General features: G+C 45.1%; 4 protein-coding genes across 5 annotated transcripts; 1 reads left to right on the forward strand and 3 right to left on the reverse strand.

Moving 5' to 3' along the window:
- Positions 1–3,153: 3,153 nt before the first annotated feature.
- LOC129380273 (uncharacterized) lies at positions 3,154–22,021 on the reverse strand. Its single transcript, XM_055061069.2, has 6 exons — positions 21,665–22,021; positions 14,421–14,595; positions 12,909–13,155; positions 10,824–10,979; positions 7,518–7,812; positions 3,154–3,583 (listed from the first exon to the last, which is right to left on the reverse strand). The coding sequence occupies exons 1-6, from the start codon at positions 21,842–21,844 to the stop codon at positions 3,185–3,187; spliced, it is 1,452 nt and encodes a 483-aa protein (XP_054917044.1). The 5' UTR covers positions 21,845–22,021; the 3' UTR covers positions 3,154–3,184.
- Positions 22,022–25,067: 3,046 nt separating this feature from the next.
- On the reverse strand, positions 25,068–31,414 carry LOC126543550 (phosphate-regulating neutral endopeptidase PHEX-like). The gene is made up of 3 exons (XM_050190661.2): positions 31,286–31,414; positions 29,069–29,342; positions 25,068–26,902 (listed from the first exon to the last, which is right to left on the reverse strand). Exons 1-3 carry the CDS (start codon positions 31,412–31,414, stop codon positions 25,068–25,070), a joined length of 2,238 nt encoding a protein of 745 aa, XP_050046618.2.
- An 8,447-nt stretch (positions 31,415–39,861) lies between these two features.
- Positions 39,862–106,138, forward strand: LOC126544408 (gamma-tubulin complex component 2-like). Of its 2 annotated transcripts, XM_055062555.1 has the most exons (24): positions 39,862–39,960; positions 40,824–40,864; positions 46,114–46,344; positions 47,190–47,298; positions 49,133–49,227; positions 49,722–49,796; positions 52,435–52,516; positions 56,335–56,412; positions 57,743–57,951; positions 60,652–60,713; positions 63,861–63,903; positions 64,206–64,277; positions 65,563–65,624; positions 68,817–68,929; positions 73,513–73,666; positions 74,979–75,158; positions 77,440–77,501; positions 78,538–78,579; positions 78,723–78,817; positions 80,840–80,910; positions 86,544–86,709; positions 87,508–87,651; positions 90,965–91,116; positions 103,560–106,138. In XM_055062555.1, exons 2-24 carry the CDS (start codon positions 40,829–40,831, stop codon positions 103,597–103,599), a joined length of 2,373 nt encoding a protein of 790 aa, XP_054918530.1. In that variant the 5' UTR covers positions 39,862–39,960; positions 40,824–40,828; the 3' UTR covers positions 103,600–106,138. The 2 variants fall into 2 exon arrangements, with proteins under 2 accessions (XP_054918530.1, XP_050047679.1); XM_050191722.2 differs by lacking the exon at positions 78,538–78,579.
- A 10,849-nt stretch (positions 106,139–116,987) lies between these two features.
- LOC126544409 (uncharacterized) lies at positions 116,988–137,911 on the reverse strand. Its single transcript, XM_050191723.3, has 7 exons — positions 137,705–137,911; positions 134,531–134,613; positions 132,377–132,597; positions 128,497–128,790; positions 123,280–124,542; positions 119,838–120,866; positions 116,988–117,422 (listed from the first exon to the last, which is right to left on the reverse strand). Exons 1-7 carry the CDS (start codon positions 137,780–137,782, stop codon positions 117,085–117,087), a joined length of 3,306 nt encoding a protein of 1,101 aa, XP_050047680.2. The 5' UTR covers positions 137,783–137,911; the 3' UTR covers positions 116,988–117,084.
- Positions 137,912–144,179: the final 6,268 nt, after the last annotated feature.

Below are 144,179 nucleotides of genomic sequence, written 5' to 3' on the forward strand. Positions count from 1 at the left end.
GCACGAATGTCACTTCGCTCGCAGTTGCTGCGGCGCTTCCTTACTCCAGCGTCTTGTCACAGAGTGTACGTGGTCATCGGATGAGATGTGTTCATGTTTGCTTGTGCGCGCGTGACGATACGCTTCTTAAGTTAAATAGTAAGCTAATCATTACAAGTGTATACGGCCATGCAATAAAACTAGTGTCCCTATTTCGTATAGTTGCCTACTATTCTGCTACCGCAATCCATGCTTCGCTTTTCAGGCGAAACTGACTTTTTATCTCCACTGCTAAGACGAAGGCTTCTCCCATTGATCTCGAATTACCTTTCTCATGTGCGATCCGACACTATACTACGCATGCAAATTTTCTAAAGGTCAAGTTGAAGCTGGGCTACTCCTGTTTGCTTTCCAATCCGTGACCCGGTCTTCGTGTCTCTTGAGGTTTCGTTCCATTGCTCGTTGTGCGAGCCTTGACGTTTAAATGCCAAGCATTTCATGATTATCATGACATGTGTGTCATGTAGGTCATGAAACAGCCGCCTACGTCGTGGTGCTGTCATGTTCGTTTTGTTAACTTGGTATGTACCACAGCTGGCATAGTAGTGTATGATGAACATAGATGATGGGTCTTGACATAAATGTCACGACAGGCGTGTTATGTTGGTCATCTCATGGTCCTTTCGTTTTCTTGGGTAGGCTTCCAGCACACTGCTTCGCATAACGTCGATTCCTACCGTGCGTGAGATCGGTCAGCTTTCTTTCTCAAGTTTCTTCGTTATACCGACCGATTCCTCCGGTATAAGTACCGATATAATGTAATGATTGAACGTCTTTAAAGGGTAGCCGTGAGCTGCCAGTACATGATTCCAATAACTATAATTGCAATGCTCGATTGACCGCCATACTTACCGCTCCCGCAAACGCCAGCGTCAAAGTTCTCTCTCGTAATTTATGCAGGAATATATGCATCTTTCAACAACGCACCACGCGCTATTATCTCTATAGTCATGCGCTTGGCTTCGCCACCTGCGTAAGGGTTTCTACAAAACTTATGAAAGGGAACATTAACGCTGCAATCTAAAAACTATATTGTACAATCTTACGGGACAAAATCACGATAATATTATTAGGCACGACGTTGTACGGGGGCTCCCAAGTAATTTGGCCAAATAGATTCTCCAACGTGCCCTCAATACACGTTACATGGGAGTTTTTTGCATTTCTCGCCTACTGGCCGCAATTCGATTCCGTACCCTCGGGCTTAGCTGCGCAATGCAAAAGCCACTACGCTAATACGGCGGCTGGTGCGGCGATTGTAAACCTGCCACGGTAGTTGTAGGATGTGCAGTCACGCGCAATATGACCTGTAACACCGGTGCCCGTGGTGGAAGGGGCTGTATGGGTGCGCAGACACAGGGTAAGTTCCAGACCTAAACACAGCTTCGATTAGTAGTATTTACCAAACCGTTATTTCGCATGTCAGAGCCGCCGCGCAGCCCTGGAGCCCCTTCGACCCCGAACAAGGGTGTTGCAAGTCACATTGCACGTGACTGTACATGGATTGGTCTACCCTTCATGCTTGAGGCTTATGACGTTTTTATGTCGTCATTCAGGCGTTCAATGAAGAGCGGCACACACCTACTGGCGCATTCGCTGTGAACCAAGCTGGCATCAAAGAGGTTCATGAAAGAGCAGCACAGACAGAGTGGCACCTACACCTTGCTCCTAGACACAGTTAGAGATGCATTCAAGGGTGGTACATACCTAGTTCCGTGTACCCTGCGGCCCACGTTGGCGTCAAGGAGATTCGTTGAAGAGCTCTTCGGTACACAGTGCCACACACCCAGTAACCCCAGTGGGTCTAACGGTTGGTTCTACCCTGTTCTCTCAGCACAGCGGCCCGACACGCAACACATTTTGCCAGAAACTACCCAGAGACCCAGGCTTCTGGGAAAACGAGAGGTTGATAGACAGGTCGATATAAAAGCAGTTAGCCCCGCAAAGAGTCTTAAATACCCAAAAAATGCGAATCGCATTAAAATCGGGAGACAACTCAGTGTATCCTAATTTATTGCGAAGGTACTTGCCCAGGGAGACCTTTAGGTAACATTCACCTTCCAGAAGCGCAGGGATTTAAAGCGGAGGGAAGCATCAACCGACCAGCAGTCGAGATAAGCAAGCAATGTTTAAAGTATTGGCAGAAAAAAAAAGGAAGGAAATCGAAAGGTCCAGATCTCTTGTAGGCATAGGTAAATTTAGATATTTCAACAAGGAAAAAAAGATTAGCTAGGAGTAGCATGTTGTATTGGAATGGCGCAGTTTGTCTCCCTGGGGCAAAAACGTGGCTTTTTTTGCAGTGATGGCCTGGGTGCCAAAGCACTCCGATATACTGCAGCGTCATCATTCGCTGCAGCCTGAAGTTATTGCTGGAAGGTGGAGCCACAATGAGGCAACAAAGGGGCCTCCGGGATCAGCAGTTATGGTTGTCGAACTTTAACTTTGATAACAAAACACCTGCGTTCTTACCCAACGGAACCAGCAGATGATCGCGTGTTTGTCTTCTGCAACTCATTTCACAGGGGTTTTGACAGTGTTTTAGTTTATAAATGCAGGAAGTTCTGCACAACATATATTTCGAGTGCAAGCACACCAGTCAATCGCAACGCCTGTCCGGTGGCATCATAGCAGGAGCGTCGCCAGTTCTGTTTTGCGATATGCACGACACACTGCCCCATTGCAGTACATCATAGCAGTAAGCAGAACGCTGCACGGATAAGCATGCACAAACTACCGGGTTAGCTCAAGCAGGCTACGCGACCACGTAGCCTGCTTTAGCGAAAACGGTTTAAACGAGGATGCCAATAAATCACCGTCGTCATTATTGAGTCAAGGTGGAATCTTGAGTGGAGGAGCTTTCTAGAATACGGGGCTTAGTGGCGGTGGCATCCATGCCTACACGCCTCAGTGTGGATGATCCCAATTTAGGCACAACACCGCTCAGGTATTAAAATGTTTGCGTTGTGCCAGGCATTGTAGCATAAAATTCAATTCGCCACTTTCGCTGTGTGTCAGAAATCGTTTCATAAGGTTGCACGTTGCGTACAGTAAAAATAAACACCATCAAGTGCTGTTAAAGCTTCGCTCCCCACAGATTCAAACATATACGTTGGATGTATGAAGCCTTTCTATTAGATGTAATGTTTTAAGGACTTAGTGAGAAATCCACGACACAATACTTACGTTCATGCTCTATGAACATTCCTCGCGCTTTCTCGCGGGTCGACTCTGCAGTGGCCTGCTTGGGAAATGTGCCGCCGAGGTGGCGCAGGGTGTAGGATCCCGGCTGCACCTGGACAACCTCAACGCCGTAAGGGGCAATTGATCGATTCAGGTTAACCTGGTAAGCCAGGAGCCAGCAATACGCTCGCTTGCTTTGAGTGCACAAGGCGTCCAGCACTTCCTCCGGTTCGTCGCAGATGGTGCGACGCACGTCGAGCACAGAGCGTGCGAAGCTCTCAACTTGTGGAAAAATAGCCGGCTGCTGCAGGTGCAGAAACTTGGACAAGGAGGCCAGGTAAGGCGAACAGTAAGCCTCTTCTTCCTGCGTTTCGAACAAGATTTATACTGTCACAGCAGCGAGAATAGTATCAGTTGCAGTATCAGTTGCAGGTGAGACACATCCGCAATGTTTTAACGCGGGCTAACCGAAAAACAGCACAAAAATTCGCAGCCGTTCCACTCTGTGAAGGCAGGCTACCAGCGTAGCTGTAAAGAAAGAGAAAGCCTATGAATTTACACGGAGTAAATTTTGCTTATTTAGGGGCTTTTCCTTTCCGCATCTGTAGAATACTCTGCGAACACGTACACTCGCTACAAATAGCGGCTGAACCTCTCGAGATGTCCAAATTAAAACGCGCCAAGCGCCTCAAGACGCTGGCTTGCCCGCAAGAAATTCATCAGGGCATTCTATGCCACTTGTCCAAGCATGCGTCCTTGGCGCAGTGGTTTCAATGTAGGGCCTCTGTGCTAGAGGTGCATTGTTCGAATCCTGCTGCCGGATGATCCTAATAATGGTTAGTTAATTCTTTATTACACCGTACTTGGCTGAAAATGACGAATTTACGCAGTCGAAGAGACGTTTAAGGCCAGAAGGGCAAAGCTTAGGCAAATCCATGTACTTCCGATGCTGGCTGCTATTGCTGGCTGAACCACCCCGATTGCAGCTCCCGTAGACGCTAGTGCCAGAGTTCCCTCTAGTAATTATTGCATGAAACAATGTATTGGGTGGCTTCTTAGCTTTCCTGTTGCTACGCCAGCTGTCTGCACATGCCTTACTGATTCGCCTTGCTTCCTCATAAGGACGTGGGAGCCTAGAGGCACGGCCATTAAAAGATGTACAAAAATGTAGACATATACAGCTCCGCTGTAGAAATGAAGCTGAAGGGGAAACTAATAGCAAATTCGGCAGATCGCAACGAGGCGTCACAATGCGCCGTTTCATCCAATCTCGTCGCCCCAATGTGCTCCGGTGTGCCGGTGCGATGTGCCGAATTCACCATAAGTCTGCAAAAGTAATTCACATATTGACTTACTTCATTGCCCATTCAAATGCACTTGCACAATCATATACGAATGTGTAAGTGGGTAATGCATTTGACTGAGCGTGGATGAAACAAATTCATGAACCTTACTGTGCATGACAAAATAAGGCACTAGGTTATAACCATTAGCAATTATACAGCCGGGCAAAGGTTGTATAATACGAAAGCATAGGTTCCAATTGATTTCTCCTCCTATGCCTTTTCAGTCGCACCTCGCACCAGCTAATGTAAATAGCAGAGAAATTCAATGGAAATTTTCTCTGCTTTCGTTTACTAAAAAAAAAATTCCATTCGAATTTTATGCCATCAGTGGTTGTAAAATTGTGATTGGGAGTAGTCATATCGTATTATTTTGTATTTTTACGCGAACTAAGTATTAAGCACTGAACACTATTTGCAATATGCGGTAACCCATGAACTTGACGAGCAAGCCATTTCCTTTAGTGCGCATGTGCGCAGTCTTTCCGTCACACTCCCCTTGCATTTTCTTTCTATTTCCGAGCGTGAATAAACGCAGCGTTCTTCGGCTGGTACGACTGTCTCGTTCACTACGGGAGGGGCGTTGCCTCCGCCCGTCAACCTTCGTAACACAATGTATAATTATAAAATATCTGCAGATCCCACGCACTGTGGGAATCGATTTGATCAAAACCTCTCTATGCTGTTAGCTTTGATTGACGATGTAGCGCGCTACTACTTGACAGAGTGGTCCGGTCACAAAAGACGACGACAACGCCCCCAGCACGCCTACGGCGCGCAAGCAGCGGAATCTGCTGAATCAGGCTTCCGTCTCATTGAGCGGGATCGGCTAAAATATAATTTGTGGACACCAGTCACCAGCGTCTGTCTGGCTTTTTTTCTTCTCCCACAATTTGGTGACCCGGACACAATAGTGGTGACCCACCAGATAGCCCGAAGCGATGCCTCTCCTGGACATAACAGCGGAGTCGATAGCTCGAGCACTCGTCACACTTTGGATTAGCCGCCACCGTGTCCCTTTCACCATTACGACTAACCGTGGTTGTCAATTCGGCTCAGCCTTGATCGCCGATATACCTTGGCTACTCGACATCAATCACATCAAGACAACCTCTTACCGCTCGATATCTAATGGGATCATCCAACGTTTTCACCGCCAACTGAAGGCTTCACTCATGGCTTCGACTTTTCCTTCATCACGGATCTTCCGGTATGCCTGGCATCCGCACCACTCTTCGCAGTGACTCTTCCACCAGCACTGCCGAGCTTAGGTATGGCACCACTCTACGAGTCCTTCGCGAATTCTTCGGTGACTCGGCCACCTTACCTGCTGACGTTTAATACTACGCCTAACGTCCACGCAATTCTATGCGTACTGTCGTCTCCCCCCCCCCCCCTTTCATTTTCTAAAGCAAAAGCTGTACTAACCTAGCCGAGCCGAGTTTCGCCGCCGCCGCGAATTTGACCATTTGACCGCAGCTGCGCCGTAGCCTTGGCAACGCATCACGTGACTCGCCGCGCCGAGCTCCGTCGCCGCCGCGTGCGCTAGCCGCCGCCTGACCACCTGACTCGCCGCGCGCCTGGCTGAGAGGAGCGCCGCACTCGCCTATTCAGTGCAAGCTTGGCTATAAATGACGGCGAGGCCGGGCGTCTTCTCCTGCGGGCCTTCGTCGCCAAGCGGTGTATGACCACCCCGCGGATATCGCCCACGGAGCTGCTTCACTGGAGAAGGTCCGCAATGGAACAGGCGTCGCACCATCGAGATCAATGTAGCGACCGCGTTTGCGCCGTGTCCGTTTGGGCTTCGACGGTGTTCGCGGCGTCTCTATGCACGTCTAGCACTTGCGCTTTCCCTGTGGCACAACAGACATCGCACCTTCGAACGATGCGTGTCTAACCAAGCATAACCACATTCATGTCTAACCACCGACCTAAGCAGAGCCATCATACCCGGCTTAACGATAATTGTGTACCCAAGTATAATATTTACAGCTAAATCAAAAGTTAACCAAGTGACACCAAGACTTAACCAGGCTAACCCAAGCTTTCGCTTTGCATGTCTAGGGTTAGCTGAGCTAAGCCGCAGCCAATTTTTTTTCCGGTAAGACGTTTCTTGAGTGGCTTCTTTAATGCTGCAGTGGAACTTCCACTCCTGTGCCGTAACTTTATTATTCTCCAGAGTGCTAACTAACCCTCTACAGGACAGGTGGGCGCTCTTAACTAGGGTATGCTTCGGCTAGCCGGGACATTCCTCAATGTACTCTAATTCTAGTCATTGAAACTTCAAAAATTTTGCTTCTCGTTTCATGTTGCTTACTTATTGTTGGTATGCTAGCGTTACGTGTGTGAAACATTTTGATCCTCTTGAACTCTCATCTCACTGCAAAAGAGCTTAGTTATAGCTTTTCATAAGGTACATCATTTCAATCCCACCTTAAGCGAACAACTTTCAACACGTCCACCCTGCATGTCCTCCCGTTTCGATCACAGCCGAAATGTTGGTGTGCCGTCTTGTCGAACAAAAATTGTACTAGAATTCCTTTATGCAAAAGACAAGTCTGGATTTCAACCATCTGCCTGCTCCCATCGCCCCTGTTTCGGACAATGCAAGGTTCAAATGAGCTATGAACAAAAAAGCTATAGTAAACTGTAGGACCTCGCATGTACTTTTTTGTTATTATGTACATACCGCTCCTTTCTGTAAAGGCTTCAGGCCTGAAAGGTGTTCAATTGAAGCAACGAGCAGGCACACGGAACTGTGAATTCTGCAAGTATGTTTTTCGAAGGTTTAGAGGTCTAAAGTTTTCATTTAACGCAAAAAAAAAAGAAAATGGAACGCTAAACATGTCATGTTTGTACCCTCTAAATCGATAATTTTGATGCATGGTCTTTCGCTAAATCGATATTTGACGGCATTTCCCTTTGACGTCTCCTTTAGAGCAGTCGCGAGCTCACCGAAGACCACTGACTGTCATGACTTTCTGTCTCATCTGAAGAATCCGTTGCACTCGTAGCGATTTCAGCGAGCTCGCCCGCCGCCGCCGTCGCATTGCGGCGCTGCAGCAGCCCACCAGAAACCGGGTAGGGGCGCTTGAACTCCTCGTCAAACGATGTGGGAGGAACCGTGTGCTCCTCCACGGGTCCCTGAGGCTTGGAGTCTGGTTCCCGGGGTTGGCGAGGCGTGTCACGTGCCGAAGATTCTGAAGCAGCTCTCGCATGCCATCGTCCCATATGCCACCACGGCCACTGCCTACAAGTACGCGAGAAATACAGAAAAACCTCGGCATGATTCGAGAAACAACAGAACCTAGAGGAAAGAAACATCGAGCTCTTTAATCAATTTGGAAGTGGTTTGCCTTGCAGCATGTCTAGCATCCTATATTCCGCATGCATACGATGAAAAAAAATGACACACAATGCACGTCACAAGCGCACAACGCACACAAAACGAACTGCGATTCCACACTCAGCAAACTGCATTACCTTACAGGAAGAAGTCAGAGAAAGGTTAAATGCACCTTAGTTACACAAGATGCACACGCAACGAGGGAACATATAGCCAAGTACATGTCGCAGCTGAAGGCATGACAGTATTGCAGACATTAGGGCAGTTTAGTCCGACATGAATCAGCTGCAAGCGCATATTAGGGGGACTATGTCTTCCAGTAGTACGTTGCATGCAGCCGTATCATCCGTTTAATTTTGAATAAAGAGCATTCAGTATTTGCAACGTTTCGCCAAATGAGGAGTAAACATGCTCGATCGCACCTGTGTTGATTCTGCACGGCATTCGAAGCTCGCACATTGGATAATAAGTGCGTATAAGCCTGTAGAGATGTTTTGAGTCAGCACAGATAGCACAAACCTGTAGTGGGCTGCTCAAGAAGAAGAAGAGACACAAAAGGGAAGGAGAGACAGGGAGGTTAGCCAGTGTAAATACCGGCTGGCTACCCTGTGCTAGGGAAAGGGCTAAAGGGCTCAAGCGAACAAAGTCATTAGTGCAATCTAAAGCAGTGGTAACCCATTCGACAATGACAGAATAGCGGTTTGATCGATCAATTTAGGAGTGGGGGAGAGCACAACACACCAACTTTATTTTACCGCCACCGCGACAATTTAACAATTGTCTTTACTCCCAGTGTGAACGTAATAAATGTACCTTGTATTTCGGCGTAAAATGGCGCATAAATTTGATCTGAATGCGTTCTTACTGCATATTTAAAAGCAAGATGTTATAACGGAATGTATATATGCGCATACAAGTAAGCCGTTGGCATCGTTTATACACTGCGATTTAACCGTGCACACAACGATATGTCTTCTTTAAAGTGCAGCACTGTGCGGACAAGGTCTCTTTAGCTGACTTTAGATGGGGCTCCACTATCGGGGATCTCGGTATCTTTTAACCACTTTCAGAAGCGCTTCGATTTGAAATCCATGGTAGCATCAACCGGCCAGCCGCTTCAATAAGCACGAGACGTTTGCAAAAGTCAGGGAAGAAATAGATAGGACCGGATCCATTACTGGCGTAGCAAACGCTACAAGATAGATATAGAAGTTTCGTTGAAGGGAAAAAAAAAAAAGATTAGGAGATGCATACAAAAATGTCTCAGTTACGCCCGAGAGTCGAAGCATCGACTGCGATAGCTAATTAGTTGAGAGCTATAGCAAGTACGGGTAGTAGTTTTATCGGCCATATAAACTTGGAAACATTCGCTTACTGACTGAATTAACAAGTATGGTGTCAGCGCGCACAAGGAAACATGAACACATGACACTCGCTGTCAAAACGCTGGTGCGAGCAAGCGCGGCGGCAGCAGCAAGCGAAATCACCTTCGTGGTGTCTATCGCTTGAACGCAAGAGCCACGAGAACACAGCGCGCACAAAGGTATGAGCCGTCTGCATATCCCTTTCAAGATACAACGCGCGCGCGACCGGCGACCGCGCGCCGCGTCGCAGAACGCGCACTGGTTGGCGGAGTCGAAGCCGCCCCCCCTCCCTCCCGCGCAGCCTCGCGCTTTCCTCCCTATCACGCGCGAGATCGAGCCGCGATCGTCACTTCCCCTTGCGCACGGTCGCACAACGCAGCACCGCCGCCACACCCCCTCCCTATCTATGTATCCATCTATCTATCTATCTATCTATCTATCTATCTATCTATCTATCTATCTATCTATCTATCTATCTATCTATCTATCTATCTATCTATCTATCTATCTATATCTATCTATCTCCCTCCCTCCCTCCCATCCCTCAAAACAGCCAACGGCCTTTCGTGCGACGGAAGACGGCTTGTTTGCTCGCCGCTTTCCTCTTTCGCGAGCGCCAGATTGAGCCGCGATTGACGGCTTCCCTCGCGCACTTTCACTCAAACGTACAGCATACAACGCGCGGCGATGGCGTTATCGCCTTTCCGCTTTATGCGGAACATCACGGCGACGGCAAAATGCCCCTGTAGTTTCCACGTCGTTGCTATCGCAATAAAACACTACAATGAAAAGCATCTATAGCATACCTGATTAAGTCAAGCAGTTTGGGTGACTATTACTGACCGCCATGTTTCAAAGGGGATGCCAAGAAATCATCATGCTGCTGTTGTAGATATCTTCTATGTTCTATTACGCGAAATGCAATGGGTGCACGTGTAAGTTCTAACTTATGTTCTACAGTCGACGACTACCTAGAAACGAAGCGGCAAGCACACCGCTTTCAGAGCAACAGAATTTTACACATGCGCCAGGAAATTGCGGTCAGCGACGTTCAGCGATTTCCGTGGCGTCAGGAGAATTTCTTTCAATGTCAGCGTTTCTCTATAACCGTGTTTTGCAGCGCAAATGCTCAAATGGAACTGGGAGTGCTGTTTTGAGAGCCCAGAGCTCGTACACAATTATTTGGTGGTAATAAGATACAAATTTTTCGCTGGAAACACAGATGCGCACTCCCAAGTGAAATTTTATGGAGAGCAGACACCTCCCTGCATGCAAGCCACAGCCAGTTGGTTACCTTGCTTTGTCCTTCCCACTGGGATGTTTAGGCAGTGATTTCACATCGCGAAATCACGTGACCATGACTTGCACAAAATAATTCGCGTCTCCATTTATTGAATTTGTTCGTGGATAGCGCGCGCTTGTGTGTCCGGTATATTACGTTGGCCCGTGTTTTCGTGCGGGATTTAAAGTCATACATCGTAGGTTGTCACCGGCTATACAATTTTCGATGCCCACAAGCAAGTCGGCCCTTAACACGGCCCTCTACTATACCTATAGGCGATGATGGCGGGCAGGGGTATCGGGCGCCTGGTAGTGGCAAACCGAGCACCAATGTCGTCCAGAATCTGCTGTGCAGCACGCCATCGGGTGCGAAAATGCTGAAGGCGCTCGTTCAGCGCGTCGTCCAGCACGCTTGGTTCGCCGGAACTGTAAAAAAAAAAAAGGCAATCACAGCTTCGTTTATTGTATTGAAAACTTGATTAAAACGAAGCTTGTTTTTGCGTATTCTCCTGGGTTTTGGTGTGGATGCTGATGCTGGTGTGTGTCGGCCGATTATATATATACATATATGCAGGAAAGAGATGAAGAACCTTCTGGAAGACGTATTAACGTTCTCGGCTGGTGGACCAGCCCTCGTCAGAGTACTTTGACGAAGGCCGTTCCACCAGCCGAAAACGTTAATACGTCTTCCAAAACGTTCGTTGTCTCTACCCTGCATATGTTACGTCGGGCCCTGTGAGCTGAACTTTGAAGAAACCCCTGTATATATATATATATATATATATATATATATATATATATATATATATATATATATATATATATATATATATATATATATATATATATATATATATATATATATATATATATATATATATATATATATATATATATATATATATATATATATATAGGTTATATGTGTGCTGAATACAATTACAAAAAAAACGGCCTTGTGCAGCCGCTGACTGCTGACCGACAAAGCAGTATCGCTAAGGGCACCTCCGTTCGGCGTATTAAATAAATTCCTGCTTGAAACCTGAACGAATCACGTCGGCTCATAGGTATCGCTAAATCGCATCGAATTCTTGATCAAATAGCGCATTATGGTTGTATGATTCTCCGACATCGTATATTTTCTTTCTCGTAGCCGTCCGTTACGTAACACTGCAGGGGTGTGTGCTCATTATAGGCCAATCCTCCACAACGGACATGAGCCACTGCGACGCGAAAGGTCTGAGACCGTACTTCTCTGTGCACACGTATGTCACCCCCATTCTAACCCCAGCAAAAAGCATCATTCATAGCCTTCATCCTCGCGACATTGCTGCGATATAGACGCTCCACAATGTGCATCCGCATTGATTAAGGTGTTGGCATTCGCCATATTTCGTCAGCGGGGCAGCGTATCAACACCAAGTTAGCGTAAAATTAAAGTTGTGGCCTTTGTGGGTGAATAAGCAAAAGACAATGCATGAGATTGCAGGCTGTGCATACAGAATGACGCTAAAAACAGTTGCGCGCTTCACCGTTAGTAGCGTAGGATCAATACACACCGCTTGAGCAACACTTCCTTTTACTCAGATAAAAAAATTAGATTACGGGGTCTTAAGTGCCGAAACCTCAATCTGATCGGGGCACGCCGCAGTGAGGGATTCCGATTACTTTCACGACCAGTTTTTTTTTTTTTTTTGCGCTTTTTTACGTGCCACTTAAATTCCAACATCTGCGTCGGATCCGCCTAACTTTCAAGAAAAAAAAATGTTCACGACGACACGTATAAGAGAATTAAACACACTAAACAAGAACTAGTTGAGCGGATCAGTAGATTACACCTAATGAATGCCGAACAGTCTAGCATTACCGCGACAGGAAGATTGGCGAGTCACAAACAGTACGAATACAAGATAATCATGGCGACGACACGTTATGTTTAAGTGACGTCGAGATCCACGCTACGTCATTGATGTCGAAAATGTCAGCTCGGTACCAGCTAATGCTTACCTCACAAAGGAGACTTACACTGTGTTCAAAGTAGGCGAATAACCAATCTTTTAATGTTCGGGAACTTTCCATGCACTAACATATAGCAGAAATATATCAAAAGTACGAAAAAGCCATGTACGGCTTCTTCGTACTCGGCGGGAAGTCGACATGTACTCAACGTCCAGAAGGCAGGCCAGTTGACTTAGCCCTGATAACGCGATTTAAGACGACGAACGCGTAGCTCTTGTCGGGGTAAAAGGCATATTTAAGTGACTACATTCACTGTGAAATGAACTTTTTTTAAGTTTATTTAACATTGCTTGTTGCACAGGCGGATTGAAAGAATTCGTTGAGCAAAGCGTGTACCTTTTGAACACAGGACAATCTTGTTCAACGGAAGTGGGTCTGGTGGCTTCTTGCACCGGAACCTGCGCCTTCGACGTGGCTTCGGAAGAGGGAGTTCTAACCACCCTACCAGCATTGTCATGGACGGAAGATTGGCGCGTATATTGAACTCCGCTTTTGGGTGCACGCCTTGCAAACTTAATAACAGTGGGTCGCATTGCGGGGCCATCAGCCACTGTTTGCTTCTCAAATGACATTCGTGTACCAGCTGAAAAAAAAATATTATGAATCAACTACAAGTACGAACCAGTCGCTCGAAAATAAGTACAGCAGCTCCTCAATCTAACACAGTCGATTTATTTGAGACATCGCTTTTTTTTTCGAACGATTTCGCAGTCCTAGACTGCCGTGCACAGATTTTAAAACCACATTGCTCTAAGTCAAATGGCGCCCTACTATGGTTACTACGAAGTGCGAAGTGGCAGAAAGTTTGTACGAAACTGCTCGACGCTGCATGCACGATGGCCTTTAAGTGCGTTATTTTTTTTTTTGTAACAACATAAAAAAGAAAACAACGCTAAGAAGACGCTTCCACCAGGTGGCGGCAGCTCCCTGCACCTAACTGTTTGTCGTGACAAAAGCAGACAGACGAGAAAGCGGTAGAATTTCCCCACTGGGATGTCACCAGTATCAAGAGCTCAGTTGTTTCAATGCGAGTTTTACGAGCTCCTGCACTGTTGAAGTGCACAACCAGCGTTACTTTCGCTCATTCAAAGCATCTATGCTTTCAAAGAAGTACCCCTTACTGCGAAGTCCATTTCCTATACCGACGATTTCGTTATAACGAGGGTTTACTATATTATTCGGCGCCTTTCTCAGACTGTCACTAAGTCTCCAACAATTCCCGTTCTGCATTTGCCAACTCAACTGCCACACCCTCAGTTGACTTTCTCATCAAACGGCCTAACAGAAGCGTTTTCTCAATGGCAAAGAGAGTGAACATTGCTATAAAAATCATGCATAAACGCGGCACATCTAGGTAAGCTAACCTTACTGCCACAGCCATTCAGTTTACAGAATCTGCGTATATTCAGCGTGGCACCAGAAATTAGCCTAACGCCTAAACCTTGGTCGCCTTTGATGCCGATACACCACACGCAGAAATAAACAGAAAAGGTCTGCTACAATATGAAAGAAAATACCTTCATTATTTTATTTTCTGGGGGGGGGGGGGGGGATAGAGAGGGAGGCTGCAATGTTGTTTGCTCTTAACCGTATAGAGGTTTATTGTTTTTCTTTTTTGAGGGGGTGCTTTATTATTCTTAAATTGTTTTCAAAAGGTCAAACACCCTTCTTTTAATGCCGTAATGCTTTTGCCAACCAAGCAGCGCCATCGCTAAAGTTAGGCTTTGTAACGCCGACGCCCTTTTTTTTACCACTCCATCGGCAATCACTCACTCGAAGATGAAAGTGATAACAGCCACCCGCTTATCAAACTAAGGTTCTCACACTGCGAAACATTATGTCACTTACCGTGAGTGCTTGCATAATCCCCTTCGTTATCAGTCTCGCTGATGCTTGAGCTCGGCCAAGAATTATGTCTGCGGCGACCAAGGGTCGTCGTGGCACTTGCCTTGCGTGCGGACGCACTGCGATTGGCATAGCCTTGATTTCCAAGACCACTAGCACCCTCCCGTGGCAGCTCCTCCTAAAACATGGTTTGCTATTTCAATAGGGGATAGTGAAAATATATTGTTATCTGCCAACACTGGCTGCGTCCGCCATCTTCCTCGAGGCGTAGTTGCGAAGCACCCCTATGTTGCGCGGCCTAGTGCGGCTGGGCAATTTTCGCCGCGTGGCCATTTAGGACTATAAAATGCCACAGTCGCCATTGTCGCCCATCATTTATTGATGGACCGACTTCATTTTGCACTCATGAATAAGCCAAATACGCACTAAGCCACGCCCACTCTCGTTTTTTTCATCTGTGGACATGTCCGTTGTGACGATATTCTCAAGAGATGTACTGCTTCGAAATCGAAACTTTAGCCGAACTTAATTTTTCGGTGACGTGCACCTTCAAATCTAAGCATCGTACACAATTGCCCCTACGCTCTCGAATCGTCGACTGAAGCGTCCAAAGCAACCTTGGATCAGTGAGGTTACAGCCATACATTGGATCGAAATTAAAAAAAAAAAAAGCTATGGCCTCCATTCCCGGCTTCAGTAATCGGCGTTTTTTCGCTATACGCATAAAAGTACACCTTTAGAAGGATGATCCACACGTTCAAACTAATTTGGTACTGCCATTTCTTGTCTATATAAAGTGCTATCTCTCCGAGACCTGCCTGCACAGTCAGGTTGTTCCCATCTTCTGCTGATCATTTTCTCATCGACTTGAAGAAGCGCCAAATTTAAACCATGAAGCGATTTATTACAGCTAGAGTTTGAACAGTAATTCCAGAGGGTGTGTCAGTCAGTCTGTTTTCACGTGCATGTTTTTGTGAGGCAGCAGGGAACGAGAGGGAGTGTATATGAGTGTGTACGCCTTGAGTGTGCGCCCGTATTTACTTGCATTTGCGCATGTTCGTGTGTTTGTGACTCCGTATTTGAACCTGCGCGCGCATGAGTGCGTGTACGCGCGTGCGAGCATACGCGCGTTTTGTGTGCGCGCGCATTTCTGTATGCATACGTCTTTGTGCGTGTGTCCATGCGTCTGTGCGTGTAAGTGCGTGTAAATGCGTATATGCGGATGAACATGCGTCATATCTATCTCTGTGCGTGATTGTGTGCGTGCTTGCTTGCCTGTGTATAGGCGAGTGAGTGCGAGAGAGTATTTCCTTGCTTACGCCCCCTCTCAGGGACGAATGGGATATAGAATTTATTTAAACCCATATTTAAGTATACGAGAAAAGAACGAATGACACTGCATTTATAGCAATATCTCTTTCTCAAAGCGAAGTCAGGGCAAAAAAAAAATGAAAACGCCTGAGCCGTCAATATCGCCGCTCCAGATTTCTTCACGATGGCACCGTCACCATTGGCACAAATCCTTGAGCGGCTACCTAGCTGTTCACCTTTCATTACCTTTCTTGCCTCAGCGGCAACGCATCCACTCCATGCTGTGGCGACGCGCTAAATCTGCACCATCATTGCGTCATTTATCGCTTCCGCGACCAAGCAAGCTTTCCGTGGCACACGGTCACTGCTATATCGACAAAAAGCTTTAAACTGCATGCCTTCGAAAATACGAATAAAAAATTGAAAGTGGACTGGCCGCAAAGAACGTGCTCACCGAAGCAATACTATCGATCACAACATCACAAAAGGCTAAGTGCAGTCAGGCTGGCCTTACAGACGTGCCTTTTCTGCGTCAGTTATGCTTTCAGAGAGCGTTTCACTGCAAAATATTTGTTCGGGTAGCTCTTACAGAAGCATGTCTAATCAAAATTTCTTCGCTCGACATGATAATCTCGAGGACGAGCTCCAAACTACTCCTTTGCTTCAACCACCTAATATCAACTACTGAGAAGTGAATTAACCTAGTTTCGTTAATTACGCACACAACTTCTCAACTTACTACGTGCCTAGAGGTTACCAATCTGAACAGTGGATTGATAAAATGATGTCACCATTATTTGTATTGGCTTAATAGTTTTGTTTGGTGCAGTTAAATGAGGCCGGCATATTAATGGTGTAGTAGGCTTCTTATAAAGCAAGTGTAAAAGCTTGGACAGGTTTTCTTGGTGCAAATCAAGTTCATGAACATAAACGCATGTGCCCGACCATGTACTTCCGCCTTTACAATTGATTCTCATACATTTAATAAGAAGCACCTCAGCGCTACGGTATATCACGCAAGGTGTGCGAGAACACTGTGCACGCTCCCGATAAGATTTCTGAGCGTTGCTGGCATCAGGCTCGGTTTCCTGGCGTGAGTAGGAATAAAAGCAGCTGCCCGTGGGAAAGCATTGGATACATTTTCAGTACTTTGTAACACATGGAGCCGCGCGGACATGTACACTCGCCCACAAAATATTGCGGGGTGCGCGAGCACGTGGCGAAACGACTCTCCTCCCGTGCTAGCGGGGAACCCCTGATGTCGAGACCGACGCCTGCACGCATGCGGAAATCAAGAGTTCATTTTCGTCTTGCCTGTCTCCTTCTACAGAGGAGCCTTTTCTACCACTCTCTCCTGCGGGAGAACGCCCCGTTCGTAAAAAAGAAAGAAACAACGAAGATTGGCAACGAAAAGGTGCAGCGCAAGAAAAAATTACTTGTATTCGGCACCAGGCCCTATACGTCAGCGCTCGTGACTCGACAAAAAGCGGCCGCAGCGGCGCGCGCAAGCTCAGGCTGCCACACCTCAGACGCCACAGCGCCAATCGCAAGAGGGACAGCTCGCGGCTACATTCGGATATCGGATATCGCTTACGCGCAAGGAGGAAGCGCGGATACATGCACGCATGCAGTCTCGGAGGGACGCTCGGTCTCGACACCAGGGGTTCCCCGCTAGCGGGGGAGGAGGGTCGTTTCGCCACGCGCTCGCGCACCTCGCAATATTTTGTGGGTGAGTGTACGTTAGAACAAAAAGTAGTGATGTGCTAGGATGACAGTTTTGCTGCGTATATTTTGGCTGTGCAATGTTAAGGCCTACAGAAGAAAATACTGTGATTTTGTGACATTTAATGCTGACTTACGTACAGTCAAGTGAAATATTAGCTCCGACACAGTGCCCGTTGTGGAACTGACCCCTGAACTACAGGGCTACATTGAACCACGAAATTCTGGTTTGATAACAGTAATCGGAAAGGGCTTAGCTCTTGAATCTTTGGTATCTCGGCCCCTCTCTGCAGTCTTGGGAGCCCTTTTCACCACTAGCACTATGTTGCAACTAATATTTGGAGCAGCCGTGCATTATCTTTTTTTTTTTCCTTTTGGGGGGGGAGCTTTCATTAGCGTCTAACCCCTGTTTCCATTAAACTGAAGACGCGCCTTCATGTAATATCCTGAATGTTGTCACAGATTCAATAACAAAATAAAGTTATCTAATCAAATTGCGCACGTGAAGCGAATACTGGCGTACATTCTCGATCATATTTAAGCGCCCGAGATTGCGCGGCAATGTACGAGCATTCCAATCTGATGAACCGATACCTTGATCCGTAGATCAGATTCAGAGGAAGCACTACTTTCTGCGCAGCCATCATCGTGCTTTGAGTGCTTTTTTTTTTCGAGCTCAAGCTGGCCTTATAAAGAGTTATATTCGTGACTCACTCTTTTGGAACTTCCTTGTTCTTCACATCACTACAACGTGACAGTTTAAGCGTGCTACATTTTCATTGAGTGGATACTGGTAAATGGACTACGACTTTTTTGCGTGTGCGTTTACACATTTAACGCAATTATTTAATATTCATATCTTACTTCTTAATTTAGGAGGTTGTAAAAGAGTAACATTATATTGCCAGGAGGTCGTCAGAATACAAAAAAATAATTAAATGCTTATTAGTCAGCTTTCACCTCATGGTAGAGACGGAAATTTCAATAAAGATATCCTCATGATAATGAAAACCTGTCCGCTTGAAAAGGTTTCATCTGAGTTCATATTTTGCGGGCTAATGCCGACTCGAAGGTGGTTCGTAGCGTGGGCCCTTGACCTATGTCCAACCGTCGAACAGAGTTATTCCTAATGTTTCATTTAGGGAATGTGTGTTACCTTCCTGTCTTTCACACCTCTTCACAACCACGCATAAGACGGAAGTGCTGCGTAAAGAGGGTCATTAGCACGAGGTCGCGGGATCAAATCCCGGCCACGGCGGCCGCGTTTCCATGGGACAAAATGCGAAAGCACCCGCGTGCTTAGATTTAGGTGCACGTTAAAGAACCCCATGTGGTCCAAATTTCCGGAGTACGCCACTACAGCGTGCCTCATAATATGATTGTCGTTTTGGCACGTACAGCCCCATAATTCTGCCAACATTTCTGCCGCGATGCGATGTGTCATGTAAGGCAATGGCAATGCTCAACCTCCTCACATATGTTATAAACAATTGCGCACAACAACGTCTCAAGCAAACGCGTCACCCTGTATGTTCTCAGTACTACGCAAACAAGAGTGGTACATGCAAGGTAACATTTACTATCAACTCACTACTCTCATATTGCACTAAACGCTGAAGAAATGAAACATTCGCGGTTAGCATCACAGTCGTCAATCATAAGCAAACAGCACAGAGAGCTTCGGTTACGTCGATTTCCACAGTGCGTGGGATGTCATAATTTTCTAGGCTTAGGTCATCTGCTTAAGCATCAAGCTGCATAATGGAATAGTTATATTCGAAGAGGAATAAAAGGCGGCGGTCGTGTCCACGGTAAATTTGATTTAAACGGCTTGAATCCAATGGCCGTTGCGTGATTATCCGACTTCTGTGCGAATGTAGTCGTCAAAATGGGCTATAATTAACAGTGAATTCAGGAAGTTGATGAACTGCAGGAAGGCAGGAGCTTGCAGGTGGGCTCAAGAAAATAAAATGACATTTCGAGCAGCATGGCCAGGATGCCATGCTATGTTTTCAACGTCTATCAAAAATCCCCAAAAAGTAAACAGAGGCCGACAAAAATGCGTGCGTCTTGGGAAAGGTGAAGCATATAGAAATCTCAGCACAACACTAACTTAAATATAAAGGTAAAGATAAAACCGTAGGAAGTACGTTGGCAGGGTGGCCAAATTTCGGGACAAATAATTTGACGGTTGAGATTTCAGCTGAAACCGGATGGTGCGAAATAAGGTGACAATATCAGCAAGTGTTCAAGAGAGGTCAAGTAGGATCCAATGGCCGACACCAGCACCATCGCAACTGTCGGATGACTACCCATATAAGCGAGTGGCTTAGTCGTCAATCTTACAAGGCGACTTCTTATAGGGTGAGGCAGGGGTCTAAAATGTGGGACGCGGACACATTAATTACAAAGCACTGTACGGTGTCATTCCTCGAAGGTTGACACCAATTTTCGCACAATGAGGATGCGAACTCATGTGCCGACTGTCACCTTCATCGAACTGACAACATTCCTTCATGATGTCATCGACAGTTGCGCGATTCTTGAATGCAAGTATGAGTGATTGTGCGCGAGGCCTTTGAGTATGTGGTCATCCTTTTTGGCGTTTGATACCTGCTAGTCTGCATTGCAGCTATATTATAAAGGTAGAACGGCAACATGGTAGACAATATGGAGAACAGACAAATCCTGCATGTATTACTGCATAATAATCTTAAATAGTGGTCATCTTTCAAGTACATGAATAACCATGATAGGGCTGCGCTTTGACAATGCAGCATGTAAATGCAAGTATTGTGTATATATCATGCTCAACTGTTTACCTGGCCCGTCGACCAGTAAATGTGACATGATATTGGGAGCATCTTCGGCCGTAGCACGCTAATGGATGACGAGAACGAAACAGTTAGCACAATTATTGTGTCATACCTTTCGCCCCAAAGTGCAAAACACAGTTGTTCCCGCGTACGTCATAATACCTACGCACATTTTTTCTGAATTTGCAGCTGCTGTGGTCCACAACGGCAGCTCTCATAAACGCTGCGCGACGTTGAGAAAGCTCTAGCTCACGCCTCCTATTTTAATACACGGAACGGGACAAATCGTTTTTCTCGAGAACAACAGCATCAAGTTTGATTAGGTATGTTGCATATAAAAGAAATATGTTCTATACAGTTAGTGTCGTGCAATTTTTTTAAGTCGTCATTTTTTTTTAAAAATTGGCAAAAGTCGTATATATTCAGAAAACTAAACTAACATCAAAAAGATATCACTACTTCATCAATTGGCCTAAAAGAGCATCAAACGGGGACAAAATTGACATAGCACACATGACCGTCAAAAATAACACTAATTTGTGGATAGAACTTTTGCGAAACCCTTGTAAACAAAGTTAAAAATTCACGTAAGAAATAAATGGTTATACCAAATTTGTCCGCTTTCGATGCTCTCATGGATGTATTTTGTAGAATTCGATATCTATTCTAGGTGCCGAGCTGCGAATTTGCAAGCTTCATGCTTTATTTTTTTTTTCAAGCTTACGAATTTTTGAAAATTTCTTTGAGGACATTCAGAATTAATTCAGCAATAATCAGCAATAAGAGCGCTACTAATCAACATGCCATGCAACAAAGCAGGACTAGGCTGAAAATACAACTGAACATTACAGGGCACCAACAAGCCTGAAGCCCTCACAATTGCACTGACAAAGATAAGTTCATTCTATGATCTTACCGGTCAAAACCACGATATGATCATGAGGCACGCCATAGTACATGACTTCTAATGTTTAGCACCTGAGGTTCTTTAGCTTGCACCCAATGCACGTTTCACGGGCTCTCTTGCATTTTGCCCGCCCATAAAAATGCAGCAGCCGCTGACGGGATATGATCCCGTGCCCTCGGGCATAGCAGCGCAACGCCTCAGCCGCTACGCCACCACGGTGGGTACCAAGATAAGTCCCCTCGTGGAAACGTTGCCTATAAACGGATGCTTCTATTTTAAACCAATTTAGTGCCCTGAACCGTCTACCTATCTGAGAATCATGTGTGTTGAATACATGAGCACAATACACGGTGACACAGTAAAGAGAACACTTTCTGTTGCCATAGGTTCGTAGCTCTAGCATAGGAGACAAAAAAAATAAGCCTGAAAGCCTCCCCTTGTTACTCCTACTGCAAAATGACAACGCTTACTTCTGCGGCCACAGCCCTCACCTTTAGGCGAGCTCGCAAAGTCCCAAACCAAGAGTTCAACTTTGCTGCTGCCTGGCTGTCCTCACCGGCATACGGTACATGATAATCGCTTCCTTTCACACTCTTCTTCGGTGGTTCACCGGCTGAGGTAGACCGCTTGCGGGTGCGCTTAGCTTTCCCGAGCTCTTCAGCACCCTGCATGCTTCCAGCTGTGCTCCTCTGCTTCGAGCACGAAGCCCACGAAGCGCCGGCATGTGCCTCAGACCAGTATCCGGCTCAGCTTGATGCGTAATGAAGACTAGGGCAAATAGCGACGCTTCTGCGCATGCGTGCAAAGCCGAGTTTCTGTCGGGGTGAGCCGTAAACTTTAGTTGGGCACTGGGCTTGACTGCGATTTGTTGCTTTGGGCCACGTGAGAAAAGTTTGCAGCTAAAAAAAAAAAAGTGCACTTTCGTGGTGTGCGATTGTCTTGCGTTGTTGAAAGCTCAGTAGTCCTGCCAATGCGGTGCTTTCCTAAAGACACACAAGCGCGCTTCGTGCAAATTTCGGGCACGCTTGAGAACCGCAGGTCGTAAAATTAATCCGGAGTTCACCTCTATGGCGTGCCTATTAATATTATCATGGTTTTGTCACGTGAAACCCCAGAATTCAGTATTCTTGGGCTTGTATGCAAAAAGCTGTAATTAGTACAAACATTTTTGAGCAAGTGTTCCCTCTTTACTGACCTCTGAAGCCCCGCTGATACAAAAGTAAATGTGTCCAGCGAGTTCCTGGCACTGAGTACAATGACACTATGTACCCCTTGCCGCACATAAAGAAAGAGATTCAATATCTGACCGCTGCTGACGACCAGATAATGGGGCGCTTATTTGCGTAGCGGAAACTTGTTCAGGCCTTGCTGCAAATTAAACTTAAAAGAAGAAGCATCCCAGGATACAGCTGCGTCATGGCTGCGTCGACATACAGACTACGCTATGCTTGGCACGCCTCGGGAAAACAAGTCTTGAAAAGAGAGAGAGAGAGAGAAAGAAAAGGGAAAAGACTAGAAGGTTAACCATAAAGCGTTTCTAATGCTTTATGGTTAAAGAAAGGGCCACAAGATGGCGCTACCAACGTTGTTCCTTCTTTCTACTTGATACTTTACAATATATGTGGACTAACGCAGTGCATAGATATTTGAACATCTCAGAATAGACATCTACAGATGGCATTTCTAGATATTACGGGAACTTACGACGGCGTAGACAGGGAATTTTTATGCGATATTCCCCAGCACGAAGGCATAGATAACGATTTCGTGAAGCTCTTGAGAGAAATATGTAGAGATAACCAAGTACAAATTGAATAGGAAGGCCGAAAATGCAACGACGTGGTGTGAATTCACCAAGCACTTAAGCAAGTATGTCCTTTGCCCGCATTGTTACACACGCTTCATGTTTAAGGGCCTAGAAATGCGACTGGAAGGCAGTGAATTAAAGTTTGATTTATCTTACACGCGTAATGAGGAAGCAGGGCCACAGAAGGTCCCTGGGCTGGTGTATGCGGACGAAATTGTGCAACTAACGGAGAATTCAAGAAATTCGCGGAAACGCGAAGTGTATATGCAGCGACGAATGTGTCACTTAAGTTTAGCGCAGAGAAATCGGAAATTGAATTTTAATGAAGGGACGAGCAATGACGTGGGGTCAATTTAACAGGACGTCATACTCACTGTAAACAATATCAATACCTGGACGCATACATTTATGAAGGAAAGACTTACTGAACCGCCCATCAAGATAATCTGAAAATAAAGGGGAAGCGGAATGCAGCAATAATGAAACATAGAACGCTTTGGGGCTACAATAAATACGAGGTGGTGCGAGGAACTTGCAAAAGGGTAAGCGCACCAGTGCTGATGTTCACAAATGAAATACTGTGCTTTAAATCAGAAAGCTTGTCGGGGTTGGAGACTAAGCTGAGGTTGGTGAAGCGACTGGTTTTAGGCCTCACGGTAAAACAACAAAAGAGATAATGCAAGCTGATATGGGTTGGGCTTCTTTTGAAGTCAAAGAAGCTTAGAGAAAAATTAGTTTTGAAGAAGAACTCAGTAACAGGGATGAAAAGAATGGCTGGCTGAAGTGCGCAAATGTTTGTACCTCTAAAACGTGGTCACAGAATCGAGGAAGACGTCGAGAGAAGAAAGTTGGCAACCAATTACAGGGTAACTGAGAGTGTAGACAACAAAAAGTCACAAAAAATTAATTGGGAGGAACAGAGGCGGCAAATTGGATGCAAGTATGGAAACAAAAGATTATGAACATTTACAACAAATGGCAAGAGGAGACTCGGGAGATAAAGTCTGTATGATAACGCAAAGTGCAGTGCATCGCTATATGAGGCCCGAACTTACTGCCTTGAACGAAAACATACCGGAGCAAATACTGCCGCAAGATGTGTGTGTGTGCTGCAAAGGAAGCCCGGAAACGACTTAGTCGTCACATCGTAATGGAGTGCCGAGATGTTCACCCAGCAAGACCCGTAGGTAGCGTCCACCTTCCAGAAGCATAGGGATTCAAAGAAGATTGGAGGATTAACTTGTCAGCAGTCGAGAAAAGCATGAAATGATTAGAATGTAGGGGAGATAAAAATCAGGGGCGACACTGATAAAACCGGAGTCCTTGTAAACGTATGTAATGGTAAAGTATTTTTGGAGGTTTTAAATCCTAAAGTTAAGCTCGAGATGAGTTAGGCAAAACGCTATATGGCGATATATGTAGTAAAGACTGAATAAATGAAGCAGGCTAAGTGACTATTACTCTCCGTCCCGTTTCAAAGGAAGTGCTAATAAACATGATCATCTTCTTCTTCTTCTACGGTTCGTGTTTTGCGTGTTCCAGCCTTGTCTGTAACGCAACGTGCTTGTTCTCCATATTCCTCCGCAAATGGTAGCTATAGGTACGACACGGAAAAATTCAGTTGGTCGCTTATAAATCTTTATTATTGCGTAGCTTCATGTACACTGGTCGTTTTTCAGATACATCCCCGATGTCCCTCACAGGAGAACAAATACACGCACTGAATGTGAAAATTCAGTATAAGTCGACTTCAGTTCACACAGCAAAAAAAAATGTATTTATGTCAGGTCGACACCTATGTCGTTCATTATTACCGGGGTTAGTAGGAGTTGCTGCACAAACTAAAGCAACCCTGGCGCTAAAGTAAATAAGTATACCTCTTTATTCAACAAAATAATTCTATAAACATACTCTTGTCTTGCCACGCACTCATTCTCATGGACCAAAAGAGCGCAAATACCAATGTTCGGGTGCCTGATGCACTAAGGCTGGTTCACCGTTTCGCGGATTTACTGTCATTCTAAAGACATTGGAGGCTCAGGTACATTTAGGTTCTATTGAGTGCTTGGAAAACTGAAAAAAACTTGCTATTCTTCGCATGCATGCACCGAGCGCATAGGACTTTCCGCTGGACATTCAAAGCTGTCTGCGAACGGCTTGAAGAGGCTTAAGGGAAAATTGCACCATGAAGCCGCGCTGAAACCCGTAGCACTGACGTCACTGTCCGGCTCTCTACTACACCCGATAAAGCAGAGCGCAATGAAGAGCAGCTGCTGAGGCGAGTACAGCTTCAAGCTCGTGCTGAACTCCGGAAGTCCAATATTGGAAAGCCGCGCGTCCATAAGAGGCGCGAGGCTCGCCCACGCAACGTACAGCGCAGACTTATCTGCCTCCGACGTCAACCTCGTGGCGTTGTAGCGGCGCTCAAGCTCACCGACCAGACACTCAATAGTCCTTTCCTGTGTGCTTCTCTCTGCGTGAGTAAGCATATCGCGCCGTAGTCCATCGCTGTCTACCTTTCGGCCCTCCAGGTCCAAAGCTGACGCGACCTGCCGAGCTACGAGGGACCCCACGGTTCCGTAGCTTATGCTCTCGTAAGCGGCGTCGGGAAACACCCGTTCCGACATGTACACGTCTGGAATGACCAGCCGGAAATGCCCGTGCTGAGAGGTGACCTGACGCCAAGGAGATCCGATCCGTTCGACATTGGTCGTGTCTGCTCCATCGGTGTGTGGCCGTCTGAAGCGAACCCAGATGTCGTTCGGCAGGTTCTTCGAGTTCTCTAGGAAAAAAGTGCTCATCATCGGAAACTCCTCGCCCATAGCTTCCGCTTCTCGTTGCATCCCTTCAAAGACGAGCGGCGCTTCGGCAATCTTCTTGGTGACCTCGACCCTCGACCGCGCGGTCAGCCAGCCCGCGCTCCTCAGCCGGTCTTTGCTGGAAGCCACCACGACGTCGGCGATTTCTCTCGCCTTACTGACGCGGTGCTTCTCGAACAGGTACGCATTGCTGAGAGCTGATGGGACGGCAGCGTCTGCCAGCTGATAGCAGAACATCCTCTGACGCTTCCGGCCTGCGACAGAGGCTGCGTTGTATATAATCGTTGCCAGATCGGCGCTCGCGAAGCGTCCGATGACCTGGACGATCGTCAGGCCGATGAAGCTTAGAACCTCCTCCCTCGGTTTCTCTCCAATGATCCTGGTAAGGGCCTTCAAGTAAGCCGGCTTTTCTACTTCCACTGGCGTAGTGCTCATGACGCGTTCGCCTTGTCGAGCGTGCGCAGCCACGACGCGCATCCAGCGGTCACCGGCGACATCCGGAGTCGCTTCGGTGGCGAACTCGTAGAGGCTCGCGTAATATGTCCTCCGGGACTCGCGGCTGTGCGGTTCCAGTTCGCTAAGAGCGTCGCGTTGAAATCGAGCGAGAGCCCTGCACCATCTGGTGCGGTTGGGCGAATCTATCTCGCCGTCGGTTCGATCTGCCCCGTTGTTGAGTGCAGCGTGTAGTTCGCAGATGTAGCGGTCGTGGTCGCCCCGCGACCGGTATTCCGTGAAAAGCCCGGGAAAGTCCAAGCCCGCCGATGAGTCGAGGAACGAGAGCTCGCGCTCGTCAGAGGCGTGCTGCGCGTAGAAGGCGTAGAAAAACACCGGACATCGCCACTGGAATGACAGGTCCAGGAGCACCCCTAGAGGGTCGGTGCTGGTGTTGATGTCGGGCCAAGGTGAACCCATTACTATGTCCAGGAAGGCTCTAAAAGAACCCGTTCCGTGCACTCCCTTGGCGAGGCAGCTTTGGTATAGCATGGTGGCCTTCTGCGAGCGGTTCTGGTATTTCGCGGGTATTTTTGCGACTGTTGCGCGCTCTATGACGACGTTTTGGACGGCCAGCATCGCGTCTTCCAAGAAGGTACGACCTCCGGCCTCTGCGAGAACAAATGCATTTCGGTTACAGATGCGAGCTAGCTATTGTCTTTCATGAGGGCGAACGTCCCAAACAAACTATGAAATTGTGAACATAATCCAATTGACCTGCTTTGGCCTGATGAAAATTAGTAGGGCCATCGGAATTGTCTCGAGCTGGCCGGTTAATTGTGTTTACTCGGAAAACGCGACGTTTGTCGACAAACATCCTGCTTTGTTTTGAAAGAGCCCTCCATGCGCCAAGACTTCGACTACTCTGAACAAAAGGACATTGGGCGATGCAATAAACATCGTAGTCGTTGCGGCTTTAATTTCTCCCGTTTTCTGAACGATTCATTCTAAAATATGGCAGCAATTATTTTCTCATGACTCAATAGATCAAGATCACAAAGCCTAACAATGCGTAGCAACACATGGTCTATGAAAAACGTGTTAGTAATTATTTTTCCCAACTGCAATCTGGGGTTCGTTATCATGCACTTGAATCTTAATACACGTGGGTTTTCACATTTTCGTTCTCATAAAAATGCGGCTGCCATGGCCGATAATTGAAACCGCAACTTCATGCTGCACAGCAAATACCACAGCCATTAGCCGCGTTTACATAGATACGGTAGAAGTGTATCGTATTTTTTTTATCGTATCGCATATACTCATACGCCACCCTTTCTACGAATGGGCCTTTTGTTCTATAGCAAACTAATGCCACCTAGTGTCATTTTAATGCTAGCGCTCTTTCTTCCGATAAGCCTGCTTGTTCTGTCGCGTTGTGAAATGCACAATCGTATGAGGGAGATTAGAGACGATGGCACCCCAATAATAGCTACCAAAACCCAAGCAATGTCTTGCAAGGTCCAGCAACCATGTAGGGCCTATTTTCCAAGAGCCAACGTGCAGGTATGTCCCAAGGAGGGGCGGTGTGAGATGGTTGTCTTGGCGAGGCTGCAGCTGCTTGAAGTCATGCTCCTTCGTAACCTTTTTCATTCATCCATGCACGGTACGTTACGTGGCAATGTCGTAGCATTCACGGGCAATTGATTTCTACCTACTGCCTTGTGCAATTGGTTCAAGGAACGGAGGGAATCATTCAATTCCGAGTTTTAGTCCTGACGTTTTTCACGTGAAACATCGTTAATATTGGTCAGAGGGAGTCGCTGGCTAAAATCGAATGTAACGAAAACATGCTATAGCAGTATCACTTCTATCTTCGCAACTGTACTGCCCACGTGCGTTACATTGTTATCCTTGTGTGGAGGAAAAAACACCCTTAACTCGATTAGGCATGCGCCGCATGCACATATGGCGCTGTTGTCGAGCCACTCATGTTGTAATCGCAGCGTAATTTAGCCTATTGCTTGGCGTTAAGAGAGACATAACACGGCAGTAGGTTTGTCGATCCGCGATGTAGTGGTCGCGTTTGAGAGCTCCCTCAACCATTGTGAAGGTAAAACCCATTAAACTCAAACCAGTGCTTCTCAGGAGTTATAAGGCCTACAAGTATGCAATTTTCCGCACAAATTTCACGTTTGCTCGGTTATGGCACATCCGCGTTCGACACGCAGGATCCCAAAGAGTTCATTTCTTTACCAGAAACCCTCTTAAAAACAAACGGGCCCACTACGAATAAGGAGGGAACACGATTGCAAAATTATACCGTATGACACCCACTAGCAGTAACGTAGGTTATGCATGTAAGCTTTTAAAGGCGCGAATAAAAGTAGCTTGTGCATTTTAGTTACGTCATTTCTGTAGCCTACGTGCTCATACACCCTCTACAGCACTATAGTGCCTAGAATATACTGGTATATTCTAGGCACTATAGCAGCACGCACATGACATTTGGCGTACCTAACTGTGGCTGCGTCCCTGAAACAGTCTACACAATTTTCTACCTCACTGCATCGTCCCAAGGCGGTATCCCAGTGGCTATGAAGTTGCGCTCCTGAATTCGATGTCGAAAATTCGGTTATCCCGGCCACGTGACAGCCGCATTTCGATGAGGTCCAAACGCAAGAGCGTTCTTGTATTAAGAAGTATGGGTTCGCTAAATAACTCCAGTTAGTCAAAATTAAGCCGGTATCCCCCACTTAGGCGTGCGCCATAATGACGTCGTAGTTTTGGCACTTAATACCTCATAATTTCATTCAATAACGGCATCTCGCACCCACCGGGCTTCCAGCGAGAGCAGACGAACGCATGGAAGTCTTGGCATGGGTCAAGCGTGGTGTCCATGGAAGCCTCGAGGAGGTCCACGTACCGGCGACACGACAGCGTCCAGCAGGGCTCTCTGGTGCTCCGGGCCGTGCGCGGGCCAGTTAGCAGCAAGGTGAACACCACTAGAAGGGCAATCACGGTGACTGCTGACAGCAGCAGCATACCGATCGTCCTGAGCCGCTGGTCGTGGCGACGACTATGCTGCTCCCAGGGGATAAACGGTGGAGTCTGTGGTGGAAGAAATGATTGAGATAATGGTCACCACGATTACGGTCAGTACAGTCAGCGGCCTATTTAAATGTGCTGCTGGACGAAGGCCTCGCCCGGCGATTTTCCATAAACTCATTTGCACCTGCAGCTGACACTACCTCGTGCCTGCGAATTTCCTAATTTCCTCATCATACTCCCTATCTCTCAGAGGTCCCCAGCGTGTCTGTTCTCTTGGCACCGACTCTGTAACATTAATAAACTATCGGTTACCTGCCCTAAGCATTACACAGCCTGTGTAACTTTGTTCTCTTAATGTCAAACAAAATGTCGGTTAAACCCGTTTACTCTGAAATCCAGACTTCTGTCTTGATGTCTCCTTATGTAACGCCTAACATTGTTCGTTTCACTGCTCGTTGTGCTGTCTAACTTCTCACACTTCTTTGTTAACCATCAATTTCTTGCCCCGTATATTAGTACCGATATAATGCAGTGATTGTACAATTTTGTTCTCAAAGATGGCGGTGAGGTACCGGTCATGACTTGGTAATGCCTGCTGCATGTGCGTTATGTGCACTGGTGACTATTAATTCCTGAAGCGCCTGTTCGTATGCATTGAATTCAAGCATTCCCCTGATTTTATTACGCGTAGTCTTGATAAATATTCCGGAAAATGCCGATGGCAATCTAATGGGCCTATAGTTGGTCACTTCTTCGACGTGTCTCTCTTTACAGATTAAAACAAGATGTTGCACTCTTCCAATTCGTTATACTCTGTTCCAGACATAACAGTCAACACTGTGGAAGCTAAACAAGAAGTTCGGTCAAGAAAAGTTATCATGCTTTGGAAATGTCCGGAGGACACACCTCCTCCGAAACTGGGTCAGCTCCTCACTTCCGAGAAGCTGGGGGCCGTGCTGCTTAACTCCGACCCGCCAGTACAACTCCGGGCCGTCAAGCGGGCCAAAGAGGTCACCGAGAGCCAGGGGCTTCCGGCCCCCTAGTGCGACCAACAACCCACCATCTCCCAACCTTCTGCCGATGAACAAAATTTTCCATCCATATCATTCCGCGCGTTCTGGAATCTCCCTAGCCTGCTCCGCGTTGACTGCTATGTATGGAACAGTGTATATATAATACAGTTAAGTCTTGAGACGCTGCAAAATGTCTGTCGGTTTCGTTTCTCAGGAGGCGCATGAGTCGCAACGCCATGACGCAAAAGTTGATCACGGGAGAGCAGGGCATTACGACGTTTTTGGCACTCCCACCTGCCTTCTCGGTCGCCTGTAACGCTGTAACTCGTTGTTAGGCCCGATGCAGCAGCATGCTAGGTGATAGCCAGCCTCGTTGTTCACCAGAACGTATGTCCCCGGCGTACCGCTCCCACCTGACTACCTTCTGCCTCTGATGTCGGGACTCGTACAACTCCTCAGATGCGAAACAGAAATTCGCTGTGGAAAAGCTATTATACCAAAATATTTATTGCGCTCTGAGGCGTTAAGGTACATTTCGTGTGGTTTCGAGGTCACACATCTTTGTCTAACGCAAAATAAATAATAGTAGGAGATATAAAATTATCATCTCAGCAACGACATAAACACTGCTTGCAAGCAATATTTATGATAACTAATATTGCTTTATTTGGTTTAGCACTTTATATAATATGAATTTCACCGACGTCGCCATAGCCGCCATCTTGGAGACATAGGTTGGAGGACCAGCACGGCGAAAGACTACGTCTGCTGGCGGCTCGCGTGGTAATATCGCCGTGGTTCTGGCACAGACGCCAGCAGCATTCCGATTGCGTATCTATCACAGTAAAGCGGGTTACCCGGCGTTGTGAATGTACGGTGTGCCGACGTCAACCGAGCCGCCATGTTGCAGAACCAGCACGGTGAGAAGCTTCGTCCTTGACGTCACACGATAGCTTTGTAAATAAGGCGCGTGATCACGTACATACTCACGGCGGTTAGGGGCTCTTCGATGCTCGGATAGGAGTAGGCAGAGTCCGTGCTAATTTTGGGCATCGAGCTCTTCCTTGGACAAATGACGTCGCGCGGAGACGAACTTGGAGGGACGGTAACCGGCGTCATTTTTCCTGGCATAGAGCACTGATGATCAGAGGGGCGCCCATCCATCTTCACGAGCTTCTTCTTCTTCTCGTGCACCAGGAATGGCGTTCGCCCACTACGGCGGATTGTCCAACAAGAGCGTGTGTTTCTACTGAAAATAAAAGACTTGGAGGACGCTAAAGCTTCGTATTTAAGAGCGGAACGCGACAACGTTATCGGGCCATGTTCGCCATGAATTTCACATAGTTACCTCATTTATAATTAGGATATTCATAATTCATCCTGTACGCATAAGTACATGTCTCTAACACACTTCAATAAATTAAAGACAACAACCCACCCACTAGATCCCCTTATAGGATTTACACCTATAGCGTTTGCAGTCACAAAGACAGCGGGAAAACTGGTTGGGGTTTTAGTTTCCGCGTAACCATACCCAGGAATTCTGGACATGCGTTTAGTATCTTTTTTCGCCATCACGTGGCGTATCAACCTTTAAGATTTGAAATTCGCGCTGGGACGTACGCCATGACGCACAACTAAAGAAAACATAATAAAAAGAAGCACGGCCTGAGACTGTTGCTTCACCTCGGCACTTGGAAACGATCGCGCTTACGTATCAGCCTTATCTTGAAGGCAGCCTGCTAGTTTCTCGACTTGCAATGAATCGACGATTTTGCTAGACACCTTGCCAGACAGCTCGTCGGCATTCCGGGTGAGATGTCTGGTCGAGATAACAGATCCCTCGAAGCTGCCGTTGGGTTCCCTTTCTTCGTTGTTTTATCTATTTATTTGTGCAGGACGGCGGCTGCGGGCTTCCATATAGTCAGCGTTATGTTTCGTGTGTTTTCTAAGAACTGGTGTGATTCAATAAGAGGAAGCTTTAGCTAGGGCCTTTCTTCGATGCCGGCTGCTCAAATACATGTAAAACGCATAAATGATTCTATGAGAAAATTGCTCAACCGTTCAACCGATCTGAATGAGAATTGTTGCATTCAAGAGAGAACGTTAAATCACAGTGATCACTACAATAATAATTTTGATTTAGGCCATTGTATTATTGACAAGAATTATCGGAAATCGGCAAATCTGAAAAAAAGAATAGAAGTACGAAGTTTACAAATCCGTTAGTTCGGATAAAAACTGATATCGCATCCCTCTAAACTAACTCCCTTGGAGAATCTCAATCGCGCAAATTAGATGTGTGAATTTATAGCTTACGTGAAGTTGTTACAATGCCTGTAAAGATACTGCGAATGCAATATTCACGAGTTATATATATACGACGATAAAATTATATATACACGAGCAAAGACGACGATATAATTATATCGTCGTTTTTGCTCGTAAACCCGCAGGAATTATTATAATTCACTTTAGGCAATCAATCTATTTGCAGCAAAGCACTCATCCTACATTTTCGATATTTTCCGTCCCTACCCAGATCTAATCGGGTCCGCACTGCACCGTCTGTTACGAATTACGGAAAAAAATTATCCAATGCTTTCCCCCAGACTTTTGTTATTAAGGTAAATGGCATTATTTGCCTATACTTCAGCCATTTCCTGTCTGTCTGTCTGTCTGTCTATCTGTCTGTCTGTCTGTCTGTCTGTCTGTCTGTCTGTCTGTCTGTCTGTCTGTCTGTCTGTCTGTCTGTCTGTCCGTCTGTCTGTCTGTCTGTCTGTCTGTCTGTCTGTCTGTCTGTCTGTCTGTCTGTCTGTCTGTCTGTCTGTCTGTCTGTCTGTCTGTCTGTCTGTCTGTCTGTCTGTCTGTCCGTCCGTCCGTCCGTCCGTCCGTCCGTCTGTCTGTCTGTCTGTCTGTCTGTCTGTCTGTCTGTCTGTCTGTCTGTCTGTCTGTCTGTCTGTCTGTCTGTCTGTCTGTCTGTCTGTCTGTCTGTCTTGGAAGACATGGATGCATGTGTTCTAAGTTCATCAACTTGAATTGCGCCAAGAAAACCTGTATTCGCACCAGCTTTATTAGATGCCTACTGCACTATCAATATACAGACGGTCATTTCTAACGGCACCAAATTTTAAGAAATAGACCGGTGTAAATCTTGCTGACATTACTGTTATCATTCGAGTGTTCAGATGGTAACCTCCGGATACGGAGCAAGTTGAGCAGTTGTGTGCGTAATTCCCACGAATGTATCTTAATTATCTTTTAAATAATTGATCTTGGGTGGCTAAAGCAAATGAGTAGGTTGGTGCCAGTCTTCGACATCGTGTAGTTTAATGAATATATGCTCCTGTACATGCTCCTGTAACAGCTATATATAAGAACAAATATTTTGCAATTAAGCGCTCTCTGAAAGCCTAACTGACGCGGAAAAAAATCAAGGGTAACATCGACCTGACCGCTTCCAGCCTTTTGAGATATTGTCATGAATGGCACGGCTCCGTGAGCATCTTCCTTGCGGCCAGACGACTGTCGATTTTTATTCATATTGTTTTTCCGAAGGCAAACCGTTTAAAGTTGAAATTTCAGTATAGCAACGAACGTGCGCTGTCGAAAGCTTGCTTGGCCACTGAAACGATACAGGATTGAATGATAGTGCAGATTTTGCGCGTCAATGCCTTCAAGACATTGCGCTGCCACCGACGGAATCAAGATAACGAACTTGAACTGCTTGGCAGCGTCTTACGGGCCGTGCCAGCCAAAGGCGGCAATACTGACGTCGCAGGCGCTTTTCTTTTTCGGTTTCGCTTTCATAAAGAGATAATGCTACAAATGCAGTGTCATTCGCTCTTGTCTCGTGGATTTAAACGCGGGTTTTAATTGTCTCCACATGGCGTTTGTTTCCAAGAGTAGGTGTAAGCAGGAAAATGTTCGCTCACACCAGCAAACACACAAACACTCTCGTACGTACGCACACACACGCAACTCTCTCCCTCGCATGAGCACACACTCTCTTCCTCACATGCATTCACACGCTCTCTTCATCGCGCGCATCGCACGCACAGATATCCATGCGCACCCAAACACGCACATTTATGTCCGCAGGCCTGCATGCTGAAACACGAACACGCACGGTCGCACACGCGCACATTCGCACGCCGCCATGCATGCGCCGCAAGCAGGCAAGCGCACACACACATGCACTAACACTTAGATGCAGGCATGCACACACGCCGCGAACGCTCACACACACACACTTGCGTGCAAGCATGTGCAAATACGGAGGCACTAGCACGCGCACACACTCTCCCCTGGCACGCACACACACGCACACTATCTCTTTCCCTCGCACACACACGCACACTCTGTCTTCCTCGCACACAAACGCACTCTCCCTGACACGCACGTACTCTATCTCCATCCGTCATACGCACACAAACGCAGGCACACACACACACACACACTACACGCACGCACAGACATCCATGCGCACACAAACACGCACACATTTGTTCGCAATCGTGCATGCTGAAACTCGAAAAACACACGTTGGCACACGTACACGTTCACACGCACCCACGCATGCACCTCAAAGGCGCGCACACGCGCACGCACACACGCAGGCACGCACACACGCCGCGAACGCTCACACACGCATTCGCACTCATGCAAATTCAAATACGGAGGCACACGCCTGCGCACTCATACACAGAGCGAACACGCGCATAGAACCATACCCAGGCATGCTCAAGACACGTACATGCATAAACACTCTGTACCATCGCGGCTGCTTCTCCAAAACATGCGCGTGCTAACAGGCTGCATAACACTCCCTCTACCATTACCTTCTCAATGCCAACTGTAATAAATCGCTTCATGGTTTAAATTTGGCACTTCTTCAAGCCAATGTGCCCTCTGGCGGAAGGGTGCACAACGATTTCCTCCTGTCGTGGGACTTCACCGCCCCTCTCGGACCTGCTTTAACTTCTTTAACGCACCACCAATGTTCTGACTAAGTGCCAAAATGCATATGTTGCTAGAAGGGACTATCCTCTTGTTGTAGTCCGTTGAAACTTTTTCACCCTCGGCCGATATCCTGAAATATAATTTAGAAAAAAATTTTCCCATTGAGTTACACTTGTGCGTTGCTGTGAAGTTCCGAAGGAGAATGTCCAGAATTCCTGGACATGAGAATGATGTTTTCTCGTTTATTCAAACTGCAATCCGACGCGGTCATATTTCTAGGTTGTTTGTATGTCGTGATTTACGAATTTTTTGACGCATTTTACTTTTATAAATTCAATTATTTCAGTAACGCATATATGCGCCAAGCAGAGGGACTGTGTGATCCGGGATGCGGAGTTCGGCGTGACTTTCCTCTGACGGACGTCGCCAGCGACATCGACGCCGACACCGGATCTTCAGTGGCACTTAACGCTATCGCATTAATAAGCAAATAGATATCATAATATTAGGCAAGTACTGGCATGACATTTGCGTTAAATGAGGATCCTGAACCTGAAAACCCTAGAAAAAATATTGGAAAGCTTTGAGCGCCCTAAATAATTTTCTATAAAGGACTTCCTACGAATAAGACTTGATTTCGTTTCGCACGATGTGTACGAGGTGTGTCGTCATGATGAACAATGTGGTAACGGGTCCGAGCAGGAGATCGCGACGTTTTGGCACCTACGCTGCTACTCATTAAGCGACCCGATTTACCACCATAACGGACTGCCGAATGTGCCGGAACGAGTGTTATAATATCGCGATGGGTCCTGTTCCCACGTGACCACCCTCCGAGTCATGACGTCACAGCAAAGTGGCTTCCTGGCAAAGGGAAACAAAATAGTTGAGTCGCCATCTTGGCCCTGTGATACTGGATGTCCAGCGAAGCTGTCGTAAAACCACCACTACAACTGCTGAGAGGGCTATGCAATGCCTAATTTATGCTAATTTATGCCTAATTTATGGTTCGGATGCTTGTTTTCGGCCTGTTCTTTATTGAAACGCACGCTCTTCGGTACGTCATTGGATACGAGATTCCAATGAATGTGTACACTGTTCGCTTCACTTTTCTGAGTGCTTGTAGCCTCTGCATTACGGGGGGCGATGAGTCATTGCTGATGATGACAGATGCTTGTTTTGAGCTTGTTCTTTATGGAAACATGCGCTGTCCTGCGGTTAGTATGCGTGATTCCAATTAATGTATGCACTGTTCGCTTAAATTTGTCGAGTGCTTGTAGCCTCGCATTACGAGGGGATGAGCCATTGTATTTTTGCTTGCTTAGGAGGGAGTATGAACCATTGCTGCTGATGATCATTTCTGCTCACGATCGGATACGAAAAATGCCGACCATCAAGACGATAACAGCTTCGCTGTAAAATGATTCGTATGAGAGCTATTACAATAAATAATCATTTAGGGAACCCTGAGGGTTGCTAGTACATTTATGAAGTTTTGTGGTGAAGTACATAGTGCGATCACTTAGCAAGTTTGAAAGTTTGGAAACCATTACAGGATATTTTAATTTAGCCCTAAACTTCGCACTCCAAATGCTGCACTCGCCGTCATTGACATTATTGAGACACCCCGACACAGAGCCAAAGTAGTTGGCGTCGTTTAACGATAGGCTATAGCTATGACAATGTAACTGATACGAAAAATTCTTAAAGGGAGACTCCGGCTTTTTTTCGGCCATACCAGGTTACAGGTAATCTTATGTTCCTGAGACTCTCCTGTGACACGTCTGATCGTGGTATTTCCCCGCGAATTCGAAATTAATTTCAAATAAACCAAAAATTGCGAAAACAAAACGATTAGCTGACCGAGCGATCGAGTGAATGCTTCGTGCAGCGTGAAGTGCCACGTGACTAGTCGCGCCGCATTTTTTTATTGCGATAGCAATTAAGTGGGCACTCCAGGGGCATTTCTGTCGTCGTCGTCGCCGTGATGTTTCTTATAAAGCCCAAGGGCGATAACATAGTCACCACGCGCCGTGAGCTGTATGTGTGAGTGACAGCATGCGAGGACGAGCCGGCAATGGCGACTCAGTCTCACGCGCGCAAGGCACCGGATGGAGGGGATGGACCGGGGGGGGTGCGTTTTGAATGAATGAATGTTTGATGTTTAATGGCGCAAGGGCCAGGTACGGCCAAAGAGCGCCATGCTAGTGTTAATGAGTTCGCAGTGGACTGACGGGTTCTGTGAAGTTAATGTGAAGTGGTTGTAAAGGGGCCTAAAAGACTTTATGTAAATTGCGTAAAATCTACGTGTAATAAAACTATGGCAATGACTAATGACGTGTACTACGAACATTGAAATGCATTGCGAAAGAATGACGCAGTATACGAAATACGAGAGATGCTAAAGTTGGCTCGATCACTACTGCGTCACCACATCACTTGAAACATAAGGGCCTAGAGGCATGGGTGTTTTACTACCGTGGATGCTGCGTATGGTGCGGCCACGTGGGCGCCATATTGAAAGAGGTCTGTGATGAGTACAGAGTCTAGATGACGTGGTGGCTCAGCTGGTAGAGCATCGCACGCGTAATGCGAAGACGTGTGATCGTTCCTCTCCTGCGGCAAGTAGTTTTTTCATCCACTTTCTTTTCCATTAAGTTATCATTTCTTTAATCCAATTTGTACGTACGAGTAATTTCTACTGTGTTATCCATGGTGTCATTGTTTGTCGGCTTCTTATGATATGACTAAAAAAAATCGGGCCCCTCGGTTAACCCCTTTCTTATCGTTTATATATATATATATATATATATATATATATATATATATATATATATATATATATATTGTAGCGAAGAGGAGGGACGCTATAGTGAGCCATCCTCTCCAGTGCTTTCAAGTGGGTCAATCTCTCAAGGCCTTTTGCTCGGGAATGCGCCGCTCGTGCTGGTATATACAGGGTGTTTCAGCTAATTTTAGGCAGAGTTAAAAAATATGCCGATGCACTCTAAGACGACGCGACTAAATGCATGTTGCTCACTTTTGTATGTAGTGCGTCACGCTATTTTTTGTATTTTGTTTAGATAATTAGTCAAGATTGGTCAATTAGCCAACTTTTGAAGGAACGAAGCTAGGGAAAAAATTCCAATTAGAAAGTTACAGAGCGGTTTCCATAACATTCGGCTAAACAGTTTGCGTCTTTCTATTAAGTATTAATGTTTTTCAGCTTACTGCGGATGCCCGCGAAATAAAATATAAAAAAACACCACGGAAAATGCCCGCTTGCGCATCGTGATTGCACTGCTCCCAAGCGTTCCGCGCACAAACGAACATTGCATTTAGCCGGGTGTGCTGCCGTTGCGTCTGCTTATCGCTATCATGAACCGCCGCGAGGGAAGCACATCGCTGGCGTAAATCACACAGCCAACGCCTTCGTCACTGCCCTGCCGCTTTTTAAGCGGCAGCACGCCCTGCTAGATGCTAGGTCCGTTTGCACGCGGACAGTTTGGGAGCGCTGCGTAGCCCCGCTCTGGAAAAGCAAATCCTGGCCGTCCGGCGTGCCCGCGACCGGGCCGGTGGGCTAGACCTGCCGGTCCCGACGTGGGACTAGCCGGGTGCGCGACGAGTTCGCGTCCTCGCCGGACCTGCAATAAAGTTTGTTCACTCACTCACTCATCACGGCGCGCAAGCGGGTATGTCACGTGGTACTTTTTTGTATTTCGCGGACAGCAGCAGTAAGCTGAAAAACACTAATACTTAATAGATGGAAAGTTAGAAACTGTCTAATCGGACGTTTTGCAACGCTCTCTACAACTTAATTCTTAATTGGAAATTTTTGCCTGACTTCATTGCTTCAGAAGTTGGGTATTTAATCATGACTAATTATTTAATTACGCAAAATACGAAAGATAGCATGACAAACTACGTACATACAGAAGTGAGCAACATGCATTTTGTCGCATCGTCTTAGAGTGCATTGGCATATATTTAAACTCTGGCTTAAGTTAGCTGAAACACCCTGCATGTATACATAAATGTAAGCCATGTCTTGCTTAGTCTAATTGGCAAATTTGATAGTTTTGTGCTCTTACTTGGAATAAACACCTAAAGCTCGGGGTCTATGTCCCCATACATAACATTCCAGCTGCATTCCGGACTCTCGGGCTTTCATTCCGTTCTCACTTCATTCCAGGAGTTTGAAAATGTAGTATGTTGCCGGAATCATTCCAAGTTGCCGCTCCACAACTCTGTCGAGTATACCGCTCTAACATTGACAGAAATTTAAACTGAACTCCGCAAACTAGACCGTGAGTTCATCCTGGGATGCCTTTTCAATATCCATTTCATCCCGAAAATTTTCTGACCAACTACCAAAGTTCCTGCATGCCTGGTCCTTCTCAATATGGCGGGCGTACATTGGTCCATTCTAGTGAGTGCTTTTTCTCTTCGCATTTTGTACAATAATTTCAAAACTTTTTATGTATAGCGCAATAAATTCTTGAAAAGTTTATTATATTATAATTGTAGTTATACTTATCTCCTTTTTAAATTTCCAGGCATACGTTACTGCGGCTTGACTATTAAAAGTTGGTTGTTTCTTATTTTTCATCCTCGCCCGTTACGGCTCCAGCCTCCAGCGCGATCAATATGAACGTTTAGCGCGTGTAAGAATTTCAACGTCTGTCCTCCGAACAACTTTAACGGTAAGTTATCTGCCGTAACTTGTTTAAGCACCGCTCCAGCACTTCACTTGGGCCAGAACGGCCCTGAGTACCACGTTCGGAATCGCTAGACGTAGTTCACTCCGACTGCGCGATCGTCCTCAGCGATGTCCCGTGACGCGCGCCTATGTTGTCATTTTTACCGCGGTATCAAATTGCGTTCTCTGGCTCTTCCGTCGTAATTGGGGTTCAAGGACCCTCCGCCCTAGACTTCTGTGTGCTGTCACTTGTCGAGCACAGCAGTTGAGAAGCTTAAAGGCACTTCGACACGGTCGGAGCGCGATGCTATCGCAGCTGTACGGTGGTGGAAATTTTGATCCTCATTGATGCTGCCCACCAACTCTCTCGCGTGTCGGAGCGCTTTTCCAAAGCTTTCCTATTCGTCTGAACTGCCCAGTTTTGACATTCGAGTGACCTGCCAGCTTCCGTCCTATGTCGACAGTTTACGGTTCGTGCGTCTCGAAGCTTGGCGTTGCGTCGCCCCATATGTGCGATGTTTAGGTTTCGGAGACACCGAGGATGTTTACTGTCTCATTTGTTCGGCGGAGAATCAAATTAGTACCCAGCCCGTTGCAATTTTTGCTGGAGATGTCTTTAATCGATGTTCATTGTAGTATAGGACGTAGCAAGCACCGTTCACGGGACGGTAGGCGGCGGCTTATGCATTCTTCATTGTGTTGCTTCCGCTCATTAGGGCATGTGCCGCAGTTAGCAGCTGCCTGCACGTCGGAGTCAAAGACTAGCTAAGGGCTAACCGGACTGTTGCATATGCGCGATTGAATAACTCGTGACTACTTAATTGTTAGCGGTGAAGTTGGTGACCTTGTGTTTTTGTCTGTCCTTAGCGGACATGAGCCAACCAGTGGAATCGGCGAACCGAAATGGGGTGAGTGGAAGATTTTTGAAATTTTGTGTTCAACCTATTCTACTTTAAGGCCGCAGATGGACGGACGTCCTTGCGCAGACTTGAAACTAATGAGCTTGTTTGTAGGTCGCTCTGGCCGCCACCCTAAACGCGTTTCCGCGTTTAAATTATTGATCCTGCTGTCAGACGGCTGGCCTTTTATGCTAATTTGAACCAAACGGTGCTTCGCTTGCTTAGACGGTCTGAATTCGTGCTGGTCTATGTGAATTCTCGTCTTCAAGACACTCGCTTCGTCCCATCGCTGTGTGTCAGCTTCGTAAACCACATTTGTCGTACCTCGCAGTGATGCTTTCAGATGCTTAAACATTGGCAGCGGTTTGTAAGTACTGTTGCATCTGGAATGTGGGCTTACTTGCGCAGCTTACGTTTTTTCATTCTTTGTAAATTCATGCTAGGCTAGTTTCATACCTCACACATTACCCAATCTTATTCTATATCCGCAAATCACATGTGATAAGTTTAAAATCTCCACACTGTCCCTGATATTTGCAATGTCCACAAGCATTGACTTCTCGCAACTTGTCACCAAGCTAATACAAGTTTTCCATAAAGTTTACAAATTCAGGCTCATTCTATGATTTTACGAATGTTTTGTCAAGGTTTACAAAAATAAGTTCGGTTCTCGAAAAAGTTTTGCTTCTCGATTGTACCCTTGTTAGTCTTGTTTTTGTGAAAGGGCACCAGAGGGGTTCCTACTTGGAGAGGTTTATCTAGACTTGTTTCTGAAGCAGGCGAAATTGGCAACAAGAGAGTCGATGAAAAAGTCACTGTCACCTGAAAACAGTGTGTTGCCAGTTGGCTTGTGCTGTTACTAGTTTTATTTTGCCTGTGTGCTGCGTCTAAAGGTAAATCATTGTTAATACTTTGTATTATCTGTCCCACAACATGTGTGTGCTCAAGACAATCTTAAAAAGTATGCTTGTATTCCTGTCCCCGCCCCCCTTCTGGTGTTGTTTCCTTGGTATTGTTATGAATTTTAAAGTTTGCGGGTTATGCCTATGTACCATGTCTGAGTATGCTCACATGTTGTCAGTAAAGAAAGACGAAGGCTAAGTTGTTCCTGGCCGGGCATGTTATGGTCTGCATGCAGATTGTCACGTGCCTTAGTTGTAAGATAGTGTTAGAGTAAATGGTAGCTACATTTTTAATAACTCCTTCGTTACGCAGTTAATGGTGTCATAAGAGTACTTGTCCTCTACATCAGCTGTAAGACAAAAAGGGAATCACTGACTCCAACACAGCAACATGACAGTAGTCCTAGGAACAGATTTCATGCTGGAAGACTTCGGACATTGCAGAATACATAGCTTTAGCTTGTCTGTATTTGTATTCCTCGCGGAATACCAGATTGCCAAAGATGTGGACAGCATTGAAGGGAAATGGGGTGCTGAAAGGTAAACTTTTGAACTAACATGCCAATTTTGACAAACGTAGGCAGGAGGCTTTGTATTCTTGTAGTTATAACATGTAGTAAATTTGATTACCCTAGCACAAACAGAAAAAAAGCTATGCACGTCCCATTGAGTAATTGAGTGTGCCAGTTCAGGAAAACTATCATATTAAATACGAGGGTGAATCAGAAAGTCCTTGCCACTATATTTTATTAGCCAGAACATAAGGTACACACAGGTAACTACAAGTATACATACTATTCTATGTACCTTACACAATTTTTCCACATAGTCCCCACACCGCTGAAGACATTTCTCCCATCGCAGCAGTAAATTTCAGGTGTCCCTGTCATCAGTAAGTGACGCATGCGGCCACGTTAAAAGAACCCCAAGTGGTCCAAATTATTTTGGAGTCCCCTACTACAGCGTGCCTCATAATCTGATTGTGGTTTTGGCATGTAAAACTCCATAATTTAATTTAAGTTTAACCGCCTTACACTTCTCAATGTGATGCACATTTCCCCATGCGTGGGCTGCATTTCCCTGTTGATTTCGATAGGCATTCGTCCCTTGCTCCATAGAAAACACATCACACTTCGTTGCTCATACGCTGGGGACATAAGAAGCAGAACCGCCATATTCGACAGGCGACAGCAGCACCGTGCTGCAGAGCTGCTGGCAGATTAGAGCAGGCCGGTCCAAGAAAGGTGCACTGCTGGGAATGGATATGTTGACTTTGCATTTACAGCCATAATTTGGTTCAGGAAAAGAATAGGGGCAAAGACTTACTGACTCGCCCTTGTATTATAAATCTAGATAAAATTGTTCTGAATAAATATCTTCTGGACAAACTGTACTACAGGCTAGAGCCAGCTTCTTGCAGTTTCACACCTTCTTCTGTAGAAACCGCATCACTTGAAAATTAATTTTTAGCTGGTACTTTTATCCAAGAAGCTGTACTTTTTTCTCAGTAGAAGCAATATAAAAATTAATGTCCATAGCCTTATTCCTCAACAAATTTTCAGCCTAGAAACAATTTTACAGTTTTTGGCATTGCAGTTTCGAGACAATAATTTTCCTAAAAGTGCTTGTAGTTGGCCAAAAAGTGCAACCTGTGAAAAATCAATTCAAATATTTCAAAACATGCCAAAACACATGCAACTACGAGGTAAAAAAAAAGCTTGCTCACTTCTGTTGTGCGGGGTTGCGACTCCTGCACCAATTGCGGCATTTTGATACAAACGCAAATTCCTACGTCAAACACCGAAAATCGACCGAAATTGTGCCACGCTGTGCCAGAATGGCTTCAGCATGTGTACCTATCATAATTTTCGCACTTTAATGCTGGACTTTTCGGTGCATCCGGCAAGTGGCCGGCTTGTGCACGACCACTCCCGGCTGTCGTCGCTGCTGTCGGAACGGCCAGGGCGGCTGTATTTAGAGTGTACAAGAATACGGTTGAGCGGGCTGAGCGGGCTGTGCTCTGTAGCTGAGGTGCAAAACAATGAAAAGTAGGTTGAAGGTGCTGCGAGTGAACTAGATATTAGGAAGGCACGCACTGCAGCGGGTTAAGTGGGTCGGCGTCTCTGTCCCCAGGGTAGATGTTACGTAAAACTATTCTAATCTTTTTTTATGTCCAGATGGGCGAGGCCTGATCTATTTTGACCTACCATGAAGGGCTGGTGGCAGATTTGGAATAAAAAGCAGATTAGACTAGTTTAATGTTATGCCAGAAAGTTCAGCATTAGGTGCTTTGGTATCACCCTGGTCCATTATGTAGGAATTCAAAGTGCACTGCATTCAGCAGACAAGGACTCACAACTATGGGCCGTCCAGCAGGCCTGGGGTGCGCTCGAAAAGCACAAACCTCATGACCCGCTACAAACGGGCCCAACTGGGCTAGTGCAGAGTAGGGTATAACCCCGGGTCGATGCTTGGCCAGCGTCACGACTCGTTAAATCGTCGTTTGCTGCCACTTTATTAAAGTTATTCCTATCCTATCCTAGGAATGGCCTTCAATAAACCGCAGTAGTTCATAACTTTGTCTTCGCCGCGCTGTCTGTTGGTGAAGTGCATTTTTAGGCACTTCACCCACACTGCGGAAACAATGAAGAGAAATGCATTTATAAAAAAACATGTCTTTGGCTACTTTTTGAAATTTTGAACTCATCATTGCAGAATGCATGTTTTTTTGTGATTGATGTCACTAATTAAATATCTACAGGTACTATTATTAAAATTTTGCATGCACCGGACGGTTTCAGTATCAGAGTAATCTGCTTCAACATTCAGCTTAAGACGTTGCCTAAGACAATTGCAGTACAGCGCTCATGTTAGTTCGGTTTCGTTGTGGTTGCAAAGTGGGCTGCTCCATTGCTCCTCCAATATTCAGATTGGCCTGCTTCAAACTGTGGCACAATTAAATTTTATTTCCTCCAAATTGCTCCAAAATGAAATTTAGTCTCCTGCAAGCTGCACCAAAATGCAATTTTGTCTGCTCCAGACTGCTCCAAAATGCTATTTTACTTGCTCCAAGAATTGCTCCAAAATGACTTTGAGCAGTCCCACCCCTGATTCTGCAGGTAATAACAAATCTTGGCGAGGAGCTTCTTTGTATGCTTATAAATTCGAAACAAACAAAATAAGAAAATGCATATTTCTGACAAAAATTTTGATTTTGGCCCTTCATCCCCCCTTAACAACAATGATAGCAGCATTCTGTGACACTTTGTCACACCACAATGCATTAGAAAAGTTTTTGTGTTTCATCAATGTCCCTGTTGAAAAAAAATAACAAGTACTGCATCCTTAACCATTACATCGCTGCCATTGCTTCACGTCAGTAGCCAAGTAGAACGTGGCTGGTCACTTTAATATTAGTTCTCAGTTCTCTCTGGTTAAACTCTGTGTAACATGATGGCGCCACCAACATAGCTGCTCTCATCTGTGTCTTCTATAGCCCAGTATTCTGTGAAGCTTGAGAATGTATAAACAAGTTAGAACTTCCTAATATAACTGGAGTGAGAGAAAGCGATGGAGAAGTAACATAACTTAATATCTACGCCCTATCTCTGCCTATCGCTCCTCTGCCATCACTACCCAGAATATCCACTAATGTGATAAACACTCAAAGGGTCGAGATTAGAATAGGGGCCCTCCAAAGCAGAATTTTGGTTTTGTCATCACCAGAAGCAGTTCCCTTGCTTACCTTTTGCAGCAATTTGTTTTTGTGGCTTGTTGTAATAACTTGTTGCCATGATTATCTGGTGGCTATAGTAACTATGTCCTGCTTGAATGCAGGTCATAAAATTTCAGTGTAAAAATGTTTGGAAGAATCTGCTTCACTAGATCTTTAAGCTCTTTTTGTAAAGTTTCAATAAACGGTCTACATATTTGCATAGCAGAGTTAGTGTCCCTTTCTATTTCACTACAGGGTAGTTTCATTGTTTATGACTTTATTGTCTACGTTTGCTTCTGGTAAAATCAGTCTGAGGACTTGAAGTCACCCATTGGTGTACCTTTAAAATGGCTTTGACATTGACAGTATTGCTTACAATGTCAAATGCTGAAACAATCTTTGTAGTGGTATCTTTCCAGGAAAGACTGGCAACACTGGTGTTTACTCTTTTCCTGCTCTATTCCAACAAACGAAGGATGCAACCAGTCATTCAGTGCTGGCCGCAGACGTTTAGCCAGAAACTCGGTACCCCAAACTGGAACTTGACAAGAAAAAAAATGTTTTCTAGTGTGTTACCTGTAGGCAACACTCATCTGCTAAGAGTTATCGAGAACTATTTCATTTTTTTCTTTTCTACACAGACCAGTCATAGGAGAAGTGTGCCGACAGAGGGGAAGCAGCACAGGAGTGACATGGCACAGCAGGCACGTGTGCGGCAGCGGAAGGAACCTCCAGTCCTGAAGAATGCAGCTGCGTCTGTCTTTGCTGAGCCCAAACTTCCCAATTTCTCGGGTATCACCATAAGGAGCAAGAGGGAGTTTCCAGAGAAGCTCGATGACCTCAAGCACGAGTTGCTCTGCGATGGTAGCAAGGTTTGTTTTATGCTCTCTGCCCGGTAATTCGGTAACCGAAAACAGCAATGTGCAGTGAAATTGCTCATTGACTAAATTTGTTACAGTAGCATTCTGTAGATAGAGGGAAAACAGTGAAGATGTATGATTGGCTACCCTGCACAAAGGAAAAGGGATGGGAGATTTAGAGAAAGGAAGAAGGCAAACACAAAACTGAGAGGGTTCACATGTGCAGTTGTAGACACTGCCCTTGTCCTTGCCCGACAAGTCGGGATGCCCAATCTTCTCAAGGTAAAGACGAAAACACTTGCGAGTTCAAGAAAAAAAGGCATAGACAACAGTGCTTGTCCTTTCCCTCGCAAACAAGACAAGCCTTGTTGTCCTTGCCTTTACCATTTCTCTTGTTCTTGCCTAACAAAAAGTCAGGGTGTCCAGAATTCTCAGGGCAGAGACGACAGTACAGGTGAAGACAAGAACGAAGACGAGACATTTTTTTTCTGACAAAGACAAGTTTTCACCGTTGTCTACTCTCTTGTCCTTGCATGATAAGTCTGAGGGCTTGGACTTGTTGGGCAGACAAGAATGAAAACACTGGTGCAGGCAAGAATAAAGACAACAGGACTTTTATTTTCTTTAGTAAATAAGACAAATCCCATTGTCTTCACCTTTGTCTGACAAGTCAGGGTGCCCTAACGAAGACAAGTTCCTTTCTCAATTTTGGCTCCATGCCAACAACATCTTGTGACCCCTCTTTCTTCTTTGGCAATGAAGAACAAAGAAATGTTTGCATTTTAGTGTGATTTCAAAGTAGTGGTGGAACTGTTGATAGTGACACCTGCTATTTTTCTTCCCGTTCGCATGTGAAGGGTGACAGGCAGAAGAAAGTCGCACCAAGCTCGGTGTCACGGCCTGCTTCGTTGACATCACTGACATCTTTTGCTCCGTCTGCGGCAATGAACCGCCAGACCAAGTCGGGTGAGCTTTCGGCATTACACATACGTCTACCACATTCAGCCAGTCCTGGAGATGCTCTAATCTTGTCCGAAGCTTAGCCTAAAGAAGGTGTGCTTAATCTGTGGGAAGCTAAACTAAAGGTTTCGGACCTATCGAGTTTTATAGTGAACTTGCTTCAGGAAACCTTGTGTCAGACTGGACCCTACTACATGTCCCGCTTGTTTTAGCCTTTCTTAACTCGTTAGTTTTTCCGGGACTTTTGGGACAGTAAGTATTAGAGAGCGTACGTAGATGACTGCTGATCCGGTTAACATTGTAGGGATACTAAAGAGAAACATTGTTAGTTTAAACTGATGAAGCCTTCTTTGAAAACTGTGTTGTTAACTCTGTGATAGAATATATTGATCATTACACGAGAGAACGAAAGGCACAGTTCCAATTTTTTAAATTTAGTTCAGAAACGCTAACACTGTGGGACATCACGGATTTCTTAGTATTTCTACATGTTGGGGACATTGTGGTTCAGTAAAGCGTCATGAAATTTGCTAACTTCAATTTCTGGCTCCATTAAAATATAATGCAGTCAATCTTTACCTGTGAAAAATTAACTAGGCCCACGCAGTCGCAATCAACACTTGTGTCATTGTGAGCTGGTACAGCAAATTCAGGGCAACATTGCTACCCATCTCGTTCTTGCTTTCTTACTGGCTTACTGAGCTACCCTCACAATAGCGCCCCTTTCGCACGGGACGTTTTAGTGACTTTCAATATATCAAAGGACATTTACCATGCACTGCTACACGAAAACACAACAAAAGATAATGTCATTTGCAGACGATAGTAATCGCGATGCGTCGAAGCCTAGAAGGCACAGGAAAAGTTAGTGTATGTACCAAATGTTCTTAAATACTGTCAAATCTTGTTATAACGAAGCAGGATATAAGGAAGAAAGGGAAATTCCAGTTGATATCTCCATGGAAATTTATAGTGCAGTATGTGCAGCAATGGTTTTAATGTAGTAATTTATGTAACGAAGTAATTATGGCTCCCCCTTCAATTTCATTATTACAAAGTTTTAGTGTACAGGCATTTCTAATCAAAATTATGGTATAGCAGGATGGTATACATCCACAAAACTTGTATTATGTTTTTGCGCTTGCAATATGGAGCTGAACATGGCCGACAATGCTCTTGACAATTTTCGTGGGCACAAGAACACTCAAACTTCTGGGAACAGTCAAGTTGAATATTTTGTTTTAGAATATAACATAACACCCAAAGCTGAAAACAGGTTAATTGCTATAATGAATTACTTCCTTCTTTTTTTGTTTGAGCTCACTTTTCGGTAAGAGTGTGCATTGAACACAATAACATATTCGAATTTTGAAATGTGAATGACATTTTAAATCTTCCCGTGTTAAAGGGAAGAGTAGCATTCTTGTTACTGTAGAAGGGTAATTTACTAATACAGCTTAAACAAATTTTCTTCTTAGTGTCTCTAAGGGAAAGTAAAGTGTAGTTGGAAGGTTGGGTATGTATATAAAGCAGATGTCTACTAAAGTGGCAGTATGTGTTTTAAGTGAAGGCAAATGCAATTGAGATGACAGAAGAATAGATGAAGCGATGAGATTAGGTAATGTAACATTACGGATGCATTCAGGTTGTCAGTGTGCGACAGATGATGAAAGAACAGAGATTAAGGAAAAGAATTGTTACAAAATGGTAGCTTGTGCTTACCGCTTCCGACATACAGTCCATAAACACAATCTGCAGTTTCCTTTTTTTTAATGTCTGTTTGGTGTGAGTTGATCTCAACATGTTGCTCTTTGCTTTCTGTCCGTTTCTGTATCTGCAGTTGCTGTGGAACCAGTTACCTTTGGTCTGTTTGTGGACGACTCGAAGGTGTCCTGGGACTTCGTTCCTTATCCTCGGTCGTCAAGGGACCCAAAGGTTGGTTGCAGATGCCCACATTTGTTTCTGTCGCACACTTTTGCACCACTTATTTCTGGCTTAAAGGGCTCAAGTTTTGTGAAGGGTGCTCAAGGTGCTGATGTGATTGGCCAAGTAGTAGCTAGCACTTAGTGTCAGCAGTCCATTGCTCTGTATCTCATTTCTTCATGTCCCAGACATGCGGGAGCATCTATTTGGCAGTGAGGCCATTCTGTTTACCTGCGCAGGAGGACGCTTAAGCTCAAGCCAGCACACAGCTTTGTTATTGAGATAATATGTGAAAAGTGCAGATGCTATCCTTAGGCCAACTGCTTAACTTAATTGAATGGAACTTACTGCGTTTCAAAAGCAAGTGAAATTTCCACCTTAGGAGTTGTAAGCATTCAAATGGGACAAATAGTAACAAGCAGCTGTGTTTGTAATGAACATCTCGGATTAATTATGCCGTCAATGTTGGGAGCAGGGTGTTGCTTAGTGGTTTTGCTGTGTTCCAGACTGAACCCATCGGCGCTCTACCTCTGTCAACACAAGAGTACAAGCTACTCGAAGACCTGATCTATGTCATGCTGGTATGTGCATCCTTTCGTACTCTGCACTCTTTTTTGTAAGGATTCTCACTTGGCCTTTGTATCAGTGAAGAACAGTGTACTTTGGCAATACTAGAAGGAAGAAGAAATATGTAAAAAGAAGAGCTTGAACACTTTTTGGACATGCTAAGTCAGCCTGCTGAACTGCTAGGCAATGCAGTAAAGCCTCGTTATATCGAAGTAGGAGGGGGAGCCAGAATGACTTAGTTCTATTCATTATTACACCTGCTGCATTATGAATCTTTATGGGGACTTCAAGGGGAATTTTGCTTACTTTGCTCTATCCATTATTTAGCTATACGGTCGACTCGCATTACGACGGACCCTGATAATCAGACAAAATATGTCCGTTTTATCCATGTCCGTTTTATCCGAAGTCTGTAATATCCGAAATGCCTCACTTCCGAAACTTTCGTTGCGATGTCTAACAACTTTGTTGCAAACAGTGAGTGACAAATGTACGAAGTAAAAAACAAAGAAGTCGCAGTTTTGCCCGAAAGGCGAAGCATTGATTGCGATAGCGAATTGAGCAGGATAAGCACGGCACCAACAGCAAGTGAATTGACCTTCGTGCTGTCTTTCGCTTCAACGCGAACCAAACATAGAAAGCACAGCACACACGAAAGTTCCGGCACTGGGCGCACTATTGCCACATATCAAATCATTTTCAAGATACGGCGCCCGTGTGGGCGTGCACTTTGTCCAGATCGAAGATCGCTTTCGATCTTCGATCTGGCCAGCGCGCGCAAGCATTTTGTCCACATTGTGCCGCGTCGTAAACAGCAGTCGCCGGAGTAAAACCCCCCTCTCTCTTGCCTACCCCCCCATGCCTCGCGCACAAAAGGAGGCAGCACGTTTCTGCCCCGTCTTCCTTTCTCGCACGTGCGATATTGAGCTGTGATCGTCGGCTGACCCTCGCGAGTCGGTCATCAGCCTGTGTTGACGTGGAAAAAGTATGTTTTAAATACCCGATTTTGAAAAATATTGCAGCTAATTTCGTCTGCTTAGCTAATAGTCCATTGTAGCGCAGTCTGTTAAAAGCGAACTTCGTTGCATTAATAAAATAGGTAAAACAAAGTAAGGCTCAAATATGGTCCGTTATATCCGAAATTCTGTTGTACGCAGGTCCATTGTAATGAGTGTAGACTGTATTCTGTTTCATTATAAAATGAGGTTGGACTGTACTACTGTGAATGCCTGGCTTGCACATACTGTAAATTCTATATCATAAGTGTACACAAATGTTCTTGCCCCTTAACTAGTTAAGTAGTGAAGTCACATCCGTAGTAAAACATGAAGTTATTAAGCAAATACAGTCGACTTTTGTTAAACCGTGACAGGACTGACGAAATTGGTCTAATTATCCAGCTGATCGAATTCAACAAGAAACTGGCAAAACACCGAGACACATGGCTGATTCATTTAGTAGTATTTTCCTTATTCTAATGTGACTCTAAATCAAACGCTCACCCACTTTCTATGTGTTCAACATAAAAAGCTAACATAGAAATGACATTAGGGCTCCCAAGCAAAGTAGAAATCTGATGTGCAGCCAATTTTTTAGTCACAGAAATGTTGCATGCCTCTGATTCTGGCAGTTGGAAAAAGATCAAACCAGCGCCCATTATCTTCACAGGATAGATTTGTTTATATCTAATGGTCCATCACCGTAACTCTCAGACTGCACTTTATCACTGTCTATAAACTACATGTTCTTCATGCAGTCATTGCGCATCTAATATTGTGCATTTCTCAAATGACTCTGCAACAATCGCAAATGCGACGGTGGCCCATGCCTGTACTAACCACTTCTCTAGATCATCTAGATTGACTCTAATTTCTGTAGAGATGCCCTCTTTTATCTGTAGCAATAACATGACAGTGGTCGAGATATGAGCTGCGATTCTGCAGTGATGCCTTCCGCTTGACCCTATGTCATTCTTGTCATCCACCATTCATGGCCGGCTGATCTATTGATAAGGTGTGCAGAGCGTCACCCTGACCACTGACGAAGTGTGAAATGTGTGAAAAGGAATAGTGTAGGAGGCTAGAAAATATTTGTCATGGAATGTTTAGGCCAAAGGTATGTGCATGCAGCTTCGCATTGACAAACTTGGGCCATATTCTTTGACAATCACTTTTGAAGATTCTTTCATTTTCACAATGTTTCATGTGACAAGCACTGGACATGTCGACGAAGGGTAGCGTTTCAGCATTAAGATAGCATGCTTGGCCCTGGGCCAAAAATGCAGTCGCTCATAGACGCGGACAAAATCACACAAAATTGAAGATATCCCTCAAAGTGGCAATCCAAAAATTCGGCACACCTTTTTTTTTTGGCCACTTGTATACTAAAGTCACTTCTTTGTGTACAAACCTAGCATTTCGGACTTCAGGTGATTCGGACCTTTTGATGGTTCCCGTTAAGTCCGAATTATCGGTCTACTACTGTAGTGGGCGCTTATATTCAATTCATATTCGAAACTTCAAATATTTGCCCACCCGTTGGCTAAACTGATTTAGTGTTTCTGTTTAGTGTCTGTTTAGGATGACCGGCAGTGTTAAATGCGACATGAGCTTTTCTCTTTTCTCGTGCTACCTACCACATTGTCTCTGCAAGGGCGTCGATGCGATCTACATCCGGTCTCAACCGCTACAGAACCCTCATGCAGAGCGAACGTTTACGATCGACGAATCGGCAGGTGAGTCCCTTTACAGCATTGAACTCGTAGCCACGCGCTCGTTATCTAGTACTTTCGAAGCCGGGGGCTCATTTATCTTGAGAACGTTTAGTTTTAGCCCATTTATTTAATTTATCTATACAGTCGAACGTCGATATAACGAACCTCAATTTAACGAAATTCTCGAAATAACACACTTTTTATTTTTCCCAATCTCTGCCCCATTGAAAACCATTTATCTTTTTCACGATTTAACGAGGTCACTTTATACTGTACTTCCGATTTAACGAAGTCCTCGCGCATCGCACGCACGTCCAGGAGCCTCCTTGACAGGCAGACGAAAACTTTAGCCGGGCATAAGCAATTTGCATGCGCCCTTTAATGCTCAAATTTTCCCTGCGCACTTCAATACGTGAAGCAGAACGTGCCGCTGCGCCATCTATCGTGTACGTATGAAACCCGCAGCGGACGCACTCCTGTAGAGCTAGCCGGAGGGCTTCAGAAGTTCCGGAACGCGTCACGCTATGACGTCACTGACCTGTTGGAACGGGAAAGCGCCAACCGGAAGTAAGTTTACGAACAGTGTCGTTGGGCACATTTTCGCAGTTGGTTACTGTACTTACGCGATTGTAAGTTGACCACTTTTTTTTTTAATTTGAGAGTCTGAAGTTGGGGGGTCGGCTTACAGTCGAAACCAAAACATGGCCGCGCCAAAAAAAGCGAGACCAACGGTAGCTAAAACGTAGTTACAATTTTATGTTTGCTCTATGGCCCTACCCATATCTTTTCGCTATCCCGCGTGTTTGTTCGCTTTTCGGAAGGGTTTTTCAACATTCTGTGAGAGTTTTACAGTGCATGCAACACTCATGGGGGGGTGTCTATAGTTGATGGAAGTGCCGCTGTTCCCATTTGTGACGGCACCCTCCGAACGGCGGCGCTTGCGGGGAGTATCGGTAGTTCATGGAAGAGCAGACACCGCTCGCGGGTTTCTTTCTCTGTTGAAAGGCATTGGCATTGGTTTGACGCGTTCCACTTGACTGCCGGCTACGTGCTACTGCTATGCTTCCCCAGTCGTCATAAGTGCTCCAGGCCCACTAATCGTTCGGCACTCGTCCACAGCAGCGTTCAAGAGGGCCGCCGTCCTTTACGCTGAAGAAAGAAATCACATACGGGTGGTGCGAGAGTGGCGACTGCAGCAAAGCGAAATTTTCACCTGTGACGACAAGTGAGAAATTTCCCACGTGCCAAAGTCTGGATGCTTTCCGAAACTGTAGGCTAAGCTTGCGGTGTACGTCGCTGAAATGCGTGATCGGTCCCTGCTAGTGAAGTGCGACATGGTCATGAAACAAGCCCGGACATCCACCTTAATTTTAAGGCCCTGCTCCGCCGTGAGTACGATGACGATGACGAAAGTATGGCGTACACAACAGATGTCGCTGACTCGTGGCAGCTGCTCCGCGACCAGGGAGGTGCTCCAAGCGACGTGACACTCTAGGACTTTGTCTTCAGCGATGCTTGCGCTGTGACAACTGAAGAGCTGGACGATGACGCAATAATCCAGAGCGTTACAGATACAGAAATGCAGGACGACGACTCAGACGAAGAACTCCAGGCGGCAAGTAGCATAGCTACACCAAAGCAAGTCATGGATGCGCTGGATCTCTTACGCATGTATGCGGGCGCGCACTCACAAGAGCAAGCCTTAGCAGCCCTGTCAACCTACGAGCGCCTTATAACCCCGACGCTTATTAAAAAGCTGCAGATGAAGCTGACGGAGTTCTTCGCTTCCACCTGAGTTGCATAGAATTGCTCTACGGGAAGTTAAATAAGATATTCCAGCGTTCATGAATCAACGTCATCATTGCTTTACTGAGCGCGGTATCATCCGATGGCTGCGAGTGTTAAGCGCTCTAATGGTAAGTGGTGGCCTCATGGATCCACCAAGTGAATACAACTTCCAATTTTCTTCGAAAAAATATTCAAGTTGATAGCTCTGGTATATGCACTTTTTTTTTGCGCCACGGGTTGCCATGTCTTCTTGAAAGGACATTTTTTTTTTTTAGTGATGACAAATGATGATGATGGCACTGATGGCCACATATAGTGGCAGCTATGAGCACTAGGCGCAGCGCTTGCTGCAGACCTGCTCTTCACCGTACGCGTAATGGAGAAAAATGCGTTTGTATCCGCTGGCTATCAGGCATCACGCTCCTGGTTGTGTGATTAGTTCCGGGGTTTATTGGTTATCTTTGTGATTATGCTATTTACAAGGTGCCATATGCCAAGAGTGTTCCAAGAACCTGCATCTTTATTTGGACTGCTGAAACATGCGAACGTCGACTTGACGAAACTCGCGATTTAACAAAATTTTCGTCTGCAAATTGGACTTCGTTATATCGAGGTTCGACTGTATCTTGCTTCTACCCTGTACAGGTGCTGCTTGCACAATTGTGCTCACGGCATGCCCACCAACTTCTCTGCACTTATTGTCAAAGGCCTGATTTTTAGAACTTGTTTACAATCGTTGTAAGGACATAGATAGCATAAAGCTTTTGTTATTTGATCCAGTTTCTGGTAAGATATTTCAAAGAAATGCAAATACTTTCAGAGTGGCTCAATTTTTTTACCCTCTTAATTATTCAGAACCACCTGCATTGCTGTCACCCACTACACATATTATAGCAGAAATTTCAGCTGCTGTTGCCTGAATATCTTAGAGGGACACTAACGGCAAACACTAAATCGACGTGGATTATTTAAATACAATTCAAGAAACCTCACAACGCTTGTTTGGTGCCTAGAAAATATTTCATTTCCGAGAAAATTGCACCTATAGTATCTGAATACCTTCATCGCAATTCAAATTATCCCGTCATCCAACCGGGGCAGGAGTGACATTGCATACACCATCAACATCCTTTGCTCCCGTCGGTGAGTAAAAACACACCCATCAGACAGTGGTACGGTTTTTTGCATAAAACGCAAATGTGTGGCCATAGAGAAACAGCCAAGACAGAGCGGTGAATTCGCTGCTGCAGCTTCTTTTAGTCAAGTGGCGTAGACCGGTCAGGCATCCCACGGCCACACATGAAAGTGGGATTCTCTGCTACTTGCAGTTTGTGCGAGTTTCGCAAACCAGTAAAACCGGCATGGCACTGCTTGATAACGGAACTACTGAAATGCCTAATCGCGGGGGGTGCCGACTCGAGCGAAAACAAAACCTTTCGACCGTCCGCATTGTTGTCAAGGTTAAAGCCAATGATTTCTTCTTTCTAAAAATGAGATAGAACTGGACAAGTAGCATTTTCTGTCATCTCATAATGCAATATAATGATGTTTTTATAGCGAGTGGTTGAGTACTAGTCACAGAATATAAATGAGGAGTACCTACGCCTTCGGGCAAGTACTTAAAAGTCCCGGAGGAGTCTCTAAGCTTGTCCTGCATTTACCTCAATTTCTTGATTACTAAGGCTCTGTTTGCTATAATCATGCCTTAGATATTCTTGTGCACTAACCTATCATTTTAGCTTGACTTACTATTTTCCTTTAGTGTTCCTTTAAATAAAAACTTTGTCGTGAGTGGCACAAATCATTCTGGCAATAATTATAGGGCAGAGAGCCTATATACAATTCAAAGAGCATTTACTTGGGCATGTTGGTGATCCATAGCAAATTTTCTGGAGCACATAAAGCGACGCAGGACTGAAAGGAATGCTGTGGACATGTCATTCCTTTGGGTCTTGTCTCTGTTTTCGTGCACTAAAAAATTTACTGTTGACAATGTTTTTACCAAAGAAAGCTTAAATTTGTCTTGTTATGGTTTTTTGTTTTCATCGCAGACCCTTCGCTGAAAGAGATGGTGAAGAAGATTCTTCCTCTTTGTAGCCACTACTCAACAGTTGTCCGGTTCATAGAAGGTGAGAGTTTCCCAAGCTTGTACTTAAACCTCGATATAAGAGTCTTAAAAATTGACATTTTGTTTTAATGAAATTCAACCATGTATGCAAATAAGTACAGTCGCCAAAAGATTTTTCTTTTGTGGAAGGGGCTGTAAAATGTTCCAAATCATCGGGCAGTCGGAAAAAACAAACAATTTCAACGAGAAAGAAATGTAATTGTTTTGAATTTGAGAGTTGGCGGGATCAAAGGTAGTTTTGTGCCACCTGGACGATATCTTTGCAGCGGAAGTACAAAGAGAAGCTTTCGTGTCCTTTCCACCATCGTGGCAGCTGAGTGCAGGTAGAGGGGAATGAACACTTTTGCTTCAGTGTGTCTTCGAAACTCCTCATTACGCAACCTCTACCACTAAATGCACTGGAAGACGACAAGACAGATGCAGTTTCTGTTTCGTATCAGGTTGTAATATTGCTCAGACAGCTTTTAGAACAATTTTCGCGAAACAAGGCGCCAATTACAATCTGGTGAATACGGTGATCTAATTTTTATTTTTGTCGCAGGGGTTACTGGTGGTCATCCAATACCGTTAAACATCATTATAATGAATTAAAAAACAGTATTGAAGCTTTTACATCTGAGTGGCCTATTAGGGAGACAATGTGCAAAGAAAGTGCTTGTGACCGCGCTCGAAAAACTGGACAATCGCCCCTTCACAGAAGAGAAAGTTCTAGGACACTGGTCTAGACGGGTTTCGACACTCAAGGTCTTAAGGGCTTTGCTCAAGTTCTTAAGGACATGTGAATTGTGCGACCGCCTTTGACTATTGTTGCGTGTAACATCGCATTACTGTGTGCATTTTTCTTGTCTTTTCTCTCTTCTTTCTCCTTTTATTCCCTTTACCCCTTTCCCCAGCACAGGGTAGCCAGCTGGTATTTACACTAACTAACCTCCCTGTCTTTCCTTCCCTTTTGTCTCTCTCTCTCTAACCCCTCTCAAATGTGCCCAAGCTCCTACATTTTTTTTGTGCATTTGCTTTGTTTCTTTGCTATTTCTTCCCTCTTTTTGTACCCCTTGCCCTTGCCGCAGTGCAGCAAATTAAACCAAAAGCTCTTCCAGTTAACCTCCCTGCCTTTCCCATCTCATTCCTCTCTCTTCTCTATAATGAATTAGCACCTGACACGAAATTACCTTCATTATATGCAACATTGGTTATAAAGATATGTTTGCTACGTTCCAGTATCAATGAGAAACACTTTTGATTTCCTTTATTATCTCCATCATTTCATTGCATCCGTGTTTGTTGTATTGGAGTTGAACTGTTAAACAGCCCAGCATGTTTATCTCCCTCAGAGAAGCAGGGGCATGGCCAGGGCATGGTGAACCAGGCGCTGGCCGCAGCCATGCGGGAGCTGCTGGACGACTACCTGGTCCTGGTCACCCAGCTGGAGCACAAGCTGGTCAACCAGGGGGCGTTGACCCTGCCTAAGGCCTGGTTCTACGTCCAGCCTTCCCTGGCCTACATGAGCGTGCTGGCCACATGTGCGCAGGCTGTGTGGGCGGTGAGCGTCTTGAGTCTTCGTCTCCGCTATGGTCGGGCGCATTTCGACGCCATTTTGGTGGCTGCAGCACGATCGTTGAAGCCATGTTGGCGCCGTGGCGTCAACGTCATAAGCTTGCCTAATGTCCACTGCATCATCAAGGCTTCTCGTAGCGATTGCCTGTTGTCTTCTGGTCTTGCACCAGCTGGTTCCATGTTATGACAACAAATTTCCTAATATTATTCCACCACCTAGTTCTCTGCTGTGCTCCACTGCACATTCCTTCTTCTCTTACCCATTATGCAACCCTTAATATCCATGTCTCCATATCTGCGCTAGAGCATTGGCTGTCACTGTGTCAAGGCTACACTGCAGTTTTGCCTTCTGTTAGTGTCACGCCTGTGGTTCATCATTTAAATTTTGTTGTAATGTAGAGTATGCGAAAAATAGAAAACAGAAGAAGGTTTGGCTATAATATAGAAAGAAGCGAAGCATGTGGGCCTGCAATGAATGCGTTGTTCCGATGAGGCTGATTTGTGCTGAAGGGGTGTCTGCACTCGAGCCTGACTGTGATGATAATGTGCAGTGTAAATTACCACTGCAGTCACAACTGGTAACGTGTGCTTTGGCAGGGCTTGCCACGTGTGAGAGGTATATTAGAACCTATCGCTCAACTCATTCGTACCAGTCGGATGGCACATTTCTACCATTGTGCATCAATATAAGAAACATGGATACACAGTTAAACCTTGATATAACAAGCTTCAGTATAATGACATTCTCGATATAACAAAGCATTCAACTTATAACTTCTGGTCCATAGAACACCGTGAATTTCGAACCTCAACTTAGTGAAGTGCGTTCATGCATGAGTTGAATGTAACGACATTTCACTGCTGCCACGAAGGAATGCCGAGACAATAAATGGAAGCTGCCACAGGTGCAGATGGTCGAATGCTTGAATCGCACGCTGCAATTGGAAAACCAATTTTGAATCGCACAGTGCCTAGATTGACTTGTCGCCAACGTAGGATGATCAGTCTTAAACGGCATATTATAACGGACATGCAGGGCACAATCACATAACTTGCAGTACAAACTGCGCTGGTGGCAGCACAGCGCATATCCATAAAGGCTGGTCTGCTTCCGCGCTGTGCTCATTTCTACCTTATCCTGATAAACACGCGTAACGAGCACTTCGACGTTCATGAGGTGCACCGCGGTCCCACGGCCAGGCGACACTCGCTTTTAGGGTTATTTTAGGGATCAGTATACAGTCAACATCTTTCAGGCTCCCCAAGGGCCACAGAAATGGTTGCTTAGTGGCTATGGTGTCGGGCTGCTAAGCACGAGGTCGTGGAACCGAATCTCGGCTGCGGCAGCCGCATTTTGATGGCGGCGAAATGTGAAAACATCTGTGTACTTAGGTTTAGGTGTACGTTAAAGAACTCTAGGTGGTCAAAATTTCCAGACTCCCCCATTACGGCGTGCCTCATAATCAGAAAGTGGTTTTGGCACGTAAAACCCTCCCTTTATTTTTAAGGGCCACAAAAACCTCTGGAACGCCAGGCATTCTGAAAAGAATGAATCCATGCCTTTTACTGCTTCCAAGGGCTCAGATTGCCCCAGGCACATCCAAAATAGCTCTGAAGGCCTGCCAGTAGTTGCACATTTTAGGTTTATCAGTGCTCGTGCTGTGACAGGAGTTAGTAGGTGCATGCATGTATATTTGAGGAATACATACTGTGTCCTATGGCAGTTGCCTCTTTGTTATCTTGGTATGCTTCACCGCAATACTTCGCTTATGCTTTGCCGCGTAACGTTACTATATTGAGGTGAAGCTGTCTTTGGGGAAACAGCATTATGCAACATCTAGTGCTTTGTGAGCTTCGAAGCCATTGGCGAGAATTACAAGGACGACGTCAGCACCATTGCTGACAGTGGCAAATTCTTTGAATGAAAAAGACTGCACCAAACAGCAAGAAGCTTGGTAGCGAACGTCGAAGCAGGTAGGCCTAGCGTTGCCGCAGTGATGGCTACAGCTGCCAGCAAATCTGCGTGAAAGAGCAGCTGTGCAAGGCGACGAGGTAATCAAAATGATGGCAATAGTGGCTTCGACAATGCTGACCGGTGCTCATGGCAAAAAGTCAAGAAAATCGGATGGTGAAGGCATCCATTTCTCGTCAGTTGATTCTATGGACTACATGGTGGTTTGGCAAAGGCATCCGAATTATCAGGCGTGTCCGAAAAATTTGGCATCCGGAAAATTGATTGTTGTGTACATCAAAGAGCATTCTGCAGTGCGAGAGATTCACGGCCCTCGTGCCAAGAATCTGTAAACTTTTGTGAATTAGGCGTGGTCTTTGAGAAACGAATCGATAAATTTCCACTTTTTGTTATCTCAGGAAATTGTCAAAGACTTGCAGATTTTTCAGAAAAGGTTCAGATAGGCACATTTTATATTTCATATTATCAACATATCAAACTTTGCCGTTATGCTCTTTGAGTTTGAATATCAGGTATCAACTGCATGCGATAATTTGTTTTGTCAAGGTCGTTTAATTGTAGTGCTTTCTAATCATGTGCATGTTGTCACCAGCTCACTGCTGTTTCAATCCATGTGGCCAGGAAAAAAAGTGGAAGCTCTTGAGCGTTCAGCCTTTTAACGAGGAGTGACTCTCCAGCCCTGCATACTCTAGAGCCTGGCGAATTCTTTTTCAGAGGCAGTGTTATGGAGGCAAGACTCTGGGTACGTTGCACAAACAAGCCACGTCATTGACTGGGTGAGCCTCTGTTCTTTATCGTATTTTTAAAAAAGTTTCTTGACCTATAGCTGTGATTAAATTGGCAATGCCTAAGGCCGTACATTTGAAGAATGAACCCTATATGGCTGCGTGCATATGCGTCGCACATAAAGCATTCAGTGACAGCACGTTTTTCAGAAGACTAATGTCGCTGCGTTTGTTATCTTCTTAAAATGCATTTACAATTCGTTGGGCTTACCGAACGATACCATGACAATCCTTAACAGGCCACGCCTGCTGGCTGATTCTAATATGCATTGAGGTTATTTTTTTGTAATATGCGGTCACCACATAGAAGAGGACAAATTCTGCTAGTTTTTCCACGTACCTGCTGCGGAAGCTCTGTTGCTGTGTTGCTGCACTGCCGAACACCACATTGTGAATTCGGTCCCAGCCATGGCTGGCAGCTGCATTCCAGTGAGGGTGGAATGCAAAGAAATGCTCGCATACCATGCATTTGGGCGCACGTTAGAAAATCCCAGGGTGTCAAAATGAGTCCAGCGATCCCCAATATGGCATGCCTCATAATCAGATTGGGGTTTTGGCACGTAAAACCCCAGAATTCAATTAATGAACTTTCAACACCAGAGGAAATCAAGGTCTGGTGTTTGGAACTGTGTTGTGTGCACACACTAAGGAACCACATGCATGTGCCATGTGTGAAACAAGAGAAACAATTAAAAAAGACGCTGTCAGACCATGATGACAATGCACTGGTAGATGCACTAGCTGGAAGGATGAATGTTGTGAATAGGAATGTTCATTGGCTGGAATTTGGCCTAGGGGGAAAAATGCAACACCTAGATCACAACTGGTTTAATACCTTCACTGCCAAGAAAGTGCTCTGCAGGTCACTCTCCTGCGATGTGATCCATGTCAACAATGGGGCAGCCATCTTAGCCCTGACGCTGCTTCCTTCAGATTTGCATCAACATGTTGTTACTGGCTTTTCTTTCTTTTAACCACAAGGACAAGTCCAGCCAACTATCGGATGAGTGGTGAACGTAACTTGCCTAGCTAACATGACAACTGTGCGGTGTTGGGACAGCCCCCGCTTAAAGAAGCGACAGAGAGAATGGTGGTGCGTTTGTTTCATCACCTATTAAACGCCTGCAGTACACTTCCAGTGGTACTACGCCACACATGCTTATTGTGATAGGGTTGGCTTTGATATGTAATGCTATGGGTGCTTTATCACAGCGTGGTCTTGCAGGCGCACCCATTGGTGGCTATGTTCTTCACTGAGGCTCTCCTCACGCATTCATTCATTTCCGATACTCATTGTTATGAGCATCCCAGCACCCACGCCAAAGCTGGAATCATTAGTAAACTCGCCTCAGCACTTTCCGAAAAGCCCGAACCTAAGGCGTAGATATAGTATGGTGTAACACAGACATGCACCCTGTGTGGCATAATTAGGCCACACTGACGAATATTTGACGGCTTGCAGTCCATCATCTGGTGCTGTCAGCATGACCGGCAGCATTCGGTACGCTTTGGCGCAGCTGGCGTAGGAATAGAACATGTCCTACCTCAGGCCAGAACCGCTAGACCAGAGTGCATCGTGCGTAGCTCGGCTGGCTGGCGACATGCTGCCCTACAGCTTGGGTGCACTGAAGCAAGTGTGCCGAGTTTGTGCCTTCGCCAAATACCAAAGTGCTCACTCGCCAAGCACATGGGCACGTGTGTTGTGGCAATAGCTAATCACCACCCTGCTGCCGACCACTTTCAACGTGCTGAACATACGGGGGTCAAATTTTAGGTTATCCTGGTGTTGCCGGCATGATGTGTACTGTACAGTTAATCGTCGATATAACTAACTTCATTAAACAAAATTCTCGATATAACGAAAAATTTTACTTTTCATAACCGTTTGTCGATAGAACACTATGTATTTAGAACCTCAATATAACGAAGTGCGTTTATATGCAATTTCACCATTACGAAATTTCACTGTTGCCTCAAAGGAATGCAGAGATAATAAATTGAAACTTCCATGGATGCAAATGGTCAAATGACTGAATTACAAGCGACGGCTTGCAAATGCACCTCTCAAATCGCGTGCTGCGTGACAAGGATGACCACCGAATTGGAGCCGCATCGTGTTGCTATATAAAGTCCAAGGGCGATAAAGATCCGATCGCTCCCTGTGCAGTGTGTGCTGTAGGTGCGCGTGAAGGTGTGCGGGGTTGGGACAAGAAAGCATAGCTTTCCCACGCAAGCAATGGGAAAGAGGTGGAGGGGAGCAAGCTCGAGGTAACATGATCAAGCGCATACGAGAGGGCGGGATGGGGAGGGGGTGTAAGTTTGTGCACATCTTGATTTCTGGTACACGCCTTTGCCATAGGAAGACGGCTTACGTGATGCCACGCCGTCTCAGCCTGCCCACTCTTTGCACACACGGCAGATTACCTCTAAAGCGGAGTGCGCTGCTGTGTGCACCCTCAGCCGCCCTTACGGCCGTGCACAGCCAAGGCCAAAACATGCACCAGAAATCGAGACGTTTTGTATCGGGAGATTGTGTAATCTCGAGTTTCAGTGACCCATTGGAGCGAGAGGCAGACAAAGCATTCACTCCCCGCTGCTGGCGCTTTTCATGATAGCGTCGTCCATCAATGGGCAGCCGCCTGCGGCCCTGAAAGGGTGCAGAGAAGGCTTCTGTTGAAAAGAGGGTGTTTGAAAAGTGACTTACCGCTCTGCTTGTGATCTCCACACATAAGTGAAAAAATTTGGCTGAGATGTTCGCATCAGCGTATGCTATCCACGGAATGCGTTTTTCCACCAAGCCCAAGAGGTGTTTTAGGGCGCGATCAAGCGCATACGCTTTTAGCAATCGGCCTGTACATTAGACTCTATGGAGATTGGGTCAGAGATTCATTACAGCTGCATTTTAAGTGCGTACATATCAACAATGTTTTACACCACTTGAGGTTTGTGCTGTTTAGTTTTGTGCAATCCTTTAACAGCCTCCCAAACTTCTTGCAATTCTCTCTCTCTCTCTGCTAAGCATAAATCACTGCAATTCTCAGTGAAAAGGTTGAACAATCTCATAGCAGTGGCTGACTAATAGTCTTATAAGCAGATTGACTGACAGCCTTGAAAATGTCCCTTTCAATTTACCCACAGTGACACCAAAGCAAGAGACATCTGCTTGTTCCTTGCGAAAGCGGTGAGTGGTCGATGCAAAAATTTCATTTTCTTTCTAATTTAAAAAAAATCATCTACTGAAAAAACCTGTCTGAGCCATTTAATAAGGGAGACATCAAAAGTAAGTGCAAAAAATCCGACAAAATGAATGTTAATGAGGGATGTTCTAGTGAACTTTCTCAAAGGCTTCTTAAGTAGAATGTTCCATCTTTCAGTGAAATTATTTAAAGTGTAATTCAATGCAGTGTTTTGGAAACGGCATTGGTTGGACATCGTATTGTGCAGCAACATAATTTATCTTTGCTTTCTTTCTTCTACCTTCAGGCATCTGTACCATATTTCAACATGCTCGAAAGTTGGGTCTACAGAGGGTGCATAAATGACCCATTCAAGGAGGTTGGTCATATTCTTCCTTACCTATTTCTGTTCTTGTTGTGTTTTTTTCCCATAGTTTTCATTGAAACTTTCTGCCCACACATTCTTCATTAATTGCGATGACGTCAGAAAAAGAATATACAGTGCGTGTGAAACATTTCACATATTATATTCTCAAGGAAAAAAATTGGATGGCTTTGTCATGTTGAAAAATTTTTACTGCCAAAACAGCAAGAACGGAAAGTACTGGAAGTTCAAATTGTAGAATACTTTTCTTTTTACTATTATGCAGCTCTAAAAAGAAGCATTGCTTTCTCTTGTTTTATCAGTATAACTGTAAAATTGAATCGTCACGCTCATCATGCAGTCGGTTTTCTCATGCCTGTTGTTTCTCTTGGATGAAAGCAGCTGACTTGACCGGTATACACAGAAAATCACTGAGCTGTTTCAGGTCCTTGTGTTACAGCTTTTGAACAGTGCACTTGTTCTTGGTTTGTCAGTTATTGCGTCTCGTGATCTCAGAAATTGTGCGTAAGCTCTCTTTCTAAGGTGTATCGAATGCATCACCAAGAGTAGGCTCTTCATTTCTGTGCGATTTCTTACAAATGAAGTTATGAACGTAATTCGCTTGCACTTCTGTGTCTCATCTTGCCTCTTCTGAAGAAAGCAGACAAAGTATTGTGTTTCGGGTCTTGTCTCCTTGCTCTCTTGCCTCGCAGGTCACAGTACACGGTCAAAGGTTTTATAGTGAAACTGTTAGGTGGCAGTTGCATGGCGCTTTTCATGCAGCGGCCAGCGTAGGTCGGTGGTGTGTGATGCTGTAGCCTATATAGAACGTCGGAGAACACCAATTAACACAGCCTGTGTTACAGCCTTGAAGTGGTTGTATGACGAGGCTGACAAATTGTGCTGCCGGCATTGGTATGGTTGGCACAGAATACAGGAATGTGCATTCGTTACAATGGAGAATAGGAAAAGTGCTGAACTATGTAGTAAAGCATTTGCAAAGACTCTGGTAAAGTCTTTGCTTGATTTCAGACAGTGTCAAGCCAGGACCTTAACTCTCCAGAGGGACGTGCGAGCTCACTTTTTCGCTGTCCTTCATGTGAAAGTTTCTTGGATTAGCAGGTATCTGCAAGGGGCTTTTTTCTTTAGTCATGGGGACCGGATCAGCGCTGAGTGCGACTGAGACGGCTCATTGTTGCTAAGGAAGCGAATCGTTTTGTGACAATTGTGTTGCTGAGGAACAGTGAAATGTGACGCCGAGTTCCACTCTTTCTTTTTCTTCCTCCTCTCCCACACTCAGTTCCTGGTGGGAGACAAGAGCCAGGTGAAAAAAGAGGACATGTCCGTCGACAACATGGACAAGTATCCTTGCATTGTTGTTGCCAGTCTCTCTCGTCACCATTTCTTTCTTGAACAGAAGCACCAGTAACACACCAGAAGTGCTCCAGAAGCGCTGTGACAAAGCATGTTCTGGGACATGTATAGGGGGCACTCCTGTTTGCCCTGTGTTGAAGCTTATTGCAACGCACCCATGTACAGTGAAATATCAGTACAACGAACTTTAGGGGACCTCAGCAAAGTGTTTGTTATTCTCAAAAGCCATTATAGTGAAAGTCCTAAAATGAACCATTTCGCGTGGCATTTTCCATAGATTTTGCTTTCATGCTCTCCTGGAACACCGTATAGTAACCGTAGCACATGCAAAAGGGATGCCAACAAGCCCGCGAACAAGAAACTCCATGTCGCCTCCAAAGCTCAACGCTCTCTTTTTCTTTTTTCACAAACCTGATGAGTCATTGCCTCCACAACAGAAAAAAGCCGCCGTCCGGCCCTCACCGTCTGTTTTTCTAAGCCCATGCACCACGCCTCCCTGGATGATGCTTCAATTTGTCACTAGGTCGTGTGTGTTATCTTCTCTGCGAGCCTTTCGCTCTGGTTGCCGTGAAAGATACACTAAAATCCAAGAATCTTCAGACTTAAGTATACGTCTTCATAGTACTGAGGTGTTATTAACATGACATGGTAATTCAATAACAATCGTTATCCTGAAAAGTTCGGTATTCTGAAGTTTGTAGCGCTGAAATATTTTTACTTTCAAAGTAGAAGTATTCAGCGAGGTATTTCCAAAAAGATTGATCGGAAGAGTTTGTTAACCTGGTGTTCGTAGTAACGACTTTTCACTATAGTACAAGAAGAAAGGCGTATTTCATTGGATGGAGGGCTGTAAAACGGATGATACACACATTGTAAGTGTAAACGTAAGCTGGCACCATTTTTAAAGGTGACGATATTGCAAAGGACAAACGTTCCCCATTTCTGTTGGTTTTTTACTTATTTAACAAATACAATAGAAAGCTGAGCTACTTAGTAAGAATTTGTTACATAAATATGCGACCAAAAAACACACAGGAGAGTTAGGATGTGAAGCCCGAATCTCGGCTGAAACATTGTAGCATAACGGAAGAAAAGTGTTCAGAACTCCATCTGCGTGAATGTCGTAAACGGCAACACACGCATGGACACACGCATTCTGTCTCAAGCGAAGATAGCAGTTCAACCGTGACAACTTATTGTGGAATGTAATTAAATGTTGACTTACACACATGCTCCATTGTTTATGCATTCAATTCAAAATGGACGACAATGTTTACGTATACGATGTTATTAGCTATACAGTTTACTTCAGTTAATTTGACCTTGATGGTGCCAATGAAACTGAATATTTTAACGCGACAACGTTAAGGAGCTCGTGTCGCAGAAAAGTCTGTGTCGGCATTGGCCGTGAGCGATAAATCTCAGAAGGCACTTCATAAATAAAAAAACATCTTGCAAGATGGGCTGGTGGGAATTGAACCAGGGTCTCCGGAGTGTGAGACGGAGACGCTACCACTCAGCCACGAGTTCGTTCCTTCAAAACGGGACAAAATCGCCTCTAGTGAATGCGGTGTTGCCTTAGAAACGTGCCGTAGAAAGTTCTACTGCGGTGTATATCGGTAATTATGACCATGTAACTTACAGAAGTCGCAGTTTCACGAGTAGCGAAGTACGTTTCTGCTACATTTCTTCTGCGCTCTGCGCAACGCAGAGCCATCTTGCGGCAAACACAGAAGACCCCCTCCTCGCAATGTACGGCGCTGCCCAGACACGTGGCGCGCCACTCGCCCCATGATCGCGTCCGCCTTCATCGCGCGCCGGGGCCTGCTATCTGGGCCGATCGCGACGTTTGGCTGACGTATCGCGTTTGAGTAGGCGATGCGAACGGGGTGCGATAACACTATCGCGTTCCACTGTTGAAGGCGAAGCTTAAGCGTCCTCCAATTTCTCTCTGCTGGGTCGAATTCAACAAGATGCAGAAGAAATGCCTTAACTCACCCCTTATTCATTTGGCAGCATTTGTGCGATTCTAACACACCCTAAATGGAATGCGCGTCCACTTTCTATGTGTACAAAGTAGAAAACTTATGTTTGTTACCCGCCGTGGTTGCTCAGTGGCGATGGTGTTGGGCTGCTGAGCACGAGGTCGCGGGATCAAATCCAGGCCACTGCGGCCGCATTTCGATGGGGGTGAAATGCGAAAACACCCGTGTACTTAGATTTAGGTGCACGTTAAAGAACCCCAGGTGGTCGAAATTCCCGGAGCCCTCCACTACGGCGTGCCTCATAATCAGAAAATGGTTTTGGCACGTAAAACCCCATAATTTAATTTTTTAACTTATGTTAGTTAAAGCTCCTAAACGAAGTAGAAATCTAATGCATATTCGATTTTTAGCAAGAAAATGGGAAGGGTAGAATATGTGTTGCACAATGGCAACCGGTTTCCTAAAGGTCGACATTGCCACGATACAGCCGTGTTATCTGGTAAAGCATACAAATGCTGCAACATGGTTTTGGTTTCTTATCTGATTGCACTGCGCAGGAAATCTTCCGCCCGATTTTCTTGAAATATGAGAAGGCGTATGTTAGAATAGAGTAAATACCATAATCCGACATTGTGACATTGCTAGAAAACCTTCCTAGGGCAGGCCGAAAATGGGGCGTTTTGAACAAGAGATGACGTGTGCGTTGTATTCACTGTCTCCTTAGCTCTGCTGAGACATGCTGCTGCTAAAGGGGCGGAGTCGCTATAAGGGTCAGGTGCGTGCTTGTTGTCTGGTCAAATTTGGAATCTATGGCAAAGGCCAATTTTAGAATAGAAATCACGAAAGCTTTTGCCCATAGGCAAAAGGTTGTGGCCCGTGCATGGGCACGGGCCACAACCTTTCACTGGGATGGAATGGGATGGAATGGACTGGAAAATTGAATTAGTGGAAGCCTGCTGTACTGAGGCTCAAACGAATCAACCTTCTGTTCTGCGTCAGAATGTTTTAATCATTGTGGAGCTTCAGTATTGTGGTATGCTGACCATCCATTGATGGGAACAGATTTCTGAAGTTTCATTATGTTCATCATAAAGAATGGCTACTCGATTTCCTTATTTTGGAAATTTGTATTGCTTAGAAACCACTTGCTTCACTTTTTATCTGTGTAGCTTCCTTGACCTGCATGTCATGACAGCTACTGGAACAGCCGGTATGCTTTGCGCTCCGAGATGATTCCGGGCTTCCTGCGGTCGCTAAAGGACCGCATCCTCATAACGGGCAAATACCAGAACGTCATCCTCCAGTGTGGTAAGTTCTCGAGCAAGCAAGGGATCGTTCTTGGAACATTCAAGCAGGTCTTGTGTTACATGTTTGCGTGTTGCCTGCTGAACTATGCTGGGGCCATCTATGACATAGTTTCCTGCAATAATTACTAGGGATAGGCTAATATTCGCAGTTTCGAACCGAATACAGTCAATGTCTGATTTTATTGCGATAGCAATTATATGGACACTCGAGGCACATTTTTGTTGTTTTTATCATTGTGATGGTCCATTAAAGTCCAAGATCAATAAAATCGTCACCATATGCTGTATGTGCAATTGAAAGCATGTGAGGGTGAGGCGATCATGGTGGCTCAATCTTGCACGCACAAGAGAGGAAAGCCAGGGAGGAGCATGCGTCTTCCATCATGCACAAGGCACCAGGGGAGGGAAGGGGGGGGAGGAGGGCATTCTACTCCGGCAGTGGCTGTGTATGGCACGGTCATGCGCAATCACATCGGCCCTATCTTGAAAGCGATCTGTGATGGGAACAGAGTGCGCTGTGTGCTGATAGCTTCCAGTGCTCTGTGTTCTCGCCGCTTGGGTCACGTTGAAGTGAGAGGCAGCACTAAGTTCAATTCGCTCAATGCTGCTGCCACACTTCCTCACTCCAGCATTTTGACAGCGAGTGTGCTCGGTCATCGAGTGAGATGTATTCATATTTTCTTGTGCACGGGACACCATGATTGTTAATTTAATTGGTAAGCGAATGTTTACAAGTTTATACGGCCGATAAAGCTACTATCTTTACATCGTATAACTGTTTACTGATCTACTATCTCCATCGATGCTTCGTCTTTCGGGCGAAACTGTGACTGAGGACTCCTTAGGGGCTGTAAAAATGTCCTAAAAATCGAGCAGTCTGAACAAATGAATGCCTGCCTCTTACTGCCCCCAAGGGCTCAAATCGACACAGGTACTTCCAAAATAGCCCTGAACATATGCCAGTACGCTTATTTGGCATAGCGGTGCTCGTAACATGAGACAGTGGGTGCACACGTGTGTAATTAAGGAATACACACTGTGTACTGTGACAATTGCCCCCGTGCCACTCTTGGTATGCTTCGTTACAATACTTAACTTATGCTTTGCTGTGTGACATTTTTGTATTGAGGCAAAGCTGGCTTTTGGGAACCTGCATTATGCAACGCGCCATGGCTTCCGAGCTTCAAAGCCATTAGCGACGATTACAAAGGTGGAGTTGGCACCATTGCTAACTGTGGCGAATTGTTTTAATGAAAAACATGGCACTGAACAGCAAGAACTTTGGCAGCAAATGTCAAAGTAGCCAGGCCTAGCGTTGCATTGTTGGTGGCTACGGCTGCCAATGGATCTGCCTGCGACAGTGCCGGCAGTGAGATAATCAAAATGGCACCGGTGGTGGCTTCGATTAATGCCGTTTCGGACCTGCGGTCATGGCAAACACTCCTGAAAATCAGACGGTGAACGTATTTGCGTCTGAAATTTCAAATGTTCTTATACATTTACTTCATCGAATACGTGGTGGTATGAAGGCATCCGAATTGTCAGGCTTGTCCAAAAAATCCAGCATCTGGAAAATAGGTTGTTGTCTGTATACAGTGGAACCCCGTTCATACGTTTTTCACCGGACCGGGCGAAAAAAACGTAACAGCCGGGAAAACGCAACTGTGAGGAAAGCTCCGAAAATGAATGAAAAAAGTGCAGCTTCAACTATAGACAATTTATTTCCACAGAGTGCGCTTAGGACTTAAAAAAGTCCAGAATGGTGGCTTGCCGTTTCTTTCGCTCGCTATAAATCGCCACACGTTTCTCAATACCCTGGAAGGCCGCATTGCTGTCAGCGTCGCTGTGAGGTGCGACGTACCTGCGGAGGAGGTCCAGAGCCGCGACGGCTTCTCCAAAGCTAGGATTTGGCAACTACCCAGCATCATGCGGCTCGTACTCCTCGCCGTCACCGCGCCACGGCAATGGCAACGGACGAACGAATATACGCGGGAAATTTTGCCCTCGTTGGCGTAATCATGCTAACGTGCTAACGATTGTTTAGTATTGCTGCGGAGCGCGCGCGTCCGAGCAGCCCGGTTGCGCGCAGCGCGGCGTGGGAGAAACGTAAACAAGAGAGGAGAGCAGGCCCGATAAGCGGAGCAACGCCACGAGCAACGCCAACTTCCGGTTTCACTTTAGCTTCACAAAGAGTGACGTCGGGGCCTCTCCCGAGTTTCCTTCCTCCGTGAGTCGACCCGTCCAACAACCAAGCGGTGACCGTAATCACAGTGGTGATAGTAAGATCATTTTTCACGAATGGCCACTTAGTGGCGGCCTCTCGAACTGGCGTGCGGCTTCTTGCAGCCAGTTCCATAGCCAAGCCCGGCCAAGCCCAGCCAAAACTCGTCAAAAGCCAAAATGGCGGTTGGAGCGCGTTGTCTACTTTAGCCCAGGCGGGTTCGGGGTGCTAAGTTGCGACGTATCATGCGGGAACGTTTTCACAGCTACAACGTAACAGCGGGGTTTCTTATACATTGGATCCTATGGAAGCTATGCCGGGACCGGATGAAAACGACGTAGCAGCCGGGAAAACGCAGCAGTGAGGAACGTAACAGCGGGGTTCTACTGTATAGTGGTTTATGGACAAGAAGTTATAAAAAGTTAAATACTTTGCTATATTAAACTTTTATTATATTGAAGTTTATTCTATGTTTAACTTCCACTCGTGCGTATACTCATTCACTGACTCAGCTCATCTGATACAGACACTGTCACTAAAGGAGTTGCTATTATGGTCACCATTTTGTTTAATATGAGAGTCTGCGACCAGAGATATGGTTTCATCCTGTGTCGACGGTATCTTCACATTGACAGTATGAACTAAATCCTGCGACACTTTTGCATACACTCCATCCCCTTTGTAGGCAAAGGCTGATCATGCTGCCAGCCTTTGCCTACAAGACTCCTGTAAAGTCCACTCACCAGTTTCACCACCCATTAGCCTCTCCATCTGGGAGGCAAGGTTCTGGTGCCTGCCCTGACAAGTGCGTGCTTGCAGGAAACACTTGCAGGCTAATCTATACAGTTTTACATGAGCGTACTTGAATGTGTAAAAACACGGAAACCACCGAACTGAATCACCGAAATCAGAACTCGTCGGATGTACACAACTCAGATGCAGACTTTGCTCTCCAATGATTGTGGTGTTGCAACACAAAATTTATGAAGGTAATTTGACATCAAAAGTGACGTACAATCGCAGGGCAAACGCCTAGAGCCAGCATTTATCTCTGGAAATATTGTGGGACTCGAAATATGGTGACTAGCGTTTTGAGATAATCTTAGAATTCATTTTATCCCTTGTGTACCAGATGTTGTTTTCGAAATAACGAATTTAAATTTTCTGCAAATGAATGAGAAAAAAATATGGCAGAAATGGGATAAATTCTCTGCAAAGTTTTTTCACCATGTGTCAAGCCCCTTAGTTAAGAATTTTGCTCATTTCTCATCTCTCACTGACCCATGCATGGTAGCCCAGATGCCATGACATTGCTCTGCTGAGCTACAGATTGCAGGTCCAATCCTGGCTGCTGTGACCGCATTACGACGGTGGCAGAATGCAAAAACGCTCGTGTAATGTGCATATTTCGAGCCCCTACACTATGGCCTGCCTCATAATCAGATTGTGGTTTTGGGGCATGAAACCCAAGAATTTAATTAAACTGGCACTGATGAGTATGTGAATAATAGCCATACTGTCAGGGCTGTTTACAACATGAGGCATCCTTAGTCGGCAGGCATCCAGAGATGCAGCGTCAATGCGTAATCCCAGCTTGACACAACGTGCGAACATTTGCGATACTTTAGGGAAGTGTAGAGATTTGCGACACCAAGTCTGCAGAAGTTATGTATTTAGAGTTTGTGGAACCACAGTTTCTTGTACTAGTTACAGGGTGTCTACCAACTGGTAAAACCGGGAATTCTCATGGATTTTGAGTAGTCTGGAAAAACTGAGGAAAAACTCAGAATTTGTGCCTCTGTAAGGGAAAATCAGCTGTAATTTTATTGAAAGGGTCGAAAGTCGCGGTAATGCCAGCTTGAGTAACAGACAAAAATGAGAAGAGCTCGGAAGATGGGGACTCGCACGGCACTGCTCTAGCATCATGTACGTTTTTCTTTCTTCAAAAGTCGATGCTGTGTGTGTCATTACGTGTTCCTGTGTTTGGTCCTGTGCTCATTTTTCCATGCATTACGAACTTGCACAAGACTCCACCTTTGTCAGCCCTTGTCAGCTTTCCTGAAACACATGAAACAGTTGAATCTTGATTTCAACTAGCTGATGTCTTACTGGTAGTGTAGTTTGAAATTATGGTTTGGTAGTAGCGTGGCTAGTCATGCACCACCATTTATTTCATTACACATAAATTGTCATTGTCGTGACTGCCAGGCAACTTTCAGAAAGACAGTCGGGGAAAAACCTGCAAATATCAGAGAATTTGGAAATGCCAGTGTAGTGGACACCCTGCAACAGTCACGTCCTCGTGGTGAACATATTCCCTACGTCAGCCGGGAGTATTTATGAGTAGTTGTTGTCCCCTGTAGGCCAGAGGCCGGCATCATGCTCGGGTGACGGCCGGCTGTGCTACTCGCTCGACGAACGCGAGTACACAGAGAAGATTGACACCGTGTACCACAAGGCAAGCCGCATGCTCCTCAACCTGCTCATGGACAAAGTGGACCTAATGGGACGCCTCAGGTGGGTGGCAATGTCTTCCTCCCTTCTAACTGCTTAACTTTGCTGCTACTGCATTGAAAGCCTTAGGAACAAGCCTGCACGTGTAATGTAGCGTGCATAAAGCAGCGGGGCCATGACACTACCAACGCATCTTTATAATTTTTTGTCATTCTCTGTCTTGTTTGTCCAGCCTTAATGCTGCACAAATGTAGAAGCTTTCTAACTCATTGACTGCCAGCATCCAAACCATTTGTTTCTTGCCTGATGCGTACATTAAATATTTGTACTTGTACTTGCAATGCAAAAATGCTTGTGTTCCATGCTTTGAGTGCATGGTAAAGAACCCCAAATGGCCATTTGTGACCTTTTCAATGATCTATACCTTTCTGTGCATCCTTAACTGTTTTACCGCCATTTTCTTTCCCTAACTGCTACTTACCCCTTGCTGGGTTTCCTTTTTTTTTTATTTTGCATCTTGGTTCAGGGAAAATTTCATGCTAAATTGATGAGCTGGTTCCTCATCGCTTTTGTTGGAGTCAATCAACAGTTCATAAGTTTTTGCCTCTATGAAAGTGCAGGCTGACCTGCCAAGCTGACTAGACTGCAGCGCTTCCTTATGAAGCAATAGAGCACTGAGACATGTTCATTACCTGCTGTCAGAAATTTAACCTAGAAGTTCTGGGTGTTTAGCTGACCTCTCCATAGATGGCACCAGGGGTCTGCAGTATTCTTGCATTTTTTTTTTTAGTTGCTTCAGGAGTAGCAGGAGAATGTGAGTGTTATTTTGGGAGAGGCAGCAACAGATTTAATTTGACGCAGGTGTAAGGTTTCCACTGACCTCCCTTCATTCATTCATTCATTCAGTTCAATTCATTTACTTATCATTCATACATGAATTTGTACAAAAAACTGTAGGACCAGTAGCCAAACGCTAGTGGAGACCCATAATCAGTATACGTATAGCAGCAGCTACGAAAAAATTGTACAAACCTAGTGCTTGGTGAAATAAGTGTTAAAGCATGCAATCACACAAAATAAACTGTATTATTCTACATACATATGCATGTATATAAGCACAGATACACAATTTTTTTATATGCAACTGTGTATATACAAGTCTTTAAACAGAACCAATTATTACCATAACAACCTGTGAAGTAAACCGACCAAGAATTGAATCACACAACTTTATATAAGTACGGCTTTTTAATAGAAAACAAAATTGTTTGCCATTGTTTCCCTCAAGAGATACCGAATTTCAGGTTTGGTACCATGGAACTGAATCTTATCATTCACCATATGTGGTACAAGAAACTGGGGCAACCTTCTGCAGGTCGGTGAAGCACTTCTTCCTGATGGACCAGGGTGACTTTGTGGTCCAGTTCATGGACATGGCGGAGGAGGAGCTTGGCCAGAACATCGATGACATTGTGCCCACCCGCCTGGAGCTGCTGCTGCAGCTGGCGGTCTCCACCAGCTCAGTTGGCAACGACCGATACAAGGACTGTGTCAAGTGGGTTGGCAGCTGTGGGCCTTGCCTCAGTCGTTGCATGGTGCATGTTGCTGTTACCCTGTCAAGCCATTATGAGTGTACTTTGAAACCAGAATGCAAGCCCATTAGACTTGATTGTATTTAATCCTCGTTGCATTTCCTTTTGATATGATCATGGCAGAGAATAGGGAGTGAGCATCTTTTGCTTTCCATACAATATGAATGATAGTGCTTTCATGTTATGCTTTCTTTTTACATTCCTTTTTTATTTTCCCTTTTCGAACTGCTGTATCAAAGAGATTCTGCTGTATTTGAGAATGTGGCACCAAGGCATAAAAGTGGATTTAGGAGTCTTAGTGAGCTGCTTGCAAAACTATTCCACCTGCTTGATGGAGGTTTTTCCTCTTTTTACTTCTTACTATTATTTTGTCTGTGGGTTTTTGAGGTACCATCTATAAAGTGGTAGTTTCATGCATATTCATGCAACGTTGAAATACTTTGCATTGGGCAATTCTTTCGTGACTTGACAATCCACTCATTTGTATCTGTACTCTTTGTTGGAGCGAGAAGTGTGATGGGATAGGACCTTATCGCACTTGGACTTCATACCGAACATGATGTCGTTCCTCTTCGGCAGTCACTCTTGGTTGGGCACTGCGCAATTAGAGAGGTGCATCTGCAAGCATCCACTTATAATTCAACCATTCGACCATCTCCTTCCGCAGAAATTTCCATTTATTGTCTTGGTATCGTTTTGCAGTGGCAATGAATTTTTTTATGTTGATATCGTTATACATACACTTCATTATTACAATATCATAATATTATATCTAAATACAGGGAACGTCTGATTTTTCTAACACCGTTGACTGTGCAAATGTCTGAAAAATTGGGTGGTCTGAAAAAATGAATACGTGCCTTTTACTACCTCCAAGGGCTCAAATTGCCACAGGCACATCTTAAATAGCACTGAAGACCTGCCGGTACACTTACCAGGCCTATTGATGCCTATACTGTGACAGGAGATGACGGGTGTAGGCTTGTATAATTAAGGAATAAATACAATGTCCCGTGACAATTGCCCCTTCCTACTCTTGGTATGTTTCACCAAAATACTTCATGTATGCTTCACCACTTAACAGTGCTGTATTGAGGCGAAGCTGGCTTTAAAAACTGGTATTATGCAATGCATTGTGCTTTCAGAGCTTCGAAACCATTGGTGAAGATTTCAAAGGTGGAGTCGGCGTTATAGCTGACAGCGGCAAATTCTTTCAATGGAAAACAAAGCACCAAATAGCAACAATCTTGGTTGTGAATCTCAAAGCAGTTAGGCCTAGCATTGTCACGGTGGTGGCTACAGCTGCCAATGGATCTGTGCGCGAAAGCGCCTGTTCGAGGTGGTGAGATAATCAAAATGGCACCAGTGGTGGCTTCGATAATGCCATTTCAGACCTGCAGTTAATGGTGAAAAATAAGGAAAATCTAGTGGCAAAGGATTTTTGCATCCAAAATTTAGACGCTCTTATACATTGACTCTAAGGGGGTATGTGGCGATGCCACGAAAGCGTCAAAATTATTGGGCATGTCCGAAAAATCGTACATCCTGAAAATTGGTAATTGATTGTACATGGTATTCTATGGAAAAGAAGTTATAAACAGTTGACTACTTCTTTACCCCCTTCAGTCATGGCGTACACATTTGTGGATGTGACTTACTTTTGCCATTTCTCTGCAGTGGTTGCAAGAAATAGACAACGAACATTAGCCTTTGAGTAAATTGAACATTCTGCTTTCCTAAAGTACGAACATTTCACTTCTGAGTGATATGTACCACTTCAGATGTCCGCTTTGGTGAGGGCACTGCCATGTTTGACGGGACGTTTGTAGTGTGGCATTTTGGTAGTAATTGCGATATATCTTTTTTTTCCTCGTAATGCTTGCAACCAATAATTAACCTGTGCATGTAATTAAAGTGGGTGATTCAATATTCCTAATGAAGAATTGTGGCATGACTGACTGTGCAATAAATGAATACCTAATTACTATGTAATTATGATCGGTCAATATATATAATGCACAGAGTCATTCACCCACCATGGCTTACTTCCTATGAAGTCTCCAGCACCTCGGCATAAAATTGTGTAAATTTCACACATTTATCGACAGTCGATCGTAATTCATGACTGAAGAGGTTATATTGGGAATCTTATATTCAATTTTATTACATCGATGCTTAACTTATGTCAAAATGTACTGAGATGAGCACACTGATGTTGTATGCAAACACAAACTTGTCATGCAGGCACCAGATCTTGGAGTGCAACCTCGCCTCCCAGATGGAGAAGCTGATGGGTGACGAACCTGGTACGTGAACTTTACGGGAGTTTACGGGCTAAGCCAGTTCCCACTGAAAACCCTTCATTGTTGAGGTGTGACGGCAAAGGTTAACAGTGTAATAACATTAGGAGATAGGGAGCAGCGTAGACCAAAGAACAAAAACAGGCAGAATGGTGGTCTGTGCTCGGGGACCACCTTTTTCTTGTCCTGAAAGTGAAGCAGGGAGGCCTTTTCACAAGCATTGCACTGCCAAGTCTGAGCGAGTTCGGGGTAACCATCACATTTTCTGGCTTTGTGTGGCTTGCTTGCTTTCACAAATGTAGCCACATAGAAATCTGTGATTCTCACTCACTATTTACATCATCCTTTCTGACAGCACCTTGTAGTTTACCTGAAGTTTGTGTCACCATGTGTGACTATGTCACGATGTGCGATGAAGCTGCCCCTTCTGCTTTTTGAAAGATAAATGTAGCATGAAACAATCTCATGTATACAAAAACTAAAATGAACAAAGGAGAACTGAAACATAAAGCAAGCGATAAAATCTCTGCACGGAGTTGCAAATGTCACACTGTGTTATCCCTCTCGTCTTCTGGCTGCTTGGGACCCGCTAGCCCTCAGGATGCCGCTGGTTTCGAGATACGCGCTATCAAACTTGCAGTAAAAATTCATTGCTTCTCTACTTACTTTCTCAAGAAAACAGTTCTATGCATTGAAGCACAAAAGTAACTGAAACGCCAATGTATTTCGTCACACATCTTAAAATTAATCTTTCAAAACTGGTGCCACCGTGAGAATTTGTTGCAACTGAGTACTTTTTGCACACTCACTTGCTGTCATTTGTAAATTGCAATGTGTGTCGTAATGTAGTTAATTAAAAGTTGATTAGAGATTGGTTGTTAATTCGGCAATTATGCATTCTGATTCATCATAGAAGTAATGTCTGCCTCATCACGTCATTTAGTTTGAGGTTTAGAATTTAGCAATCAGCCACACGTGATTTCTTTCAAATTTAGTGCGGTGAAAAAAAGCCTGGTATTTCATACACAATAACGTCTTGCAGCACAGGTCCAGTCAGAAGAGCCTTCCAAGACTAGTCTAACACGTAAGAAGCATTGTTGCTTTTAATAATGTTTTTAATTTTGCAAAGTTATAATTTTTGCTTCTACGACTGGTAATGTGCATGCTGTATGCATCAAGGTTAATCTGGTGGTGGTGATGATGCTACTCTCGCTGTTTCTCTCGCAGACAAGAATGCCCAGACACGTGTGGTTGTTGGCCATGAGGCATTCACGCTCAACTATGACGTCGAGTGGCCCCTCAACCTTGTCCTCACTAGCACCGTAAGCACTGAGCTTTTGCCAGTCATACTTACCCTGTTTATTCGATTATAAGCCGGTCACGATTGTAAGGTGAGGGTGCAGTTGGGAGACCCCAAAAATAAAAGTTACCGACGATTATGATACTCCCCACTTCGAAATTTGAGCGCAGCTCTGTACATGTTTTCATTTCGAGATACATCAGCTGGTGCAGACAATCTGTGTCGTGCGATGCATTGCGAATGGAGCGAAGTGCAGGCGCGACTACCTCGCCAATCTGGAGGTCATGAGAGCCAGTGTGCGGGTGATGGTAGGCGCGATTCACAGCAGCTGCTGCTGACAGACCTCCCAGATGACATGTGCTACCCTGCCATCATTTCGCAGCCATTGTCGCCGCGCTACGCTTCTCACTCTTTTGCTGTACCCCCCTCCACTTTCTGCCTCGTGGTTCTGCTGCACCCTCTTCTTTCGTTTTTGTCCTCCCGTCATTCATCCCCCGCTGCCACCGCTCGCCGCTGGAACGGGTGCCTAAGACCCGCGCTCTAGAAGAACTGAGGCAATATAGAGTAGCTGCTGCATTATTCAGGCTCGGTGGGGATTGCCCTAAATACCGTATAATCGGAATGTCCCGGAGTAATTGGTGCAGGTTACATTTGAATTTAGCTTTGAGGTGTGACTTCAGAGCAACACGAATTTCACCTTATGGTGTGCCTTCATCGCAGCGCACTGCTGTCTTAAAGCCACACCTGTGCAAGGCAGAATTCATATTGCCATGATGCCACACCTAAAGGATAAATTTGCATGTAATCCACACCTTGCCTTTCCTGCGAAATTGTTCAACTTCTCAGTGCAAGTTGTATGCTGAAAAATACAGTTCTGCCTCGCCTGCCAAGGTTTATTAGTTGCAACAATTTGCACTGCTGTCTCAAGTCTGGATCACTGAAAATTCAGCACTGCTGCTGCCAATTATCAACCTCACATCATCTATCAATCTATCAACCTCGCATATAAGGCAGGGGGGGCCACTTTGAGGCTAAGGATTCTGGAGGAAAAACCTCACCTTATATTCAAATAAATACGGTAGTTGCTTCATAGTGCAGGCTCAATTGCCAGCTTTGAATAGCTGCACAGTGAAGTGCTCCCAAGCCAAATGCTTGTGTTCCACCCCATTTTTCGCTTTTTATTGTGATAGCAGTTATAGAAACACTCCAGTCAAAGTTTCGGTATCAGGTTCGCCTGAGGTTCTGTGTGCAATCCAAGCACGATAAGATAGCGCCCCCGCACGCCATATGCTGTGGGTGTGATGGAAGGAAGGAGTGCTAGGATCGCCAAGGTGGATGGTGGCTTGATGTGTGCCATCCTCCTGCACACCTAATATGGGAGGTCCTCTGATGAAGTGCTGACAAGGGTGAAGAAGGGGGGCTGTAGAGGGTGCCGTATCGTGATCGGGCATGCACCAGGAGGACAGGGGAGCGGCCTTCTCCAGCTCGGTCATGGCTGTTCATGCAGCTGAGGGCATACACAGCCCATACACGAGGACCTTTGGAGACCCCGTATCTTGGGCGCCGTGATGTAATCTGCTGCGGGTGCAATGTTTAGGCAAGCCGATATGGCTGGTCGCTCAATGTGTGTGCTGTCTTCCTGCATGCCTAGTGTTGGAGGTCGCGTAATCTCTATTTCCGGAAACGCGTTGGAGTGGTAGGCAACACGAAGTGTTCACTCCACCAGGCCGTTTTTCGTCATGCCACTGTTGTGACAGCGAGTGTTCGCGGTCATTTAGTCAGGTCTGTCCACATTTGCCTTTGTGTTTGACAAAGTGTTTGTTAGTTCAATTAGTAAAACAATGCTGGTTAATTTAATTACTAAGCAAATTCTTACTGCAATTTATATAGCCGATAAAACTACAAACCTTACTTTGTGTAGTTCCTTCTTTATTGCTATCAGTGCTTCGCCTTTCATGCGAAACTGCAGCTTTTTCATTTAGAAGCTACCATTGTATGCCACCTTGACTTGTCTTCAATGTGTGCTATGTATTTTGTTCTTTAGAGCCTGGGTTGCTACCAGATGGTCTTCAGGTATCTCTTCTACCTCACACACGTCGAGCGCATGCTCTCCAAGTGAGTCTCGCATCTGTCCTTTGCTCATTTGTGTGCTCATCGCCATGTCCAGGCATGCTGTGAACATTTGAACTATCAAGAAGGGTATATTATTGTGACTGATCACAGCTGTTATCATATGGCATGTGAAATGTGTGTTGAGTGGAAATAGTGGCAGCATTCAAAGGTGTCTGCTGCTTTAGTTTTAACTCTTTCGTTACCACGAGAAAATGCTCATTTTTAATAGGTCTCAGGAAAACATCATTTACCACTACAAATATTATTCCAGCACACATTGCAGCATAGCATATTATGCATAATGAAATGCTCTTTCCAAAACCATATGTTGCCAAACAAGAAAGTTTATTAGGTAAAACATAAAAATTCTAGAAAGCGCCATGTTTGTTACCAGTTGATAAAAACAACAATAAAGATATATGATATCTGCAAAAACATTAATATAAAAAGAAATTCAGAATATACATTTCAAAGATAAGTAACCCAGGAATAGTGCCTGAAGAAATAGATACTCAGTACACCGCTGTTCTTCGGAGACAAAAAGGAAACTAAGACCAGTTCCTCGCTCATGCCATGTGGTAAAGCACGAGTGCACTCTGCACTTTTCCCACAATACGTCTGCTTTTGTTCAGCTTTGCGGTCCTCGTAACACATTTCGCAGTTCTGCCTTTTCGGCACCTTCTGAGGATGGTCCGATAAGAAGTCCAAGGAACATACTTCACCAGTTCGTCTAGAGTCATGCACCTCTTCTAGGACCAATCGCTCTCAGCGTAGCTGGGCAACTACAAGATTATGCATCCAAGCATATCTGTTTTCATTTTTTGTAGATTGTCTTTATTACCTCTGCAGCGAAGAATAGTAGAAAGAAATCTCATGCCATTGTAAACTGTCTTGCCCTGATCCGTAGTGCTGGGCCGAGATGTGGTACGGGCGGCCTTTTTTGGCGTGAATGGAAGTTTCTTTGCTGCTAATGGCAGCACATCATAACCAAGCGATGTATGCACCCTGAAGATAATCAGTAGAGCTCTCAGGTTGTGCAAAAATATCAGAAGATAAGTGCGCACAAGGAAGGAGCGCACTCAGTGACGTAAAGGAAACTTGCCGGTGAACAGCTGCGGATGTCCCATGCTGACTCAAAACATCGTCAGCATCAGAGCTTGAATCTGCTTTGCTGTCATTTTCGGTATGATAACTCGAGTCCTCATCACTAAATTTCAAGTGCGGGTGCAGCATAGCTTTGAGCACGACCGTTTTCTCGCGATGCAGCCGCGTGGGATGATGCCATGGGAGCGACTTTTGATAACTGTGCAGTGACACCGGCAGCGCCCCTTGCCTGGATTTTGCGAGAGAAGCAAAACCGAAACTCTTGAAAACTGATTGAAAATGCCCGATCCGCTTATTGGGCATGAGGTGGATGAACCTTTAGGAATACACTTTCTCCACAGGAGCAGCTGTACACAATCCTGTTCGGTTTTTTAAAGCGATCCAGCCACCTGTTCGATGCCTGAAAGTCGTGGATGCCCAGACGCAATGCCACAAGGTCCGCCTTTTCTTTTAGAATGGCACCGTCAACATTGATCGCAGAGCTCCATGCTTGATGCAGCCACTTGACGAGAACTTTTTCGAACTTCTCATGTTGTCCTTCTTTTGCCACTTTCCACTTGAGCCCGAACTTGTTGGCATTCTGCAATATCACCGCTTTGTTTGTCAGGATCGTCTTAAGCGAAGATTCGGTTATCTTAAGGTCCCGGCCAATGCTGGCTTTTGTGGCTCCATGCTGCTTTTGCGCTTCCTCTATAATATTTAGCTTATCGCCGAGCGACAGAACTGTCTGCTTTCGGGACATCGTGCGTCGCGTTGCTCCACACAACTCAAAACCTCCGCTGAACGCTAGTCGCTACGATTATGACGAACACGTGCGATAAACCTAGGCCTGTCTGCGCTACCTTGTCAGCGATCTGCTGCTCGGAAACTGGAAGGAGAGAAACGCTTCCCCAGCGCGATGAGAGGCAATGCCACCGAGAAAAGAGGGAGAAAGTGATTGTGGAGAAGGCGCTATTTCAGCACAGCGAGCGTCTCGGGCGACTGCTGGTGGGCGAGAAAGAAACGAACGATGAGACAAGGCAGGGAAGAAAGCTGCGCCGGAGCGAACCAGTAGTGAAATGTCAAGCGCTCTGCATCCAGAGAGACGAAGCGAGGAAAGAGACCCGAGGCACTTTTCTTTCGTCCGCCGTTCCGTCCCGCGCTTCGCAAAGGTCGTTGTATAACGCAGGTCAGGCATAGAATTGCATTGGATAACCGGGGTTTTTAATGCAAAGCTTCCACGGTGGACTTCGCTGGGACTGTGCTAATCCGTTGTAAAACTCAGGTCGTCGCAACCAGGGTTTCACTGTATGTATTATCGTGAATTCCTCATCCAGAGCGAAGGCCTTCAAGATTAAAGGTAAGATGCCGAACTGTAAATAATGGAGGCGACAGGCAGGTGCGGTGACGGTACTACTTTGGCTAGGTGGTTAGTTTGTGACACTGTTGTTAGTAATGAACTGATACAAACTTGCCTAGTTCACTGTCTTCCCAAATGAAACCAATATGAAGTTGGTGTCGTCTTGTAGCTTGTGAAATCTGTGTCTTTGTGCTGTTGGTTGAAGTTGCCTAGGCATAGGTGCTGAAGAAACACTCGATACTGTATAATAACTTTTTCATGGGCGAGTTGGTGTTTGCTGAATGGCATGGTACAGTGCAGTCCACTTATAACGATACCACATATAACGATATATCGGTTATAACGATGGGTCGACATGAGAGTGTCATTTTATGCATTAGGTCTATGGGGAAAAAAACCATTTATAACGATAGGTTATTCACCGCATATCGGATATAACGATCAAAATTTTGCAGTCTGGACGGCGTTTTCCGTGCCAAATAATCGTAACGTTTGCGTTGCTTAGTTCCCTGAAACGAACGATGTCGAGGCGAGGCGATGTTTACCTCCGTAAGTTCGTATCTGCCGCCATTACCGCGCAGCGCGTCTCGCCCCGCCCGCGCACGAGTAGGCGCAGCCAACGTTGGCGCAGCGCGCCACAAGATGGCGCTAGCTGCTTCATGCGCGTCGGCCACAGTCGCTCCGAAAGAGAGAAAAAGAAAAAAAGAAGCGACAAGCAAAGCGGCGCGGTGGCGCCCATCCCGCGTCTCTCTCGCGATAGCAGGCTGACGCCACCGAAGCAGCGTGCAACCAACGGATCAACTCGAAGATGGCGCCGACAAAGCGCAAAGCTGTGTTGCTTGACACGAAGATGGATATTTTGCAGGACTCTCGATGCGGCTTCAAGGTGAGCGCCCTCGTGAAGAAGTATGAGCTCGTCCAGTTAACGATATCAACCATCTTGAAAACCGGGAGCACCGCGATTGTGAAGGCAGGAGCTATCAGGGGCCATTCCGATCAGCGGAAAAGGGGTTAGAGACCCCTTGTACGCCGATGTTGAAGAGGCGCTTTACCAGTGGTTCATCACCAATGGCTTAAAGAAGGCGGGCTTTGTGCGTAAGGACGAACTTCCCCAACCCGCTGAGACCGACCCGGTGGAAGTCGCTGACATAACCGAGCTCTGGGAGCTCGTTCCTACGGGTGACACAGGTGGTGTGTCGAAGGAGGAGTTTTTGACTGCAGACAGTGCTGCCTCGTTCTGCGATGAGGCCACTGACGAGGCGATCGCCGAAGATGTGCTGTCTCGACAGACGCAAAGTTGTGCGACGGTGGCGACGGCATCAGCGACAGTGACAACGAGATCGACAGTGGCTCCTTGACCTCGACCACGAAGTCCACGCAAAGTGCACTGTCGTCGATCGACTCCTTAATTGATTTTATGCATGCTAAAGGATTGCCGCCAGTGTTCGCGCAGCAGCTGGAATCCATGCACACCGCGGTTGTGAAGCTGAAGCTGCCGCAAAAGCAAGTGCAGATTTCGGACTATTTCGGCGCGCCTAATCCTTGACACGGTCATTGGCGCCAGAAATAAAGTTTGTTTTTCACGGCCTACTGTATACATCATCTATTCTTTAGAGCAAGTAGCGAATTCGAGTTCAGAGCTGCAAAGGTAAAGAGCGCAAACGCTGCAAAGGTAAAGAGCGCAAACGCGCTTAAAAATTTTTTTTTTTTTGATAACTGCAGTCCAGATATAGCGATCATCGGTTATAACGATCATATTTTTCGTCTTTATCGATATCGTTATAAGTGGACTGCACTGTATTGTAGAAAAAAAAAAAACGGAAAGGAAGAATGTAACTAACATTCTTCCTCTTCCGATTTTTTTCGCTACAATACCAACTCTATACTGTGCTTGTGCTTGCCACGCATCCTTGTTTGCTTTGCAGGTGAATAACTTTCTTTGCCTTTTTGCCTGTTTTGTGGTTGGTCGGTCATTGCATTCGACAAGGATATTGTTCGCTTGCTCATTTGTTTTTTTTGTTCGGACTATTACATTGGCAATCATCGACGATGGTATCTGCAAAATTTTTAGCCAGTGTTTATTTTCACCAGATTATAATTTTATGAAGTCGTAAGATGCAATTACACATACCTGCCAACTTTTACGGTTTTATCGTAAAATTCCCAATTTTTAGTGCTTATGATTGTCATATTGACTCAAATATTTTAAGACTTCTTCATTTGCATATGGTTTAGAGCAGAACAGATTTTAAAAAAGGCAAATATAATGGCTGAGGGAATTTTCTTGGCCCAATTTTTCGGTCTTGCGATTATACAGACCTACCTACGAGGTAGTGACATCAAGTAATAGAACCACTGCATGATGGAAACCAACTATTTGACAGCTGTTATTTTATTATGAACTTAATAAGCATTTTTGCTTGTGTGCGGCACAGATCATTGCTGTTGCGACTATGTAGAGCAAAGTGCCTGTTCACAGCATTCATACAAAACTAAGTCTGAGTCTTTAATGAAACTGTCAACATATTGAATAATCCAACAATCGTTACTATTTTTCGACAAATTTTAGTATTCTCTTGCTTCCACTATAGTGCTTTCTGAATTCTAAGGTTTGTGGTATACTTACAGATTGCAAGATGCCCTTACAGAATGCAAGATTTGTTGAACGTTGTTGCTGGTTCTGTAGTGAAAGAAATGTTTCCTGATCAGGAGCGGTATGCTTGGGTGATAAATTTTGGTGGTAGTTTCACTATCAAGAGATTTCCCGAAACTTGGCCCACGAGAGCCAATGAGAGCGTTTGCCCAACCTTTCTTGCAAGTGCCCAGTTAAAATGCTCATAAAATCTTGTGAAAGTGAAAATTATCTCCGAAAGTGATCACCTGAAAAGTGATCGTCTGAAAATACTGTTCTAGATTGTTCACGCATCAGAAATACTAGTGTGTAAATTCATGAATCTACACAAGCACCAGCTAATAATTTAGAAAGTGTGATGAGACATATTGGTGGATGAAACAAACCAATTGGAGCAGCATGGACAACCAGTGGTTGAGCTCCCCGCTGTCATTGTGGTTTAACTGTCTGCTTTAATGAGCACAAGTTGAAGCAGTAAAAAGTTAGCTTCTTAGGTCGCACTTTCCAAAGTGTTTCAGTTATTCGTTGTCACCGTAGTAGACTAATATAATCACTCTTCAGGGTTTGGGTTCGAGACAAGGCTGCCAAGCAGCGGTCGGCGGCATACCCTGTCGTCGCGTTCGGGCTGCGCCAGCGAATGATGCACTTTGTCAAGAACCTGCAGTACTTTGTCACCGTCGAGGTCATCGAACCCAGCTGGCATGTGTTCCAGGACCGAATGCAAAAGGTCTGGGCCCTCCTTTCTCTCAGTTTTGTTTGTGCAACCATGAATTAGATAGGTCATTTGTGCATTTTGTAAGGAACTGCTTTATTAGCGCAACAGCGTTAAGGAGCTCGTGTCGCAGAAAAGCCGGTGTCGGCGTCAGCAGCGTTGGCCATGAGTGATAAATCCCGGAAGGCACTTTTTTAGCCGAGCTCGTGCTACTACCACAAGGATCAAACTGTGCTGCTGGTGATGATATATACAGATGAAAAAGATGTACAATGGATGATGATGTGGGGAGAGGATGAAGTTGAAAGTCAGGCATCTGTTGCGCTCACAATATGTAAGAGGCATTATGTTAGACATAACATTAAAAGACAGGAAGAGAGCAGTGTAGACTAGAGTGCAAATAGGTGTAGCTGATAATTTAGTTGACATTAAGAGGAAGAAATGGAATGGAGCGGACCATGTAACGTGTAAGGCAGATGACCGGTGGACCATCAGAGTTACAGAATGAGTGGGAAGAGCAACCGAGGACTGCAGAGGCTCAGGTTGGTGACGAAATTTGCAGGCATAATTTGGAATCGCCTAGCGCAGTTGAAGATCGCTTGTATGAATGTATAAAAATATAAGTTTACCATTTATAAATTATAAAGAACACATTGCATCACGGGACATACTGTGTCACTGTATTTTCGCAGCAGCAGCATAAAACATGCCTTGTGCTTAGATTATTTTCTTTCCAACAAAAGCTCCGTTATCAGTAAAAGTGGCGCTTTGGACACATCATCGCATTGTCTTTTGTTTTGGCTCCCCCCACAGGTCCAGACGATAGATGAAGTGCTTGAGCAGCACATGGACCTGACAGAGTCGTTTGTCAGCATGTGCATGCTGACCAACAAGGAGGTCTTCAAGCTCATCCACGACACTCTGCAGCAGTGCCTTCAGTTTACCTCGTTCATGCTGGTCAGTCCGACACCTTTACTGTGGGCATGCATGCCTGCATTTGCATGCCTGAGTTGGCAGACAAATGGTTTCGAACAGTGAGCACATAGGTTCTGAGCGGGAGACCGTAGCAAGATGAGGACCGACAGAAAGTTGCCAGCCTTGCTCACTGCTGCATGGCAAATCATTTCTGTGGAAATCTGCAGCAGGGAAAAAAAGTTTCATGAACCACCCCAGAAAGGTAATTGCCCCGGAAAGGTGTTTGGAAAGTCAAGCACCCCAGAAAGGGATCCTGGAGAGGCGATCACCCTGAAATTGTGTACCAGTAAGCTAACTCTGTAAAGGTGAGCACCCCATGAAAGTGGCCCGGAAAGGCAATTGCCCGAGAAAGGTGTTCTGGAAAAGTAATTGCTCGAGAAAGTTGTCTGGAGAGGCGACCACACGAGAAAGGTGTTCCAGAAAGGTGACCGCCCTAGTAAGGTGTTGGTTTCGAACTTGATCCCTTGATCAGGACGAACGTCTCACACGAGAGTTTGGTTTCGAACTTGATCCCTTGATCAGGACGAACGTCTCACACGAGAGTTTCATTCTGTGAAAACCATGTTGCGCTTATTTTATAACTTCATGCTACTATCAGATGGATTGCATTTCTTGTCTTCCAATAAAACATCTTGTACTTTGCAGATTTCTGTAGAACTGATTTGCCATAATCAGATGTGCCCCCAAGTTACCTTCAAACGAAAAATGGATGATAAGTTAGAAAAGGGTGTGACTAGGGTATAATGAAGCGTATGGGTCCCTTTCATGCACTACATTACAATCAACAACAATAATTTGGTCGCCAAAAACCCTTCACCGTCCCATTTTGCAGACTTTTTGCCGTGACCGAAGGGGTGAAACGTCATTGATTGAAGCCACTTCCACCGCAATTTTAATTATATTGCAGCCTCAAACCGGCACTCTCGCACGCAGATTTGCTGGCATCCGTAGCCACCACCATGGCAACGCTAGGCCTACCTGCTTCGATGTTCTCTATAAAGCTGCTTGCTGTTCGCTGCCATGTGCTTAGAATGCAGCTCTTAGCGCCCATTCCTGCGGCGAGCGTTGGCGTCCCTTGTAACCGAGCGAATAAGCACAGTGAAGGATGAAAGACGGCAAGAGCGGAGAGAGCATGGGGAGGAAAGAGAAGAAGGAGGGTGCAGCGGAACCATAAGGCGGAAAGCGGGGGAGGAGGGTATGGCAAAAGCTTGAGAAGAAAAGCATAGTGCCATGCAAGATGGGCTCCGTGGCGACTTGGCTACGAGATGGTGCCAGAGCAGCGCATAGTCTGTTCACCGATGTCACAACCAATACCATATACAGAAACAAAGCGTTGCATGAGCAGAGGTCTCTGCGGTGGCTGCTGTGAATCGTGTCCGCGTGTCACCCACACACTGCCTCGTGATCTCCTGATTAGTAAGGCAGTCACGCCACACTTTGTTTGCAATGTGTTGCATGAGACGGATTGTCCGCACCAATCAATATATCGGGAAATGAAAACACGTACAGAGCTGCACTCAAATTCGGCATTAGGTAGTATCGCATTGTTGGTGAATTTTTCATTGAAAGATTTCACTGCTGTCAGCTGTGGTGCTGACTCCACCTTTGTAATTCTTGCCAATGGTTTCTTCATTCAAAAAGCACGACACGTTGCACATGCCAGTTCTCAAAAGTCAGCTTCGCCGCAATATAACGGTGTTAAACGATGAAGCTTATGCAATGTATTGCATAAGCTTCGCCGTATTGCTTCACATATTGCAGTGTATATCAAGAGTGGGAAGGGCAATTGTCATGCGACACAGTATGCATTCCTTAATGCTTTGAGGGTCAATGACTTAAACGTACGGCGTCGTGAACGAAGTCCGAAATGGTCAATGCTGTATATTTACGGCGCCATCTGTACGTTTAAAAAGCGCACCAATTTCCTAACTTTTTCTTTTCTGTCATGTGCTGCCACTATGTGGGAATACAGGGAATTTTTTTCACGTGCCTCCCTCTCTCGATTTTCGTTGCATGGTTTGTTTTAGCGCTAGTTTGCTCCCACACGTCTATATAGTACCATGTGCGCATTGGCTCGCGCGCGGGCGGGCGACGGTTCGGGTTTTGTTTTCGCTGGTGGTTTTGGTGTCTTGCGCTTGCAGAACTGATGGCTATTTTGTTACTAATCGCTCAAAGGATAACTGCTTGTTTCTCGCTCGTTTAGTGCTCACGGGGGTGCGCATAGAAACAATGCTGCCGTGCATGCGTTTCCGTTGCTTTTTTTTTAAACTCACAAAAACTAAATGCCTCTGGTTGGCGATAAGATGAAGATTAGCGGAAGTTTGTCACAGGTTTTTCTTTTTTGATGGGCACACAACCACACGGTTTTCTTGAATGCACGCACCTATGCAGTTGGATTACGCTATGGATGTACATATTAGTGTAAGAGCAGGAACATTTAAGCCTTGCGAAATATTCTCGTGTGTGCATTTTCAAAGCCTTGAACTATAACAACGCATCAAATTTTCAATTCTTAGAAGTTTATTTTCATTTTTACTGTTATTCATGAATGAAGAGTAGATAGATGTCAACACAAAATATTTTTTTCTCACTTCACAGTCACCCTGGAAAAATTACGGTAAATTTTTTTCGAAATAACTCCCTAAGAAGAAATGGAATCTGCAATAAAACAAATCGACACCGGGCAGTAGCATATGGCGAAAAAAATCAACCCTCGAAGGGTTAATTATATAGGTGTGCATCTGCCATCTCCAGTCACATTACGAGCACCAATACACTTAATAGCTATACTAGCAGGCCTTCAGAGCTATTTCAGACGTGCCTGTGGCGATTTGAGCTCTTGGGCATAGTATTCATTTTTTTCGGACTGCCTGATCTTTCTGACATTCTCGCGGCCCTTGGGGAGTCCAAAAAGTCGGATGTTGGTTGTACCTTGACAACAAATAGCACCTTTTCTTCCTCAAAAATACAGGTAGTTGATTTTGGTGTATAAATTTGTTTACATGCTGTGATCTACAGCTGGAATGTCAGTTACATTTTAAATTTCATGCAGATTATGGTATTGAGTTTGTAAAACTGTACCATGTTTGGTACATGACCCCTGTGTTACAAATTTCAGTATATATTTAGATGTTTCTTCTATTGTCTAGTTGGTCAATAAGCGCAGTGTGCTTAGGGTCTTCATTTGAATGCTGTCTGTAGCAAAAGTAGTTTTGAAATGAAAAGACGATTGATTGATTGATTACTTTACTCATCTGTGTGAGATCTCTTCCTTCTTCCTCACTTTCTTTTGTAGAGCGACACTAAAGTGGATAACTTTGAGGAGCAGGTGAACAAGTTCCAGCACAGCTTCCACATCCATCTGAGCTCACTACGCAAGAAGCTGCTGGAAGATGGTGCATCATCACACTCCACCCACGAGATAAACCTCGCCGAAATGCTTCATCGGTAAGTCAAGAGAAAGTGCCGTGAATTGTCTCAATCACTACAAAAGCTGGGGCTTCACTGGCTTTGCATGCAGAAACAAAGTTCAGCTTTTCAAAACCGCTCCTTCTCATGAAGCTTTTTCATTACAGTAAACATCTCATTTTTCAGGCACACTAAGGACTGCGAAAACTTCTGAAAATTGGACATTGTGAAAAAAAGATAATAATGAATGCTTAACGCATCATTTTAGAGGTATTTCCCAAATGAAGAGAGTCAAGGACGGAATAGCAGACCACCTTAACTCTGCCAAGGCATCGTTTATGGCTCTGAAAAGAGCAATTGATAAAGAAATACAAGATATAGCCAGTGGGTGCTGTCAAAATAGTCTGCGCTATCTTCAACTGGAGTTTTCAACGACAATCAGAACACTGCCTTTTACTGCCCTGGCTTGAAAAATTTGATTTGCTTTTGTGTGACAGTCTGGTTTCACACAATAATCTCTGCTTAAGTTTCGGCTAGAGTGGTGTCATCCCTGTACACTGATGGCGGCGCCATCAGTATTCACGTTAGTTCGGTCGAGGCTCATCAGCAGGCGCTAGCTCTTCATTTTCAGTTTCGGAGTCAACAGGATCAACTTGACATCAACTAATTATGCACAGAAGTCAAGCTCGTTTAAGCGTTGACGAATCGTTGAAATGATATCTCAGTGGGAATCGCAACCGTAGCGACACGCAGGCCGTTGATCACAAAGTTCATGTATGGGTACTGATCGGTCATGCTGTCATTTTCTTCGGATAAGATTGCTGTCTCAGTACCAGTTATGAAGCTTGCATGGCAAAATCAGACAAAGCGCTTGGAAGAGTGCGTGTCAAGCGCCTCGCAAGTGGCGATGGACCACCAGCGCCTAAGGAGCGGCGAGCCTCTCTTGACCGCTCCAAATAGACAAAACTCCCATCATGGCGCCTCCAAAGGGCCCGTGAACAAATCACCATCATCATCATCAGCCTGGTTACGCCCACCGCAGGGCAAAGGCCTCTCCCATATTTCTCAAACTACCCCTGTCATTTATTAATTGTGGCCATGTTGTCCCAGCAAACTTCTTAATCTCATCCGCCCACCTAACTTTCTGCTGTCCCCTGCTACGCTTCCCTTCCCTTGGAATCCAGTTCGTAACCCTTAATGACCTTCGGTTATCTTCCCTCCTCATTACATGTCCTGCCCCTGCCCATTTCTTTTACTTGATTGTGAACTAATATCACTGTCTTAAGCACACAGCACCAAACACGTTTATATAATGTAAACTCAAATACTACAGTGGAATGTACGAGGACTTTATTTATTTACATGTACCTTACAGGCCTTCGAGAAGGCATAGTGTAAGGGGGGAAATACGGTAACATATTAGTATGGAATTGGGAAAGAAATAAACGTCAGCATAATGAAAGGAGTACGCATAGAACATGGAAAATTAATACATTAGCAAATACAATATGTAGAGCAATAACAGTAAATGGTAAACAACAACATAATAGCATAATAACATTGTAAACGTTTTTGCATGTTATACAGTAGTAAGTATTGTAAAAAAATTGGGAGCACTGAAATTCTTTAACATTGTAGAAAAAATGCAAGAAAATTACAAAAGAGATGACGTGTTTAGACGGTTGAAACAACATATTGATCGGTTAGCAGATTGCGAAATGCAGTGTGTTTAGATTGGCATGCAATGGTATATGGTAGTGCGTTCCATAAACGGACCGCACGGGGCAAAGCTGAAAAATTAAAAGCGTGTGTGTTGCCATAAATTCGGGTGTAGCTGAACTGATTGTTCAGTCGTTGTGACGTCGACGATGCTTTTTTCAGGTTTGATAAGGTTAGGCCAACTGTGTGAACAAATCTATGAAATAATAATAGAAGGGAAATATCACAGCGAGCAGTTAGTGGTTGCAACGAAAGATCAATTTTTATTTGGGTTACACTTGACTGGTTACTATAATTTCTAGAAATGAAACGGCTCGCTTTATTCTGGATGCTCTCCAGCAGTTCGATGAGGTAATTTTGATGAGGAGACCATATACAAGAAGCGTACTCAATTTGTGGCCGTACAATAGTTACGTAAGCTAGTTTTCATAGTGGTGAAGGTGCACTTCTTAAGTTGCGGCGCAGAAATCCTAATCCTGAAATGGAGGTGATGTGTTTAGTCCATGAAAGATTGTGTGTAAGGAGCACTCCTAAGTACTTATATTCTGTGGTGTGGTCAACTATGTTAGAATCCAGATGATAAGAAAAGTGACAGTTAACAGTTTTTCGAGAAAAGGAAACTACTTTGCACTTCGACACGTTTAGGGACATGAGCCAAGTAGCACACCGATCACTGATATGTGCAAGATCATTTTGGAGTGCCGCGTGGTCAGAGGGACAGTTAATCGAACGGTACACAATGCAGTCGTCAGCAAATAATCGTACAGAAGATATGTTGTTAGGTAAGTCGTTAATGTGAATTAAAAAGAGAAGAGGCCCAAGTACACTGCCTTGAGGTACACCAGAGGTGATGTCAGAGAGGCCAGAGGAAAAGTTAGCAACAACAGTGAACTGTTCACAATTAGTAAGAAAATTACGAATCCATGATAGGGTTAGTGAGTCGAGTTCAATTGCTGAGAGCTTTGATATCAGGCGACTATGGGCTACACTATCGAATGCTTTCGAGAAATCCAAAAAGATGCAGTCAATTTGTTTATTACTGTTCATATCAAAGTGTAAGTCTGACGTGAATTCGAGTAGTTGGGTTTCGCAAGAAAATTCTTTTCGGAAACCATGCTGTTTCGGGTAAAAAAAGTTATTACATTCAAGATGAGAATATATATGGGATGCGATAATGTGTTCCAACATTTTGCAGCAAATGCATGTTAGTGATATAGGACGGTAATTATCACTAGAACTCTTGTTACCTTTCTTAAAGACAGGAACTACTTTTGCTATCTTCCAGTCTGTAGGAAGCATACCAGTTGTAAGCGATTGGTTAAATAGGTGTAGCAGAATTTTGTTTGATACTAGTATAGTGTTATTTAGTATTTTAGAATTTATACCATCTATACCAGAGGATTAAGACATTTTAAGGTTATCTATAAGATCGACTACGCCTTTTAAATAACTACACGACTACATAACCTCGACGGCATTAAAGAACTACTATGCAAACACAATCCCAAGTTGCTGTGGGTTCAAGAGACACATCTGAAACCTACAAACAAAAACTTTCTTTGCAATTACTTAATCTTCCAAAAGGACCGCGACGAGGCTAATGCCTCGGGCGATGTAGCAATAGGAGCCGACAAGTCTGTAGCTTGCTGACACGTCGCCCTTCAGAGCCCCCTTGAGGCATTGTCAGTTCGGGCCATTCTTTTTAATAAATTTGATTAATTTATATATTTATAATTTATATATTTATATGTTCTATTTATATACCCCCAAACCATCATCTCGAAAAAAGACATTTATAACCTCATTATTACATACTCGTGGGGAAATTTTAATGCTCACCACACGATGTGAGGAGACTCGCGATGCAACGCGAGAGGGTGAGTGATAGAGAACTTTTTAGTAAACACGGGTACATGTCTCCTCAATAAAAATGAACCGACTTATTATAATATCTATCGCAATTTGCATTCTTCTATAGACCTATCTATTGGCTCGGCAGTTCTTATCCCTTATCTAGAATGGAGTGTTATTAAAGATCCTATGGAAGCGAAATTTTCCCTGTACTTTTAAACTTAATCGTACCACATGAATGCCCTCCACATGCGCCTCGGTGGAAGCTAGCTTCTGCCGACTAGGACCATTTTAAAGAATCGACCTAGCTATCACGAGATTTTATCACCAATTTTAGTATTGACGATGCGGTAGCGTGTTTTACAGCTTTTATCATTGAAGCAGCGAATAACTTCATTCCACAATCAAGCAGTAGCCCGTCCAAAGGACGAGTTCCGTGGTGGAATGACGACTGCAAGGAGGCGCGGAAAAAACTGAGTAAAGCATGGGCCATCCTGCGCCGATCCCCAACTGAAGAAAATTTGATAGCACCTAAAAAACAATAAATTGCAGGGAAGACGAATGCGATGGCAAGCTAAGAAGACAAGCTGGGAGAGGTTCTTGTGCGTCATTAACTCGTACACATAGGCGGCAAGTGTATGGAATGGGCTAAGGAGACTTAAGGGACAACAAATTCATCCGTTGCCCCTTGTTGATATAGAGGGAAACGAGTTGGAACAGCAGGCCGACGCTCTTGGTGAACACTTCGAGCGCGTGTCTAGCTCGACTCACTATTTGGAGAACCTTTTTGAAACAAAGCAATAGAACTTAAGCCACTGAATCAGAAATGTATCGCAAACGATCCTTATAACCTTCCTTTTACCATGGCCAAACTTAAAGCTTCCTCATCAGCTTGTCAGAGCTCTGCACTGGGCCCCAATAGAGTCATGTATGCTATGCTTAGGCACCTGCACTCCGACACACAAATCACGCTACTCACACTTTTCAATACTATCTGGGCTGCTGGTTGTCTCCCATCTAAGTGGAAAGAAGCTATCGTGATCCCAGTTTTGAAGCATGGTAAAGATACTTCATTGCTGACTAGCTACTGTCCTATTGCACTTACGAGCTGCCTTTGTAAGCTTTTGGAAAAAATTATCAATCGCCGTCTCATACATTTCCTAGAGTCCAGCAAAATGCTTGACCCATTTCAATGTGGCTTTAGGGAAGGGTGATCTACAACCGACCATCTTGTGCGCATCGAAGCAACCATTCGCGATGCCTTCGTGCACAAACAATCCTTCTTATCCGTATTTCTTGATATGGAAAAAGCGTACGACACAACTTGGCAGTACGGAATCCTGCGCGACCTTTTGGCGCTGGGAATCCGCGGCAATGTGTTAAACATTATAGAGAGCTACCTAGTGAACCGTAAATTTTGGGTGAAAATAGATCATGCACTGTCACATACATTCATACAGAAAACTGGAGTACCCCAGGGTGGCGTGCTCTGTTGCACGCTCTTTGTCGTAAAGATGAACACACTTCGTGCATCATTACCACCAGCTATTTTTTATTCCGTCTACGTAGAAGATATACAAATAGGTTTCGAATCCTGCAACCTCACAGTGTGTGAGAGACAGGTACAGCAGGGCCTAAACAAGGTGTCCTAGTGGGCAGACCAAAATGGATTTAAAATCAACCCCCACAAAAGCTCTTGTGTTCTCTTCACAAGAAAGAGTGGCCTGGTCCCAGATCCTTTTGTAGAACAGGGTGGACAAACAAATTACTCTTAACAAAGAGCACAAATTTCTAGGTGTTATACTTGACTCGAGGCTTACTTTCATTTCATACACAAAATGTCTTAAAGCAAAATGTCAAAAAACAATGAACTTACTTAAAATCCTATCCCACACAACATGGGGTAGCGACAGGAAGTGCCTGTTGAATCTTTACGAGAGCCTAGTTCGATCACGCATAGACTATGGCGCCGTAGTATATCACTCTGCCGTCCCGAGCGCGCTAAAGATGTTAGACCCCGTTCACCATCTCGGTATCCGGCTGGCCACTGGAGCATTTAGAACAAGCCCTGTCGAAAGTCTATAGGTCAAGTCAGATGAGTGGTCACTCCATTTTCAGAAAACATACACCAGCTTTACCTATTTTCTGAAAGTGCGCTCTAATAAGGAACATCTATGTTTCACAACCGTTAACGACTTGACATGTGAAACACTTTTTCGTAATAGACCCACTATGAGAGTACCTTTGTCACTGCGTGTAAGAGAGCTTAGCGAAGAAATGGATGTCCCAATTCTCGAATATCGCTTGATGCCTCCAGCTAAGGTACTACCGCCCTGGGAGTGGCAGGTGATAGACTGTGGTGTATCCTTTGTAGAAGTCACAAAGCACACTCCTTACCTCAAAATCGCTATGCATTTCCGTGAACTTTAGTCGAAGTACTGTTGCTCCGAATTCTACACAGACGCGTCAAAATCGCATGCAGGTGTATTTTATGCTGCTGTTAGTCCCTCTTTTTCTAAATCTGACGTATTGAACCCCTTAACAAGTATCTTCACTGCAGAAGCCTATGCTGTACTGGCTGCAGTAAAGCATGTAAAGAAATTAAAACTTTACAGAGCAATAATATTCAGAGACTGGTTAAGTCTTGTAAAAGCGCTGATTTCTTTACAAAAGTTTACAAATCCTGTTTTAATTAAACTTTACTCACTCTTATGCAGCATTTATTTATCATATAGACATGTAGTAATATGCTGGGTACCTGGCCACAATGGCATCGATGGTAATGTACTAGCTCACAAAACGGCCACAACACTCGCATCACTAGCTATTACTCCTACGGCTACTGTCCCTGTCACAGATCTGAAGTCTTTCTTATGTAAGAAACTGCAAAACTACTGACAATGCATGTGGGACACAGAAATAAATAATAAACTGCACTGTATAAAGCCACAGTTATGTTTTTGGCTCTCCGCAACAAAATCACAGCGAACAGATGTCGTGTTGTGTCGTCTCAGAATAGGACACACATTGGGTGCTCATAACTTTCTACTTACTGGAGGAAATCAACCTCCAACCTGTGGTAGATGTGAGAGGCTGACCATCCTTCACATCCTCGTGGAGTGTTGGGAGGCCAAAGCTGAGAGAAAGAAATGTTTTCCTCTGCCATACTGTTATTACATCCCTCTTCACCCAGCAATGTTTCTTTGTGAAGAACCGCTATTTAACACCACAGCAGTCCTCGGTGTTTTTTAATTATTTTATCCTACATAAGTTCATTAAGGGGGGAGGCTACCCTGGAGACCGAACTTTTTTATTTTTTAAGATATCTGAATGAAACTTTCAGGGTACGTTCGTACCACCGAACTATGAGGAACTGCAAAGTTTCACGAAGATCTGTTTATTAGTTCCCGAGTTATTGAGGTCTACCTAGGTGGTTCAGGTATATGCCTGAGGAAGAGCCTGGAGAAATGCCAGGACATCGTAGGAAGCTGAAACTCGCTGTGATGATCCCTTGATAGATATCCCAGGGGGCTACAGAGCCCTTTTCGTTAATCTCCCCTTCAAAAAATTTTAACACAACTTTGAATTTGATGTAGCCAGTAATGGCCATATTCAAGAATTAATTGCTTATTATAAATTAACTGCACTAGCTTTCAAAAAAAAGAAGCCTGTTACTCCCTGGCAAAGTCATTCAGGAAGAGAATAAAAAAAATTGCACACAAATTTGAATGAAGAGCGGTTCTTGAGATATCGCCTTCCCCAGCACCACTAGCGAAAAAATTCATTCCAAGAAAATGGTTCTTAAAGTCAAACACGTGTTTTTTTTTATTAGAAAGCTCCTGCGGAGCTTCTAATTAGCTCTTGCAGCTCCAGACACACTCACTGTGTCGGATTTTCGACTGGCGACAGCCGATAGCACAGTTCCGCCGCTGAAAGCGTCTACGCAGTCAGCACTCGCTGCAGAAGATCGGAAGTTCGATGCTCCTACAAGCCACATATCACGCTTCCGCGCACCGAACATCTGCACTGTCTTGGGCTTCGTTGCCGCATCGCTTGCAGCAAAGAAATAGCAAAAAAAAAAAGAAAACGCTGAGAAAATAGTGTAAAACATAGCACAATGTGATGAGCAGCTCGCAAGCAGGCGTCTGTTGACGCGGACGCAGCAAGGGGCAACATCGACGCGAGCGCGGCCGGCGCGGCATCAAAGGGAGCAGCCGCCGCTGCCCATGCAGCAGCCAATCAGAGCTCCGCATCGCATTGCAGGAAAACGCCAATAGCGCTTCAACCGCGCCGACGATACCATTTTGGCGGCAAAACAGAGACAAAAGAATTCACGATCAAAATGACACCAAGATAGCAGGCTGCATGGGCCAGGAATGGCGCACGAGCAAAGTTTCACTTCATTTCGGCATTTGCGCACATGTTGTGGGCCGCGGTGGCCTCAAAAGTCGAGTTTTTTTTTTTACTTTGCGGTTGAATTAGGTGGTGATAATTATAGAACACGTAGTTTATGAGACATACAACCCAAAATATTGTTTTTCAAAAATCGACTTTTTCGCCATTTTTCAGTTTTCCAGGGCCGCGTCCCCCTTTAAATTCATTGAACATCCTCATTCCGGAGGATGCCGCTGTGATAATTGTTTTGCATAGCACATGCCTCCAGGCCCTTGTGTTTCAAGGGATCTAAGGAGGCAGTAGTGCTCTAGCCAATTTTAGAATCTGATATATTTTATACATGGTATCATTCTTTTGAAATGCATTTTAATGTTCATACAGTGCAGTCCACTTATAACGATATCGGGAAAGACGAAAAATATGATCGTTATAGCTGATGATCATTTATATCTGGACTGTAGTTATAAAAAAACTTTTTAAAAATAGAAAACGCGGAACATATCTTTGCAGCTCCGAACTCGAATTCGCTACTTGCTCTAAAGAATGATGTAGAAAGTAGGCTGTGAAAAAAATTTTATTTCTAGCGCCAATGGCCGTGTCAAGGGTTACGCGCGCCGAAATAGTCTGAAATCTGCACTTGCTTCTGCGTCAGCTTCAGCTTCACAACCGCGGTGTGCATGGATTCCAGCTGCTGCGCGAACACTGGTGGCAATCCTTTAGCATGCATAAAATCAATTAAGGAGTCGATCAACGACAGTGCACTTTGCGTGGACATCGTGGTTGGGGTCAAGGAGCCACTGTCAATCTCGTTGTCACTGTTGCTGCTGCCGACGCCACCGTCGCACAACTTTGCCATCTGTCGAGACAGCACATCTTGGGCGGTTGCCTCGTCGGTGACCTCATCACAGAACGAGGCAGCACTGTCTGCAGTCAAAAACTCTTCCATCGATGCACAACCTTTGTCACCAGTAGGAACAAGCTCCCAGAGCTTGGTTATGTCAGTGGCTTCCACCGTGTTCGTCTCAGTGGGTTGGGGAAGTTCCTCCTGACGCACAAAGCCCGCCTTTTTGAAGCAGTTGTACATGGTTGACTGCTTTACTTCATACCATGCGCCATAAACGAAGCGCACGGCTTTCAAAAGGCTGATCTTCAAGTCAGGGGGCCCGTCTGCATGACCCGACGTGCCAGGAGCTGCGCGGTCAATAGCTAAAATTAGCCACTCCAGCATGCCCCGCCGATACAGGACGTTAAAGTTGGCGATCACGCCAACGTCCAATGGCTGCAGGCCTGCCGTAGTATTTGGAAGCAAAAACAACAATTTGACAGATGTTAGCTTTGGGTTAACGCTGTGTGCACTACAGTTGTCAAGTAGCAGCACTACTTTTCTTCCTTGGCCTTCAATTACACTGTCGAACTCGAGCAGCCATTCTTTGAACAGGTCGCGGGTCATCCACGCCTTCTTATTGCTGCGATAGCGGACCGGGATATGCTGATTCTTAAAGCACGTTGGCTTCTTTGATTGCCCGATCATGAAAGGGTTGAGACGATCGCTCCCGGCCATGCTTCGAGTGCTTCCCGCCGGGGCATCGATCTCGTTTAAGAGCGTGAGTCCTCGACGGCAACATTTGAAAAAACAGCAGTTTCGTTGCAATTATATATGTCCTTCTCCACGTAGCGCTCCAGCATGCCGGGCAGCTTTGTCTGCAGCCACTGTTGCTTTGCCTCTGTGTCCAAAGACACCGCTTTCCCTACCACGTCTTTGTAAATGATTCCATGCCGCTCTTTAAAGCGCTGAATCCAGCGTCCCCGAGGCTCAAAATTTGGGCGTCCCAGAAGAAAAGCGAAGTTTTTCGCTTTGGTGGCAAGTATTGGCCCACTAATAGGCACATTATGCGCGTGGGTTGTGATCAACCACTGGTAAAGCGCCTCTTCAACATCGGCGTACAAAGGGTCTCTAACCCTTTTCCGCTGATCGGCATGGCCGCTGATAGCTCCTGCCTTCATAATCGCGGTGCTCCCGGTGTTTAAGATGGTTGATATTGTCGACTGAGCGAGCTCATACTTCACGAGGACGCTCACCTTGAAGCCGCGTCGAGAGTCCTGCAAAATATCCATCTTCGTGTCAAGCGACACAGCTTTGCGCTTTGTCTGCGCCATCTTCGAACTGGGTTGTACTGTTGGTTGCATGCTGCTTCGGTGGCGTCAGCATGCATCAGCCTACTATCGCGAGAGAGAGAGACTGAGTGCGACACGGGGGCGCCACCGCGCCGCATTGCTTGTCGCTTTTTTTTCTTTCTCTCTCTTTCGGAGCGACTGTGGCCGACGCGCATGAAGCAGCTAGCGCCATCTTGTGGCGCACTGCGCCTACTCAAGTACTCTCTGGTGCGCGGGCAGCGCGGGACGCGCCTAGTAACGTTGGGACGTGCAGCGTGGTAATGGCGGCAGATACGAACTTACGAAGGTAAACATTGCCTCGTCTCGACATCGTTTCAGGGAACTAAGCAACGCAAATGTTACGATTATTTTGCACGGAAAAAGCCATCCGGACGGCAAAATTTTGATTGTTATATCCGATATGCGATGAATAACCTATCGTTATAAATTGTGTTTTTCCCCATAGACCTAATGCATAAAATGACACTCTCATGTCGACTCATCGTTATAACCAATATATCGTTATATGTGGTATCGTTATAAGTGGACTGCACTGTAGTACACGTCATATGTCATCGCCATAACCTTATACAGATTTTACGCACTTTAGAGCGACTATTTTTAAGGCCCCTTTACAGCGACATCACACCAATTTCATAGAACTCATAACTACGCTGTGAACTCATTACCACAGGCATGGCGCTCTTTGGCCCTTGCGCCATTAAACATCAAACATTCATTCATTCATTTGGGTTTGAGACAGCCACAAATGTAGGAATTGGCCACGCTGCTGCCATGTCCGCGTAGCACCCGTTTTGACACATCGAGATTGCGGTGAGTGGAAACTTCTAGTCCAGACTCGCGAGGTGCAAAGAGCCGAGCAGACGACGCGAGCGCCGGACCAATGGCGAACCGCGCTAGAGTCACATGGCGGGCATGGCCAATCAGAGACTCCGGCATGACCTTCAATCATTTGCTTTTTGTATGCTTGTTTCTGTATGGAGGAGGTAGCTGAAGTGGCAGCTTTGAAGATGGAGAAATGCGCTTTCCAATGAAACCAGATGGCGGCGCTCGGCTGTGCTGTTCCGGAGATATTGTGACTTGAAGAATGCTGTTTTTTCTTTATTTCCTCGAAATTTTTCGCCATCTTGGCTGATAAAACAAATTTTTTAAGCACTTCTACGTGGTTTACAGTGATGATATTTCGGAATCAGATAGAAAAAGTAATACAAATTGAAAATGTGATTTTCCAAAATTCAATTTTTTGGCCATTTTTCGCAATGCGAAAGCCGCGTCCCCCCTTAAATAAGGAAAGCTTATACTTTTAATTGGTACCTACCCTTAATTGTCTGTCCTATGGCTTTCATATAGGCAGAACAAGAGCGATTACCGTAAGAACCAGAATGTATGTAGATAAAAAAAGAAAGATTTGTGGAAAAGTGCCTCTTCTTACAATGTGATCTTTGACACAATTTCACTTATCATTTGTTCACTATGGGACAATAGGGAAGTTGCGGGAAACATGTTTCCATTTTCGTTGCCAAAGGGAACACACGAATGTCGCAAACTGCACCAGCCTGCAAACCCAAAGGCACATCTACAGGCCGGCAGCAGTGATTGCCACGTCTGCACCTCGGGCACCCAGTGCATATCATTCACTGCCCACTGACAGCACCTTTAAGAAGTTCTACATAATAAATGCTAAAACATCACCAATGATTATGTGCTGTTGGATGTCTGAAGTGACTGGTAGCCATCCCTGGATGAAAATTCTGACACTTCAGAGAAGTTATACATTGCATTTTAATCTCCTGTGATGAAGGAGCGAATTGGCCAAATAAATATGCCTTGTAGTTAGCTGTAATGTAGAATAGATATGTTGCTGTTGTTTTCACCTTAAGGCAAGGAATCAATCTGTTACGATTTATATGGTATGGCTTTCCCAACATTCTTGCACATCTTGACATCACAGACACCAGTGATAGAAATAGGACTGTAACTGGCAGTCCTCGGCACTTCTTGGTACATATGAATTTGAGTAAATGATGTTGTGGCATAAGAGCATGTACTGACATGTTTTGTTGATCACTACGAGGTGACATGCGCAATGTATACGTAGCCTTAGTAGTACTGCCAAATGTCAACATTAACATTGCCCAATGTAAACCCAATGTGGCACCATGTTTGCCCAACATCGACCCTGCTGCTTGTGTGGCTGGTGTATCAACTGTTGGAAATCTTACTTGGATAAGATATTTCAGAAATGGAGGTGTGGCCATGACACAAATCGTAGCACCAGTCTAGTCAGTGATGGCCAAATCAGTTGTACATCTTTTCTTACCCAGTTGCATGGTTATGCGCAGGATCGATTTCAACCGATTCTACTCGAGTACTCCCGAGTAACTGAAAAGCACCTAGAGGAACCTTGGCAATCCCACAAGCAACTTGTCCAGCTGGCTGCAGTGCGACCAGAGGAGCGGCTTCCACACTTTCAGTGCAAGCTTTCTGTACAAGTGTGTACGCCATGCCAACTTTCTGTTGTGCGATAACTGCTACTTACTGCCGTTAGCTTGTAACCTCAAATTGGCAAGTTGCCAATTCCGTGTTTGTCACTTTTTTTGTGGCTTGCAAGCTGAGAATGCATGCCGTCTGTGCATGGCATGTTGTCGTATCTGTGGGAGTGGGAACTCTTGACCACGAGCTGCAACGGTTGAAGCACTCGTTGAAATGATTGCAGCGTCTTGCTCACCGAAAGTGGTGTTGAACAGGAGTCGAGACAATGTGAACCCTGTGGGTTATGGTAACGGAGCCAAACGGCGTGCCAAGTGGCCGAGATTAACTAGCGATTGTGTCACTAGGGGATGCGTTGTATGTTACGTTTCTCTGGCGATGTGTGTTTTTGTTTGCCAAGGTGTTAGTACAACATAGTTTGTTGTTCTCCAATGCCAGTGACCTCTTGTCACGATCTTGTTTGTTGATAGTGTATGCTGGTAATACGAAAAACGTTGGCTGCATGCCAGCTGGCATCCAGTGTTACGTGGAGTCATCGTGACATAGAGTGAACGCTAGTGCACCCGTATTTACCATTATGAAAATAAGTATGCCTTTTGTGTGTTGCATTCATTATTATTCTTTGGACCCTGCTGTGCATGTAATTTCACAGCAATGTGAGTCAGGAGGTTTGATTTATGTTTTCTGTATTTCTGCGTTAAGCTTAACTGGTGTCGTCGTATTATGAACATTGAAGTGCCATTTGAAGGAAGCAGCGCCAGCTGTGTTATGTAAACTTGTTGACTGACTGAATCTCAATTTTGAGGTATATAATGTCTTGCTCTTGATTTGTTCATTCCAATACGAATTCATTTAAAGGAAATGAGTCATTTTAGAAAACTGATTTTGGATGTTCCTTGTGTTCCTGCGTTGCTTTAGAAGTGAGTAGTTTGCCTTTTTCTTGTTTTTATTTGTTAATGCTCAGTAGTAATGAGGTCTTAACTAGGTTTTAAAATCAATCCTTTTGCACTCACACTTGTGCTTCTTTCTGAACTTACTACATCGTTATTCTATTGCACACTCAATGCCAGCAGTCACTAGCACCAAAGAAAAGAAGTTATTTCATCAGTTGCTTTTTAAATTTTTGTGTGTTATTAACCGCTGGTGGACTTTGCTTGTTCATTCTGCTCATGTCATATCCCATCTGTAGCTCTCACCCGCCTTTTTATTTTCTTGTTCTGCACAGGTGATGTAAAAAACCTGTCTGAGGCAGAAAGCACAACTACGTCTCTTCAGAGGGACTGCTTCAATAGGTGGACACTTCTAGAACAAATCACAGTGTCCACTTAGCTAATTGAGAGACCTGGGAGAATTTCCTGCAGCTGCAGTGGAAATATTACAGTGGGGTCGCAGTGCATGAATGCTTGTCTACCATGTTTTGGGTGCACGTGAAAGAACCCCAGGTCCTCGAATTAATCTGAGGGTTTCCACTATAGTGTGTCTCATAACTCATGTTTTGCTATGGGTGCATTGGAACCCAGCAATCAGCCATTCAGACAAGCCAGGTGATGGCAGATGTGTGAATTTATTAGTAATTCCGAGGATAGCATCACTTTCGGGATATCAATCTTCAATATATGCTACAAAATCATTGGCATTCTACTTAGCCATGTCCCGCAGTATGTGACGGAGGCTTTTTAGGAAGGAAAATGTCAAGTGTGATGACAGCCTACCTTGTAGCTTGTTTTGGGGACTCCGGCGGCAAGTGGAAAGTTAAAGTGAAAAACTGTAGAGTAAGTAAGTGGACATTGCAATTTTTCATCAAGTAATGCCTGCAACATTAAGTAATATTGTTTGGTACTATCCGGCGATACCTGGCTTGACCAGTTCCAATGAACACGCAGTCCTGTTGCACATTGGTTCACGTCACTTCAGTGAGCATATGCAGAGCATGACAAAATACTGTGGTTGACAAAAAAAAAAGTGCATTTCCTTGTGTGTTCAGGCTGCACATTCCTTATGATTTCTACAACTCGAATAGATGAAATCATGCTATCTTCCATGGGCCATATTTGAAGAAATTTGTTTGGAATAGAAAAGAATCAGCAGTATGCTGTCGACAAAACATCACTCCATTATCTGCACAAAATCAAACAGTATTACTGTTTGTTGCCCTTTCCCCTGTTAAGCATGTTGTCTTTCTTGCATCTCAATGTGTGCCATCTCGACCAGTTATCTTCAGGTCGGCTGCTCTGGTAGAGGCAGGCAGTCTGTTCTCTAGTGATACGTTTTAGTGGGCATTTGATGCGTACGCCATGCATTTGATCTCGTTGTCCCTTGGGCAGAGTTGGGACCGTTTCAAGGAACTTGCACTGTGTGGTATTCGAAGTGGGCATTGTTGAATGTACAGCTCATTGCGATCCCTTTGTTATAATAAAGATACTGCAAATATTGTCTTTCTCTTTATTTTAATGAAAATGTTCTTGTGTCTGACATGCTTAGATGTATTAGTGGTGGAGAGGAGGATGTCAGCGCGAGGAGTGCAGCGCCAAGAGGTGGGCGAGAGGGGAGATAGTAACAGTTGCTTGCTCGGCTAGATGGCTCATTGCAATTTACATAACAGCGCGAAGAAAATTAGGAAGGGACGACAATAGAGACGGAGTGAAAAGAGCGCTCTTTTCGCTTTATCATCGTCCCTTAATTTTTCGCCTTGTTATATAAGCAAATAGTAACATTGACCAGTTGGGGCAGATGGAGGTCACTCTACCACTTGAGCAAACTATTACCCTTTTCGTTCGTCATATTTATTGCAGAAAGCTTAATCACTTGTACAAGGAGCAATACCTGATATGCAAACCAGTGACGCAACTCACTAGATGTGTAAGCTATAGTGTTGTTAAAAATTACAAGCCCACAGAAGTGGTGTCATTGAACACATTCTTTATACTACTTCCAAGCGAAATTATTCCTTTAGAATGCTTACCTTGTACTAGAAAGATGGCAAGAATATGAGCTGCTAATAAAGAGTACCAATCCAATCTCGCTGTTATCATATACATTTTACTTCTTTATTGGTGGACAGCCATTTGAGCAAAGTGCGGCATAACCAGGAGCCAGTATAACGAAAGTGTTGGGCTAGTTGTTGCTGTTGATTTTGCTGTGACATAGTTTCTTGTGTGCAAAAAACAATTTCAACGGAAAAAAATGGACAAGATAGCTAAAGTCTTGTGCTCTGTCTTGTCCTCTCTCCTTTTTCGATTTTCTTTTTGCTCTAAAAACGGTTGCAGCAAAACCAGAAGGCTCACAATTATGGCAGTGTGGGGCTGATTAAATGGTGCCTGAAAGGGTTTAGACAAGCTTTGTAGACGCGTAGAGTACAGCTACTGTAAAACATTCATGCTCAATTTAAGGAGAGTGTTGTATTAAGAGCTGCGGACAGTTGCAAGTTACCTACTCCATAGCCATGCTTTTCCTCCTCAACTCTTTGCCGAGTGATCGGTGTTCCAAGTCTGCCTCTATGTCATAATAGGTCTATTAAATTCAGCCAAGGTTCTTGCACCTTCTGCACTCATCCAGGGTGTGCTGCACTTAAACCCTTGATTCCCCAAGGTGCAGAGGTGCACCCTGCACTCTCGTCCTCGATTGCACGAGGTGCGAGGTCGTTGTTGCCACGGTGCAGTGCACCTGTGAACCTTGCTGCAACGAGGTGCAGCCACGTGAACCACCAACGGAACCGCCATTGCCGGAATGCTGCAAACAACGGTAATTGCCATAATTGTGGACATTGACGGCAGCCTGACAGTTATTCCCCATCCTAGATGAACTTGGTGTGATCGTCCCTTATGGAGGTGCCTAGCTTTACACTACAACAGGTAAGCTTGCCATTATCCTCTGTAAACGTAATAGCACGGTTTCTATACATGCGAAGTGGCGCCATTTCTTCTCTTCTTTTTGCAGATCAAAGAAGGGTACTTTGATGCAGAGTTGTTTGGCACCGATGCAGCGCAGGCAGAGCGGCCTGGGGCTGCACCTTCGCATTGCGGAGATTCCACACCGCCGACACCATCGACTACTGAAGCTGCTGCCGTGCGCACGTCAGCCGTGCCATCTTTGTATTGTGATTACAAAAAGCTTTGTGGAGTGGCCGAAGGATGGAATTCTTCATTGAAAGTTACAAGGAGCACTTCGGCTCCATCGGGTAAAAGGGGAGACTAATCTGAGGCTCAGCACTCAATTCATTTGTATTTGCTTTGCATTTTGTATTGTTCTGCATGCTGGAAAACCAGCTGAGGCTCCTTTTAACAGACGCGTTGAACAATGAGTTTGGGTGCTCCATTACTGTCCTTCAATTTACCAACAAGTCGATATTCACTCGAGAGAGTGTACAAGAAAGTTCGCGTCAACAATAAGAAATCTGGCAGTGCAGCTGCCAAGTGCAGATTTGAGGGGTAAGTTTGCAGTGCTGTTTTTATTTAATTCATGGTCTCGTATGCCAGTGCATAGTTCAGCTAACACTTAACGCCTATGATATGATACGTGACATGATATCTGACATGATACACATGCACTGAAAGAACGTCTTATTCACAGCGTGTACATGAAATTAGTGACCAAATTGGCAGTTTCCTTAAATACTTTATACTGAAGCATTTAAAAATGCCTGAGTATGCAATGTTAACAAGTATCAGCTTCAGAGAATAGCTTATTCTAGTAGTGCATCCCTGTCCATCACTCAATTCACAGGAAATTGTACCGCTGTCGTAGGCAGTTAGGCTTTCTGCAAGCCATGTGAAATTGGCTTAAGTAATTTGTTTGACGCCACTGTTTCTCACTCCTGGTCCCTGTTTTAACTGGGATATGTATAAGTGCATAAAAAGGAATTAAAGAGCAGAAACTTTGTTTCTCTGTTTTTGCTACAATATGCCAAGTTAATAAAGGGAAAATCGAACATCCACCCATTCGTAGCAATTGCTACAAAGGAAACCCATACGGGTTTCTCGAAAGAAAAGCCTCAGGGGGGAAGAAAAATTCGCCCTGGTCCGGGACTCGAACCCGGGACCACCGCCTTTCCGGGGCAGCCACTCTACCATCTGAGCTAACCAGGCGGCTAGCAGATGGCAAGGTGAAGTCTTCCCATCTGCTAGCAATCTTGCTAGAAGTCTTGCTAGAATCTTGCTAGAAGTCTTGCCATCTTTGTAACAATTGCTACGAACGGGTGGATGTCCGATTTTCCCTTTATTAATTACTTCTCTCCACCTTGCGAGCTTCCGCAGAACTATGTCCATATGCAAAGTTGTGCTTGTGAAAATGCACTAGTTTTACTGGTGTACTAAACTTCTGGTGCCACTCGCATCTAGCTTTTTAGGGAACTGCAGGACTTCATGGAAAAGCAGCACCGTGTGAGCCCTGTTGTGACACATGCACAGAAATGCAGAATGACACCAGAAGACAGGGAGAAGTTAGCGTGGTCATAAAGGTGGCAATTCTTATGTCTTGTGTTACATCCTGCGTGCTGTCTACATGAACTCAGTGTTCTGTCCGGCTTGGGAACAGCAGCTAGTACAGACCTATTTGTACTTGCGATTGCATGAACGAGTTTAGCATGCTGTGTGGCCTTAGGTGGCACTATTGGGCATGCCTACGCTGCGTTTGGCTAAATGTTGCAAGTCAAACATTTCCTATTTGAAATAAAATGGATATGGTCAGCACTGTTGCCAGTACGTGATTGTATAGCCTTCTTAATGTGTGCTTGCGGGCTATTTATTTTGCACAGCAAAGTGGCAATGTCCACACTGAACATTAACTGCCATCTCTTCAGCTATCATGTTCTTGGCCCACGCACTAACACTGCCTGAGTGTCTCGGAGCAATGAAGGCACAAGACACTGGTCTCATTGAGATACTTTAGTCTGTTGATTGTTGTAGTATCTGTCATGCACTGTGCACATTTCATTGTTCATCATATCAGTATTGAACAATATGCTAGGCATGCTGCCAGGCAAGCCTCTCTCTTAAGAAGGGTAAAGTTCTACTAGCGAACAGTACATTTGCTGCAGGGAACTGCAGGCCCGAGAAGCAGCACCCAGCCAAACCAGGAGTGTAGAAAACATGCACATGGAGTTGCACAAACCCAAGGACCTGCCATTAGTGCAGTTGCTGCAAAAAAACTTGATGAAATAGAAAGAAATAGGGCAACTCAACACACAGAGATGGCCCTTCTGGAGGGCTTTGCGAGTGCATATAAAGCCAAGAAATAAACATCTTTTCATCAAATCTTATTTTCTAGCAGTTATACAATGCAAACACAAAACAGAAGGTACAAGGCTGGGAACAGCGCAAAGCATGCAAAACATAATTATAGTGGGCAAAATAAGCCAGAAAGCAAAGTTCGCATTCTTGCAAAATGTGGAGACTGCAGCACTAAATTATCAGCACTGTGTTTCATCAATATCCTTGCATCTAAGCTCACACATCTGCTTAATAGCTGCAGTGCTTGTAATGGCTCCACCGTTCTGATTTTAGGGACCTTGCAGTCACTTAGCATGCCATTGTTACTGCTACACAGGATATGTAGCATACATGCTCCAAGTACAATGAGACAACACTGGTCAATTGAGTCTGCGTCTATAGGATAGTCTCCTGAAACGCTGTTTCAGAATGCCAAATGCATCCTCGCTTCAGTTGGCGATTGGCTCCACGACAGCCACAAGAGTCATGCGGCCCCCACTTAGCTGCCTACAGGACGTTCATTAATAAAACGGAGGCAGCCTCACCCTTCCTCTTTTGCAATAATACCCCTCCCTTTCCACCACAGCGCTCGGCGCATTCTAATGTGGAATAAACATGGTTTCATGCATCCTGAATTGCCATACGTTGGCTGTGTATCTTGAGATTGCACTTGTAATGCTCAAACGTTGCCCTGTTATCCCTATACAGAGGCATCAGCCATGGGAGAAGCAGATATGCTGCATCACCCAGCAAGTAGTCACCACATTTGGACTCTGCTACACCATAGATGGGGCTTTCTTTCAGCAAGCTCACGTCGTTTGCATAGCCAGGATAGCCAACGAAAATGTCAATGAAATGGCTGCTTGAATCGCAGATTCCTTGCAAAACAATTGAAGGGAATTTTTTCCTTTATAGTAGGATGCAGGGGACCCTTTCTGGTGAGGAATTACAATGTGACAATCATCAGCACACCCCATAGTGTTTCTTGGTCCTTTACTGTTGCTTCTAGCAAGAAAGCATGCTCTGATATTTGCCCGCTCTTGATAACTAGGCCAAGCAGCCACTTCTTTGCTGATGTTATGAATAAGAAGTCCAGAATTATTTTAAGGCCGAGAAACTGACGACCCAGATGCATCGAAGGTATCGGCAATTCTATACATACTGTTCTGAGCGCTTAAATGACGAAGCGGTTAGGCATGTTTGCTCCATGGATATTTGTGGGCGACCTCCCCGAGGTGTTGGGAAAAAAGCAGGTGACGAAACGCTCTGCAAAGGTTTGAAATGTGTCTCTGGATAGCTGAAAAAGGCACTTGAACTCGTGATGAAAATACCTGTCCACTACATCCTCATAGTATCTTGGAATGTGATTGTGATCGCTCTGGATTAGTCCAGCACCGACCTGATACAACACTGCGTCGAGTACGTCTTCACACTCACATTCTGTGCGTTCCATAACATGAAGGTCATTAATTTCGTTGTCCCAGTTGGCAGGTTTGTGGATGCACAGTATAAATAAAACGGCCTCTTTCGACACCGTGTGCTGTCGTTGCTGTCATCTTGCCAGGCTTACCCACACCGCTCTCATAGACCAGCAGCAGACGACCGGCCTGGACCTACACATTCTATTGTTGCATTTTAGCGCTGGTGCTGCTGACAGGTTGCACCTTGCAACCACACACAAGGTGCCGAGAACTTCTGCACTGCATGTGGCACCACCTGCACGTTTTCGTTCTCGGTGCCATGCACCTTTTCTGAATTGAACAAACCAAATGTGAAGCCGTGAAGTGCTTCTGGTGTTTTGGAGCCAGCACGCGGTGTTGATCTTCGCAGAGAGCTATCTAAGCGTGCAGTGAAAGCATTCTGTCGCAACGCCGAGGTGTCCGGCATTCCGATAAACGAAGGTGAGCTGGTCATTTTTCCGGATGCGTAAATGTGAGCAGCCTGCACAGTGCAGCCACCTGCAAGCACAGAGCTCAACCAGCCATACACAGCTAGTATTCCTGTAACCAAGTGTAAAACATTTTAACCATTCACGATTAGCAGAACACACAAACAAAGACACACAGACATTCGGTTTGTAGGTTTTATTTCTCTAAACTTTAATTCGACTGCTGAAGCAACAGATCAAGCAAATAAGTGCTGTTGCCTTGAATAATTCTCAAAGTCACGTGAAACTGAGTGACGTCGCAGCACGGCGAACTATGTAGGCGCACTTGCGCGATCTACGTAGGCTCTCTGGCTGGGAGTGGTACCCCCGAGGAGAGAGGCGCAGGTCATTTCGTTTGGAATTTCAGCTCTTTTCATGGCACGTATCGGCATAATACTTTAAAGGCACAATGGTTAGTACGCTTTGTCAGTTAGAAATTGCCAGACCCAGTGAGAGGCCCTTTAAAGGCATTTGCAACGAAATATCATTTTGGCTAAATGACTTGAGTACCCAACCTATAACACGCTGCCGGGCTGGTGTCTAATTGTCATATTAATAGCTTTTAAATAACACTTACAGCAAACGATGCGTGCACCTAGTGGTATATTTTTGGTTTGCGTAAATGACGCAAATTCCAGGCCATGGCCACCGAGATTTTATTTGCATGACGGGCATAGCCCTATCTCGAAGGTCATGCCAAGGAGTCTTCTGGTTCTCAAGCTTGGAGTGGTAGTGGCGGCATTAATTATTTTCTTAATTTCGGTACTTGCATTTCAAAAGTATTATTTTGCATGTAGACTGCTCTGTATTAAGGCTACCTAAAACGGCTTTTTACGTGGTGTAAAAGTTCGTTGCCTTTGATGTTTAATGACGAATCGAAGTGCAGTAACATCGTGTTCCTGCGTTTCGAGTTTTCGATTAATTCACATAGATTTTCCTACAAAACTTACTATAGGGAGCTCCGTCACTGTGATCGGTCAGCTGCTTTGGGAATTGCGAGTAGAATGTGCGTTTTCTAACTGCTGCGCTTGATGTTGCTTCAGACGTTCTTGTGGTGCTATTTAATTATTACGCTTTTACATTTCTAAACTTTCAATCAGTCATAGCTTTCTGAGTAAGCGTAGGCAATAACTCTGTGAACATGCATAATCATTGCAAGTTGGGTTTATTGCGCAATGTATTTTGTTCAGAATGATCATTTGCAAATTTACAAAGCTGTTTGAAACCGGAAGGACGAAGCTTATACAAAGGCACGTACTATGCATAATTCATATTCTGGCGGAACAACCAAGCAGCTCCTGTTGGGACTTAGTGGGTGTGTTCCAGTTCTGGCTAGCCTTGAAGACAGTCTGCTAGTTTTGACTGCTAGGAAGACAGCTTCTAGCCAAATAATGGAACGCATCTATAGAAGACTCCTCGGCATATTCACGCTACCTCGAGTCTACAAGAAAAAAAATACTAGGGAAACATTTATTGTCGATGTATTTTTAACACTTTACATGTGCGGAACCTTAAAAAAAAGACGTAGCTTGTGCTAAGCGTATAAGTGTGGCGACGTTTTCTGGCACGCAGGCAATACGGTGGCTAGAAGGGGCAGTTGAGAGCAACGGTGGCGGCATAGTGTTGCAAGCAATCATGACAGCAGCAGCGGCGCTGCAGTCGCCAGCAAGATCGCTCCCGGGCGCGGAGGCACGGCGGTTGGTGCCACAGGTTTCGAAGCGGGCGTTTTTGCTCGCAGTTAGCGGTCGCATATTTGCCATAACTAGCGTTAAGCTAATGCATATCGTACCTTGTTAGTAGAGGAGACAGTAAATGACTGGCAGCTATCCTCTGATGAGTGGTCAAGTGTTAAAGATGCATTCACTTTTGGGCACGTCACGGCCGGCACAGATTTTTCGCTGCTCTCGGTCGCACGCGTTCTACGTGCCTTCCCGAATCGTCGGGAGGGGGAAAAACGATTTCAGCTAATGCGATGAATATTATGCTAGTGGTGTGGGTGAAGGAAGCTGCACCGATAGGCTCGCAGTGAAGGGTTCCTTAGGTCGTATAATACTGCGACGCACTGCATCCAGTTCGTCAAATTGGTTAATAGCAATATATGATACTTTAGAAATCATTCCACATAGGAGTTAAGTAAACAAACTTATTTTAGTCGCCAATGTGATGAACAAGAATGACGGTGCACACACACGCACGCACACACACACACACACCTATAAATATGTATACCTATATTTTGGCTCCGACGAAGGCCGGGCCCACGGCCGAAACGTCAAATATATATAAAGAAGCGTGGTGTTGACACCCAAGTAAAAAGAAGTGTCCTTATTTGACGTTTCGGCCGTGGGCCCGGCCTTCGTCGGAGCCAAAATTTAGGTTACACGCCGCAGTTTCAGATATCGCATTTTCTCTCTCTTGTCTTGCCTTGTTCTCCGCTTGGACAAGAAAATGCAATCGTGTTAGTGTGAGAAACTTTATCACATTATTGGTGACTATCTCGCTGTGTTCGCAGCAGCCGACCAAGTTTAACTTGTTGCCTGCCAGAGGACACTTCAAAGCACGCTCTCACTTGTTGCCGTTGCTTTTCGGGGAGACTGGAGAGCTTAATCTCCAGGCTTGAAGCTGATATCAAAGCGTTGATTTCCTTCATCCTCTCGAGCTCGCTACTCAAGCTATTTACTTTGGTCTTCTCTCGGCGTAGCTGCAGGTTACGCTTCACAAGCTTTCTAGCGGCACCGGCATTTCGCCTCGTAACTCTTTTTCGATAGGAGGCTTGATTCAACAACAGCTTGCGCAGATACTTGCATTGCCCACAAGGCTTGTCATATTGTGACACGCCGAAGCATTTTATGCTTTGCAATTTGCGCCATTTTGTTGGCGCCATACTCGCGCCATTTTGTTCTCACGGAGGTGGAAGAAAGAAAGCTTTTTCCGAAGCCTGAACACGCGCTTATTTCGTTTGCCTCGTGGAGTATACTCTCGACGTCTTTACATCATGCACTTCAGTTTTTTTATGCACACTCCTTGCATGAACACGGAGCAATGGTAGCAAGAAACTCCGCAGAACACAAAACTAATTTTCTAAAAGACACACTGTTCCCATCTCTGGCAAGTACGTGAAACGCTATTGTTTAAGGCGCTTCCGCGACAAGGCAGCGTGACCAAAACACGGATGGCTACTTCTCACCATTTAGAAAGTTCAGTTCTTCCACACTACACGTGTGAGCATCTGATGGGCTGTTCATATCGATGTCGCCGTTGGTGACGCTTATCGATGAAGCGGCCTCGTGCGAAGAGTTGTCGCTGTCTTTTCTTTTTTTCCCAAGCACGTCTCCATTTGATGTCCTTAATCTTCGCTTCGCAGGCAATTTCTTTGAGAGGTAGGCTGGCGTGTTTGGAAAAAGTGTCGGTACTGCGCCTTTAGCCAGGCAAGGACGGCCGTGAGGTATCTCCACAAGCTCTTCATTCACCACGTGGCTGTAGGTACAGATTACAAACTGGGGTGCGAAGTAGAGCTGTGCACGGGCTCGGGCCGGCCGCGGGCCGGGCTCGGGCCATTTAGAGATTCTCTTACTCGGGCTTGGGCCGGACCCGGGCCGGGCCTGGGCCAGGCTGCCACGCCGGGCGCGGGCGAAGGAAGCCACATACCCAAAACTTGCTCTTCTTGCTAAGAGGCTATTAGCCATTCCGGTCACCAGTTCAAGCAGTGAACGAAACTTCAGCGCTGCCGGATTCATAATGCAGGAGCGCCGCACTTGCCTTAACCCGTCATCAATGGACAACTTGTTGTTTTTGCACAATAGCTTAGAATAACAATTCTGCGCGCGCGCTGCATCTGCATATATTCACGATTTTGTCGTATGGAATGCAAGAGTTCAACATTATAAGTTCATTTAAATAAACAGGTTTTCCTGATATTGTTTCTATTTGTGTCGGCGTCGCCTTATTGCAGGTCGGGCCGGGCCCGGGCCGGGCCTCAACCCGGCCTAAGGCCGAGCCGGGCAAACTCAGGCTCCTTTAGCGTCGGGCCGGACCGGCCGCCTGTGGTAGTGTAGAGGCCGGGCGCATGCTCAGACTTGCGGCCCGTGCACAGCTCTAGTGCGAAGTGAAGCTCGCAGATCTTCGAAGTCCTGTCCTTGTCTGCACGGGCCACGGCCCGCTGCCACGCTTTAAGTGCCTTATCGTCGTCAGGCACCGAGAAAAGGAATGGTTTTTTTTTTCTGCTTTTCTAGTAGAAACGTAGCCAGTTGTGCAGCCCGCCGCAAAACTGTGCGTCTGTCGTTTCATGCGACTTGCCATTGCTTCTTACGGCATAGAAACGTGTAAAGATATTGTCACCACAAGGAGGCACAACTGCACAACGTGAATGTGAACAGAAACGAGCGTGGAGCAAAAATAACCGAACAGATCGAACCACGCAAGCCGAGCGCACCCGCTAGCTCAGGCAGCAGCCAATGTACAGCGGGGCCATAGCTTCCTGTATTTAGCCTCCTAGAATAGCCTCCTAAAAAATATAGGAGGCTATGGCGGGGGCATCTTAGCATCGACGCGCGCGCCACCACTCTGCATCATGAATCACTGCAACACGTGCTGCTCTCTCCGACGGCTGCGTTGCTCCCACCTCCCCCTTCTAGCCACCGTACAGGCGATTTTCCCGCCGAGCTTCCAAGCATTCTGCTCAGCCGCCATCTTGTTTTGATGAAAAAGTAACCTGCATCGTTCTTGACTTCGCTGCCATCTTCGGTAAACTGTCATTGTCGGCATGGTCAGAATTGGAACAAGATTTCATATGGCACCTATCTGTTTTAATTTATTAATAAATTATCGGGCTTTACGTGCCAAAACCACTTTCTGATTATGAGGCACGCCGTAGTGGAGGACCTCTGAAATTTAGGCCACCTGGGGTTCTTTAACGTGCACCTAAATCTAAGTACACGGGTGCTTTCAGATTTCGCCCCCATCGAAATGTGGCCGCCGTGGCTGGGATTTGATCCCGCGACCTCTGTTACAATTTCTCTCTTGTTCAGCAGTCTACATCAAACATGCTGGAACACGGCGATGAGCTCCAGAGTTCTGTCTAGCAGTTTTTTTTTTCATTTGTAGAAAACGTGTAATGTGTCGGAAATACAGAGGCAAAAGACAGAAAAGACGGCACCAAGGAGCTATTGTGTATTTGTTTTCGCTGTGCTACACGTTCAAGATGAGTTGTAAGCGTCGCCACTGCGCCATGCTAATCCGGCTGGACTACATTGACGAATGTTCCGTGGTGTTCACATATTCTTTCTTCGGAAGCGTGAAGCGGACCCTGGCTTTGTCGCCGTCCAGGGGCTCCCCGACGTACACAGTGTAAGCGCGCACGGATACCGTGCAGGGCACTCCCGGGCTGAAGTTCGGGAACCTGAGCTCGGTCTTGTCCGCGTTGAGTGCGACTACCGTGCTGTTGCCCCTGACGCGGCCGTTGACGCAGGTGACGCTTACTTCGTAGCCTGATCGGGGCCCGTTCCACGATTCTGGCGGAAGCCAGGTCACGTAGTGCTCCCCTTGGCGTTCCACCACAGACACGTTCCTAGGCTTGCTCGGAGCTGGAAATACAGAGAGGGGGGGGGGGGGGGTTCAAAATAAATTGCCGGAATCTCGTTTATTTTAATGTAACAGCTCTGCCAGCTGTCCCAACTAACACTGTGCTAGTATTAAAGAAAGAAAAAGGCAAGACTTCCTTGCGGATGCAATAAGCTGTATATGGATGGTTTTCATTGACGCTATCACCCTCGCCATCTTTGCCATTGCCATCTTTTCGGCAACTGCAACAACACGATGCAAGTTGGGTTAGGTTAGATTAAATAGATGCGTCTAAGTTATGTAGAAAGGAGGTGGTGTCGTTACCGCTACCGTATGTTGTTACTACCGTTATTGTTACTACCACTATTGATATTGGCGTCCCATTATGGGACCTCAATGCTTGGAAAGGGGTGTTTCTCCCGAACTCCAGGGCGTCCTCACCAAATAGGTAAAGCCTTAATAATACGTGCTTTGGAATTCCACAAGGGAAATTGATGCCGTGGGAGCGGCCCAGAACCACTTGTCCAGAGTTATGTGCCCGCAGGCTTCGACGTCATTTCCGTGGTATGGGCTCCCTGGACAATTCGTCACAAAAGCAAGCATAGTGTAGGGCTGAGGGATGCTTGTGCCCAATTGTATAACCGGTGGGCAGCAGATGGCAGTGGGGTTTTAAGCCCATGACCTCCCGCAGCCGAGGCGGACACTCGGGTACGAGGCTGCGGCCACTTGGTCGTTTTTGCAGCCAGACGTATACTCCGCGTTTCCAGACGCACTCTCCCGCACTGGAGCCGCGCATGCGCTGTTGAGCGTGACCGCTAGGCAACCGCGTCGGCGGCGTCGTGAGTGTGCCTAGAGGCATGCATGCTTTTATTTGCCATTGCAGTAAAATGCTGTTGTTACACCGGCGTATATGGTTCTGCTTTGTTTATAAAGTTCCATCTTAGAGCTGGGATAGAGCACTGCAGAAGCCCTAGATTCAACGAGTCTGGGCCGGGCCAGTTCGTACAGTCGTGGTCCGGGCTTCAAACTACAGGCTTGGGCTAGGCCTGGGCCGAAAAATTCAGTCCGTGGAGTGCTCTATGCTGGGACACCTGGTATAAGTGGATTTTAGCACAAATATGTGTCCGCTCCATATCGTTGTCATAGAAAAGGAGCGCGAAAAAAATAAATAAAACGTGTCTTTTTTGAAATTGAGGCACGCGCTATTGATTGAGGTGCAAATCGCTTGGCATTGACTCTAGGATATAAATGGGTGGCGAAGTGGTTGAATATCTAAGGGGTTTGCACATACTATTGTCAGCAAATATAAGTCAGCGAAAAGTATTAAATAGTTGATCTATGCATGCCAAAAAAATTGGGACACTTAGATTGAGCGTTAGGGCGGTTTGGGAAGCAAGTGGTTGGCCGAGGCAAGAGGCGCAGACTCAATAATGGCATTCCGCATGGCTCAGCAATGTGGCAAGAGAACAGCACTTCAGTACAAATGCACATATGTTCGCACTCATATCGCGCTTACTGGAGAGCCATTACGGTTAGTGTCGCAATGGTGCGAGAGTGCGAGGTAATGTCCGGAAGAGTTAAAGAAGGTGCTATGCACACAAATATGTCGGGATGGCACTGCTGAGAAAGTCAGTAGATCTGAGTGCAGAAAACGGATCGCTGGGGAAGAGAGCTAGGAAGGCTGCTGCACAAAGAGCTCGAGAATGATTGGCGCCATCGCTGAATGGACACACATTTCAAAATTATTTCCAGCAGGATCGAAACATGGACAAAAATAGGGGTGTCTTGTTCTCTGCATGCAATTTTTTTTTTTCATATTAGAAAAAAGCTTGTGAGCCCGGACACGTGCAAAGGACATGCGAATCGATATTTACTTTAGCCACTTCGTAAGCACGAAAATGCGTATTCTGGAAAATTCTCTACGTTGTGTGATATCTAGGCCATCCGTTAACTGGGCTTGGGGACCAAGAACTGTCGTTCAAGGAACATGTCCCGAATAAGTACTCGGCTCCTGGAGCAACGGTAAATGCTCGACACCTGGCTGTGTCCTGCACCACGTGCACTCAGGCTGACAATGAGAAGTCTGGATGGAATGTGGATGTACTGGACAACTACAACCATAAGGTCACGGTCAAGTGGCTATACTTACTGCTCGATGCAAAGCTGTAGATTTTTCATTAAGTTTGCTCCTCATGCATTGCGGCAAATCTTTGAAATTAATAATAAGAACATTATCTTAGTGTATTCTTGAAGCACTTCAAGCGCAATCAGAAGCACTCAGTATTGCCCGAAAACTGCCCTTTCATAGATCCTTGCAGCTCTCGGGAGGGCACCTTTCAAGCAGTTCTGAGTGTTCCTAATTAGTTCACAGGAAAGCACTTGAATTTCTACTTAGAAAACACGGGAATTTGTGTGGAACTCGGTATATTTCTACTTACGTTCAGGTAATGTTTTGAAGACTTTACTGGCGCTGTCACCCACTATGGCCACTCCGCTGCCCATTACACCCGGAGTCACAGTAATCGTGTAATTTCTCCACGGCTTCAGGTCAAGCAGGTCGATAACGACGTCGCTCGAGGACACGTTGTGTACGACCACATCACGTTCCATGGAATTAGCACCGGTAGTCTGTTTTTCTTTTGTAGTGTCATATTGTCTGAGAGACTGTTCTGTAGAAACAGCCTCATCATCTTCGTATTCAGGGTGCATGGTGACAACTACACCGTAATAGCCGCCGTCGACTCCGTCAAGTTCAGTCACCTTGGGCCACGAGGCGTGGGCCGAGGTTCCAGTCACCTCCGCCACCGTTACCTCTTCGACGCCCGGTATCCGAGGCGTCCAGCTTCGACCTCTCGCCAGGCTAGCGTCACCCTCGAAGACGCCGCTTGGCATCTTGATAACTGGTCGTACCGTCGCGAACAAAGCCGCGAACGTTTTGACTCCAGAGAAGATGACGTACGAGCGTCCGCCGAGCACTGTCTCATTGCGACAGTTGTCACCGACGACTTCGGAACCGATACATAGCATGACGTGGTACTCAAGCTGAACGGGTGCATGCGGTGTAGTGGCCTTCACTTTCCACGTCACAGATACATCGCAGAGAGAAGGTGTGCAGTTGTCGTTTGTTAGAGCGACGCCAGACACACGTACGAGACCTTCAGGGTAGGTTGTAGCGGTCGCGATCGCCGATTGGTGGCGCCACGTAATATTCCTTCTTTCGCAGACGGCCACCACCTGGACTGCGTAAGTGATGTATGGCTCTAGTCCATCGATGGTGGCTTCGTTATTGTGAGTAAATATAGTAAATTTCTTTTCCTTAGGTGTGCTGACCTCGTGGGAACTGGGCATCCACCAGGTAATTTCGTACAATTTCACGTTGTTGTCTTCAGACTTAGTGTTCCAGGAAACTCGGAGTTCTGTAGAGCTCGCTGCTGCCACCGTTAGGCTGAGGAAGTCTTCCACAGGTTCTGAAAAGTGGAATGATGTCTGAATGTAGCCGATAGCTCCCACTTTCATGAGCGCGAACTTAGACAGTTTACTAGATTATACACTTCATGCAGAACGTTTTGCCTTTTTATAGAGCTGTCCCTTAGGTTATATAGACTCTATAGACGAAAATTCAGTGGCGTTGCGCTGCTAAGCACAAGGTCATGGGTTCAATACCCGGTAGTGGCGGCCACACTTAGATGGGGTGACATGCAAAAATTCCCATGTACTGTGCATTGCGTGCACGCTAGAGAGCCCCAGGTGGTAAACATTCCTGAGTCCACTACGTCACGCCTTATAATCGTGGTTGTAGCACGTGATAGCCCAGACTTCTTTTTTTCGGATAGAAGTTGAAGGCAAGACTATCTCCTTTAATCTATAGTTCTCCTGGGTTATCCCAACGGGATTTGCAAAAAAATTATATGCACATTATACGACAAAAGGTGCGCGTAACGTCATAAATCCACAGGCTAACGAAGACATGTAAACACACCAAACGCCTATAGATATTTTATTGACTTAACAAAGCTTTTGTGTAGACTTTCTAATATTATGCACTTTAATGACGGAATTGGAAACGCGTGCTCACAAAGCTTATTATGGATATCAAGATTGTTCTAGCGAGTTTATCGTTAAGGTAAAATGACTATGTATATTATTCATAAACAGTCGCACCGCAAAAAAAAAAATAAGAAAAGTAGGCGTCACAGTCCGCGCGAACTCCTTGCTCATTTTATCCTCGCCCGGCGATGCCCACCGCAACGTTGTTACCCTCAGCCCCTTCACCTTGGCAATATCTATTAACTGTGTCGTAAGTGCCATAACTGTTATACAGCACTATAGAACTGAAAATTCATCTGGAAGGACATAATTATTTTGATATCTGCAAGCTAACGACCGTCTACCAGCAAGCTGCCTACAAATCACAGAATTTTTAGAAAATATTTTATGCCTACGGCTGGCGTCATCATGCCGAGAAGTCCTGTAAATTGTTTTCAATTCTTTACTTATTTCTCGAATGAATTAATGCATTTTTTCTGTTCCTGTCGCTTCATATGGTTGAGAGAAAGTCAAACGTGTTACATATCAGCAAACTGTATGATAGAAACAGTAGGCTTTAATGTTTCTCGGCTATATAGCAAAATTTGGTGTGTTCATAAAATAAATCGCACTTTCAGGGAGCGTCTTTTAGTGTTACGAATTCTGTGCATTGTTCTTTGTTTCAAAGAGGGCGCCACTTGACAGCATTATTGTCATGCCGTTGGTCAGTATTTGTGCGCTGTAAAGCTTAAACAGTAATGGTAACAAGCCTTTATATTTGATAACAGGAACATAACATAGAGTTGAAGCTCGCACTGTGAACGTTCTTCTGCAAACGCATACGCGTTGCGCCCAAGAAGTGCAAATGAGCGATTTATTTTCATACGTACACTTGGAAATGTTGGCAACTATTTTCTGGCTTTTCGTCGGCTTCTCCAGAAACAGTAAATTGTCCAGTGATAAAAGGAAGATAGCATAAAGCGATATGAAAAAAAAAAACTTTCCGGCAACAAAGCGCAATCTTAAATGTGCCTGAACAGTCACTACAGCAAAGAAAACAGCAACGATTCCGACACATTCTGAATTTTTTGCGAGTATACATGCATCACCCAATCAATTCAATCGAATAATACAAAATTAAGAGCGCAAGGGCATACGCATAAGGTTAATAGAGAGATACAATGTCACTTTTAGCAAGGTTATTAAAGCTTTCAGAGCTGACCGCTGTTAAATGATGCGTTATTCCTTGGCCCAAGGAACTTTCCTAAGCTAAAGGGACGATTATGAAGGATCGTGATTGTTTCGAAGACACTTTTTTCTCCTGCGTTCAAACGTAGGACAGCTTATCAGAACGTGTTCTGCGTTATTCCATGAATGGCCGCACGTGCGACAACGCTTAGCGGAACGGCGTATTGTGTGCTCTTGCCCCCATAATCCAAATTCGCGTAAGATTTGCTTTCCCGAAAATTATAAATAGTTCGATCCTGTCCGAGTGTATTATGGGCGAACTCTTATGCCGTGATAGGTTGCTGCTTTTCCAAATAAGTAAATGACTTATTCTTCATGTAACCATTTCTTAATGTTATTCCTAATGTTAACGTATGGAACTAGGAGAGGACCCGCAGGTTAAGGCTTCAGATTCACTTTAGCTACCTGAAGTTCTACCTTAAGCTCAAAAGTCTGAATACAATAACATTTGTATTCCGAAACCATGGGAACATGGCCGACGAGGGCGGGAACCGAAACGAGGATCTCGGCCATATATTCAGCAGCACAGCGCCGTAACGAGTGAGTAAATGAGCCGGGTCAATTTGAAAGAAAGCACCAGTGTGCGTGGCCTCTAAACAGACTCACCTCTTGGCAGGGTCTCGAACTCCAGCGTTGCGTTTCCGACGCACTGTTGTCGCTGACCCCAGCGTAGGCAAGCGGCGATGGCCACTGTGTAGTTCTCTTGCGGTTCGAGACCATCGAAAGTCTTCTTCGTACCGTCGACGATCGCCCGCATCACGGACCTTGGCGTCGGACGGAAAAGCGTCACGTGGTACAGCACCGCGTTATCCCCAAGTTCCGCTGGGTTCAGCCAGCTGATTATCACGCGGCTGCCGCTCAACTCCGCGTGCAGCGAGTCGCTCAGCGAAGGTACGTTAGGCACCGGAGCTGTAAGATAGAGAACCGCCGGCTGTGATTCGTCTGTTGTACCGTGAACTTCGTCGACGAGAGCCCGGACTTCCACTGCGTACCCGCAGACGTACTTCAGTCCTGCTATGACCGCCTTGCCAGCTCTGGCCGGAACCGCTGCGCTGCGACACTCTTTCTGGTAGTCTTCGTTGCACGAGGGGCAAACTTTCACGGAATAACGAGTTGCGGACGACCTTTCCCTGGCGAAGCTCCTAACGTCCCAGGTTACGGACACCAGGGCGGTGGCGTTCGAGGACCCCTGGACCTCGGCTCGGACTCCTTCCGGTGTCCGGTACGGGTCGCTCGCTGGGGTTTTGAAGTGGGCGATCGTGGGTTCCCCTTCTTCGCTTACGTTTCCGCCATCGCTGCGGGAGAGTGCCCTCACTTCCACCCGATACCAGCAGAGGTATTCGAGTCTAGCGAAGACGGCCTTGCCGGCACACGCCTTTACAGACGCGCTGCGGCATTTCGTTGGCTGCGCCTCCTTTCCGACCGTGCACATTGGGCACAGCTTCACCGTGTATCTCTGAACCGGCGAGTCCTGCCCGCAGTGGAGCGAAGCGTTCCACGTTATGGAGGCGAGAGGACCTGTCACGGACCTCCGGGATTCGACGCGAACGTCCTCCGGTTTCTCGAGGAGTTGGGGCCGCACGCTTTCCTTCTGCAGGGACGCGTCTGTGGTGTCCGCTTCCCGAACAGTGGACAGGTTAACGTGGTAGGTGGCACCGCGTTCGAGGTTGTTGATGACGAAGCTCGTTGAAGTAGCCGGCAGGGTCTGGTTGCGCTTTGGAACTCCATCAGCATCGGTTTGGTTCGCCTTCCACCAATTAACGATATAGTTGTCAAACCGCCTGGAGTTCGGGTCCGGTGCGGGCCAGGCAACCAGGAGCGTGGAACTTTGGATCCTCTCGACCAGAAAGGAAATATTAATAGGTCCATCTGTGGCAAGCAGAAAAATAAAGCAGGGTATATCATATTTAAAAACGTGGAGAAGTAGTGATCAGCATCAGCCAAGTTGCAATAGCTGAGCCATCAAGATTTACGGAAATCTCAGCTGAAAGCTGATATGTTCGTATACTGGAGAAACGTTTCCTTTTTTGCACTTTCAAATGGATGACTCAGCTGTTTCGTGTGTTTCTATAATTTCTAAGTTTTGCAGTTTTTTCAAAATCGGATTTTGCTGTATTATCCAAAGGGGCGGGCATGAACGAGAAATTGAAGCACATGTTCAACTAATTTAAAAAAATCACGAAATCATGGCAGATATTGTGATTTTCCAATTGTAGCCGGTGAGTTTGCAAGGTGTATATACTTAGAAAGAATTTTCAGGATGACACTAGTTTCAAGTATTCATTGCCAAAGTGTGCGATAATATACATAGGCATTCCAGTTACTTTTGTGCTTCACTGCATGAAATAGCGTTTTCTAAAGAAAAGGAACTGCCACAACAGTGCATTTCTATCTCCAGTCTGATGGCGCACATCTCGGAACCTGCGCCTTCTCCAAAATTTCTTCCAAGTGGATATGCTTTGCAGGCGCACCGGCCACGATTCGTAAAGTGCAATGTGCCGTCAAGTAATAAGTTGGTGAATTTTCGTCAATTAGTTAATCATGTGTTTCGATTTCTCATGCAAGTAATATCCGCCTCTTCGAAGATCCACCTCAACGACTAGGATTACGCTATCTGCCACACGCAGTTTTCAAAAATCCTGTAAAGTTAATAAACCTCAACCCGTAAATTTGGGTGCATTGAAGATGTAAGGCAGATATAACATGTACGCCGCTGCACAGGCTTGCTCTCAATCAAAAAGTCACAAAAACGCTAATACAATTAATCAGTTGTGAATATCATCAATTGGGAACATACGATCGAATTGCCTCGCGCTTAAATTTAATTCCTCCCTACCTACGCTTGATTGCGTAATTGCATTCCTCTACGAATTCCCGAAGACCTTAAAATTGGTGTGTTGTGCTGCGTATAGAGGTCGTTTCACGCATGCGGAAAAGCGTGCATTTGAACTCCTAGAACTACAGCGCACGCGCTCGAGTTTACAATTTCTTCATCCAAATTCACTAATTTCACGGAACAATAATTACAACTCACGCCTACTGCACAATTAAATGGCAAATTTAAAGGCATTCAGTATTTACGGATTGTTATTCTCTCAGACTATCATCAGTTTCGAGATGTTAGTCTCCAAATAGTGCTGCGAAATTTGTTGATTTTGCACACGGGAAAACTTTCCATTCTGTCTGAAAAGACGAACTCTATCGAAGGCACTGATCAGGGCGGGGGGGGGGGGGGGGGGGGAAGACAAAGGAGCTGACAAACTAGAAAGTCGTGCATGGAACATCCATGGTTAGCAGAATTGGATCACTTGATCTGCATAAATTGTATCGTACATGACAGTAGCTGACAAATGGTGTCTGTATTTGTCTTGTATTCCGTATTTCGTTGTTGACACAACTTTTCAGAAATTGCCTGTACCAGATATGAATTCCCTAATGCCCGAGCTTGATTACTCTAAGGGGTAAACATCATTTGCAGCACAAATCTAAAAGCGTAAATGATTTATTAAAAAAGCTTAGGTAATTAACTGCTGACTAATTATTTGATACTGCACAGTGCAACTTACCAATTGAAGGCGGAGACGTATCGGAGCACATCCATTGGTAAATAATTTTTAAATCTATAGCACCAGCTTCGAGATAGGCGTCGTCAAAGTAGCGGTAAAATGCACTATTGTTCCAGCTACTTTTCTTTTTTTACGAAAAGATTTCTTGCGCATTCTAGGATAAATTTAACTGGGATAACACTGCATTAACAATGCATTTCGTCGCACAATTTTGCAAGGTATACCTCCTAACGACTGTCATTCTCAGCACGCCTTCTGAGTGAATTTACCATGCGAACTCGCCGGTTGCAATTTCTGCGTTACAATATGTGCACTAAAGTAACTATATGTTAAAATTGAAATAGTGAAATTTCGTTTATTTGTCAGTTATGTCCAGTAGCCGGGCGCGTCAGCGGGCGTCACAGATTTCGACGCAGAATTTTTAGTGTTTTGTGGCTGTCGCGACTGGGTAAACGTTCTCGGAACTTTCCAAACTCAGTACCCGGCCTAGGACTCGGCACACTCCCGAACGCACTGACACGTACAGTCAACAGCAAAAGTTTACGGGATGCGGTGTCCCCTTGAAATGCGAATTCCTGCACTGTTAAGGCATGGCACTTCGTATTTAATATATCACTCTGTAGGTGGCGAAGGCTACTACGCGCTGGAACATTCAATTCGAGGCTGTGTGACCACGCTTCGCGGGAATTCAGCTTCTTGGTAGACCCCGCGTCCCGTAAACTTTTGCGGTTGACTGTACTCTGCCCATGTTCCTTTCGCGAGCGTGAGACGGCGCTTTGTGAGTGGGGAAATGCGTGAACGGGATCGAGTGCCGGTTTGCACGAGTAAGAATAGAGTGGTTTAGCTTGTCCGGTATTCCGGTGAAACGCAGGCGGACGGGGCGGAGCCGTAAACGTGAGCGGTCTGCATGGTGCAGCCACCTGGTGGCACAGTGCTCAAACAGACAGAAACGGCTAATATTGCAGTAACCAATGTATGTTTCTTTGTTGCGGGTGTAATTTTTTGGCAGCAACATGATTACGCCAGGGCCAAAAATTTACACCAGCAGCGAAGAATAATACGCTCGGTTAATGCAATACAGTCTAGCCCGGTTATAACGAAGTCGGCGGGAATCAGAAATCACTTCGCTATATCCGCTATTTCGTAATATGTGGACTAATAAAAGAATGCAAACATGGGAATGGGAAATGGAAATCCCTTCGTTATAACCGCTATTTCGCTATAAGTGGCTTCGTTATAACCGGGCTAGACTGTATTAGCTGTTTCTGTCTGTTTGAGCACTGCGCCACCAGGTGGCTGCACCATGCAGACCGCTCACGTTTGCGCTTCCGCCTACGTTTTACCGGAATACCGGACAAGCTAAACCTCTCTAATGAAAGTCAGGGACGCTGGTTTTGAGTGGATACGAGTACGAGAGGTAGCGGGTGGGGGATGGCGACACGTCGGTGATTAAGTGGAAGTGATCATATGTGTGAGTGGGTGCCAGTGAGCGCGTATGGCGGTACTATGAACTGCCAGTTGGCGCTGGTGAGTATGAGCGGGTGAGTATGCGAACGCGAGCGTCTTAACAAGCGTGTTCGTTTGGGCCGGTTGGTAGCATCTTCACTGATTATACCGACGCGTACGAGTCCCACGAAAAATGTTGGCAAGTGTGCACGAGTGGGCGTCCGCTTGTCTTTTCAACCTCGTCTGGTTTTTCTTTATAACACTGTGTGGTCCACGTTTACTTCTAAAAAGAATTATGTAGGCCGAGCTGACGCCATCAAAATGCGAGGTCGGAACCATTCCCACAGTAGCATTGCTACGTTGGCGCTTTTCATCATTAGTTCAGCTTGTCAGGTTCCGGTAAAGGGGTCTTTTGTTGAACCGTCAACAGTCGGCGTCAAAGCTGCGCCGGCTTGTGGATAGGCGCTGATAAATGGAGGGGAGAGGGGCGTTGCCTCGTGGTAAACGTCGAACTAATGCCCTTAGCCGTGTTGAGACGTAACAATGTTCGTAACTTATGTTCCCCATGGCAGTGGCAAGGCTCCTTGTCCGGACGTCGGCTACAGCGACATTCCTTGTTATGCTACTGTTCAATCACCTCGAGTGTCCACCATCATCGTGTAATGTCTCTGTTTGTATTACTCCAGCCCAAATAATTTTCTCTGCAGTGTCATTTCAGAACCCGCAGAGTATAACTTGTTTAGCTTCACAGCACTTCCGCCGGCACAATTATTTTTTTTTTTACAATTTTACGGGAACAGGGAAGACTCACGTGTTTCCACGCTATAGACAACGAGCGAGACTTCGGTGCTGTATTGCTTCTCGTCGCTCGAGCGCTGTACGGTGAACCCGCTCAGGCACAGTGTGTACTGGATGTTGGTCTCGACTTCGGTGAGATTCAGAGAGCCCTCGTGCCAGCCGTGCATGATCTGTTCGCTGACGTTGCAAGACGGACTGCACCAGCGGCTCCTGTAGCCGGCCAGCCACCCCTGCATCCGCGCTGGAACCCGCCACTTGATGTCCAGCGACGAAGAATGGCGCCTGGCGGTGATGCTTTCGTACGGCACTGCGAAGCGACGTGTGTTACAAGATTCGAGCGGACGCAGGAGAAACGAGTGTTCGAATGCGAAATGGAAGGGTCTAGCGTTAAGAGGTACAAATGCCCTTAGCAGTAGTAGTGTTTCTACGAATATGGCACAAGATCAAAAAGGGTACCGGCAGATGGGGAGAGAGAGAAGGGAAGGAGGAAAGGCAAGGGAGGTTAACCAGACTGACCGGCAGATGGAGTAGCACACTGTGGTATCGAAGTTACATAAACAGAAATAAAGGGCCTTAGAAAAGCTGGCCTACATTTTGGTATAGGTGGACCTATCTTTGTACTAGTACCTATGTTTTCATTGAAGGGTGGAGGAGAGCGGAAAGGCCGTGACAATCGTAATTATCGTGCATTTTAGTTGATACCTATGTAAAGCCTTCGTAACACGTCGTGGAAGCTACAGTCAAGCGGTGAGATTCAAAATTACACTGGCTCCAATTCCCGAGAACATGCATACCGAGTACAACAAGGAAACGCGCAAAGCACGTGCACAGCATCGTCAATCGATGTACTCTAATAACCCTAGGTACTATGCGTACTACACGGACGCAGCTGCGTATGCAGAGGCGACCGGGCAGCGCTACTAAAAGAAGTACGCCCTGGCAGTCGTGAACGCGATCTGCCAGCAGCAAATAACCGCGTCGGCCACGGCGGGATTCCCCACCTCGGCCGAAATGTTAGCAGTGGCCATCTGCCTCGCTCACGCGCAGCATTCGCAAAGGGACTCGGTTGTGCTCACGGACTCCCGGGAGACATGTCGCTTGTTTCTCATGGGGCACGTGACTGCGGCTAGCTTCGCGATAATTCCCAAATATTTCAACCGCCGTCATCGCCCGGGACCCGTGGGGGTACAAGGGAGTCAAGAGGCTGATGAGTTAACTTGAGGATGTACCAACCAAGAGCGACGGTGTCCTCTTCTAATCCCAATCACTCGCACTATCCCTCTCGAAACCCCACCATGTTAAATGTAAGAGACATCCTTGCTCATTAGGGCGCAGTCGACAGAAAATACCCGCCGCCTCACCCACAACTTAGCGGGGAAGAGGCCGCCGATTGGCGTAAAATACAGAAAGGGGTATTCCCCCATCTAAACTTGCTAAACGCTAAACTCGCTATAGGGCCAACTGCCGTTGGTGCGGTGGCATACCCAACCTAATACATGTAACCCGGGAGTGCACTAAGCGCCCTCCTAGGCCAAATAGCATCGTCACATTGAAGCAGTGGCAGGCACAGCTTGCCCTTTCCGACTTGGGTGGACAAAAGTACTTAATTAGCCAGGTCAGGCAAGCGGCAGAGTCCAGCGGGACTCTGGACTGGGGGGCTCCGACCAACCCCTCCTTAAGATCTCTTTCTGTCAGAAGTCTATATATATATATATGTATATATATATATATATACTCTATATATACTCTATATATACTCTTTTTCTTCATATATATATATATATATATATATATATATATATATATATATATATATATATATATATATATATATATATATATATGAAGAAAAAGAGTATGACGTACGTTGAATAAGCACAGTATATTTGACTGGCGTTTCGGCTGGTGGACCAGCCTTTCTCAAAACAGCGTGTTCATATATATATATATATATATATATATATATATATATATAAATATATATAATATGCTCAAATGGTAGAGCATCGCACGCGAAATGCGAAGGTTGTGCGTTCGGTTCCCACCTGCGGCAAGTTGTTTTTTCATCCACTTTAATTTCCATTAATTTATCGTTATACTTTATTTCATTTATTCAGCACAAGTAATTTCCCCTATGTTGTACTTGGTGTCAGTGTTTGTTGGCTTCTCATGATATGACATAAAATTCGGGCCCCTCGGTTAACCCCCTTTCTTCTCGTTATATATATATATATATATATATATATATATATATATATATATATATATATATATATATATATATATATATATATATATATATATATATATATAGTCACGCTGCTGCATTGCGACTATTTTGTTCCATCATTTACCTGGTGCCAAACGTGAACACAAAGAATGAAAATTAATGTTATAAGTAATCCTAAGAGATATGACGATTGTCGTAAGAAATAAAGTGCCAGTTAGTACTAATGCTAAGAGTTATTAAGACGCTAGTATGGATTAGAGGGGATACGCATGATAAAATATATTTGAAATTTAGAGGAAGAGATCTGGTATATAGATTCCACGTAATGTGTACTTCAGATAACCGGTGGTCTATTAAACTTGCAGAATGATTGCCAGGAGAAGCGAAGATGAATCGGGCTAGATTAGATAATATGGGTTATATAGACTGGATACTAAGCTGCTGTTATATAAATCACTAATCCATCCTGTTGACCACGCATCTGTCGTTTAGAACCCTTATAAGCAGTGTGAGATTAACAGGCTAGAAGCAATTCAGAAAAAAAGCTGTAATATTTATGTCACCGTTATCATCATGACTTTTCACCTTCTTCTGCATTTATTTCCCTGAATTTAATTTCGCTCTATTCACGTCGCTGCATACCATCGTTACATTTCTTGCACAGCATTGTCAAATCTTCTGTTAGACATTCAAAAACAACTATATACTAACCTCGCGCGAAAGTCATAAACGAGTCGACATCACAACTTGAACTTGATCCCCTCCTTTGCACACACTAATATGTTTAAATTAAGCTTTTTCCCTCCTTCCATTGAAGACTGGAGTTCCTTACCTGCGTCTATTCACTCATGATCACCCAGAACGTTTGTGTCTGCCATCCAGGATGAATGGTCCTCGCACGTCACCCTCATCGTTGTACCGTACTCTTCTGTGTATAATTTTCAATAACTGCTGCTATAGCAGTTATTGCGCGGAAGTATGTACGAATAAATAAATAAGTTACATGGGCTGACGAGATTATAAAATTTCAAGGAATAGGATGAATCGGTTTTTCGGTCTTTTTGACGCAGCCACTCGTATTTCATACATAAGATGATTTTACAGATTGGCTATACTGTATTTAAACGACAGATAACTAAAAAAAAACTTTCACTCAGTCTAAAATTTTGTTTCAATTGACCGCGCATGTCACGCAGAAATCATGCACAAAGGTGGGGTGCCTTCGTGCGAAAATAATAATCCGCATTTCTGTCATTACAATCACCAGAATGCATGAACGATATTCATAGCTCATTCTTATATTCACAGCCCAATCTCATATTCTTAGTATTCCTCATAGTTAATTTTACTTGCTTATTTTCAACTACAAAAACTTACTGTGCATTTAAAATACGTATAATAATATGGTAAGTTTTTTTGTATTATGTTAACATTTGATGTGCTTCATATTGTAAGTCTGCTATCTTCATAATTACCAACATCCATTGTAATTGCGACATGTTTGCTTCCTTTTATGCGTTTGTAAAATTGCAGAAGGAACGTCGCATGCTGCCAATGTAACGGTCTTCAGTCAAGCTGCCTAGAGCGGCTTTTAGCGCTGAAGACCATCCAAATTTTCTGGATAAGTTCATTGATCCAAAGGGCCTGCAGATACGGTCTATACCTGCCGGTAAGGTGTAGACGCTCCTGCAGACGGAGGGCGAGAACTCGGACGGCGAGCACTGCGTCTGCACGCACACGGTGTGAGTGTAGTCGGGCATCAGGTTCCGCTCGGTGCTGGTGCGACCTGTCACGCCCGCTCTGCAAGCCGCGGGCGTGGAGTTTGCCGAGCAGGTCTCCGCGTAGACACCGGGAAACACGCAGGCGCAGTGCAAGGGGTTGGCCCTGCGTCACAGCGCACGAACACGCGTTCGCGCACTTTTTTTCAGTTCCCCGGTCACGGTTGTGTCATCATCATCATCAGCCTGGTTACGCCCACTGCAGGGCAAAGGCCCCTCCCATACTTCTCCAACAACCCCGGTCATGTGTAGGATCTTGCGAAACACATTGATTGATTGATTGATTGATTGATTGATTGATTGATTGATTGATTGATTGCTTGATTGATTGATTGATTGTGCCCAATGACCCGAAACAACGCATGCGTTACGAGAGACACGTTAGTGGAAGGCTTCCAGGTAACTTCAGCCCCCTGGGGTTGTTTGAAGTGCGCCCAGTGCCTAGTAAAAGTACTAGTTCGCATGCCCCGGACCCATTGCAATATGCCACGAAATCGCACCCGCGACCTCGTGGTCAGTATTGTAAGGCTGGCCAACGGCCACTGAGCCACGGAGATGGGATGGCTTTATTCATCGCCATTAAAACGTGTTATAATGCATTCTAATTTCTCATGCATTGCGTGTTTTTTTGTTGTAACCTAGATTCACTATAGGAAATCAGAAACTATAAGTTCTGTGCGAATACTGCGGGAGAAGTATGGGGTTCGTTACGTGTGCTGAGACATCAGACTGGGAATTAGCTTTGAACCCGGTTAGACGAAACGCCACGAAGAGCCGGCTTCTAAAGAGACGAATAACAAAGACGAAGACGATTGGTGCTATGATTGCATAGAGAGTTCGGGCTTTGTTTTCACTTAGCATGCCTAAAAGCTAACAACACTAATGCGCGTACGCGACAAACCGCCTCATGGTTCGTACCTCGTTTCCGAACGAACTACAATTTACAAGCACTTCATTTCAATTTGCCATCCATTTTGAATAAATTTCCAGAAACAACGACCGCTACACACCGACAATTGTGCCAGCAGTTTGTATCCATGTCGTGAACAATAGTTTTCACGTTGCGGTTATTGGAATTACATATTTATGCCTTATTTTATTACTGCTCTGACCTTGTTTGCCTAAGTAGGTATCGGTCTCTCTCATCAACTATTTCGCGATATGTTTCTTGAATTTCTATTCTTGTATTCTTCATAGTTTATTGTACTTGCTTATCTTCAACTACAAAGACTTACTGTTTTCATACTGCAAGTTCAGTGTTCAAGTCTTTGTTTCGTAATATGGATTAAAAGTTCTATGCTCTAAAACGGTGATTGGTTGGCGTGCTTTACCGTTTGTAATATGCGTATTACAAAACGCAAGGGCAACACTCAGAAATCTTTCTTTCTTTCTTTTGAACTTTGCGCTTGCGCGTTCAGCCGACTTTGGATTGCTCCAGTGAATTTTTTTTCCTGCCAGGTTACATAGTATACTCTCCTGCTTTTCTGAATACGGTTTGTCCGTATTCGTATTTGCAATTAAGGCAATATGCGTGTTATAAATGGGCGCTATGCGTGAGCCTCTCGCTCCCGTAATGCTCATGTATACTCATTCCTAATTACGTAATATTCTGTCTGGAAACATTGAAATAGCTCGCCGCGGTAGCTCAGTGAATACGGCATTATGCTGCTGAGCGCGAGGTCGCGTGCTCGATTGCTGACCGCGGCGGCCCCATTTAGAAGGCGAGATGCAAAAAAAATAATAATAATAAAAAATAAATAAAAAAAGGAAAACGCTCGTGTAGTACATAGATTTAAGTGCACGTTAAAGAACGCCAGGTTGTTCAAATCGTTCCGGAGACTTCCACTACTGCGTGGATCATAGCCGTAGGGTTGCTGTCCCAACGTTATACCCATTCAATCAATCACTCAATCAATCAATCACATTGAAAGTGCCTTTGATACAGCGACCCTGTAAGTACCGCCAGCACGGCTGTTGTGCCAGTGCATATAGTATCTGGCAAAATATCAATAAATCAATAAAAATCAGCGAATACTCACTCTGTCGTGTTCCATCCGAACGTGATGGAGTCGTGCAGTATTTTGAGCGGCTCAATATCCGTAGGTGCAGGACAGTGGACAGCCTGTGAATGTGACGAAGAAAATTAAACAGTCGGAACAAAAGCGCGGTGAAAATGGGGGAAAGCAAGGAGATAAAGAGTGGAAGGGAAATTGTGCTCACCAACGCATACCGAACGGTGCTTACCATGCATATGATCAGGAGCACTAGATCTATGCTCAAGGAAATACTGCACACGAATAAGTTCGAACGTCTCCGGGTGCTACCGCAATATAGCGCTTTTTTTTTCACTGTGGTAGAAGTTGCGGGTTTTTTACATTGTTCTGCAGTTGTGTGAAAGGCAACACTTGGACTCTGCTCAAATAGCGACTCCTAAAGTAGTGCAAGTTTGAACGCCTGCTGTTGCTACGTGCAATATAGTTTTCATGTTTAGAAGAAAAAAAAAATGTTACTGGTCCTCAGACCGATGGTATCACTCCAGCAATACACACTCCATGATCTGTAGATGGCCACACAAACACGCATCTGGTGCACTGCATGCAGTTTGACAAAACACAGACAACAGATGAAGACTAGTAATTAGACTGCTTGGATTGGACTCAACGTCACAAAGAAAGGTCACCGCTAAGACTTGGGACCCGCCGTGGTTGCGCGGTGGCGTAGTGGCTGTGCTGTTGCGCTACTAATCTGGAGGTCGTGGTATCTAATCCCGGCCGCGGCGGCCGCATTTCGATGGGGGTGAAACGAAAAAAAAAAAAAAAAACCGCCCGTGCACCGTGCATTGGATGCACGTTAAAGAACGCCCGATGGGCCGGCCACGATAAAGAATTCAATTTTATTAGTCGATGTTCGCACGTGCCTTTGATGCATGCTGTTTTTATACCTCATCTCGACACGCGCGAAGCGTCCACTTCCTACATATGCATTTTTCCATAAGTGCATTAAACGTCAGTTGTGAGTGAGCGCGGGTGGTGTGTGTTTCTTTCTCTAACGTCTTTCGTGTTTTTAGCGCTCTAAGTGTTTATTAATATGCGTTACCAACTGTCCCACTTATCCACCCTTTTGCAATGTATTCCGGAGTCCCTCGCTACGGCGTGCTTCATAATCAAATCGTGATTTTGGCGCGTAAAACAAAAACAAATTTAACACGAGGGACGAAAAAAGAAGCGCGCTACACAGCGCCGGTGTCGTGCACTTGTTTCTTGGTCCCTTGTCTTAGCGCTGAGTTTTATTTGTAATCCTGAGACAAGAGATGTCCACAAGTTTGACTTTCATGGACAATGGTATGAACGAAAGTAATAACGTGGGTGTAACAACATGCACTAATTATAGGTCGTATAGGTGTGCATGCGTGCGAAGTGGGCATGCAGCGAACACGTGGGTTTGTCCATGCACAAGTACGTGCTCGATAGATAGTTCGTCAGTGGCACATGTATGTATGTATGTATGTATGTATGTATGTATGTATGTATGTATGTATGTATGTATGTATGTATGTATGTATGTATGTATGTATGTATGTATGTATGTATGTAAAAGTCAATGTATTCTGGAAGTGAAGGAATGTGCTGGACTAGGGTGCTTGGTACATGGCGACAACAAACAGCGCTTGGGCGTCTTCAAAGCTTGACCTCGACGCCTCGTCTAGAACGCAATGGAGGTTATCGCAGCGGGCACGTGTATAATGGGATATGCAGCACTCAGGAAAGGACTTGCCCGATTTCACTTGCGTTTGCATAGACACGTGAAGTCGATAAGATTATGCAGGTGATATAAAATTGTTGTACAAAGCGTGAAATTCCGGCGGCCTTCGAACAATGCCGTTTCTTCAGCCTGTGGGTCGCAAACAATGAGCTCTCGTAGCTGGACCGATAGCTTTTCATAACTTCGATCTTTCACCAGTCCGCAGGAGAACAGATAAAGCAAACACTATGGACCTATATTATTTATGCGTCCCAATAGGCAAGTGTTTCTCGGCAACGAAATGTAATAAAAGTAATAAATTCATCAGCGAGTCCATTTGTTACTTGTGTTACATGACGTTGCTGTAGGGTGAGCTAACTTTTATTCTGTAGCCGTAGCATAGCAAGCGTGGAGAAAGAGGAAAGAAGGGAAGGGCAGGGAAGTGAACCAAATTGCGGCTTGCTAACTTGCACCAGGGAAAAAGGAATAAAGGAACGAAAATAAAGAAAGGAAAGAGAAAGATGCGCGAGCCCGTGAACAAAGTGGGGCTGGCCATAACGCTTATACGACTGACCTCTGAGGCCAGGTCGACCCTGCGACTAATGGAACGATTGCCCAGAAATCCTTGCCTTTGAAAATGGTCAATCTTTTGGTCGGTTTAACAGAGTTCAAATAATGTTGCGTTCGACGGCGACGAAGTGAGCGAGAATTCTGCGTATGAGTGATAAAGAATTTTAACCAGGGTGAAAATCACGTGTACCTAACTAATAGAACCATAAATTCCGCTGAATTCCGTGCGCAGGAAAATAAACCAGATTGTATTTGATGTAGCCGTCACAAGTTCAGACGTGAAGTAAACGCACCCGACGCGCGCTGGCTTAGCGGCTACATGGTGTTGCGCTGCTAAAGCACGAGGTCGCGGGATCAAATCCCGGCCCCGGGGGGCCGCATATCGATGGGGGCGAAATGCAAAAACACCCGTGTTCCGTGCGTTGGGGGGCACGTTAAAGATCTCCTGGTGGTCAAAATTATTCCGGAGTCCACGACTACGGTGTTGCTCCTAATCAAATCGTGGTTTTGGCTCGTAAAACCCCAGAATTCAAGTAAACGCAAACTGGTTGTCAAGGGGAATGACTACCTTGTTGCAAACTATCCCAGTGCTTCGGGCCCGAAAAACAAATATTAGGACACATGAAAATGTGCAGATACGTAGAGAGGGACAAGTTTTGAAATTTTTCAGAACGTTTACAACGATCTGCAGCAGGTTACTTGCACCTGGAAACTGTCCGCCGCCAAATATATGAAGATTTTCAGGTGAAGATGGTTGGCTCAGTGGGTTACAACATGCTAAAATGATTACCCCAATAAAAAAAAAAGAAATCAGTCGCAATTAGAATTGCATTGGATAACGGGAAAGCTTATCAATCGCCCATCCTAATGTGCTATATAATAGATGAACGAAATAAACTCACATGCGCGACCTGGATGGTGGCTGAAAAGAAGACGGCGGTCACGAAGCAAGCGGCGGTTATTTTTTGGGGCGACGTCATGGTCCCTTGATATCAAAGAGAATGCCTTGAACTGAGCGAAGATAAAGTTGACACCGAATCGATATTCGCATCTACATATCTTCTCCACGTACGCGCCTAGGCCGACGTCCAAGTCTAACGAGGACGAACCTGCACTCTGCTTATATGTGCGCCTCCCGTGAGCCGGCAAGGGGTTTATCTTTTGCACTGTCGTTGGTGCGAGATAAAGTGTCAAGTGTGTCGGCTCAATGACAATGACGCAAAGTACTCTTGCGGAAAAGCATTTCTTTCCAATCAGTGCACTACGCGCATGAAGTTGGCAGCTGCGGCGCTTGTTAAAACTCAAATTTTTCAATTTACATGGCTGCACTGCTGTCCAAATGAAAGGAATAGGAAAGGTTGTGACATTACGGGCGCAAGTGTATGGGGACCTAGGCGTACTAAGTACCGTTCTCCGTGAATGTAACCGGTCGTAAGTATTGAGCACCGTGCATTTACTGTTCGGATAAACAGAAAAAAGTGCGATACATTGTAACTTCAGTGGAAGAAATAGTGCTACGGAACACTATTTGCGATGACAAAGAGGCGAGCAGGGTGAAGACGACGACGACGACGACTAGAGGCTAGCGCGGGCTGTTGCCTCTTGGCCAAGTGTGGCGTATTGCCTTGTGAATATACTTGTATATAGCTTTTCGTTACACCTAAATACAACTGGGAAAATGAAGGATGAAAAGCTTTTCCAAGGAAAACATTTTCATCCTTTGTTCGCACGGTTGTATTTAGGCTTTAAGCTTGAAGTATGCATAGACTGGATGTTAAGCCGCTACAACGTGGAAATATTGAAGTGTGAAGAAGACGGGGCGTTGCGTTAATAAAAGAAGGTTCAGTTAGCATGGTCAAAAAGTCCAGGGAGGTCTTGAAGGTCACTTGGCAGCATCTGTAGAAACTGTTAGTGCGTTCCTGAGTTCAGATGATAAGCAACCACTCATCGAAGTACGAGCCAGTCTAGAAGAGAGATCATAGAAGTGAGCAAAACAAAGCACTTAGGGTTACTGTACTATTGCTCAACCTGCCGATGAAATAAACGCTTTATGAGGCAGTGATCTTGGGAGCTGGACCAAATCAGGTTTTGTTCAGATAACTCTTCTAGCTCCCAAATTGAAACACAATAGCGATGCGTTTACAAAGCTGATATCAGAGAAATGCATCTTCATCAGCCCAGGTAATTTTTCTGGCATGAGATCTGGGACTCGCTTTTCGTACATGTCAAGCCATGGCTTCACTTTGAATAGGCGCTGATGATTGGGTCACATTGGCGTAGAAACTCTTCATCTCAGCAGTGAAGCAGGCATTATGTGGGCATATGGTTTGCTTGCGATTTAACGGCACCAGACAGCGCACGAAATGCACAACACATTCTGACGTCACACGCTTATGTGTGGAGAGGGCCAGGCCATTAGGAAAAGGCCAAAATATTACATAGCATAGTACATTTGCTCATTTCACAATACATTTGAGGTTTACTTTCAACCACAAATCGAATTAATAATGTTGAATGGTACCTTAAGCATGACCTATTAAGTCCATTAAGTGATCCACGAGCGACATAATGACGCAGCTCTTTTTTGTGGGCGGGTTAAGCAACGCGGTCGGGGAGTATGACATCCGTGCATTTTTTGCTTGTAACGAATTTAATGTGCAGTGAGCAGCGAAGAACGGTCTTGAGCATTGCTTAGGTAAACAATGTTAGGTTGCGTGACTGGGGTTGCTAGGTCATGTGAACAGATACACTGCACTGGAGCTGCCTAGGCGAAGTCACTGGCTCGGGGCTTGTACAAGTTGTACAGGAGAACATGTACAAGTAACAATAGACAGACAAATTATTAGCACACTATATGTTTTTAATAATAGGTATGCTTTACACGAAAAAAGCAAATGGGCGGGGAGTCTAGAATGATTTTTTAGAATAAAATGAGAAATTTTCTGATGAATACAGTTGTAACTGTGGTGCCTTTTAAACATCGTTGAGTGTGCGTCTTTCTTTTTGGTTAAGTTGGAAGAGCTGTCTTGTCTGAGGAAAGACTAGTAGAGAGACGACGAAGCACGCTTTCAGTTGTTCAACCATGCGCTCGCGTACCTTTAAGGTGCAATGTGAATAAATAAAGAAATTCTATATTTGTGTTTCCTTTAATGTGACAGGTTTTTTTTTTTTTTTTTTTTTTTTAAGGATACATACATGTTTACATAAGTATACAGAAGGAGGTCCCAGAGCATGTGGCTGAAAGGGGACCTCCTGTTAGAAAATATATACATTAAAGGAAATACAAGGCATAAAACAGCAATACAATAGTCACTATGAGGAAGATTATTCAAAGTATATGTACAAACTGTAAAGTAATATAAAGTCAATAGCTAGTCGTACAATTAAAACAGTAGTTTAAGACATTCGCAACAGAACAAACCAAAATACTTATAAAGGCTATAAATGAGAGAGAAAAAAAAAACTAAAGAAGAAAGAGAAAAGAACGGCAAGGAAATGAGGAGTGAAGTGAATAGCTTAGATATGTGGATTATTTTGGCTATCTAGTAGAAAAGTGAATAATGTTTTCTTGAAGAAACTCAAAGACGAAGAGTGCTTGACATTTAATGGGAGGCTGTTCCAAGTGAATAACGCTGCGAAATATCCAGATTGTTTTCCATAATTAGTATGTATTAGTGGCAATAAGAAATTGTTGTTAGCTGCAAACCTTGTGCGGTTCAAGTTAACCAAAGTAGCCGCAGAAAATATATTTACTGGAGAAGGATTACGTATTACCTTAAATAACGTTATGGCTAATTTATATTTAACAATATTTTTTACTGAAAGTATTCTGTGGTTAACAAGCATATCGGAAGCACTGCAGTTGAATGAGCTGAATGACAATATCCGGATGGCTTGATTCTGCAAATGCTGTAGTGGTGCTATATGAGTTGGATATGTGTTACCCCATGCTGTAATGCAATAATTAAGATGGCTGTGAATAAAAGAATAATACAAGGTCAGCAATGTTGGTTTGCTAAAATAATATCTAGATTTAAGTAAAATTCTAATACCGGGAGAAATTTTGCGCTTCAAATAGGCGATATGCTTTGTAAATTTTAGGTTTGAGTAAAGAATTATTCCTAGAAATGAGCATTCATTAACTGCACTGATGTTAAGAGAGTTTAGGTTGACAGTGGGAATGAACTCTGGTGTCCTGTGATTCGAATGAAAAAGCATAAAAGACGTTTTGGTAGGATTTATGCTTAGCGAGTTAACCTGGCACCACGTTAAAATATTTTTCAGATCAGTGTTTAGCTTAGTAGTCAGGGAAATTAGTGAACGATCGGTTGCAAGTAATGTAGTGTCATCGGCGTAAAGAAAGGCCTCAGTTTCTGTTAAACAACCGGGTAAATCATTTATATAAAGCAGGAATAGTAGCGGGCCAAGTACAGACCCCTGCGGGACCCCTTTATTGGTTGTTCTGAAATTAGAAAGTGAGGAACTAAAATACACAGCTTGTTGTCTATCTGTTAGGTAACTTTTTATAAGTGCTAATGCTGGGCCATCGATGCCTACTGCTCGTAGTTTAGTAAGTAAGATGACGTGGTTTATTGATTCAAATGCTTTGGATAAGTCGATAAAAATTGATCCTGCGTAGAAACCGGCATCTATAGCGCCTTTTATTTTATCCGTGAAAGAAAGTATAGCACAATCAGTTGAGGATCCTACCCTGAAGCCAAATTGATTTGGCGAAAGAATGTTAAATTTTGAGACGTATTTGGTTAAGCGTTTTTCAATACCTTTTTCGATAATCTTGCTACAGAAAGGAAGAATAGCAATAGGGCGATAATTACAAATGTAGGAGCGGTCACCCTTTTTAAATACTGGAATAATTTTTGCTTTTTTTAGTTGACTAGGAAATACTCCAGTCTTAAAGATCAAATTGATAACATGAGATAACGGGCGAGCGATAAGGTGAGCTACTAATTTAATATTAATAGAACTGATTTGACAATAGAACTGATTTGAAAAACATTTTGTAGAACGCAGTAACACTATCATTCGCTTTTTTTTGCGAGATGAGGAAAGACAACGAGGAGGAGCGCCTCATGCGAGGTTGACACCAAGGAGGTCCTCATTGGGTGGCACTTGGGTACCTTTAAGGCTTCATTTCATCCACGAAAAGGCTGTGAGGTTCAGTGCCTTGCATCGAATAGCGTGCAACGTTGACCGCTATATATAGAAGCCTGTTTACAGTGCGGCATGGCGCGCCGTCGCCGTGCCAGTCTCCGGTCACAGCACTGCAAGCGTTCGTTGAGTTTGCCGCTCCGATCACCAGCTCCTTGCGGGCCCTGCCATGGTGTAATGCTACAACCGAAGCTCTCTTTACCTTACTTGTCTACCCTACCTCTCTCTGTCCTTTTCTGTATCCTCCCCTCTCTCCCTCCTCCTAGGCTATTAGCCGTGCTACTATAAGGGAAGCAGAAAATAGTCTGATTCCTTTATTATCAACCACTAATATATTGCTCTGCGCGGTAAGGCTTTTAGAAGGTTTCGGCATATCACCCGCTATAAAGCCACTCGACGACAGTCTGGTACTCAAATCTACCCACGGCCTGGGGGCCAAATAACTCGGCCCCGTAGTGCTTAGATCTCTGGTTAGCCCCGGACTGGGGTTGGCACCCCCCGTGAATTTGGCTAGACTGCTTCAAATTTGTTGTCAAAGCGTGCGAAATTCCAATTAATGACCCCTTCGTGACAACGATGTTCCCAGGTTTCTGGAGCCGTACAAACAAAGAGCAAGATCTTGCATACCCAGACCTTACAGCGCGGGTGCGGTGCGCGTATCTCGAATAATGTGCGCAGATAGCAGCCTTGCGGAGCGCCTTTGTTCTGTCTTTATCGTCTGTGTGCTTACGCAGCATCAGGCCGGTTCCTTATTGCCAGCTTCTTCGCCACTTTAGCAAGATTGGATGCATCCGCAGTAATACAGTTGGTGCCAAACACGCACGCAGAGACGCACCGAGCGAACGACCTGCCTGCACCCTCCCGCTCACACACGCACACACGCGGATGCATGCACGCAGACACCTCCCCCCCCCCCCCCCTAACACACACACGATTTATCAGCAGCGCTGTATTCGAGCGTTCGCAGAAGAGTATGTTGGTAGAAGATAAAAAAAAATGCATGTGAAAGATGCAATGGCAGAGCACGATGAAACCTCAAGTGTATGGCGCAGTATTTAAGATAGCTAACATCCTATAGGCGAATATTGCTTTGACAAACAAGAACACTGAGAGCAAAAAATAGCGCGTGCATGCTTAATGAACTCGTGCTACCCTTTAGCTTACCTCCACACTTTTCAACAGACTTGGCAACCATGGAGAGTATCTTTGTATTTTCGCCGATAAACGGTAAGATTTTTTTACAATGCGAGGCACGTTGATCAACTCTATTCGAAGAGCAATTTAAAGCGTGCTGTGAACCCCTTTCATCATGAATTCAAGCAGAACAGGCCGTCTATCGGTTCGATAAAATGACAGCGCACGATTTTACTCGTCACGTTTTCATATCTGTGTTTGGGACAGAGCGTGCTAGGCGAAGCCAATCTCAAGATCACGCGGCGATGCTGAGCAATAGACAGTTATTCAACTGAGGCAGTAATGAGGAGCTTCAGAAATCCATCTGAAGTTTACCAAACCGTACAACGCAAGTACATGTTAGCGGACGATTCGTGCTCTCGGCGGTTATTTCTGCGTATTCATGAAAGACACCATTTTCCGTGCTCCCCAGTTATCTATCTTATTCTGAAATACCCAGGAAATGGTGTCGCTCTGTCCCTAAACAAGCGCTCTAACAGTTTTAGAGAATTTGATATATGCAAAGAAAGCTTTTCAAATCAAAGAAAGTATCCGTAAAACCACTCAAATATTTTTTTTTTACGAAGACTGAAGTGAAATTGCGCAATTTCGAAATATTTTGAGGCGTACGTTTTCAGTTTTGGAACAAGGATCTTTCCGTAAATTTTGCCTGATAGGTAAACTAAATGCGATATTCCATGCGATATCTCAGTATGCAGTCAACGTTTTTACATGCGGTCCTGCACAGTTATTACATTGTCATTGCTTGTGAAATCATTGCTTGTCGAAATGTTGGCTCCAGTCCGAGACACCGCTTGTTCGACCATTGTTGGTCACTCCAAGTCTCAATCTACATGCAACTTTATCTCTTATTCGCCAGCAAGTTTGGCTTCTGTCCATTTACCTTCAAGATGCACATTAGCATCATGGTGGCCTTCGCGCTATCAGAGCTCTTCGACCATGGTCCAAGCATGCTTGCTACCGAGAACGGTCTGTTGTCTAAACGGCTGAGACAATACCATGCTGAACAAAGCC

The sequence above is a fragment of the Dermacentor andersoni genome, chromosome 10, assembly GCF_023375885.2.
Source record: "Dermacentor andersoni chromosome 10, qqDerAnde1_hic_scaffold, whole genome shotgun sequence".
Classification (NCBI taxonomy): domain Eukaryota; kingdom Metazoa; phylum Arthropoda; class Arachnida; order Ixodida; family Ixodidae; genus Dermacentor; species Dermacentor andersoni.

Excerpts from the sequence above, each read along its gene's own strand:
- LOC126544409 (XM_050191723.3), bottom strand. The coding sequence starts at position 137,782 with ATGACGTCGCCCCAAAAAATAACCGCCGCTTGCTTCGTGACCGCCGTC. Across the intron at positions 124,543-128,496 it reads TGTCTATAGCGTGGAAACAC|ATGGACCTATTAATATTTCC; the intron begins GTGAGTCTTCCC and ends TGCTTGCCACAG. Across the intron at positions 120,867-123,279 it reads GTTCGAGACCCTGCCAAGAG|AACCTGTGGAAGACTTCCTC; the intron begins GTGAGTCTGTTT and ends TCCACTTTTCAG.
- LOC126543550 (XM_050190661.2), bottom strand. The coding sequence starts at position 31,414 with ATGACGCCGGTTACCGTCCCTCCAAGTTCGTCTCCGCGCGACGTCATT. Across the intron at positions 29,343-31,285 it reads TCGAAGAGCCCCTAACCGCC|ACTCCACCGTTTATCCCCTG; the intron begins GTGAGTATGTAC and ends CTTCCACCACAG. Across the intron at positions 26,903-29,068 it reads CTGCTCTCGCTGGAAGCCCG|AGGCCGGAGGTCGTACCTTC; the intron begins GTGGGTGCGAGA and ends TTGTTCTCGCAG.
- LOC129380273 (XM_055061069.2), bottom strand. The coding sequence starts at position 21,844 with ATGCAGGGTGCTGAAGAGCTCGGGAAAGCTAAGCGCACCCGCAAGCGG. Across the intron at positions 13,156-14,420 it reads GGATTATGCAAGCACTCACG|CTGGTACACGAATGTCATTT; the intron begins GTAAGTGACATA and ends TTTTTTTTTCAG. Across the intron at positions 3,584-7,517 it reads ATGACAGTCAGTGGTCTTCG|GAAGAAGAGGCTTACTGTTC; the intron begins GTGAGCTCGCGA and ends TTCGAAACGCAG.
- LOC126544408 (XM_055062555.1), top strand. The coding sequence starts at position 40,829 with ATGAGCCAACCAGTGGAATCGGCGAACCGAAATGGG. Across the intron at positions 47,299-49,132 it reads GAACCGCCAGACCAAGTCGG|TTGCTGTGGAACCAGTTACC; the intron begins GTGAGCTTTCGG and ends CTGTATCTGCAG. Across the intron at positions 78,818-80,839 it reads ACCTTGTCCTCACTAGCACC|AGCCTGGGTTGCTACCAGAT; the intron begins GTAAGCACTGAG and ends TTTGTTCTTTAG.